Source organism: Diospyros lotus, chromosome 10 (genome assembly GCF_014633365.1).
Source record: "Diospyros lotus cultivar Yz01 chromosome 10, ASM1463336v1, whole genome shotgun sequence".
NCBI lineage: Eukaryota > Viridiplantae > Streptophyta > Magnoliopsida > Ericales > Ebenaceae > Diospyros > Diospyros lotus.
Window position 1 is genome coordinate 10,527,535 of NC_068347.1, and position 144,179 is coordinate 10,671,713.

Below are 144,179 nucleotides of genomic sequence, written 5' to 3' on the forward strand. Positions count from 1 at the left end.
TCGAAGCAAAAGTTCGATTAGCTGGTGAAACTTCACCTAGTTTTAAACATTTTCTAGGCTTAGGGAAGAGTAGTTTTGCGAAGAAAAGAAGAGCGAAAAGAGTGAATGGTTGTTATAAATGTGCTCGATGGACCTGTAACACACGATGCAAATCTGTGGGGTTTACGTCCATAAATCGAGAAGATAAAATTAGTTTCATAAAGGATGGACTGAGTAAGGAGTCTTTGGATGATATCCGATTGACTCTTGAGACGCATCCATGTGGAATAGTGCAAAGAGAACTTCTTGCTGTATGGACCCAGTTCAGAAGTGACCACCAACGCTATAGTCTTGGGAATCTGACTAAAAACGACCCTGTTTGCCAATCTATAAGAAAATTGGATGGGAAGCTTATCCTCGCTTCTTAGAAAGTGTTTAAGCCGTTTCTGGACGTAAAACCAGAGGAAGATGTGAGCCACAATCACAACTACTTATACATACGCATGATTTTTGTTTCTATTTATTTCTTGTTGAATTGTTGTATAACTACTTTTGATCGCCAAACTTCTTTTCAGGACATACAAAAGGAACAAACATGGAAGGCCAGTTAGTTCGTCGAATCAATACCATATGTGTACTTTGTGGCTCTCAACTTGGGAGCGATATTTGTTACGCACTTGCAGCGAGCGAACTTGGTAAAAAACTAGGAGAGAAAAAAATTAATTTGGTATATGGAGGGGGAAGTCGTGGATTGAATGGTTATGTTTCACAAGCTGTACATCTTGGAAATTCATCTGTGGTAGGTGTAATGCCAATCCCTTTAGCTGAACCACATATTTCCAAGATTACACGCGGTCAACTTATAGAAACGACTTCTATGTCTGAGCGCATGGCTTGTAAGATTTATCAGTCAGATGCCTTCATTGCTTTACCAGGAGGTTTTGGAACACTTGAAGAAATCTTTTGTATAATCTCCTGGGCCAAGAGTAATCTCCATACCAAACTCATTGGACTTTTAAATGTTAACTATTTTTTCGATGGGTTACTCTCTTTTCTTGATCAGGCTGTGGACCAACAGTTCATTTCTCGTTCAGCAAGAAAGATTCTCATTTCTGCATCCACCATTGATAAGCTGCTAGAGAAATTACACGCTTATGTTCCACAGTACGATCCTTATGAGCCTCGGATAGACTGGTCTAAGGCAATCAGTAACAAGCACAAAAAGGGTCCGATTAATTTAGATTTATCACTGTGAGGAGTGCTCTTTATTAAGATGGCTGAGTAAGGAGTACTTTTTGTACTCTTGAGACGCATCTAATTATTGTACAACTTGCAGGATTTTTCTTGGGTGTGTTCTAAAAAAAATAATAATAAATAAAAAAAAGAGAAAAAAAAAAAAACCAAAACTGTGGAATGTTGTTAGCAAAGTCTTTGATAAGATGGCTGAGTAAGGAGTACTTTTTGTACTCTTGAGACGCATTTTGCTTATCTTATGACTTGCATGAACTTTTTATTTTGGTGTGAAAATATAAATATGTATCTATATGATATGCTCATTTGTTTGTTTGAGTTTTAGTAGTTCATAGTAAATCTATAGACTTGTGGAGTTACAAGTATTCCTAACAACTCTATTTTATTACTGTAATTCAGGTTGAGGGGTGTAAGGTCTAGTTATGAATTATCTGGTTCATATTTAACTGTGAGTTTGCTATTGTTTGCTTGTAGTCTTTTGTGAATAAGTTATCTTTATATACTCTTATTAAACAAAAAAAAAAAAAAAAATCATGTGTCTTAAATAACGCTATTCCTAAAGCTTGGGAGGTATGCACTGATAGCTGGCTAAGTTTGCAATACGAAACATGAATGCATTAATTTCTTATTTGAAAACGTATATGTATTAGAATAAGTAATTTGCATTCATCGGGGATTCAAAATTTAAAAATTGTTTATCGGTCATAAAGTCAAAGGTAACAGTAATTAGCTGATTAGTACACTGTATGATCCCTCAACAAAAGTGGAGATTATTACCCAAGTGAGTGTTTTAGCCTAATAACCGTTAATTTTGAGTGAAATAACACTTACTCTAAATATGCTCTCTTGTTTATCTTATCTTTTCAATGGGTTCAAAATATCAATTCGCTTTGAATGTCTAGTTTGATAGCGGATGAATTTGACTGGTTTCAAACTCCGAATTAGATGACTGAGAAGCATGATAGGGGGATCAATTTCTTTCAGTTTGAACCTATTAAACCTTTTTCTTTCTTTAAATTAACCTCATTTGTTATCCCATTTGAGCCATTTGTAGTACAATTTCTTTCATTACCCTCGTTTAACCCATAACCATATGAATTTTATCCAACCTGGTGTGATTTTGGGAATTAGTCTATTTATCTATTTTCATATTTAAAGAGAAAAAGAAATAAAAAAGAGAAAAAAAAGTGAAAAAAAGGGGGGGGCAAATTCTCTTAGCTATTCAGCATAACTGTTTCAAAATAAACGCTAAAAAAAAAAAAAAGCCCGACACACCCTTTGCACACTCTACTTTTTCTTTGACAACCCGTATTAATCTCATAGCCCCATTACAACCCAATCTGGTCCCTCTTGATACTATAAATCATGTGATCTCAGCATTCGAGTTTGGAGTAGGGAATCATGTTTAAATTCAGAAGTTACTCGTCTAGAGCATTATTCCAATCATGAAGCTATGTCAATTTCCCTGTTCTTTCATGAAAATACGTTCCTTGTATTTGGGATGACATCGAGTTTTGAACTTGTTCTGCATTTACTCTTATAACGGTGCACCCCCTTGTGTGTACACCTGAGGAATCCTTTTTATTGGAGAGAAAATCCATAGTGAGATTTGAAGTCAAAACTTCGAGGGAGTAAGTCTGTGTATTGGTTATCCTAATTTCCATTCCTGAGATTGTATGACCTTTAACCAAAAATCTGATTTAGAATGCTAAATTACTTATTCGATTTTATGCATTTTGGTTTCGAATTTGAAATTTTTACATTCATACAGTTATTGTGAATAAAGTTTGGCAGGTGTATAATCTGATTGCTAAGGGACTAACAATGTTTAAATTGGGGGGTATGATTAGTGGTTAATTTTGTAAAAATTTTGTTATAATTATACCCTTCTTTTGATCTTAAAAATGGTTTAAATTAGATATTAATATATATTTTATGGTTATATGCAAGTTTAAAATGAAAAATGAATGAAATGAAATTTTAAAGTAAAATTTAATAATAATAATAATAATAATAATAATAATATATAAAATTATATATAATACCTATACATCATTATATGCATGCATGTAATATATATATATATAATCTAATCTAATATATATATATGTGCCATGTGTAATACATATATATAATATATAATTTATTAATAACATTAAATTATTTTTTTTTTAGACATGAAGAATTCAAGTCCGTGAAGAATTCAAATCCATGAAGAAATCAAACCCATGAATAAATCAAGCTCATGAAAAATTCAAGTCCATGAAGAATTCAAACCCATGAAGAAATCAAGCCCATGAAAAATTAAAGTCCATGAAAAATTCAAACCCATGAAGAATTCAAGCCCATGAAAAATTAAGGCCCAATTTGAGCAACCCATGAAAGATATTATTTGGAGAAGGTCCAAGGATTATTTTTAATCCTAATGAAGATTAAAAACCAATTTATAGAAATCTATTTTTATTTTTTATAGAAACCAAGTGGGGTGATGCCACATTCTGTTTGGTTTTTCCACAATATTCATTGACAGAATACGCTTATGCTTGGTTCAGCAAGTTACCCTCCGGCTACATTACCTCCTATGAGTAGCTGTGAGCAGAGTTCATTGTGCCCTTCGTAGGCCACGCCTTAAGGAAAAAAGCCCCCACTTCACAAAAGAGGCTTCTAGGATTGTGGATCCGATCCAAACCTGGTTAACCTTGCCTGCGACATCTCAGATCCTCAGCTGCTATGAAGGACTCTACTTTGGTTAATCTCAAGACAAATAAATTTAATTGTTATAGTTTGGCAACAACAATTGAAAAGCCAAAGGTTATAGTTACACTTGCGAAAAACTAATGTTATAACTGAACCTGTAAAAGCTAAGTGAATTGTTAAAATTATTGGTGAGAAGCTAAAGGAGTAAAGTAGGTTGGAAGAGCCAAACCACTGTAAAATTTCTGTGTGATACATTGTTTATTTTGTTTTTCGTTTTATCACTTACATCTTAATTACAGCTTTGTTATTGTTTTAATGTCCTAAACGTGTATATATTTTCAAGTTATAACTTGCAGCATTTGTATTCAAAAGCATAAATTGTTTAAAATATTTTTGGTGCAAATATTTTATAAAATAGAAAAGTTTTCTAACCATCCAATTCACCCCCTTCTTAAGTGTGTATTTATTTTTATAGATAGTTTTATAAGAATTATCAATATTGTTCATTTAGAAAAATTAGAGTTAGATGTTTAAAACATCTAACTCTACTACAATTAATTTGAAGCTAAATTGCAAAATTAGAGTTAAATGTCGAAATGTTGATATTTTTATTTATTCTAATTTGAAATTGCATGTTAATATTTGGAGCAGTTAGTTTGAAGTTTGAAAACATCTATACTACAATTATTTTATGTTGTATTTTGAAGACAAGTAATTTAATTTCCTTATTTACTTTTATTCTGGTAGTAGCGAAAGATGTTATATTTATTGTAATATGAATTTATTATTAATTGATTATCATGTTACATTTGTTGATTATCATGTTTGATTAATTTGAAACTATTATTTGTTGATTATAATTGATTGTCAAGAATGCAAAAAATACTTTCTGGCTTGAATAGGTTTTAAATCTCAAGTTGAGCTCATGCTTGAGCCCAATTATTTTTTTTCAAGTCTATTTTGAGCTCAGGAAAGCTAAGCTCAACTAGCCTCGATTGCATCCTTGTGGAAGCGATTTTGGAAATTACTACCAATGATGGTTCATCAAGCGCAACAACCATCTTTTTTTGGTTTTTATGTTTTATTTTTGTTAATCTTAATTTAATATAATTTAGTTATGATTGATTTAATGAGTTTGTTTAATGTTGTTACTGGAATACAATAATTAAATTTATACATCTTAGGAAATACTCGGCTGGGCCTAGCGAGGGATATGGTATGTGTTGGCAAGGGGGCGTTAGCAAGCGCCTAGCTAAAGGATGGCTCGATCAATTGTTTGAGAGAGTAGAATTCTTAGGGCTAGGCTCGATCCATTACCTAGCAAAACAAAAAAAATGCCCCAAGTCTTCGAATGCCTGCTAGGCATAAAGGGTTTTTGAGATACTTCTTCGTTGAAGACTTGGGTCTTTGGTTAGCTAGTCTTCATATGACTAGGTTCCGAGATAGTCTCTGAGAGGTGCTACGCTTTGAAGTCTCTGGATGAGTCTAAGGCACAAACACAGTTAGAAGGTGCGCATGGAGCTTTCCCGCCCGGGTCCCCCAATGCCAAAGTAAGATGATGCCATGATGCAAAACGAAGTATAAGTATATGCTGTATGAGGCTCTGGATTAGTGTCTTCGAATGGGTTTGAATTTGAAGTGTTAGGTTTCGATTTTCCCAATTTCTCCCTTGAAATTCTCACATTTTACTCAAGCATTTATCACACATATATAGGCCAAGAGGTAGGAAGTGTTGCAAGGACATCGTGGCAATAAGAGAGCTTAAATTTGGCAGTAAAAAGGCAGCTTGACATGTGGCAAGGCGAAAACGTCGCTTGGGGTGCGACAGGGCCTTGCGTGGCGCGGCATAGCCTCGCCTAATTGGGTTTTAAAAAAACCAGCCATTTTTCCTTGCAACATTCCCTTCTTGCGTGCTCGACCATCTTGCCTACATGCTCCCTTGCAAGGTTGTTAAAATCGGGATTTTAAGTGGGATCGAAAAAGTGTCCATAAAATCGGATCGTAAAATCGAATCGTAAAATCGTAAGATTTTAGAGATAATTAAAAATACCCTTCAATTTTTGTAAATATATGTTTATAATAACATAATTTTGCAGAAAATAAATTAATATCTTTTAATAACTTGATTATTCCTTATTATAGTTCAAAAGATGATACTTCCAAAATATAGTTCAAAAACTAGCAGGTTGGTATAGGTAATTTAGAGGCAAAATATAGGTAATTTAGAGGTAAAATATAGTTTAAAATTCTTTAGAGGATTCTTTCAACGTCTTCCATTAGATTTATGTTGCATTTTTTTCTTGATTTAACATTGATTAAATCAAGTAAAATCCCAATTTGGGGTTTGGTGGTCCATTAATTAATTACTTGTTTGTCTTGATTTACTTATGCAATCAATGTTAAATCAAGTAAATTGAAACTTATGCAATTAATGTTAGATGCTATGTGACATTGGAACTAATACAATTAATGTTAAATCAAGTTCCAATTTAGAGGCAAAATATAACAATTCATTGCATAAGTTCCAATGTCAGATGCTATGTGACATTGAGACGTTAGAAACATCCTCTAAATTGCAACTTAAATCAATGAAGGTCTTTGAATCGTAAAATCGTTTGGGAATCTCTAAAGCGTAAAATCGTATATGTAAAATCGAGATTTTATAGGATTTTATCCTAAATTGGATTTTACATGGGATTTGAATCGTTTAGGGATCTTCAAATCGTAAAATCGTAAAATCGTATGTGTAACACCCGGTGTTATAGGTGTTAAAAGAATAGGAAAGAAAGTGAGAAAAAATTTTAAAAATGCCCTTGAGAAGGTGTGGGATCCTTGAGATTGAGGGTGCCCTATGAGAGGGACATTTTGGTAATTTGGATAGCGAAGTCCAATAAAGGGTAATTTGGTACATTGGAGATAATTCCAAGGTGGAATTGAGTATGGAAGTGAATTAGTTCCCATTTTGCATTATGTGGAGATAAATGGGATTGAAAATTCACAAATGGTGTTTTGGTAATTTTGGAGAGAAATTCCATAAAGGAATTAATTATGAGAAAAAGAGGAAATTAATTATGGGAGTGGAAATAATTAATTTTTTCTAAATTGGTATATTTATATGGGGGTGCCACATGGATGGCTTAGATTTAGTCTTGGAAGCCAAGGTTGGTGGCATGGAGTGACACTTGGCAAAGTGGTGTCCAAGATAAATGGAAGATCAAATTAATTGCAAAAGAAATTGGAATATGGTCATTCTTGCAATTAATGGGAGACATGATTATGTTGCATAAAAAGGAAAATGCAAAAGAAATGAAAAATGGTCAAGCATTAATGATGGAAAATGGACCCATTAAATTAAATGGGAAAGAAATTATACATGTCTCTCAAGTGGTCACTCATGTGATAGGGTGAAATTAGTCAAATTAAATATATGAGAAATGGCTAATTTTGGTATTCGAAGACTACATGATCCAATGGTTGGGATCAAGCCTTGAAATATGGGGATTTAATAAATTGGAAAAGCCTTGAATTATGTCTTTCAAGGTTGATGGCATGAAAATTTCTCAAATTAAATAAATAGAAAAGAAAATCTATTTATGGAAAGGAAGACTTGATCCAAGGGTGGAGATTTAGTCTTAAAAATCTAATGGTTGAGATGATTCAAGAGAAGTGACATGGATTGCCACATGTAAAGGGATTTTAATGGTTGAGATCTAGTCTTCAAAAGTAAAAGAAATCTAATGGTGGAGATTAAAAAAGACAAGAGCACATGGATTGTGCTTGTTATGGAAGGCTAGGATGTATTCTTCCAACTTAAGTGAAATCCTAGGGCTAAGATTTATTCTTGCCATGGATATAAAATAAGTGAATTAAAGGAGAATTTTGGCTATATAAAGGGAGGTAGAGAAGAAGGCTAAGCTTTTTGGCCAAATGCTTAGAGGAAGAAAGGAAAGAATGGAGAAGAAAGGAAGAAGGAAATGAAGAATGCAAAGGTAAGGTCTCTACCTTATAGTAATAAAGAGAAATCCTTTATCTTTCTTGTATGGTGGCTTAGCTACCTTATGTTTTTTTTTAAGGGGTTTCTTGAGAAAGAGCAAAGGTTGAAAGCAATGAAGGCCTTGAAGTTAAAGCATGTGGAAACTTCAAAGAATGGAAAAAGGTAAGGGATAGCCCCATGGGATGGTGGCTTGCAAGTTGTAAGTATGATGCATGATTTCTATGTGTGCATTGGCATGTTGTTTGAGCTAGGACCTATGGCCATGAGGTTGAGTGGGGTAGGGTAGATTAAAGCCTCAAACCAAGGTGGTTGTGAGGATGTGGAAGCCCTAACCATGTTGCATACATGCATTGGCATCACATTTATTTTCATATTCATACTATTGTCATTGCACCCTTATTGAGCTTAATAGCTCATGAGGTTTTATCCTCACCATGTAGGTATCTCATGTGCAAGAAGGAAGGAATCTTGGAAGGGTAAGCATGCTTGATGAAATGAGGACCCTAAGGAACTCATGTAATTTAGCTTGGGTTTTGGAAGCCTAAGCATGTTGTAAATTACCTTTTATTTTTTGGATGTATGATGTAGCAAATATAGTGTAAGCTATATTCTTAATAAAGGGGGATTTAAGCATCAAGGGGTTGTGTAAGCTTGTTGCAATTTAGTGAATGGTTGTTGTATGTTGTGGAAGCATCAAAAATATTGTTAAGCCTTATTTATGGAGAAATAAAGGTAAATTTGAAGAAAAGTGAGGTATTTTATTTATTTTAATTTCTGGAGAATTTGGGTATTTTTGGGGTGTTGGAAAGTGGAATTTTCAAAAAAAAATGGGTGCTGGAAATTTTTTTGGGAGCAGCAGGTCGGGCAGCAGCTGGGGGCGGGCGTGCGGGCGCACGGGCGTGGGCGCGCGCGAGCGCACGGCAGGTGCGCGAGCGCGCGGCTGCACAGGCGCGCGCGCACGGTCGCGCAGGCGCGCGGCCGCCCCAGGCAGCGCGCGGCCGGGCCCAGTCGGCCGTAGGGCCCGCTTTCGGAAAAAAAAAAAAAGGAAAATTCAAAAAATTAGGGGAACAAAAGGGGAAATAATAGGGCCCAATTTTGGGAGATTTTGGGCTATAGAAAAATTATAAAATCCCCGAAGGAGTCCCCGAGCGATGAAATAGCGGAAAATTTGGAGGATTTTTCTGAGTACGAGTTTTCCCTTAGTCTAGCCCGGTGTTAAGAAGCATCTTGAAGCCCTTGGGCGGTGTAACGGGTTATTTCTTTATTCATAAGAAACTCGCGAGGTCCTAGGGTGTTTATGGATCCTGGGTAAGCGAAGGGCCAGACGAAGCCTAGTTCCCACCTAGGGCGTTTCTTCTTGAAACATAGTCCGCTCTTCATCTCACACCGGGCAGATGAAAAGTTCAGGTAATTGTTCACGAGTAACACCCGTAAGTGGGAGCGGGGCGTTACAGTACGCGTAAAATTGAGATTTTAACAACTATGCTCCCTTGATTGATTATTATTATGCCCAACTTATATTTAAGCTGATTCAGCCACAGTTTTCTGAAATTATAATAGCGCCCCAAAATTTCCAGAAACCAACACTTGCACTCTTTTTAATAATTACGCTAACACTCCAAAACTTCTGAAAACCCCACTTATACCAAAATTAATAATTCTATAAATACTCTCAAATAAAATAATTAATTATTTTAATTGCTCATTTTCTCAAAACAACATAAATTATTATTTTTTCCCTTAAATCCTCAAATATTCAATAACGACCTCAAATATCAAAATTAATATTTATTAATTATCTCCAAAATTTTAGGATATTATAGAAAAGGCTACGAATAAAGGCAGAGGGTCTGAAGGTACCTTCGAAGATGAGACGTCCCAAAGAGTATCGTTCGGATAAGACTTTCCCAAAGACTTTTTGAGATAAAGGGATGGCCTAGAAAACTCTTCGGGATTGATGGGCTTAAGGCATTCAAATAGACTTTTCCTCGAAAACTTTTCAAAGTCATCAAGAGACTTCTGTCTGGAAGACTCTTCGAGATAAGTCTTAGGCTTGGGGGCATAAGAACAAGGGTACTCGAAGATTTTTCGGAGTTATTGTGAGACTTTTGCTTGGAAAACTCTTCAAGGTCTTTCGGGTCTTCAACCTTTTTTGATACTTGAATTTTTGGTTTGATATTTCTAGAGTACACTACAACAATTAATGATGCATGTGACAAAACTTGTGTTAAAACAAAAAAACTATGAAAATATTTGTAATTATTTTTAAATTATAAAATTTTTCTATATAAATGACTCGAATGATATACAATTCAAGTCTAATATATATTTTCAAAGTACCTTACTCCTCCCAAGTATTTTAATTTTTTTTTAAAATGATAGTATTTTTTTAATGATTAAGATGTTCTACTTTCACCTATCTAGTCTTGAAAGAGATTAGCTTTTTTCTTGATTTAGTTTTCGAATAAATCGGATGTGGTTGTAAGTTTATATACTCTCAAGCAGATATGCGGTCAATTCTTACTAAATGAAGCATTTTTGTCTCGATCATGAGTTGATTCGTGCCAAAAAAATAAAAAATAAAAAATTTAAGAGTTTTACACCATGCTGGTGACAAATAATATAATAGCATCTTGTCTTGATTTAAAAACAAAAAAAAACAGTAACAAAGGTCTACGACTTTGTTCAAACCAAATCAACTGCCGCCCACACCACCCCATTTCCTGAACCTCACTCTCTCGCCGCCTCTCACTCCTCTTCTCCGGCCATGTACCACGCCGGCGGCTGAAACGCCGATCTGCAAATTGGAAATTTCCCGGCCTTCCCGAAACCTGTTCTCCGTCTTCCTCTTTAGAGCTTTCAATCTATTATCAAATCCTAAACCTCAAATTTAATGTTACTTTGAACTTGACCTTTAAACCCTAGACGCACGGTCGTTAACTTTTGCTCTCAAATTCGCGTTCAGTAATGTTCTCTCCGGCGACGAAGAAGTCCACCTTCAGCGGTCGCAAGCACCGTAGTCTTCTCGGTCACTCTGCAACGGCCAACTCTCCTCCGGTCACTCCGCTCGCCGAGAACCGCCAATTGCTCCCTGACAACTTGGTGCTCAACCGCCCCGCCACGGGCACTCCTGCTCCATGGGCCTCTCGCTTATCCGTTCTAGCCAGGTAGCTATCACAATCAAACAAACACAAACTCCATACCAGTTCGTACACATTTTTGTGTATCTAATATTTTGCTCTTCGGGAATAGCTATTAGGGTTTGTGGTATGAGGTTTTTGGTGGCGCAGTCTGTTGTGTGCTTGTGTGTGTTGTCTTGATTGTTAGGCCATGACACCGTTTAGGGTTTTGTGGTATAAGTGGATGACAAGAATTTACTGACCGCTTACAACTTCAATTGAGGAATTAACTATTGTTTTCAGTTGACAATTAAAGGAAACTCGTGGGACTATTAAGTTTTGAGCATTTTGAAAAATTTAGGACCTTTGAGTTATCTTCATTTCTTTCTGTTGGCATGCCTTAGCCCTTGGGAAAGAAATTGTTAGTATTATTTGGTTGTGTGCCTAAGCTGAGAATTTGGTAATATGCTATTTATTTACTTGCACGCTGAAGTGGTTTTCTTACACTATAGCTTGTCATTGGTGGAAAGCCACTAGTTTGGCGTCCAGCATGTATTCATTCTGTCTGTTTTGTCTTGTTCAGTTTCTTTGATAATTATATACCATTTGGTTGATCTTTCTGATATTTTTGATCTTGCTTCAAGCATGGACAAGAATATTGCTGCAAGAATCCAACTATCTACAAAGAGATAGCTACTATTTCAATTTGGCAACTTAGGGAAAGAATTTTAAGGTGCACATACTTATAAATGACCAGGTTTCTTGATTGGGAGTACTTAGAAGTTTGGTATTCATTTATTTGTGCTCATTTATCTCTAAAGAGAAAAAGTGAAGAAGAATAAGTTATTAGATGTTTTCGTTCTTTGGGTCTGGGTTTTAAGAAACTTGTTCTTCAATGAAACAATTTTCTCCTTGATTGAAATATTATGGAAAAAAATGAACAAATTAAGGTGAGAGAGAAAGCACATGTTGAAGATAAACCGAGAAAGATTGGATGAGTTTTTTCTTTTTCCCATTTCTTTTACTATGAAACTTCATGTTCCCTTAAACACTAGAGAGAGGAAGTGAATGACAGAATCAAACCCTTAACCCTTTGTCATAGGCAGTTCATTTATTGGCAACTCTTCTTTCATTATTTTGGAAAGAATGAAAACGAAATCCTTTCAAGTGTGATGGAATTCCTTTGCCATCTTTGATGGAGCTAATGTACCATTATTTGGATTGAAAGAGGTTTGGGGATGAGAAAGTTAATGTTATTATCTTTTAAAGAAGATTGGTGGTTGTGGTCCATTTCCAACAAAATCATCGTGTCCGAATGGAAGCTAGGAGTTCAGGATTGTTACCAAGAAGGCTCCAAAAAGGTGATTGTGTGATAGTAGATGATGGTTCCTTATCGTGGGTGTGTTGAATGATAATTTCTTTGAAGAAATTTTTGGCCCCAAATTTCAAAATAAAGGCTAGGGGAAAATAACTTAGATTGTGTGGATTTTTGCCCACTCGCAAGTTGGTAACAAAGTGGCTGAATGAAGGTGTTTTCTTCAAGTTGCTTTGGTTCCTTTGTTGCTGCTTGGTTGAGTTAAAGATGTTCCAATGCTAAATTTGTAGAGGTGGAGACAGAACCTCTTTGTCTTGACAAAGATATTGGAGGCAATTTGAGGAGTTGTTTGATTTGGGAGCTCTTGGAGTTGGTAGGGACAACTGTTGAGTTATATGGTTATAGTCTAGGGTTAATCTTATGTTAGAGCCCATGGCCCATTGTATTTGTATATATATATAGGTGTATAGTCTATGAAATTAATTAAGTGGTATATACATATTAAAAGTTAGGGTTTTCTTCCTAAGCTTCACATGGTATTAGAGCCAAAATACAAACCCTAGCAACCACCATACAAACCCTAGCTGCTGTTGCCCACATCACCGACGACCATCGTCAGTCGCGTCGCCACCGACAACCGCAGCTTGCCTTGCCACCGTCTTTGCCGCCAACTGCGTTCCCGTTGCTTGCGATACTAGTCTGCAGTGGGTCTTCACTGTCCAACAACCAATCACGCACACCGCCATCGTTGTTGCGTTCGCCGACCTCCAATCTGTCAACCCCCGAAGGACCATCGCCGTTGCCGTCGCCATGTGTCGCCTCTCTCGCACTGTTCACGGAGATGTTTTTGCTCCGATCTCTCTCTCCAGTGCTCCGATCACAACGTTGTCTTCATCATTGGACTCGCCTCCTTCAGTCCATCCCAGTCCTGGTGGTTTCGTCGCCATCCGCCACCGCCGATGGTCACTGACATTCGCTGTCAGCTGTCGCTCCAGTGCTCCTCCACGCTTCATTCTCTGTGTTGGATCATCTAGCCTTTCTTTTTGGCTATTTTTAACCCCTTTTGTTTCAGATTTGTTGATCTTATCCCTTTTGTCCAACATGGCTGGTACCAGTAAATCTGGCTCATTCTTTGGTATTCTGTCTCTCTCTCTAGCCATTGCTATTGAGAAGTTGATGGACAGTTCCAATTATATCTCTTGGTCTAAGGCGGTTGAACTATGGTGTATGGGTCAAGGTTTACAGGATCATCTAACTACCAAGGCCGAGAATGTGATCACAGATAAAATTGAGTGGCAGAGAGCTGATGCTTTATTGTGCAGTCTCTTGTGGCAGTCAATTGATCCTTCTCTTCATCCGATCTATACTAACTACACCACGTGCTATGAATTGTGGGCTCAGGCCAAGGCGTTATATACTAATGACATTCAACGTCTGTATTCAGTGGTGTCTAATCTGCTTAGTTTACGATAGTAGGGTCTGACTCTTCCTGATTTTCTTGGTCGGATGGCCTCTATTAAAGCTGAATTTAACTCTTTGTTACTTGCTGGTAAGACTGTTGCAGAGGATTTAGCTCAGCGAGATAAGTTCTTCAAGGTGTGTACTCTTGCTGCCATTGGTCTTGAGCTTGCTCTTGTTCGTGATCAGATTCTTTCTAGTCCTACTGTACCTACCATGGATGAAGTGTATTCTCATCTTCTTTGGGTTTAATCTGTTCCTACAATACCTCCCTCTTCTGTAGGTGATCATTCAGTTATGGCTTCACAGGTTCAAAGTAGTGGCGAACAGGAAGAGATCGTGGTAATTGGGGCAAATGCCCCAAGTGTAACTACTGTCACAAGTGGGGGTATACTAAGGAACAGTGTTATAAGTTGCATGGCTGCCCTCGTGTTAATGTTGCTCATGCTGATGGTTCTCGATCTAAGTCCTTTGATGGTCATCCACTGCAATCTATCATTTTCACTAGGGCTGACTATGATGAGTGCTGACTATGATGAGTATTTCAAGTATAAGACGTCCCAGCAATCCTCATCCACAGTTGTTTCTGTTGCCCACTTTGGTGATTCCATTGCCTGTCTCGCTCAATCATCATCTTTAGGACCATGGGTCCTGGACTTAGGTGCTTCTAACCATATCTTTGGTAATCCCCATTTGTTCTCTCATTTTACTAATTCTATTTCTTTACCTTCTGTAACATTAGCCAATGGGTCCAAAGCGGTTGTTAAAGCTGTTGGTACTGCCAAACCCTTACCTTCTTTGCCTTTAGATTCTATCCTTTATCTTCCTCATTGTCCCTTCAATCTTGTCTTTGTTAGTAAACTTATGCGTGTCTTAAATTGTTCTACCACTTTTGATGATCAATCTGTTACTATTCAGGATCGCGGTACGGGACAAATGATTTACGTCGGATGTGAGTCGTAGGGTCTCTATCATCTCAACCTTCTTGCATCTCCTGTTGCTTGCTTGGTGACTGAGTCTCCTGCTCTTCTCTACAATTGTTTGGGACATCCTAGTTTGGCTAAGTTTCAGAAGATGGTCCCCAGTTTGTCTAGTTTGTCGTTTTTTCATTGTGAGTCTTGTCAACTTGGAAAACAGTCTCACACTTTTTTTCCAAAGCATGTTAATAATCAGGCTGTGTTCCCGTTTGCTTTAGTTCATTTCGATATATGGGGTCCTAGTTGTGTCGTGTCTGTTTTGGGTTTTCAATATTTTGTAACGTTTATCGACGATTATTCTTGTTGCACATGGTTATATTTAATGAAAAATCGTTATGAGTTATTCTCAATTTTTGAATCCTTTTGTGCTAAAATCAAAACGCAATTTCATACCTCTGTCCAAGTATTGTGCAGTGACAATGCCCCTGAGTATTTTTCTATTCCTTTTACTATCTTTATTTCTTCTCAGGGGATCTTACATCAGTCGTCTTGTGTATATATACCACAACAGAATGGGGTTGTTGAGCATAAAAATAGACATTTGATTAAAATTGCTCGCGCTCTTCTTCTACATCATCATGTCCCCTTTCGCTTTTGGGCTGAAGCTGTCCTTGCTGCTTGCTATCTCATTAACAGGATGCCCTCCTCGATTCTTCAACACCAGATTCCTCACTCTCTCTTGTTTCCTGATCAAATATTATATATTCTTCCTCCCCGTGTCTTTGGTTGCACCTGCTTTTTCTTGGTTACTCTTGCCTTCAGAAGGGTTATCGGTGTTATTCTCCTGACACACGTCGCTATTTGCTTTTGGTGGATGTTACCTTCTTTGAGTCGTCTCCTTTCTACTCTTCGCCTCATTCCGAGTGTCAACCCATTTATGAGGCAATCCCTCTTCCCGCGAGTTCTCCTGCTCCTATTCTCCTTGTTCCTTCTCCTACCCCATTGCAGGTTTATCATTGGCGTCATCAGCCTCGGTCTCCTCCAGTGGAGATGTTGTTCCCGTGCCTTCTTCCGTGTCTCCTACTACTTCAGCGACTCCTGTTGCCTCATATCCTGCTCAAGTCTCTCCACCTGCTGCTATCCTGCCTCTTGAGGATCTGTTTCCTATTGCCCTTTGAAAAGGTACCCGTTCTTCTCGCAATTCTCACCCTATTTATAATTTTCTTAGATATCAGCGTTTGTCGTCTCCTTTTTGTACTTTTGTGTCTTCCTTATCCTCTGTTTCAGTACCTAAGACTGTTAGTGAGGCACTTTCTGATCCGGGGTGGCGACAAGCAATGGTGGATTAGATGATTGCTTTGCATTCCAATGGTACTTGGGATTTGGTTCCTTTACCCCTAGGGAAATCTCGTCGGCTGTCGGTGGATCTATACTGTCAAGGTGGGTTCTGATGGGTAGGTTGATCGCCTTAAGGCCTGTTTGGTTGCCAACGGGTAAACTCAGGTTTATGGTCTTGACTATGGTGACATTTTTTCCCTTATCGCTAAGATGTCTTCTATGCGTTTGTTTCTCTCTATAGCAGCTATGCGCCACTGACTGTTGTATCAGCTGGACATTAAGAATGCCTTCTTTACATGGTGAGTTTCAGGAGGAGATTTATATGGAGCAACCTCCTGGGTTTGTTGCTCAGGGGGAGTTTGGGCAGGTTTGTAAACTCCGTTGCTCACTATATGGGTTGAAGCAGTCTCCTCGAGCCTGGTTTGGTCATTTTAGTGCTGTCATTCAAGACTTTGGTATGACTCATAGTGAGTTTGATCATTCGGTTTTTTATAAACACACATCACATGGGAGGTGTATATATTTGTTTGTCTATCTAGATGATATTGTTATTACAGATGATGATTAGGATGGTATTGTTTAGTTGAAAAAACATCTTTTCCATCATTTTCAGACTAAGGATTTGGGGTTACTTAAATACTTTCTTGGCATAGAAGTTGCTCAGTCCAGTTCTAGTGTTGTTATCTCTCAATGAAAGTATGTGTTAGACATTTTGGAAGAAATTGGGATGTTTGATTGTAAACCTATAGATTCTCCTATGGACCCTAATGTAAAGCTCTTACTAGGACAGGGGGAGCCTCTTGTTGATCCTGGGAGATACCGCAGGCTAGTCGAAAAACTTAATTATCTCACTATCACTCGCTCAGATATTTCTTTCTCAGTTAGTCTTGTCAGTCAGTTTTTACAGTCTCCTTATGATAGCCACTAGGATGTGGTAGTCCAGATTCTCAGGTATATTAAGGGAGCTTTAGGTAGAGGACTAGTGTGTGAGGATAGAGGTCATATTCAAGTAGTCGGATATTTTGATGCTGACTGGGAAGGTTCTCCCTCTGATAGACGGTTTACTTCAGGATATTGTGTTATGGTTGGAGGAAATCTAATATCTTGGAAAAGTAAGAAGTAAGAGGTTGTTGCTAGGTCGAGTGCAGAAGCAGAATATCGTGCAATGACCTTGGCAACGTGTGAATTTATCTGGTTAAAACAATTGTTTCAGGAGCTCAAGTTTGGGGAGATATCACAGATGAGATTAATTTGCGACAATCAAGCTACATTACATATTGCTTCCAATCCAGTCTTTCATGAGAGGACCAAACATATTGAGATAGATTGTCACTTCATTCGAGAGAAGATTTTATTTGGCTGTATTACCACAGATTTTGTCAATTCCAATGACCAGTTAGCAGATGTCTTCACTAAGTCTCTCAGGGGTCATTGAATTGAGTATATTTGTAGTAAGCTTAGTGCATATAATATATATGCTCTAACTTGAGGGGGAGTGTTGAGTTATATGGTTATAGTCTAGGGTTAATCTTATGTTAGAGCCCATGGCCCATTGTAGTTGTATATATATATAGGTGTATAGTTTAATTAATTAAGTAGTATATACATATTAAAAGCTAGGGTTTTCTTCCTAAGCTTCACAACAACTTTTATGATGAGTAAGATAAGGAGATTGGTTGAAGGTTGTCGCAAAATTCCTTTAGGGTATGAAGGTTGAAGAATGGGGCTTCTTCCTTTTTTATGTTTCCTATGATCTCTAAGGCTTTTAGTATCTTGAAGTCTAGTTGGGTGTTTGAAGGTTAGATATTCATCTGAACTAGCGGTCTTCATTGTCAAGTTGCTTCTACTTGGAGTTCAAGCAAAAAGGAATATGAAGTAGAGTATTTAGGTGGGAAGTCTTCAGTGCAATTACAGATAAATATGGTGTTTTTGTTGGAATAGAAGGAAGCATGTTGAGTAATGAGCATTTCAATTGGCGTCAAGTTCACGATGATTGTAATGAAAAGGGTATTTTGATGTCAATCAAAGTGGGGGTTGGCTCCTTGGTTTTATAGTGCTGTTGTGGGTTGAATTTTTGAGCAAAATTCATTGATGGCACATGAGTTAGTTTCACAAGTGATCTTCACTGAGGGACTACAGAAACCCTTGGCAAGGTTAATATCAATGATGAACAAGCTTCTTTTCTGCATCATGTTTGGTGGCTAACTAGCTATTGCAATTCTAGAGGGCCTAATTACTCATTTTGTTTTGACAAAACTATGGTAGTGGAAACCTAGGCTATTAATGCATAGGATTGTCCAAAGTGTTACATATTGGGTGAGTTTTTTTAATCAAGATCTTATTTGGGTTGTCTAGTTCCAAAGGTCCATCCTTTTATTTTTATGGGTTTTGACCCATATAGATCTTTGTATGTTCAACTTGGCTTGCCTTTTAGGCCAATGTTTTATATACTTACCTCCCTTCTTAGAGCTTGTAACGAAGTATACCTAGATTGGGCTTGTCCTTATTGAACCTAGCTTTGAAGGAGCCTTTTTTGGATCCTATGCTCTTGGAAGTACGTGGGTTGGGAAATCTTGTTAATAATAGTGTGATGTAGAGTAACGAAGTGGATTCACTATTAATGGTTAATCAGGTATGGCAATCATAGATTGAGTTTGTGATGGGCTAGAAAACAATGTGGTCATTGTTCTAATTACTTCATGTGAGTGATTATTGCTCAACAATGAACATGACCAAGAATGATGTTCCTTGTAATGATGGCTCTCTTTGTAGTGGTTTTTGCTCCTCATTCTCTCTTTGCTAGTTTATTGAAGTTTCTTCTTGTTGACTTTAGGTCTAGCTTTTGAGAGAGGCTAGGTTATGAGACTCAAGTTTTTCTAGAAAAGAGGTGGTGATCTATCTACTTTGGAGGGTGTAGAATTATTCTAGGCTTTAGTTTCTTAAATTGTTATTTTCCTTTCTGTTAGACTATCCCCAAATCCTCCTATTTTAGGCAATGTACAGTTAAGAGAATAGATAACTTCTAAATCTCTTTGATTAGGTCGATTGCAGAGTCTTACGAGTTTCCTAGTTTAGAGATGTGATTAGTTTTCCTTTTTGTATGTATGCAATACATGTACACTCCTTTGATCATTAAGAGAAATTAACTTTCTCCACATGGTATCAGAGCCACCTTTAAAAACCTAAAATTCAAGAAAGATTATGGTCACCAAGAAGCGTTCCTCGTCGTCGGAAATCATCCTGAGTCACATGGCAGCCGTTGACAACACATCATTTGCCATCATTTACCATAAACTAAATGCTCAACACTATATGCTGTGGTCCTAGTCAGTCTTGATTTCTATTTCTGGGAAAGGAAGAGATGAATATCTCACTAGTGAAGTCGTGCAGCCGAAGAAAGAAGATTTGAAGTTTCAATCGTGGAAGAGGGAAAATAACCTAGTTATGTCATGGCTCCTCAACCCCATGACGAATGAGATTGGAGAAAATTTTCTCCTTAATGAAACAACTGCAGACATTTGGGAAGCTACGCAGGAAGCGTACCCACACGTGGAGAACACGTCCGAGTTGTTCGAGATTGAGTGTATTCTTCATGATCAATGGAAAGGAGATTTTATCGTCACACAATTCTTCAACATCCTCAATTGGCATTGGTAGCAGTTGGACATGTTCAAGGAGCACAACTGGAAGTGCTTGGAAGATGGATCATACTAAAAGAAGATTGTTGAATAGAAGCATCTATATAAGTTCTTAATTGCTCTAAACAAGAACTTGGATAATGTTTGTGGAAGAATCTTGTCTATGAGACCAACCCTAAGCCTTGGGAAAGCCTTTGCTGAAGTGAGATAGGAAGAGTGTAGAAAGAAAGTCATGTTGGGACCCAAAATCCATCCAACAATTTCGAAGCTATTGCTTTTGCTGCTCGTGGGAGTCAACTTCAATCAAACAATGGTAAACAGAAGAAGGATCGGCCAAAATGTGAGCATTATCATAAACTTGGCCACACGAAGGACAGGTGTTGGGATTTACACGGCAAACTGGAGGACGTGAAGACAATAAACTAAAGAGAAAGTAGGGTAACTGGTGAATTCGGAAGAAAGGATCAACACCACTAAAACATCTCTCTTTAGCAAAGAACAAATGGAATTGCTTCAAAAACTTTTCGGCCAGCCACGAAGTAGCCCCTCCTCGATCATTGCAACATGAACTACAGCTCATAAAGGAAGGAAATATCATTCATGCCCTCAATGTTAAAAGAAGCAATTCGAATGTGTGGATTGTAGATTCTGGAGCTTCAGGCCATATGACCGGAGATTCAAGGATCTTTGCTAAAATCAGTCCTTGTAGGGAGAAGTGTTGTTCGAATTGCTGATGGAAAACAATCGCAATTGGTCGGAGTAGGAGTAGTGAAGTTAATCGATAATTTCACCCTTTACTTAGTGTTGTTTGTTCCAAATTTAGATTGTAATTTATTATCCATTAGCAAGTTTGCTCAGGATTATAATTGTGTCACTAAATTTTTCAAAAATTTGTGTGAATTTTAGGATTTAGATTTGGGCAGGATGATTGGTAGTGCCAGACAGTGTTCGGGATTGTACCTGCTCACAATCAATAATTATCCAAGTGGACAAGCTCTACAAGTTGGTCATCTAGGTTTTCAAAGTTCTTTCAATGTTTCCATTCCTAGTTCAAATAATCAAGCTATGCTTTGGCATTTTTGATTAGGGCATCCGAATTTTGTATGCCTTTAAAAGTTGTTCCTTTCGTTTTTCAAGAATAAAAATTCGATTTTTTTTTCAATGTGAGGTGGGTCAATTTTCAAAGCATACTTGAAGTTCATTTCAAAATCAGTCATATAAACCTTCTTGTCCATTTGCTATGTTTCATAGTGATGTGTGGGGACCCTCTCACACAAAACATGTTTTGGGATCTCGATGGTTTGTCTTTCATTGATGACTACCCTAGATTAACATGGGTATTTCTTCTAAAAGAAAAGTTTGAGGTTGATCAAGTATTCAAAAATTTCAATATCATGATTCAAACTTAGTTTCATACAAAAATTCAAATTCTGAGAATAAACAATGCAAAAGAATATTTCAAATTTGTCCTAGGTGATTATCTTTTAAGCTAAGGAATTATCCATCAAAGTTCTTGTGTTGACACTCCTCAACAAAATGGTATTGCAAAACAAAAAAATAGACACCTTCTTGAAGTTTCCTGATCTCTCATGCTTTCAAACATTTTTTGGGGGATGCCATTCTCACATCCACCTACCTGATTAATCAGATACCTTCTCAAAGTCTTTAAATTCCAAACACCACTCCAAGCCCTCATAAAAGTCTATCCACATTCTCGGTTTGTGTCCTTTCATTCCACTTAAAGTTTTTGGATGTTCAGTCTTTGTCCACATTTATCCTCATAATCGTGGAAAGTTAGATCCTCGGTCCATCAAATGTATTTTTCTAGGATATTCACCAAATCAAAAAGGTTATAAGTGTTTCTCACCTTTTACAAGAAAGTACTACCATTCCATGGATGTTAACTTTCTTTGAAAATCAACCCTTTTATCCCAATACTACCATTCAGGGGGAGAGTGAGTTTACAAATGAATGCCATTCTCGGGATGTTGAGAATCTTTCTAATCATACACTTTTACATCCTTGTTGCCCAATTCTAGTGTCATCGGAACTCCCACAACAGTCCAACTACTCGAAACCCATAATGCTCCCTCTCAATCTGAGTCAAGTCTTCCTAAGTCTAATCCTACCGAAGTAGGCTTATCAACAGATATAGAGCTTCATGTCTACTCCAGGAGAAGAATGCTTAAACTTAGGGAGAACTATGATAATTGATTGAATTTGAGTAAGAGCCCAATCCAGATTCAACGAATGAAAGTAACTTTTTCTAAAAATATTCCTAGTGAGACTTGAGGATGATTTGAGTTGGCCAATTGCACTAAGGGAATAAGATCATGCATGCAACATTGCCTTCATAATTACATCTCTTACAGAAGTCTCTCCCAACTTTTCGAGCATTTGTTACCAATTTGGATACAATTTAGGTCTCCACCAACATCTAAGAGGCGACTCTCAAAGATCCCTCATGGAAGTCAGCAATTTTGGATGAGATACGTGCCTTAGAGAAGAATCAGACATGAGAAGTCACTAGTCTACCTTCAGGTAAAAACCTAGTTGGATGCAAAATGGATTTTCATAGTAAATTATAAGGAAGATGAGAGTGTTGATAGGTATAAAGCTCGTCTTGTTGCAAAAGGTTTCACCCAGTCTTATAGTATTGATTACTAAGAAATCTTTGCACCTATGGCTAAACTCAATACTATTCGGGTTCTCTTGTCTATAGCAACAAACTTAGACGGGCCACTGTTTCAACTTGATGTGAAGAATGCATTCTTAAACGGTGACTTAGAAGAAGAAGTGTATATGAAGATTCCCTCAGGGTTTGAGACACAAGCCACAAAGAATCAAGTGTGCAAGTTAAAAAGATCACTGTATGGTCTTAAGCAGCTAGGTTTGATGATGGATTGTTGGAGCATGTCCCTAATCATCTTCTCAATCTCGTTCTTTTGAATTAGGGGGTAACGATAGGACCTAATGTTAACAGGCTCTGTATTTGGTTTTAGATGGATTGAGTGGTCAAATAATCTGGTTGGGGGTAGGGATTTAGGTTCAAAGAAAAGATCCTTATATTCTACCAGCAATTTATTAATGATTTCTAAGTGTTGTACCCGATCTGGAATCCCCTGGGGTGTGTTGACTGTTAGGCAGATCTCACCCTGCATCATCTGATCGCCTTGTCCTTCCTCCATGGCCACAATTGAGAAGAGGTGTGCCAAGTGATTCCACTTTCCCTTGAATGCTCTTTGCAGCCTTTTCCCAAAGATTAGCCTTTTCCCAGAGATCATTTTACATGTCCCAGTCTCCTTTTCTCTAGATAATATCTTCCTCCTCCCATCTTTCTCAAAGGATACCTCCATTCAGTTAAAATCAAAGCTGATGGTGCTTACCCCCTTCATCCAATTCACTCCGAGAACCACATCACAACCCCTCAATTGCAACAATCTCAAGTCTGTCTCAAATTTCTCCCCTTGCATCTCTCAGCAAAAGCCAGGCTAACTTGCTCAACACCCTTTGGCCACTGGATGAGTAGGTGTCCCCTCGGGCAGTTGCAGCTTGTAAGCTACCTTGGCTACCTTAGCAAGCACAATGTATGGCCTAAAGTACTTAGGGCTCAATTTAGAAGCTGGAGTTGTTGAGAAAGAGTGCTGGAGGAACCGCTTGACCTTTAGGTACACCTTATTGCCCACGTTGAATCCCTGGTCACTTCTCTTCTTATCAGCCACTTGTTTCATCCTATTCAACGCTGTTGTAAGCTCCTTCTTTAGTAATTGTAGCATCCTCTGCCTTTGTTTTAGATAATCTTCCACGGTAGACATTGTTGTGGGGGCATTCATTAAGGCAGGCAAAATAGGGGCTTGGCATCCAAATAATGCTTCAAATGGAGACTTTTTAATGGCACTGTGATAGCTTGAGTTGTACCACCATTGTGCCATAGACAACCATCTACTCCAACTCTTGGGTTTGGCAAAGCACACACACCTTAGATAGGACTCTAGACATTGATTCACTCTTTCAATTTACCCATTTGTCTTTGGATGGTAGGCTGTAGACATATGCTACCCTACTCTTAGGCCTTTAAACAACTCATGCCAAAAGTGGCTTGTGAAAATCTTGTTCGTGTTGGATACTATTGACTTTGGAATTCCATGGATCTTGGCCACTGAGTCTAGGAATTGTCTAGCAACTTCTTGAGCCATGAATGGATGGGTGAGACCTACAAAGTGTGCATACTTGGTTTGCCTGTCCACAATCACCGGCATGACATCCTTGCCCTTTGATTTTGGTAACCCCTCAATGAAGTCCATGGATACCCCTTCCCAAGCTTATTCTAGTATGGTTAATGGTTGGAGTAATCCTGGTAGGGCTACATGCTCGTGCTTGCATCTTTGGTAGGTAGGACAAGCTAGTACAAACTCCACTTCTTTCTTTAGTCCTGGCCAAAAGAAAAGCTGCCTTACCTTGTGGTAAGTAGCCTTGATTCCTGAATGGCCCCCCAAGGGTGAGTCATGTAGAGTCTGTAGAATCTTGCCCTTAATTCTCTCGTCATTTCCCACCACTATTCGGCCCCGATATCTGATCATCCCGTTAGACATTGTATACCCTCTACTCCAAGTAGGCTCTATAGCCAGTTGCTCTTGCAGTTCTTTAAGCCACTCAGTCTTCACATAGCTCTCTGTGATCTCCTTCACCTAATTAGGGACTACAACTGTGATGGCATTATAGCCGACCTGCCATTCTCTTTTGGAAACTGCATTAGCCACTTTGTTCTCTTTCCCTTGTCTGTAATGGATTGTATAATCCAAACCCAACAGCTTGGATATCCCTTTCTTTTGAAGCTGGGTATGTAACCTCTGTTGCAACAGATACCTTAGGCTATCATAGTCAGTCTTTATGATGGAGTGGCTACTCTCAAGGTAGTGCCCCCACTTGTCCACTGCCACCAAAATTGCCAATAGCTCCTTGTTGTACACACTTCGTCCCAAATGCTTTGGGGGCTAAGGCCTGGCTGATGTATGCCAGTGGTCTTCCTTCTTGCATGAGCACTGCACCTACCCCTATTTCACTAGCATCCATCTTCACCACAAAGGTTTTTGAGAAATCAAGTAGGGCTAATATCAAGGCTTGTGTCATGGCCACCTTAAGAGTTGTGAATGTTGTCTCTGCCTTGGGATTCTACTGAAACTTATCTTTCATTAGCAGCTCTATTAAGGGCTTGCTAATTATCCCATAGTGTGGGACAAGCCTCCTGTAGTATCCTGTTAACCCTAGGAAGCCCCCTTAATTCCCTAACGGTGGAAGGTCTTGGCCATTTAGTTCCTCGGGTCTGTACTCACCCCTTCACTCGAGATCACATGCCCCAGATATTCCATCTCCTTCTTTGCAAACAAACATTTGGAAATTTGACATACAATTGATTGAATTTAAGGATTTCAAAAGTTGTCCTTAGGTGGGTGAGGTGGAGTTCCAGGTTAGGGTTGTATATTAGTATGTTATCAAAGAATATTAATATGAATTTCTTTAGGTAGGGGCTAATAATTGGTTCATCAAGGCTTGAAAGGTGACAGGGGCATTAGTGAGCCGAATGGCATAACAAGAAACTCATAGAGGCTTTGATGGGTACGAAATGCGGTTTTTGGAATATCAGCAGGGTGTATTTTGATCTGGTGGTAACCAGATCTTAGGTTTAGCTTAGAAAAAATGGTTGCCCCATGTAATTCATCCATCAAGTATTCTATAATGGAGATAGGGAATTTATTCTTGATGGTTAGGGTGTTGAGCTGGTGGTTATCCACACAAAACCACTAGGTGCCCTCTTTTTTTTTTTGACTAATAAGACGGGTGATGCAAATGGGCTTTGACTGGGTTGTATAATTGAGGTGGATAGCATTTATTTTACTTGTTTTTCAATTTCAAACTTTTATACGGGTGAGTAATGATAGGGTCTAATGTTAACTGGTTCTAAGTTTGGTTTAAGAGGAATGGAATGGTCTAGGGCCCGGGTAGGAGGAAGAGAGGTAGGTTCAACAAATAAATCCTAAAATCAATCAAAAGTTCATTGAGGGTGTTAGTAGTTACCTCTTCTTCGGGTCTCGTAAGTTCCAACTTCTGCTTCTCTTTGTCCCTTCTTTCAGTGTATTCTCCTTCCTTTATTTCCACAGCTTGAATGGAGAATAGATGGGAAATTTGGACCTTCCTCTTCTTGAGTAACTTCTACAATTTCTTCCCCGTGATTAGTTTACACTCCCTTGTTTCTAGACTCCCCACAAGTGTTAGCTTCTCACCGGCCACATCTACTGTCACCTCTAACTTGCTAAAATTGAATGTCAGAGGACTAACTGTCCTCATCCAGTCAACCCCCAATACAATATCACATCCTCCCAACTCCAGAACTCTCAAATCCATAGATAATTCTTGCCCCTACATGAACCACTTGAAATCAATGCATTTGTAGTGGCTATGCATGCGATTACCATTGGCCACAGTGACAAACAACGGGGTAGTAGCCACCAATTCACACTTTAGATTAGTGGCAGTAGCTTCATTGAGGAAGCTATGCGTACTGCCACTATCTATGAGAACCATCAGCTTTCTCTTTCCAGCTTGTCCCTTCACTTTTATGATCTTCCCTATGAGTTCCTTCTTTAATGCATGGAAGGAGATCTCTCATCTGTCATGAACCTAGGGTTTAGCCTAGGATTGGCATGACAATCAGAATGAGCTGATGAATAGAATCAAGAACATAATATTTGAGAGGAAGAAATGGACAGAAATGGGGAAGAATGTGGAGAGAAATGAGGGAGAGAAATAGAGAGAAAATGAGAGGGAGATTGTAGAGAAATTGTAGAGAGAGAATCAGATTTCATTCATTTAATTCAAGCATGTCCGTCTCCTCTTACAATTGACCTTTTTATAGACATAGCTAGATTTTTAACTAATTTCTAACAATATCCTAACAGCACCCATGTGCTTCTAACAACTTGTAAAATATCCCTAACTAACTATTATACCCTATTACAATAATGTCCCTTTATTACTCCTAAGGTCATGACAATTCCCCCCTTCTTGAGAGAGTTCTTATCCCCAAGAATTTGCAACAAGTAGCCATTGCTTCATCCAATTCCCGCCTTTTCTATCTGATTGATCTTCCTTTCTTTCTTTCTCCTTCTAGGTCTCTTCTTCTTCCTCGTTCTTAAGTGCCTAAGATCTCTCTCTGGCCTAAGTTGCCCCAAAACTTCCATAGAAGAAACTTTATCGAATTCAAGCCCAATACAACCACCTCCTTCTATAGTTGTCCAATCAAATTCGGCCTTCCATTGAAGAACATGATCAGCCACACCCGTCCTGATATGGTTAACAGTTGAAACTTAAGAGTCTAAAGGAAGAATTAACTGTGTCCTTGACTTCCTTTGATAGTTCATCCCCGTCCCATACTAATAAGTAAGGTAAGCATGTATTCTTAGCTGCTGTAATTTCATTTCCATCCATCCCACTGCCATATTCTACTGCAAAACTCCCAGCAACATCCTGAAATTGCAGCAATGGAGGATTGCAGATTTGCCTTGGATACTCATACCAAAGCTGTTTGTGAGCATTAGCATTAGGAGTTGCTGCAACTTCCATTTCAACCAATGATTCATCCTTCCATACGGTAGACAGCAACTTGGATTTTCTAGTAGGAGCAAAAACCAACACAGCAACGATAGTTTTGTTTTCTTCAGCAAACCCTTTGATTCCTTCCACTATATCCCTTAATTTTCCTCCAACTAGTGCTGTCTTCACCTTCTCGTTGCTTATTTTAACCCAAGTCAAATCCATATTTTATTCTGAATGTGATTCTTCCTTGGATTTCGATAAGTCTAAAATCTGAGGAAAGGCTTCAGCACCATCATCCACACCGATGGCTGGTCCTTTAGTCTGATTTGTCTGATCCAATGCTGTCCCATTTTCCACAAACTTCTGATCTGGAGCAGTCCCAAACCCTTCCGCCCTTGCACTAGCTACTGGGGGTAACGAGTTGGCTTTGGCCTCCTCTATCACTTCATCAATTGCTTCCCTAATATTTCCTTGCAGCCTTTTAGTAGATGCATCTTGGGGTATTATTTCTTCTTCAAAAAGATCTGAAGGCTCCTTTTGATCTGCTGCCCTATCAGAGTGCTTCTTTTCTGCCCAAAGTCTAGAGTAGGTAGTGAATTGGATGTTCGTAATCTTGTCTCTTCCTTCGGTTGCTCCGCTCCAAGGAATTCCTCCTTGTTGAAACTTCCTTGATAATCATCGAAGTATTCGGTGGGGAAGTTGTAATGATACTTTTTAGATAGTATCATTGCAAATTCTTGCAACTTCTCGCGAAACATTCGACCGAATTCCTTGCGCTCTTCATCAAACCCATTGCTGGTTCCTTTGTCCAATTGGCTGATCCCCTTCTTATGTTCCTTGTTGTTGCCAACTGAAAATGCAGCCTTCTTTGGCTGCCATTGAAACTCTATCTCAGCTGAAAATGAAACATTCTTCTGCTGCAATTGAAGCTCCTACGCACTGCTCCCCTTAGCTGATTTTTCACAATCAGCATACTTTGAAGACCACATACTGCTCTTCTTCAAACAAGTTAACCCAAAATTCAAAGCCAAAATTAATCTTTGTTTCCCTTTTCTCACAGTCTCAAGCGCCAACAATCAACTAGCTGGATAAGCTGGAAGAATCCACTTTTCACACAGAATCCGCCGAATCCGTTGCGCCACTCTGATCTGCAATTGAGTTGCCACTTAGAGCTGACTAACACAATGGATAAACAACCTCTTAACTCACCTGCTGCAAGCAGTCTCTATACTTGCTGGAATCACGTCGGTAACGCCGACCATAATGGTAGCTAAATCTGATCTTGCCTTCAAACTTGAAATCGAGAGCTGTCGGAACGTTGCCTATGAATGATTAGAAATTAGTCATGAAGCGTTGGAAATTAGCAGCGATGGAATGAAGCAGTCACAGCTTGAGGATCCTTGCACTTGCCACCAAGAATTGGTAGGAAGACTCGCCTGACCTACTTCCCCTCCCAGCGAGTGTCAGAATTCACCGCCCAATCAAAATCGACTAACGCGCACCCTCTGGACTTGCTCGCTATCTGCTCGCGATAGCTATAGCTTCTAGATCACCTGGATCTAGGTTTACTTCACGCCTTCACTGCTTGCTGGAATTGAAATGGTGCAACGATCTTCCTAGCCGCGTCTCTTCTTTAGGCCTCAACTGTCTGCCTTCCTCTTCAAGACTCAGAACAGGAGTGCCTGCTGCGCCTTCCAAGTTCGAACTGAGGATGTTTGCTTAGATGGCCAAGCTCGGCTCTGCTCACGATTGCTACGGAGGCAACGATCGCCTCCCGCCGACTATTTTTTTTTTTTTTTCCTCACAATCACCGACCATGGCTGGAGGACCACCGCACTCCTTGAGTTCGCCTTGATCGACAATCGAACTCGCTGGAATATTTTCTTCACCTTACTAACGCACCTGCAACAGCCTCGGAAAAATCAGTCGCAAATCAACCTACTCTTCCGCTTCTATGAATCGTCGGATCTTCCTTCGGAGACGTCTTGTCTGCTCATCCACAATCTCCCACCAACACTTACTGAATTTCAACCCAAGAATCATCAAAGGCACTGTCCGAACCAATTGGCCAAGTCGCCTCCAGCACAGCCTCCCAAATGGATTGACTCAATTATTCAATCCATTCTTTGTTGTGTCCAGGATCACTTCCTATGATCCTTTCCGTTCCGCAACCAATTCACCTACTTCTCCTTCAGATCTGAGCCAGCACTCCCGTCCTCGATCTGGACCTTAATCAATGAAATTGATTTCATTGGCCTTCAACTAGAATCAAAATCACAGCTAAGGATTGACTGCTTTGATACCAATTTGTCATGAACCTAGGATTTAGCCTAGGATTGGAATGACAATCGGAATGAGCTGATGAATAGAATCAAGAACAAAATATTTGAGAGGAAGAAATGGACAGAAATGGGGAAGAATGTAGAGAGAAATGAGGGAGAGAAATAGAGAAAAAATGAGAGGGAGATTGTAGAGAAATTGTAGAGAGAGAATCAGATTTCATTCATTTAATTCAAGCATATCCATTTCCTCTTACAATTGGCCTTTTTATAGACATAGCTAGATGTTTAACTAATTTCTAACAATATCCTAACAGCACCCATGTGGTTCTAACAACTTATAAAATATCCCTAACTAACTATTATACTCTATTACAATAATGCCCCTTTATTACTCCCAAGGTCATGACATCCTCCTTCATCTTCCATTTCTGTTTCCTCTGCCCTCTAAATGTCTTCCCCGATGTCATCCCCTTCCTTATCTTCTTTCTCCTCTTCTTTGCCTTCCATCTTTAACAATTGTCTTTTACACTGGTGGCTTGGGCTATATCTATCCCCGCACTTGTGGCAGAGCCCTAATTGCCTTATCTACTCCATTGTAGTCCCTTTTGCTTCATTGAAATTCGTCTTAGGTGGTCCCAGCAAGACCCTTGCATTCATCCTCTTTGAGCTCATCCCCACTGTTTGTTGAGGGTTAGAGCTAGACTTTGGCCACACCTTATTCTTCTCAAGTATGGCCTCTAATGTTAGCTCTTGTAATCAAGCTTTCTCTGCCACTTGCCTCACGGTCGCAGGCATCATTATTTTGACCATAGATCATAGTTCTCCCCTAAGGCCACTCACGAAATTAGATACAAACTACTGCTCAGTCAGTGATGGCTTAGCATTCCACATGAGGGCCCTTAATTTCTCGAACTTATCCAAATATTCAATCACTGTTCCTACCTGTTTGAGCATCTTAAATTCTTTGATCACATTGGGTATATTCTTCTCCCCAAACCTCACATAACTCCTCTGCAAATTCATTCCAACCTAGCTCTATCTCCTTGGCCTTAATCCACCCTTGATACCAGGAGTCGGCAATGTCATTGAGATAAGCTGTTGCCATTGTTACCTTCTACACCTCAGGTACATTGTACAATTGAAAAAATCTCACACCGACGGATCCACCACCTAGGCTTGGATCCATCGAACATGGGAATCTCTAGTCGTGGCATCAGGGTATGACTATTAGTATGGGAAGTAATTCCTCTTACCTAAACTCCTGTATCCTCCTCCAATGGTTCAGTTGGCTCCTCCATCCTCAGAGGTCGTGGAAGGATTTTGTGGCCAGAATAGCTAGGATCTGTCAATAATTGGGGTGGAAATTCAAGTAACAGCCTAAATTGAGGTAGAGAGGATAGCATGTTGAACATGCTATTGATCCTCTGTCCGTATTTCTTCATTGTCTCTCGGTGCTTCTCCAATTCATGTTGCTTCCCTTCATGTGAAGCGATTTGTTCTTCCCTTCCCTGAGCGATCGCCTCGTGTGTCTGATGCATTCCAAATTCCAATGCCTCCATTTGTGTCTCCAACTGCTTCAAGCGAGTACCCTCTGCCATTGCTTTTACACTGCTAGATCACCACAATTGCTTGATCCGATCACCGTCTTTGTCGCCGAGGATGACCGGCTATGATACCAAAATGATAAATCTCGAATCTGAGACTTATGCAATTATGGAATTATAGTAGCTGTAGGAATTTGAATTTAGGAGAGAGAGAATTTGAAAGGAGGGAGAGTTGAGAGAGAGAATAGGAGGGAAATAATTATGCTCTATTTCATTTCATAATTCCCATCCTCAGACGCTTGTTCTCCTTTTATAGGCAGCCTTTTAGTTGTAACAGAAAGTGTACAAGTTGTTAAAACTATAACTGTTTGGTACAACTACTGCTTATTACAAGTATTAGGCTAATTACAACCTTGCTCCCTTTCTACTAATTTCATCCATACCCTTGTCCGACCTTTAGGGTCGTGACAAGATCTTCCACCTGCCACTGAACTACTCCAACATGCTTTGCCTCCGTGAATGGAATATGAATTGTTAGACAATATGCTACAAACAATGCATGATTCAGAAGACCACAGTGATTAAAGTTGTGAATGCTATATTGAATGAGGAGATTCTAAGCACCAAAGACTACCATGAGAATGTCAGAAGATTAGTTTTGTCTAGAAAGGATACTTTCCCTATCCAGTATGCAAATTTTGACACTGAAATCCGAGCCCAGGTTGTCACAGTAGCAGTGGAAGTAATCAGACAACATTGCACTAAGCATTTGGAGATAATACCTATGACGTTGATGGGAGATTCTCCACAGCTAAATAGGAGTGTGGTCAAACTTTTGATTCATGTTGGAGACAAGACTGAGCTTGGCCACAAGCTATAATTACCTTTTGTGAATTGGGTTGTTGCAATTGGGAAGATGTTGAAAGAAAAGGTTTTTGTTGGACTACTAATTGCTACCATGCACTGGCATAGTTCATGTATGAAGATCCAAGACATTGTGGGGATTTACAGATTAATGAGAAAAGGGAGAATTTGCATGGAGATCTGCAAATACAACATTTTACAAGTGCAAGAAAAGCAAAAGAGAAGGAATATAAAAGCAAAGAGGAATGGTCTTAGGAGGAGAAAGAGAGATTAAACAGACAATGAGAATGAGAATTGGATGAAGAAACAACATCACAATGGTAATATGGTTCTTGAGAACAAGAAACCTCTTAAGGAAGGGGGAATTATCATGATCCTAAGAGTAATGGAGGGGTAATATTGTAATAGGGTTACAATAGTTTGTTAAGAGATATTTTGTAATCCGTTAAGAGCACATGGGTGCTATTATGAATTCAGTTAGCAGCCAGCTATGCCTATAAGAGGGTTATTTGTAAGAGGATGGGATATTATGTGAAATGATTTTGAAATCCTTTTCTTCTGATTCTCTCTATCCCTCTCTCGATTCTCTTTGATTTCTCCCTCCCCTTCTACTAATTTCGCTCCCTCCTTTCAATTCTCTCGTTCTGATTCCCCCCCCCCCCCCCCTCATTCCAGTCTCAACCCTCGAAAACCCTAGGAATGTGACATTAGTCAACAATTTATTTTGAAAATTCGAGAAGCAGTCGATAGATTTTCTAGTTTTGAAAAGCTGTCGATTGTGTAATCCTGAAACCTTGATCCAAAAAGTACAAAGTGAAACCGGTTGACTTGCTTTGGAAAGCAGTCGACAATTTGTCTTAACTTTGAAGAACCAGTCTATAGTTTTAGAAAAGAAGTCAATGGTTGTGTCACTAGATTCAATGTTTACATAAATTTTCTTCTATTTGTTTTGTATTTTAAGACTTTGACATTATTTCAGAATCCGCAAGATTTCATTGACAAGGTCTAAACCATTTTCAAGAATTGTTCAAAATGTTGAAGTTTTGTTTCATAAGCCTTGAAGTCCAAATCATTTACTTTAATATCATTTAAGCAATACTTATTAACGTTTTGTGTTAAGATACTCATCATCAAGATACCATCAAAAACAAACCAACAGAACATTGTATCATAAAGTTAAATTTGTTAATTTACTTACCAATTGTTATATACCTGCTTGTTGACTTTCAGAATGCCACCAGTCAAGAAAAGTGAGAAGCTGGATGACGCAGACCCACTCCAGCCTGTTTTTGTTGGGGAGTTTCCCCAAGCGGTTCGTGATGAGCTAGCCATGCCCATGCAAATGCATGCTCCTGGTTAGTCCTGTAGCGTCAATATTTTGCTTGGATTTGTAGTTCACTCAAAGGCTTCTATTTCTTTGATAGGGGTGATAATTGTATCTCCTGTGGCAGGTGCTTGTTCCATCTCTGGTGGATTGGACAAGGAAACTTCCCTTGCATGGATTATCCATGGCAGCAAACTCTTTACTTGGAATTACTTATCACCTGCTGCTTCAAGAAAATGTGTTGTTATTGATCTTCCTTTGAGCGTCTTGGAAGATGGACAGAATGGCAGAAACTCAGGTTCTGATAACAATTGGATGGTCTGCATTGTCAGTCGGGATCAAACAGTTAGGAAAATGGACAAAGTTGTTCAACATTGCAACTCTGCCAGTATTGTCATGTGTAATCAGAGAACTCGAGCTCTTATATACTGGCCAGACATATATTCTGAAGGCGGGAATTCTCCAGTTACAAGTCTTGCATCAATTGATGAATTAGAGATGGCAGATTCACTTACTGATTGGACCACCCCAAATAGGCAACAACAACATTCCAAGCAAGGAAGCATTTCAAGCGGGTCAAGTTGTTTAAATTCTTTGATTGCTTCTGTAATTCCTGATGTCAGGCACACCTGTGTTGCTTTTGCATGTGGTCCTAATAGTGAGCTTTGGCAGTTTTACTGTAGCCCCACCGGTGTTCAGCGGAAGAAGATTTATCTGGACAATTTGAATTCAGTATCTCAAAAAAGTGATAGCTGCCTAGTTACAGGGGGCAAGGGGTATCCAAGGTCAATGATTTGGCGTCTTCCACATTATTCTTCAGAAGAGCGCAATCGACAATTTTTCCTGCTAACTGATAATGAGATACAGTGTTTCAATGTTACACTTTCCCCTGACATAACTGTGTTGAAGCTCTGGTCTAATGAAATCATAGGAGCTGATGGTGATTTGGGCATCCAAAAGAATTTGGCTGGTCAGAAACGGATCTGGCCTCTGGATATGCAGGTTGACATCCACGGCAAAGTATTTACTATTCTCATTGCTACATTCTGCAAAGATCGGTTAAGCAGCTCAAGCTACATAACGTATTCACTTCTGCCCATGCAATATAGGTCTGGGGTAGACATCTCCCCTGAAAATATTGTGTCACTTCATGAGAGGATTTTGGAGAAAAAGGCTTCCAACCGAGTTATAATTCCTAAAGCAAGAGTAGAAGAGGAGGACTTCTTATTTTCCATGAGATTGCGAGTGGGGGGAAAGCCTTCTGGATCTACTATTATACTTTCTGGTGATGGGACTGCTACAGTATCACATTACTGGAGAAATTCTACTAGACTCTACCAGTTTGATCTACCTTATGATGCTGGAAAAGTGCTAGATGCTTCAGTTTTTTCTTCCTCGGATGATGATGAAGATGGGGTGTGGGCTGTACTCACAGAGAAAGCTGGTGTTTGGGCAATTCCTGAAAAAGCTGTTGTACTTGGTGGAGTAGAACCCCCTGAACGAAGCTTATCACGTAAAGGGAGTTCTAATGAAGGATCTGCACAGAAGGAGAAAAGAAACTTATCATTTGCAGGCAATATTGCTCCTAGAAGGGTTAGTTCAGAAGCATGGGATGCTGGGGAAAGACAGAAGGCAGTTTTTACTGGAATTGGACGCCGGACTGCTCAAGATGAAGAGTCAGAAGCTTTATTGAACCATCTTTTCCATGAGTTTCTTTCATCTGGGCAAGTTGATGGTTCACTTGATAAGCTTCGAAATGCTGGGGCATTTGAAAGGGATGGAGAAACGAATGTTTTTGCCCGAGTGAGCAAATCAATTGTTGACACCCTAGCTAAACATTGGACAACAACCAGAGGTGCTGAGATTGTGGCTCTTGTTTCCACTCAACTCATGGATAAGCATCAGAAGCATCAGAAGTTTCTCCAGTTTCTTGCTTTGTCCAAGTGCCATGAGGAACTGTATTCAAGACAGAGTATGATTTTTGCCCAAGTAATGGGGCTGTTTTATGCATGTTTGTTCTATATGTACGCGCGCGCGGGGGGGGGGGGGGGGGGGGGGGGGTACTTCCTTTTTTGTCACATCTATGTTAACCTTGAAAACTAATGTTTAGTGAATCTTTTACTTTTAGCATATTTGGTATCTACTGGGTCTTTGTGCTTAAGAAAAACTATTACATCTCTGATGGTAGTTGTTTAGAAATATAGTGTTGCAGAAATGAAGTTATTAAAGTTTTTTTCTGTAAATAAAAGTTATTAGAGTTTAAGCATGATTTCTAATGCTCAATTCACAGAAAGAAAGGCGGCCGGGGGGGGGGGGGGGGGGGTTGTTCACATTTTGTTATTATTTTGGCTTGGCCATGTAATTACTGTAATATCATTCTTTGAGTAAGAAATGAATAAGTAACCAACTTTTCATATAATGTAGTGAAGAATGCAATTCCTATTACTTGTTATAATCATGCAAAGAGCTTCTCATTCCCAAGTTTTTCTAATCACACATTAACTCTTAGGATATTTTTTTCTTTTGCCAGGACAATCACTGCAAACTATCATGGAACATGGTGAAAAACTTGCTGCTATGATTCAACTTAGGGAGCTGCAATATATGATTGGCCAGAATCGATCTGCTGGAGTTGGCTCTTCTAATTCTACTTCAGAAAATGAAATTTCTGGATCCCTTTGGGATCTAATTCAATTGGTTGGTGAGCATGCCCGTCGGTGTACCGTTCTTCTAATGGACAGGGACAATGCTGAAGTATTTTACAGTAGAGTTTCAGATCTGGAAGAATTATTTTATTGTTTAGACAAACAGTTAGGATACTTGATCAGGACGGAGATGCCTCCAGTGATTCAGATTCAAAGAGCTTGTGAACTCTCAAATGCCTGTGTGAATTTAATACGCACAGCAACACAGTACCAAAATGAGCATCACATGTGGTATCCCTCTCCTGAGGGTTTAACACCATGGTATAGTCAACCTGTTGTAAGGAGTGGCTCGTGGAGGATTGCCTCTTTCATGATTCAGCTGGTAACTGAAATATATCATCTTGATTTGTCTAGAAAATCAGACTTTCATTCTAACCTCGAAGTACTCTCTGAATTATTACTTGAGGCATATTCTGGTGCCATCACTGGAAAAATTGAGCGTGGAGAAGAGCACAGAGGATTGCTGGATGAGTATTGGAGTAGGAGAGATGCTCTTCTTGACTCTCTTTATCAACTTGTGAAAAGTTTGGCTGAAGCCAGATGTCAGGTTAATCTCGTGCCCTCTGATTTTACTTTATAATGCTGGTTATTTCTTTCTATCCATGTGGACCTTTCATGATATTTTGGCACTTGACAAACAACTGCCTCCTAGAAGTCATTTGGTACATCCATTATTTGTGGTAGTCAAGAATCTTGACTTGGCTTTTTGAACGTGTTGAATGAGTTGCAAAGCCTCCTTTCCACTTCATTTTTTCTATTTTTGGTTTCCTTGGTTGTGTGCTTCTCCTTTTGATAAGTCAAAGCATAGTTGCCAGGATTGAGGTATGATAGGGGTCCCAAGATGAGGTTGGGGTGTCGGTACATGACTTGGAATAATAAGGGTACGTAAGGGGTAGATTTAGTTGGTATGCTATTTAGGGTCATGGTATGTTTTGAATATTAATGGTAGAATTCTAAGAATTGTAAGAATACTTGATTCAATAAGCAAGAGTTCCAAACCAATTACAGCAGAAAAAGAAAGAAAATAGGGCAATTCGAGAGGCCCTTAATCTCTCCTAGTTTCTGGAAAAATTCTTCACACCGCCCTCACCTCTGTCACCTCTCTTTTATTCCTCATTCTCTAACGGAATTAGAATCCGCACATGCAGGTTCTTATACAACCTTGCAATTCCTGTTCTACCCCTCCTCTAACAGCTAATTTTCCTAATTCCAAAACTATCCCTGATTCCTTGGACGCCTTTGGTATGTCCAGTGAATCAGTGGTCTATCAATACTCCCTCCCCTAATTTTCACCTTGTCCTTAAGGTGGAAAAATGGAAACTGCTGCTGGATCATTGAGTAGGGCTCCCAAGTGGCTTCCAATGGTGGCAGGCCCTTCCACTGAATCAACACTTATGTTCCTTGCATGCTCCTGCCATTCCCCGAACGCACTCCTAGCACCACTGAGGGTTCCACCACCATTTCCAGATCTTCATTAAGCTGTTTGGGCAGCTCCATCATGGCCTTCATTGCACCCTTAGCCTCCTGTAGTTGGGACACGTGAAATGTTGGGTGGATTTGACAATGCGGTGGCAGTTTCAGCTGGTAAGTCACAAGACCTACCTTCTTCTAAATCTCAAACGAGCCATAATAGCGTGCCGCTAGTTTCTCATTTGCACGGGCAGCCAAAGACCTTTGCCGATACGGCCTTAATTTCAAATATACTAAGTCTCCTACCTGGAACTTCACATCCCTTCTTTCCCCATCTGCTCTCTTCTTCATTATTGCTTGTGCCCTCAAAAGTTGTGCCTTCAGTTCATCTAGGATCTCATCCCTTTCAATCATCTGTTGCTCCACCATCGAGACGGGGGTAGTTTCCTTCTCAAACCTCACTAAGGGAGGCGGTTCCCTCCCATACACCACTTGGAAGGGAGTTAATTTAGCAGCTGTGTGATAGGAGGTATTGTACCATAATTCAGCCCATGGTAACCAAGCGAACCAGGCCTTTTGTTTGGAAGAAGCAAAACATCTCAAGTAGGTTTCCAAAGTCTGGTTGAGTACCTCGGTTTACCCATCCGTTTGTGGATGATAAGCTGTACTTCTTTTGAGTTTGGTGCCTTGTAGCCTGAAAATCTTCTCCCAAAATCTGCTCATAAAAATTTTGTCTCTATCCGACACAATGGACCTAGGAACCCCATGGAGCCTCACCACTTCCTTGATAAAAGTTCCAGCCACCTCCCCAGCTGTAAATGGATGTTTAAGACTAATAAAATGTCCATATTTGCTAAGTCGATCCACCATGACCAAGATTGAGTCTACCTTGTTAGATTTTGGGAGTCCTTCAATAAAGTCCATGGCAATGTTGTCCCAAATCTGGTTAGGAATTGGTAGTGGCTGTAACAGTCCCCTTGGTGACAAGGTTATATATTTGTTTTGTTGAGAAGTCGAACAGTCACGATGCACATCTTTCTTCATACGCGGCCAATAGACATTCGCTAACACCCTTTTGTAAGTTTTTAAAAACCCCAAATGACCTCCCACACTCCTATCATGCCCTTCCTGGAGTTTCAACGGAATTAGTGCAGATCCCTTGGGTAAGTAAAGTCGTCCCTTGTAGACGAGGTGCTTGTTCACTAGTTGAAAATTAGGATGGGAGGAGGGTTTAGCTTGTAACTCTTGGATAATTTTTTGCAACCTTGCATGAGTGTTTACCTCACTTGCCACCTGTTCCAAATGGACCACCCTAGGCACTGTCAAAGCCATCAAAGTTGCTGTGTGACAGATTTTGGATAGCCCATCAGCCGTCTTATTCTTCATCCCAGCCTGATGTCAGGCTCGGATCTGACAAAAGAATTCCTCCCGAATTGAGGAGGAAACGCAGGCGGGGAAACGATTGAGAAGGGAGAAATAGGGAGAGCGAGTTCTAGAATCAGAGAGAGAGGAACGAGAACAAACTAGAGAAAGGGAGGGAAAGGAAATTGTGGAATAATCCTCACATGATTTCCCCATCCTCAACCAGCTCTTATTTAAGCAAGATACAAGTGAGCGCGACAGTAACTAACTGCCCAGCGCGCGCCTACTTGAGGAATTTGAATTATTCCTCTACCCACAGTTACAATACTGCCCCAAGCTATTCTAATGACTCATATACCCTCGGCCTATGACAATTGCCCCCCCCCCCCCCCCCTTAAAGTATTTTTTGTCCTCAAGAAATTAGAGGAGGTCGGACCTTCTTGGAAATCGCTGTAGGAGGTCGGGAAGATACTCCCATGTCGTGTTGTTCGGGTGAAGGTGTGACCACTGGACTAGAACTTGAGTCACTGGAGCAGCATCATTGTATATGACGTGTTTGTCCAACACTGCCAAGGGTTCTCCTGTGTCTTCTATGGCCTCCAACGGGGCGGGTAGCGTGTGGCTGGTGAGCTCCGTAGGTCTGATAGATTTTTTTAAGAGTGAGACGTGGAAGACAGGGTGCAATCCCACTCTGTCCGGCAGCTGCAGGCGATAAGCCACCGGTCCCACCTTAGCTAGAATTTTGAATGGTTCGTAGAACTTGGGGTTGAGTTTAGACGTTGGTCCTTTGCAAAACAAATGTTGTTGGAATCTTCTGACCTTGAGATAAACCTCTTCTCCTTCTTCAAACTACCTTTCCGTTATGTGCTTATCGGCCAGCTGTTTCATGCGCTGGCTAGCTAGGGTCAATTCTTGCTTGATTGTGTGGAGAGCTTCTTGCCTTTCCTTCAGGTAGAGGTCAGCCATAGTTTCGGTGGGAGAGTACTGCATTACTGCTGGAATAATATGGAATAATAGGAGGTAATACCTGAACAGAGCTTCAAATGGGGTTTGTTTGTGTGCTGTATGGTAATTGGTGTTATACCACCACTGTGCCAAGGTTACCCAACGACTCCAGCTACGAGGTTTGGAGATACAAAGACATCGTAGATAGGTTTCCAAGCACTGGTTAACTCTTTCGGTCTGTCCATCCGTTTCTGGATGGTAAGCCGAAGATAAGTGTAGTTTGATGCCTAACCCTTGAACTAAAGTCTTCCAGAACTGGCTGGTGAAGACCTTGTCACGATCGGACACCACTGCCTTGGGTAAACCATGAATCTTAAAAACTGTATCCATCAACTTCCTAGCTACTTCAGCTGCTGTGAACGGATGGGCCAAGGTAAGGAAGTGGCTGAATTTGGTTAGTTTGTCTACTACCACCAATAGAGTGTCTGCGCCCTCAGATTTTGGTAACCTTTCCACAAAGTCCATCGAAATCAATTCCCAAGCTTGTGAAGGAATTTCTAGCGGTTGAAGGAGGCCCGGGTAGGGTATTTGCTCATGTTTGCACCTCTGACATGTACTGCATGTGATCACAAATCTGTTCACGTCTCTTTTTAGCCCATTCCAGTAGAAGAGTTGTCTGACCCGCTAGTAGGTGACGTTGAGCCCGGAGTGACCCCCAATGGGCGAGTCATGCAAGCTTTGTAGGATCTTTTGTTTCAACTGAGTGTCATCCCCAATAATTACTCTGTTTTGAAATCTCAGAAGTCCCCCTTTTAACTGATAGTTTGGATCAGACGTGGTACTGACTGCCAGCTTGGTGAGTAAATCCTGGATCCACGGAGTCTAGTCGTAGCTGTAGGCAATTTCCTGCACCCAATCCGGAACTAATGCTGAAATGGCACAGCAAGAGGCTGAGCCCTCCCTTCTAGACAGAGCATCTGCTGCTCTGTTTTCTTTCCCTTGCCGGTAAAGGATGACGAAGTCAAAGCCCATGAGCTTTGTAATTCCTTTCCGCTGTAACTGATTATGTACGCGTTGGTGAGATAGGAATTTGTGGCTCTCGTGGTCGGTTTTAATGGTGAATCTCTTGCCCTCCAAGTAATACCTCCATTTTTCCACCGCCATTAGAACGGCCAATAGCTCCTTGTCATAGATGCTGAGACCCAGGTGACGTGGAGCCAATGATTGACTTAGGTAAGCCACAGGTCGTCCTTCTTGGCTAAGTACAACCCCTACTCCAGTATCACATGTATCCGTTTCTAGGATAAATTCCTTAGAAAAATCCGGAAGGGCCAATGTTGGAGCCTGAGTCATGGCTGCCTTGAGAGATTCAAAAGATTCCTCTGCTTCCGGGCCCCAATGGAAACTATTCTTCTTCAAAAGATTGGTCAGTGCCTTGCTTATCACCTTGTAGCCTCTTATAAACCTTTTGTAATATCTAGTTAGGCCTAGGAAACCCCTCAGCTCCTTCAATGTCTTTGGTCTTGGCCAATTCTTCGTCGCTTCAATTTTGTGTGGATCGGTGCTCACCCCCTGTCCTGATATAATATGGCCCAAGTACTCCACATTTTCTTCTGCAAATGAGCATTTAGTCCTCTTCACATATAGTTTATGAAATCTAAGGATCTGAAATGCCAGTTTTAGGTGGGTGAGGTGTTGTGCTAGGGTGGAACTATATATGAGGATGTCATCAAAGAATACCAAGACAAATTTGCGCAAATAGGGAGCAAAAATGTGGTTCATCAATGCTTGGAATGTGGCTGGAGCATTGGTTAAGCCAAAGGGCATTACCAAGAATTCGTAATGCCCTTGATGGGTTCGAAAAGCGGTCTTAGGGCAGTCTAGGGGATTCATGCGTATTTGATGGTAACCGGAGGTTAAGTTTAGTTTAGAAAAAATGGATGCTCCAGTTAATTCATCCAGCAGGTCTTCAATAATGGGAATAGGGAATTGGTTCTTGATTGTTAGGGAGTTAAGCTGCCTATAATCCACACAAAACCTCCATGATCCATCATTTTTCTTTACTAAGAGGACTGGTGAAGCATAGGGACTTTGGCTAGGTTGTACAAGGTTTTTGGTTAGCATTTCGTGTATCAATTTCTCTATTTCTGCCTTTTGTATGGGGGAGTATCGATAAGCCTTCAAGTTAACCGGTTCACTATTGGGTTTAAGGTGAATGGAGTGATCAAGTATTCGGTGGGGTGGAAGGGACTGGGGAGTGGCAAACAGATCCTCAAATTCTATTAATAAATCGTGAATAGGGCATAGAGTATGTACCTGGCCATTCAAGTTTAAGAGCCACTTGTCACTGTGAGGAACATATGATGGACTTCCTGCCAGCTTTCTCCCGACCTCCATGGCGTAGATGGAGTGTAGTTGTCCCACGGTAGTACCCCCTTAATCCAACAATTTTTGGATTCTCTTCCTAAACACCACCCTACATTCTCCCACTTCCTGACTACCGTGAAGGGTTACTTGTTGTCCTTCCCAGTTAAATGTGACCTTTAAAGTGTTGAAATCAAACACCAACGGACTCACGGTTTTCATCCAATCAACCCCCAACACCACATGACACCCTCCCAATTTGAGTATTCGCAGATCAGCCGAGAACTCTTGCCCACTCATTACCCATTTGAATTCCTTGCACCTTAATTGACTGACCATTTTAGTTCCGTTGGCTATTAGTACTGAGAGAGGGGGTGTTTCCTGAAGATTGCACTGTAAGCTGTAGGCAGTGGTTTCATCAAGGAAACTATGAGTGCTGCCACTGTCAATCAACACCACTAGGCTTCTTTTGTGAACCATTCCCTTCACATTGATGACTCTACCAGCTGCCTGTCCTTGGAGAGCATGCATGGAGATTTCCCCTCCTTCATTCCCTTCCAACCTTTCCTCCTCCTTCTCTGTTCCTGCTTCCTCGTTTTCTCCTTCTTCCTGTCCCTCCATGGTGAGGAGAAGTTTCTTGCACTGATGGCCCGGCCCATACTTATCTCCACAACGGAAACATAAACCTAATTGTCTCTTCTGGTCTACTGACAAATTCTTGGGCGGTACGGTAGGCTGACTGGTCCTTCCCAAGGATCCCCCTCTCTGCCCATAGAATGTGTTACCCCTGGTATACGATCCCATGTTGTGATCCTCTCGATTGGTTTTGGATGACAGCCTATGTCTCCTGGCAAAGGCCTCCATCGATAGCTCATGCAAGCGAGCTTGTTCAGCTGCTTGGGCCACTGTGGTGGGAAACAACATCTTAATCGTAGGCCTAATTAGCTCCTCCAACCCACTGATAAAGCTCGAGACAAAATACTCTTCATCTAAATATAGATGAGACAATGAAAGTAAGGCCCTCAATTCCTCAAATCTGGTTTGATAGTCCTCCACCGTGCCTTTCTGTTTCAATTTATTGAACTCCTCAATGACATCCGACCGGTTCTTTTCCCCAAACCTTCGACACAACTGACTAACAAACTCCGGCCAACTCAAATCCCCTCTTCCATGGCTCCACGTTTGGAACCACGCATCCGCCACATCGTCTAAGTAGGAAGCAGCCAAACATACCTTATCCCCTTCAGCTACGCGATACTGGTAGAATACCCGTTCACACCTGCGTACCCACCATCTCGGCCTTTCACGATCGAAAACGGGAATCTCCATTCGTGGACCAGGATGAGATGGATTGGTCCCTCCCTGGCCACGGTAATTCATACCTTCGCCGAATTCAGCTGGATCTCCACCACCTCTTGGATCCGGTTGTCTTGCACGGAACGTTGGGGAAGTCAGGATTGGTGTGGAAGGCGGTCTGGGAGGGAATTCCGTTGACAGGCTGACGTTCGGTTGCCTTGCAAACATGTTCAAGGCGGCCGTGAGCTGCTGGCTGAGACCCGCGAATTCATCTCGGATGCCATTCACCGCGCGATCCAGCGATTCCGTGTATTTCGATCTAGTCCTGTGGATCTCCTCCTGGGCGTGCCTTATTCCCAATTCCATCGTCTCCAACCTCTCGTCCACCTGCTCCTGGTGGTGACGCAATCCAATTTCGATTGCATCCAGTCGGCTCTCCAATTGTTTAGCGTGCGTTCCATCTGCCATTACCTCTCCAGGTCTTGGCTCTGATACCAAATGTCAGGCTCGAATCTGACAAAAGAATTCCTCCCGAATTGAGGAGGAAACGCAGGCGGGGAAACGATTGAGAAGGGAGAAATAGGGAGAGCGAGTTCTAGAATCAGAGAGAGAGGAACGAGAACAAACTAGAGAAAGGGAGGGAAAGGAAATTGTGGAATAATCCTCACATGATTTCCCCATCCTCGACCAGCTCTTATTTAAGCAAGATACAAGTGGGCGCGGCAGTAACTAACTACCCAGTGCGCGCCTACTTGAGGAATTTGAATTATTCCTCTACCCACAGTTACAATACTGCCCCAAGCTATTCTAATGATTCATATACCCTCGGCCTATGACACCTGATAATGTATCTCAAATTGGTATCCCATCAACTTTACCATCCATTTCAAATATTTCGGACTTACCTCCCGCTGCTCCATCAAGTACTTGAGGCTTTTTTGATCCGTTCTAATAAAAAATTTTCTGCCTAACAAGTAGTGCCTCCATTTTTTCACTGCAAACACTATGGCTATGAGTTCTCTTTCATAAACGGATTTCTTACTCCCCAACTGACTGAACGCTTGGCTGAAATAAGCGATCGGCCTCTGTTCTTGCATCAAAACAGCCCCCATTCCATGCCCCGAGGCATCAGCTTCAACGGTGAAAGGCTTTTAAAGTCGGGTAAGGCTAAAACGGGTAAGGATACCATTTTAGCCTTGAGTTATTGGAAGGCCTCTTCAGCAGCCACATCTCAAAAGAAGTTGTTATTTTTAATTTATCAGGTAGAGGCCGAGCAAGCTTACCATAGTCTCTCACAAAGCGTATGTAGTACCTCGTAAGTCCAAGAAACCCCCTCAATTCCTTTACCATTGTTGGAGTAGGCCAATCTATCATTGCTTGCACCTTGTTGCTATCAGTTGAAACCCCCAAATAAGAAATAACATGGCCCAAATACTCAATTTCCAGTTGCCCAAACACACACTTCTTGCTGTTAGCCACCAGTTGGTTGTCCGCTAACACCCTTAACACACATCTTAGGTGCTGTTCATGCTGTTCCAAACTGTTGTAGTACGCGAAGATATCATCGAAAAACACCAACACAAAACGCCTCAAATAATCTTTGAAAATTTCATTCATCAACGCTTGAAAAGTAGCCGGAGCGTTCATCAATCCAAAAGGGATCACTAGGAACTCATAATGCCCTTCATGAGTCCTGAATGCTGTCTTTGGGACATCCTCGGGCCTAACTCGAATCTGGTGGTAACCAGATTTTAAGTCAAGTTTGGAAAAAACCCTAGTACCATACAACTCATCAAGTAACTCATCTATTACCGGAATGGGAAATTTGTTTGGAACCGTTACCTTGTTCAAGGCCCTATAATCAACACAAAAGTGCCACCCCCCATCCTTCTTCTTGACCAATAATACCGGGCTAGAAAATGGGTTGGAGCTGGGTTGAATGATCCCCGCGGCCAACATTTCACCGGCCAACATTTCACCCACCAACTTCTCAATCTCATTCTTTTGTAAATAAGGATAACGATAGGGTCTTACACTCACCGGAGATGATCCTGGAATGAGGTTTATGGCATGGTCTTTATCCTTGCTTGGTGGTAGCCTGCCCTTAGCACTAAACACCCCTCTAAATTCTGCCAAAGCGCCCTTTAAGAATTCTGGAACTGCCCTCGGATCTTCCTCAATTTCAGTTGCCAATGTCCCCAATTCCAGCAGCATTCCTTCCCCCTCCTCCTTAAATGCTTTCACCATAGCCTTTAAGGATACCAAGGTCTTGCTCAAGCTAGGACCCCCCTTGCAAAGTTACAGTCATGTCTCCTACTTGAAACTTCATTGTGAGAGTCTTCCAATCCACATTCATCTTACCTACCGCTACTAGCCACTTCATTCCCAGAATCACATCCGAGCTTCCCAGCTCTAAAGGTAAGAAATCTTCCACAATCTGCAAGTTTTGGAGCTAAAGCTTCACCCGCTTGCAAATTCCAGCCCCTTGAATTGCCATTCTCGTCCCCATAATCACACCATAGCCTGCTGTTTCCTCCCTACTTAGGCCCAACAGCTGCACCAACTCCACAGAAATAAAGTTATGGGTTACTTCTCCATCAATCAGGACCACAACTGGCTGTTGCTCTATCTCCCCTTTTAACTTCATCATTTGGGGTGCTGTCAATCCTACCACAGAATTCATGGGCAGCTCAATAACCTCACCCCCTTGGATTGGTTCCCCTACTTCTTCTCTCTTTTGGCTGAGGCACTGGTTGGCATCTCCTTCCTCTACCCACTACTCCTCTACTTCTTCATCATAAATCATCATCACCTGCAACTCTTTATTCTTACACTTGTGGCCTATCGTATACTTCTCGTCACACCTAAAACACAAGCCCTTATCTCGCTTGGACTTCCATTCGGCCTCACTAAGCCGTTTCCAAGTCTGGTTACTCACCCTCCCACTGTTTTGGGGTCGAAATTGATAGGGAAAGTTTGCTGCCAAAGATTTAAGAGCAGGTTGTGCATGGGGCTGAGGACCCCCACGTTGGTAATTTGGAATAGCGAGTGAAGCGGATTGACCTCTATTCGAAGTCGGTCCAGCTACATTTCTCCGGAGCACCAGGTTTTTCTCTTCTATTCGTTGCGCCAGGTCCATCATTTGCTCCAAACACCTTGGCCTTAACACCCTCAACTTAGTCTTGATCTCCGGATTGAGACCGCTGATGAAGTGCCCTTCTAGCACAACTTTTGGCAGATTCTCCAGAGGCGATGCCAGCACCTCGAAGATTTGACGGTAATTCGAGATAGTCCCTCTCTGCCGAAGAGCTAAAAAACGCTCTTCTACTGACCCTTCTTGAGTGGGTCGGAATCGGCTTCACAACAATAGCTTAAAATCCTCCCAAGTCCTCATTCTCCGCCATTTTTCTTCCCACTGAAACCACGAGAGGGTAGGTCCTTCCAAACATACAGCTGTTGTATCCACCTTCTCCATATCAGTCAACCCATTCACCGAGAAGTATCGCTCGGCCCTGAAAATCCAGCCATTTGGGTCACCTCCATCGAAGAGCGGCATTTCCAGCCGGCGTTCGCGAGATTCTGATTGCCAGCCACCCTCGACCCCCTTCGTTTCAGCTCGCCTCCCACCCGCCTCGGGCGTCGCCTCTGAGTCACCTACCCCAGGTGATTGTTCTCCCCTCTTCTCCTTGTTCTTCCTTTCTCATTGTTGCTCCTCCCATCTCGCTCTCATCCATTCGAACTGTTCCAACAAGGATGCAACGTTCTTCTCCACCGATCGAATCTCACTTCTCATGGCATTCGATTCACTCTTCATGGCGTCCACGCCTAGTTGTACGCTATCCAACCCCTTCTCTAAATCTCCCACTCGATCCGTTAAGTTCACCATTAGGATCGCAATGCTCTGCTACCAAAATGGTAGAATTCTAATAATTGTAAGAATACTTCATTCAATAAGCAAGAGTTCCAAACCAATTACAACCGAAAAAGAAAGAAAATAGGGCAATTCGAGAGGCCCTTAATCTCTCCTACTTTCTGGAAAAATTCTTCACACCGCCCTCACCTCCGCCACCTCTCTTTTATTCCTCATTCTCTAACGGAATTAGAATCCGCACATGCAGGTTGTTACACAACCTCGCAATTCCTGTTCTACCCCTCCTCTAACAGCTAATTTCCCTAATTCCAAAACTATCCTTGATTCCTTGGATGCCTTTGGTATGTCCAATGAATCGGTGGTCTATCAATTAACTAGGGTCGATATTAAATTTATACTAATGAAATTAATATATCTTATAGTTTTTAAATAATTATTAATGTTTTAAAATAATCCCACTTATGTTTATCCTCTTTGTCAATGCTGTGGTATTAAGTTCTTTAATGTATTAATTAATATTAATTCAATATAACTTTAGTAATTGAAAAATAGAAAAAGAAACATCAAGAATTGTACGAGAACAACTAAAGAAATTGTGAAAGAAGAGTCATTGGAAAACAACAAAAACAAAACATTAAGAACATTAAAAAACAACAAAACATTAAAGAGCATTGGAAAACAAACCTTATCGCTTGCAGAATACATTGCCCCCATGAAACTCTGTAGCTGTTCCCAAATTTGACTCCCAACTTCCTCTCATTGGCCACCTATTTGACAACCAATTTTAGTTCGCATCTGGGCAATCGCCACATCCAGCTTCCTCTCCAATCCTCCCATCGAGTTCTCCATTTTCCGGTCCAAAGAAGTGATTGCTTCATGATTCTGATTGTACCTGACCTCTAATTGATCTACTCTGTTTTGTAAGCTGGAGACCATTGAGCTGAAGTGCGGTAGTTGGGCCTCGAGGTTCTTCATCCTCGTTCCGTCTGCCATAGGGGTTGAAGTCACCAAAAGCTGGTCAGCCAAGGAGGTGCTTTGATACTAAAATTGTCAGACCTCTGAGTTTGGTAATGAATTCTCACTGTTTCAGTGAGAATTGGATAAGAAATTAAGGGGGAAATTGAGAAGAAATATAGGGAGAATTAGAAGAACATAGAGAGAGAGAGAATGTTTGGGAGAAATTCTGGAAAGTTTTCTATTGATATTTCATACCCGGATAAGGCTTACAGCAGCTAATTGATTCTCCCGTACAATGACCTGGCCATCTCTACCTTATAGAACAATTTTGTTATAACCACCAAAGTACAACCCCCCCCCCCCCAACCTAGCACCCATGATACAACTCCTCCTGGAAAGTTTTCTATTGATATTTCATACCCGGATAAGGCTAAATCAGGCCTTATATACCAAGTACAGCAGCTAATTGATTCTTCTGTACAATGACCTGGCCATCTCTACCTTCTAGAACAAATTTGTTATAACCACCAAAGTTCAACGCCCCCCCCCCAACCTAGCACCCATGATACAACTCCTCCTAGCCTAGGTACACGACAAAGGCCAAGTGCTTTAGTTGAATTTATGCAATAATCCATGTAATTTATATTATTGCTTTTATTTTTTTAGAGAGATTTCATAATGGAAACTAATTGGCCAATATGACAATGCAGCTACTGAAACTTGCTCATGCAAAAGACGGGGAAAAGTATTGCCTGCATGTGTCTTAATCATAACCAAATCTAATACAGATTCAGCTTTAGTTTGCAAAAGGAAACCCAAGAGCATGTGCTATATATATATATATTTAATATGGAATAGAGTACTTAATTAATTTTGGTCTTCTTGTCCTTGCAGGACTCTGGTGAAGGAAATGAAGAGCTTAGTGAAGTGATTTTTAGGAATCTTTCGTCCCGTTTATTGTCTATTGCAAAACAGCATGGTGGATATCAAACTCTGTGGAATATATGCAGTGATCTTGATGATTCAAAACTCCTTAGAAGCCTTATGGTAAGAAAAGAAATTTTACCTGCATTCTTAATTTCCATTAGTTAAGATTTCATGGCTTTTTTTTCTTGGATCGACAGGTGAAAATTTTCAATAATAGAGTATGATCTCCTGATTGTGTTAATAGTTTCCTTTTTCTTGACTATTTGGACACTTTATTTGTATGCTGCTCTGCTTGGTGTATTTTGTGGACTCATGTTTCTCAGGAGTTTTGATGCCTTATTGTGCAGTATGAGAGCATGGGACCTAAAGGAGGGTTTAGTTATTTCGTGTTTAAACAATTGTATGCCGCAAAAGATTTTTCAAAACTTATAAGACTCGGGGAAGAGTTCCATGAAGAGCTAGCTATTTTTCTCAAGCAGCACCGGGATCTTCTCTGGCTTCATGAACTGTTCCTCTATCAATTTTCCTCAGCTTCCAATACTATTCACGAATTGGCTCTTTCTCAAGATGATGACTTAACTGGGGCAGCTGTAGAGGACACTGAATCTGAGGGTGCAAAAACGAATCCAACATTAGAAGAAAGAAAGCGTCTTCTGCATCTCTCGAAGATTGCTGCAATGGCAGGTTTAGTTTAGCGGTTTTATAGTTGTTCCAGTTCTTTCTAACTTTATTAATAATTCTTTTCATGCCTTTCAACATGAGTCTATTCCCTGGTTTGTTTTGTGCTTTATTTATGGGTCTCCTACTTTAGGCTGCTTAATTAAACATGAAACAGATGCATTGCTTTGATTCTGATTCAGTTAAAAACCATGAAATTGATCCTCCACACTGTATATGCCGTTAAAGAAAAAGATTAGTCATAGGATGCCCACAAAAGCATAGAGTGGAGGGTATCCAGTCTCCAACCCTGGAAACTATTGCTATAAGACTTATAAGACTTAGACAGTGATTAAAAAAAAATTGGAAAAGCCTAGAGAGATGCACAACTTGAAAAATTACTGCTTTCTAATTTAATCATCCTAATAATCTTTACTGTGCATGCTTATTAACCTAGGATTGCATCAGTATTTTTGGTCTCCTTTTCTGACAGTTTAAGGTTTTAGCAAAAGTAGTAATTTAACATGGTATCAGAGGTCTGGTTTTAGGAGATCCTAGGATCAAGTCTTGCATATATGTTTGTTTCCCATCAATAATATTTGTTATACGTGTTAGACTTTTTCTTCCCGCAAGTGTACGGAATCGTAACAAGTAATATAATGATGAATCAAGTATCGTTCCCACGAGGATTGGTTTTTGGTCCCTACTTTAACCACTATTAACTTTAATAAGCCACACACAATTCAAAGAATACTCAATAGAAGTTTTATATAAATTAAAACTAACTCACCAAAGGAAAACACAAAATAATTCTTTAGGTTTTAAATATGGAAATCTAATGCGCTAGAGTTTATGAATCTACCGTAGTTCTATATTTGGTTTAATCTCTCAGTGATTGAGTTTTATAATTCTTGTTTTGAGCTGAAAATCGATGATCCTAAGTTAATCAAAAGCCTCTCTCGATGGTCAATCGAATCTATGCTCACATATGAGATTAATTATCTCTAATTAATCTGCAAATATAAAAACATGCATTTATCCACAATGATCATCAAAATAAGATTTCACAAGGCATAACGGTATCTCTACCTATTATCGAACCTTATGTCATTTATTATCAAGTGCTAATCTATATTGAATCTCTCGAAAGCAATATAAATCACAAACACATTCTAATGGCGGCCAAGCATCAAAACGGAATTAGTGCATAACAAACGATCAACTCAAAAGACAAGAATAAAATAAAACCCAAATACTCTTAATTAAACCATCATTGAACTAGGTTTCATCAATCACCCTAGCCACAAAGTACTTAGCCTAACATAGTTTCAACCAACGAAAAAGTAATAAAAATGGAGTTCATGATGTTGCAAAGAATAAAGAACAGAAAAATAAAACCAAAACTGAAGATCTTCAAGAAAATCTCCTCTTTTTGCCTCAACTTGCCGTCTTCTCCTCCTTCCAAAAGCTCCTTAATCTCCCAAAAATAAGCCTTTATATAGCCCTCTTTAGGTTATCAAAGTCCTTCACCTTGAAGGAGTCTATTTCCCTTTTATTTGGATTAAAACGGGCTTAAAACGGCCTTGTCACGAAGCTTTGAACCCTACCGTGGTCCTACCGCGGTATGCTTGTTGCTGCAGACCCATGAGCTCCAGAAAATAATTCCTAAAGCGGTCCTACAGCGGTATGCATACTATACCGCTGTAAGACCGTGAGCTCCAGAAACTAAGTCTTATAGCGGTGCTACAGCGGTATGCATACCGCTATAAGCCCGCTAGCCTTCTTCTTTGGCCTCTTGCTTTATCATCTTCAACTTCTTGTTTTCGATACTCTTTTGCTTCTTTTTAATTCGAAACCCGACCATGCCTCCAAGCTTCATTTCACTCCCATCATGCACCAAAAATCACTCTTTTTGCTCCATGTCCGCTTTAACACATGCTCCACATCTACATAACCATATATAGAACCAAATCAAGTAGAAATCATGCTCATTGAATGTATAAATGCTAAGTTTATAAAGCAAAATAAGTGTATAAAAGGCACTTATCAATACGCTCTTGTTCTGTGTGTGTTAGTGAACCATAACTTTAGTTTGCCTATATGAAATCACGTGATGCATGCAATAGGGAGAATTAGAAAGTTTGATAGAGATAGTTGGGCTCATTTGCTAACATGGTAACTTACCCAATTATTAGAGGTGGTCTCATAGGTACTTGAGAATTTTATGTGGTGCTTGCTGTAGAGGAATTTGTTTTTGTATTTAATTCAATATGTTGTTAGTGTTGTTGAAGTTTTAGAGGAATTTGGCACTACTCTTTTAAACCTTTTTCAAACAGATTTCTATCAAAGAACTTCATAAGTTGCCTTTCGTGGTGACTTTTAATCTTTAGCTAATTTTAAGTTGTATCCGGAGAAATATATGTTGAAAACTGATGCTTGTTGAAGAAAGAGATGGAACTGCAATCTCTTTAAAAATGACAGAAACATTGCCAATATTTTATTCTAATAAATGTTCAAAAGTGAATTAGTAATCCAATCAATTCTCTTAGGGTAGCATTCCCCAAATATATACGGTTGGTAGATGAAGAATAGAATAGGAAACTGATCTCTGAAGTAGGAAATTACCTAAACCTAATTACCTATAATTAAGTCTACTAAAATTAGGAAACAAAGAATGGAAAGAATAAACTAAATCAAATCCCTAACAGTCTGTAATTAGGGTTGGCAATGGTTCGGTTTGGTTTCGTTTTTTATCAAAACCATAACCAAACCAAACTTAAACTATTAAAACCAAAATCAAATCATTACTCATTGGTTTTAAAAATTAAAAACCATAACCAAACCATTCGGTTTCGGTTTTAATCATGGTTTTTTTAGTTTGATTCATACTAACAAACAAAGACAAACTCTTGCAAATAGTATTCATAAAATTTTTTGATAACTTCACAATTAATAAAGACAAACACTAATAAAGTTACCTTCTTGCATAAAGTTACAAATTAACTTCAAACTTATTGGATATAATTATTTGATTGATAAAAATAAAATAATTTAAGATTAGGTTTTATTTTTATTTGTTAATTACTTTATAAATGTTAAATATTTTATATATTTGTAATGCATTAGTTAAAATACTTATAAAAAAATGCATTAGTCAATATAAATATTATTTGTGTATATAATATATTAAATAAATAAATATATATTATATATATTCTTAGAAATAATCAAAAGACAATTTGTTTTAATTGATACAAATGAGCAAGAACAGCATCCTCTTTTAAGGAGAGGATTTTAAACAAAAAAGGAAGGAAATAATCTAAATATGGACAACATCCTGAACTACATCCTTGACTTACTATATTTATATATTATTTACATAAAACTTAAATTCTAGAATATTCTAGGATCAAGGACAAATCTTCCTTGATTTTAGCATATTTCCAGTACTCCCCCTCAAGCTGGCTTGTAGATGTCTTCTATAACTAGCTTGCCAATAAGTTTATCAAATTGCTTCTTGTGAAGACCCTTAGTTAGAACATCAGCAATTTGTTCAGTTGTTGGAAGGTATAGTATACATATTATTCCAGCATCAAGCTTCTCCTTGATGAAATGTTTGTCTACTTCTATATGTTTCGTACGATCATGCAACACCGGATTATGAGCAATAGAGATGACAACCTTGTTGTCACAATAGACTTTTATAGGTTTTGATTGAGGAAATTTCAGCTCTTCAAGAATCCTTTTGATCCACATCCCCTCACAGATTCCATGAGCAACAGCTCTGAATTCTGTTTCTGCACTACTTCTAGCTACCACATTTTGTTTTTTGCTTTGCCAGGTGACAAGGTTTCTCCCAACAAACGAACAGTAGCCTGAAGTAGATCTCCTATCATTAACACTCCCTGCCCAATCTGCATCAGTGTAGATCTCAACTTGTAGGTGGCCATGTTTCTTGAATAGTAAGCCTCTTCCAGGAGTCCCTTTCAGATATCTTAGGATTCTGTAGACTGCTTCAAAATGCTCTGGCCCTGGTAAGTGCATAAATTGACTCACCACACTCACTACAAAAGCAATGTTGGGTCGTGTATGAGACAGGTAGATTAATCTTCCCACAAGTCTCTGATATTGTTCCCTGTCCTTTACCTCTTCAGCTTTGACAGCATATAGTTTCACATTAGGCTCAATGGGAGTTTCTAACACCTTGCAGCTGAGTAATCCTGTTTCTCCAAGAAGGTCAAGAACATATTTTCTCTGATTGACAAAGATGCCTTCTTTGGATCTTGCAAACTCCATTCCAAGGAAGTATTTTAAGATTCCCAAGTCCTTGATTTGGAACTCATTTGCAAGTTTCTGCTTGAGGACTGCTAACTCTGTCTCATTATTACCAGTTAAAATAATGTCATTAACATAAACAATCAAAATTGCAACTTTACCGTCCTTTGAGTGTTTAAAAATATAGTGTGATCTGCCTGACTTTGTAGAAAGCCATAACTGGTAACTGCCTTTCCAAACTGTTCGAACCATGCTCTTGGAGACTGTTTGAGACCATACAGGGATTTCTTCAGTCTACATACTTCGTCACTCCCAAGTTTATTTTCGAATCCAAGAGGTAAACTCATAAAGACCTCATCTTCAAGAACACCGTTAAGAAACGCATTTTTGACATCAAGTTGGTGTAGAGGCCAATTTGAATTTACTGCAAGAGACAACATGACTCTGATAGAGTTTATTTTTGCCACAGGAGTAAAGATTTCCTGATAATCAATCCCATAAGTCTGGGTGAAGCCTTTAGCCACCAGTCTGGCTTTGTACCTGTTAACACTCCCGTCAGCCTTACATTTTATTGTAAACACCCATTTACACCCTACTATTTTTTTGTCTTTGGGCAAGTTAATTATCTCCCAAGTACCACTTCTCCTTAGAGCATTCATCTCCTCTATGACTGCTAATTTCCAGTTTGGATCATCCAAAGCTTCCTGTATATTCCTTGGCACAAACAAGTGTGAAATCCTAGATGTGAAAGCCTTATGATTCTTAGATAATTTGTGGTAAGAGAGGTATTTAGCAATAGGATATTTAGTGCAACTTCTGACACCTCTCCTAATTGCTATAGGAATATCGAGATAAGAAATAGTAGGTAAATGAGTGGAAACAGTTGAAGAATCAATTTTGGAACTATTAGGTAAAGTAGAGGGAGGTGGACTAGAAGTTGAAGTAGGAGTTCTTGAACTTACAGTGCCATTTATCAGGTTTTCAGACTGGTTTTGTGTAGAATTGACATTCAAGTCTTTGTTCTTTTGATGAAATCTCTTCCTGGTATAAAATTGAAGCTCAGAATTTAGATCATTATGATTAGTTTGTAGTAATTCTCCCTCTGCCCGAGAAACCTCTTTGCTTGGCATCAAAGAACCAGAATCTCTTAGGTGACCATTATCAGAAACATGTGATTCTTGAGTAGGACAAATTGCATTTGGAAGGGGGACAGAAACATCCCAAAAATTGTCTTCAGCTTCATGGTTTTCCCCCTGAAGGGAATTTTTGGTAAAATAGGGTTTGTTTTCAACAAATGAGACATCCATACTCACGTGAGTCTTTTTTGTGAGAGGATCATAACGCATATAGCCTTTTTTATGAGAGGTACAACAACAACATATCCAGCCTTTATCCCACTATGTGGGGTCAGCTACATGAATTCTAGACTTCCATGTATTTCTATCTTTTGTCATATCTTCGTTGAGATCCATACACTTCATATCAAACTTTAATGTCTCCCTCAAAGTCTTCTTAGGTCTGCCTCTACCTGTTTTTTTGATTAATTATTCCATTTCATCAACTCTCCTCATAGGAGCGTCTCTTGGTCTCCTTCTTACATGACCAAACCATCTTAGTCTAGTTTCTCTCATCTTCTCCTCTATTGGCACTACTCCTATCTTATTACGAATAACTTCATTTTTAATTTTATCTTTTCTTGTATGGCCGCACATCCATCTTAACATCCTCATCTCCGCTACACTCGTCTTTTGCTCATGTTGGTATTTGACTGCCCAACATTCTGAACCGTACAACAAAACTGGTCTTATAGCTGTCCTATAGAATTTTTCTTTCAATTTTAATGGGATTTTATCATCACATAACACCACCGATGCATTTCTTCATTTTAGCCAACCTGCCTTAATTCTATGTGTGACATCCTCGTGAATTTCTCCATCTTTTTGAATCATTGATCCCAAATATCGAAAATGGTCTTTTCTTTGTAAGATTTGGTCTTCCAATTTTATTATAACATTCTCCACTCTTGCATTCTTACTAAATTTACATTCCATACATTCTGTTTTCTTTCTGCTTAATTTAAATCCCTTAGATTCTAAATTGTTTCTCCATAACTCAAGCTTAGTGTTCACTCCTTCTTTTGTTTTATCCACCAACACTATGTCGTCTGCAAATGGCATACACCATGGCACATCTGTCTGAATATCTTTAGTGAGTTTATCCATTACTAAAGCAAATAAGTATGGACTTAGTGCAGAACCTTGATGCAATCCTATTGTAATTTTAAACGGTTCAGTATTCCCTCTGCATGTTCTGACCCTTGTCTCTGCACCATGATACATGTCCTTAAGGGTTTGTATATAGGCTATTCGGACTCCTTTCTTCTCTAAAACCTTCCATAATACTTCTCTAGGGACCCTATCATAGGCCTTTTCTAGATCTATAAACACCATATGTAGGTCCTTCTGATGATCCCGATACTTTTCCATTAGGCGCCTCAGTAGGTATATAGCTTCCATTGTTAACCTACCGGGCATGAAACCAAACTGATTTTCTGAGACCTCTGTTTCTTTTCTGAGCCTCTGCTCTATTACTCTCTCCCAGAGTTTCATGGTATGGCTAATTAACTTAATTCCTCTGTAATTTTCACAGTTTTGAACATCTCCTTTGTTCTTATATATAGGGACCAAAGTACTATTCCTCCACTCATCTGGCATCTTTTTTGATTTAAGAATCGCGTTAAATAATTTCGTTAGCCAGGAGATACCCTCTTCTCCCATGCATTTCCATGCTTCTATTGGTATATTATCCGGTCCCACTGCCTTATGATTTTTAATCATTTTAATGCTTGTCTTATTTCATTTGGACTTATGCGTCGATAAAATGTATAGCTCACGTTCCCTTCGGAGTTACCCTGATGTCCCAACCTAACTCTTGTGTCGCCATCATCATTGAATAATTTTGTGAAATACTCCTTCCATCTCTCCTTAATCACTCCCTCATTCACTAATACATTTTGATTTTCATCTTTTATGCATTTCACTTGATTTAAATCCCTTGTTTTTCTTTCTCTTGCTTTAGCTAATTTATATATATCTCTTTCTCCATCTTTTGTATCAAGTCGTTTATATAGATTCTCGTATGCTTTTGATCTTGCTTCACTAACAGCTTTTTTTGCTGCCTTTTTTGATTCTTTATAATTTTTTTGATTTTCTTCATTGTTGCACTGATATATAGCCTTATAGCAATTTTTCTTATTTTTAATTTTCAATTGCACTTCTTCATTCCACCACCAAGACTCCTTAAGGTTTGGGGCTCTACCATTTGTCTCTACAAGCACTACCTTTGCTGTGTTTCTCAGGGCATTAGCCATTTCTCTCCACATTTGGTTTGTCCGTCCTTCTCCATTCCATTCTCTTCTACCTCTTAATTTTTCTTTGAAGATTAGTTGTTTTTCCCCTTTTAAATCCCACCACTTGATTCTTGGATTTTGTTTTATGTGATTTTTTCTTTTCAAATTTCTTACTTGGACGTCAGGTACTAGAAGTCTATGTTGAGTAGTCAAACACTCTCCTGGTATCACCTTACAATCCCTACAACATACCCGGTCCTCTTGTCTCATGAGGAAGTAATCTATTTGGGTGCTTGATGTGACATTTTTATATGTGATTAAGTGTTCGTCCCGTTTTTTGAACCTAGTATTGGTTATGATGAGCCCATATGCCATTGCAAAATCTAGAATAGACTTACCCTCATTATTAATTTCCTCGAATCCATACCCTCCATGTACCTCTCTATAGCCGTTTCCGTCTCTACCCACGTGACCATTTAAGTCACCTCCTATAATCACTTTCTCTCCTCTTGGTATCATTTGTATGAGTCCCTCTAGATCCTCCCAGAATTTTACTTTTATCTCCTCACCTAACCCCGCCTGTGGTGCATATGTACTAAAGATATTCATAGTCATTCTTCCTAGAATAACCTTCACCATAATAATCCTATCTTCTATTCTCTTTACATCCACTACCTCATCTACTAAGCTTTTATCCATAATGATCCCCACTCCATTTTTTGCTCGATCATTTCCTATGTACCATATTTTATATCCATTTTCAGACAAAGTTTTTGCTTTTTTCCCTACCCATCTCGTCTCTTGAAAGCACATAATATTAATCTTTCTCCTAATCATCACATCTACCACTTCCATAGCTTTGCCTGTTAATGTTCCTATGTTCCATGACCCAATCCTTAATCTATGATTTTGTTTTTGGCTTTGACTTTGAATTTGAATTTGATTTTGTTTTTGGTTTTGGTTTTGATTTTGATTTTGTTTTTGGTTTTGATTTTGATTTTGATGTTGGACTAACTTCTTTACTCACATCCGTCCAAGCAAATGCGGGAACCCTTGCTCATTTGTCACTACATCTGGGCGCTGATGCAGCGGCCCTAGCTCACTTGACACTACACGCGGGCAGTGTAGCGCGTCGCTATGAAGGGTTACGCTCACGCCCAAACGTTTTGACAGCCCTAGGATTAAGTTTTGAGCGAAATTGAGTAGGTATATGAGCATACATAGTACATCTAAAAACTTTGATGAGAAGGTCCGAATGTAATCGAGTGTTGGGAAAAATGTCTTTGAGGCACTCAAGGGGTGTTTGGTATTTTAATACTTTAGTAGGCATCCTATTTATCAAATAGGACGCTGTTAAAACAGTTTGACCCTATAAATATTTTGGAACATGCATAGAAAACATGATGGCACGTGCTACTTCGAGTAAATGTTGATTTTTACGTTCAGCAATGCCATTTTGTTGAGGAGTATACTGACAAGTAGTTTGGTGGTGAATACCTTTGGTTTTCAAAAAATCCCCCAAGTGCTCATTGAAATACTTGGTGTCATTGTCAGAGTGTAAAATGCCAATTTTGGTTTGAAAGTGGTTTTCAATCATAGTGTAAAAGTTTTTGAATAAAGTTTCCACTTCAGATTTTTTGTGCAACAAATAAACCCAACACAAACGGGTATGATCATCTATAAATGTAACATTCCATTTTTTTCGGGATAGAGTAGAAATTTTAGATGGGCCCCAAACATCACTATGAATTATATAAAAATGTTTGGATGCTTGGTAGGGTTTTGGTAAATATGTAGAACGATGATTTTTTGCCAAGATGCAACTTTCACATTGAAAAGAAGAACAATCCATTCCTTTAAATAATTCAAGAAATAAACGTTTCATATAGGTAAAACTAGGATGTCCTAGTCTAAGATGCCATAGCATAATTGTGTCTTGAACATGAATTGAACTAGTACTACTAAAGCCCTGAGCTTTTTTATTACCAGAAGACTTTTCATCAAAGTAGTAAAGACCTTCAATCATCTTAGCACGCCCAATCATCTTCCCCAAGTTCTGGTCCTGAAATTTACAATAGGATTCAAAGAAAATAACACGACAATTAGAGTCTTTGCAAAGTTTACTAACTGACAAAAGATTGCAAGCCGAGTTAGGAACATGAAGAATAGAATGGAGATTAATTTTTTCGGTTAGTTGAATAAGGCCTTTTCCTGCAATAGATGAAAAATTACCATCGGCAATTCTGGTTTTTTCATTTCCAGAGCTAGGAGAATAGGTATTAAATAAATAAGGAGAACTAGTCATATGATCGAAGGCTCCGGAATCAATAACCCATGGAGAGGAATGTAGACAAGAAAGAAACTCGGACGTATTTCAACCTATGCGTCATGACCTTCGGGTCAACCCCCGGCATGTCTTGAGCTGTCCATGCAAAAACATCATCATACTGCCGCAGAAGGGCTAAGATTTGACCTCTTATGGGGTCCTTCAGCTCAGCACTTATCTTTATACACTGGTCGGGATGGTCCTCCTTCAGAGGTACCTCATTGAGCTTATCCATTGGCTCTGCCATCTTCGGATCCTCCAGCCCCTCCAATAAGAAACTAACGGCTAGTGGAAGTCCCCTGCTTTTTCTCCTTCCAAGTCCTTTTTATGACTAGAAGTTTCTCCATGCGCTGGATTCTCCTTTATCTTTATTCGCGGGGTCTCGGCACCCCGCGTCACGCTTATGGATGCCATATAACATTCTTTGGCCGAACGCAAATCTCCTTGCACTTCTCCTACCCCATTAGCCGTGGGGAACTTCACCACCATGTGATAGGTGCTAGGAATAGCCTGAAGAGCGTTAAGGCCTAACCTTCCCAATATCATGTTATAAGCTGCAGGCACGTCTGCCACCAAGATGTCCAGCATGACCTGGGAGGTTCGGGAACCCTTTCCTAGGATCAGTAGAAGTTGAATGACTCCATCAGAATACACTACTTCGTCGTCAAATCCTACTAAGGGGACACGGGCTGACCTCAACTGCTCCATCTAGTATCCCATGCCCAAGAAGGCTTGTCTATACAAAATCTCTGAAGAACTACCTGGATCTACTAGGATCTGCTTCTAAGCTTAGCTGTTATCACCAGCGGGTCATTTTGGTTAGGATACCTCGGGAGGTCGTTATCTGAAAAGGAGATCGTCTTCCCTCTCCTCGACCTCTTTACCCCCGAAGTTTGGCCCGTTACAGAATCCTCCTCGCACTTTGCGCTCGAAACTTCCCCCGCTGCGAGGGTATAGAAAACTGGGGGCTGTGAATGATTTTCCGCTTGCGGCGGCCTCTCCCTTCGGGGTGAATTCCGAACGCGATCTCGCTCATTAGCTTGGTCCCGCCTGGGAGGAGGACTTCGTGAACGCTGCTCTTGCCCCTTTCGGGGATCCGCTTCCCTAGCTACAAAACTCCTAAGGAAACCCCGATTAATGAGCTGTTGAATTTCTTCTTTTAATTGATGACATTCCTCCTTATCGTGGCCATGATCCTGATGAAAGCGACAATATTTATTTCTGTTCCTCTTATCGGATGGTGCCCTCATAGGCAACAGTTTCTTCAGATAGTCCTTGCCCTCAATAGTAGCAAGGATCTCCGCTCTAGGAGCATTCAGGAGACTGAACCCACTCGATTCCCACTGAGGATGGGACTTCTCTTTGCGATCCTCCCTCCCGCCCTCACTTTTATGCTCTTCGGAATGTTTCTTTTTCTCCTCCTTCTCGGTGTATTCAACTCTTTTTGCCTGCATAACCTCTTCAGCGTTGAAATACTTCCTTGCCCAACCAAGAATATCTGTAAATGTAAGCGGGGGAGTTTTGGCCAATGACTGAGCAAAAGGGCTAGGCCTCAGGGCATTCTGAAATGCCACCATTGTGACACTCTGGTTGAAGTTCTCAATGCTCAAGGCTTCCATATTAAATCTTGAGACGAAATCCTTCAAGGACTCGCCTTGGTTCTACTTCAGGGTGACGAGAGCCATAGTAGATCTCCGATGCCTTCGAAGAGGCGCAAAGTGGGGCAAAAAACTATTCCGAAGCTGTGCAAAGTTGGCTATCGAGTGATGGGCCAGATTTGAGTACCAGCCGCGCGCATGCCCTTCCAGTGTAGCTAGGAAGACTCTACACCACATTGCATCAGACGCGTCCTACACCATCATATGAGAGGTGAAGAGATCCAGGTGATCCATTGGATTAGTAGTGCCCGCATAAGGCTTGATAGTCGAAATGCGAAGATGCTTGGGCGACACCGCTGCCATAATCTCCGGACTAAGAGGCTGGCTCGTAGCCATGCCACGGGACTCTCCCTGCTTCGGTTTTAATGCTGCAATCTCCTTCTCCAACTGATGTAGCCTTTTTCTTGCTGCTGCGCATACGACATACTAGAAGATTCTTTGGCTTCCTCGGGCCCATCTTCCTGTCCCCGTCCTTGAGGCTCCGCCTCACGTTGGCAAGATCCTTCGTCAAGAAGGGGGCTCTTGCCTTCCCCCTACATGAGAATAATGGGCTTGCTACTAGTGCTATTGGTCCAGGAAGCCGGTGAGTAGCTCCGTTAGACGCTGAACTTGATTCTCCAAAAGTGCAATACGATCTAGAGGGGGAGGAGGATTATCCGGGCTATGCTCCCTCCCTTGCTTGCTCCTCGGAGGATTGTTCTGGTTCGGTTCTGGGGCAGGGTTACCACCAACAGCCTGAGATTGGTGTCTCCTTGTTTCCATCAAAAATTGAGACGACTTAAACGTCAAGAAAATTGTACTGGGCAGATAGAAAGAAAAAAAAAAAAAAAAAAAAAAACGCCTCAGCCCCACGGTGGGCGCCAAATGATGATGTGGAGCTGATCACTCTCTTCTGTCACGGACCAAATAACTACAAACGGAGTCGGGGACTCGCTTTCCCGTGATCACTCCGGCGTTCAAGTTAGTTCATCGGGTTATCAAAATTAAAGTATGTAATTGAAAACTCAAGAAAAAAAAAAGATCCCCTTACTTGTCTTAGTTGCTTTCTTTTATCCTCTTGTCAAGATAAGAAATCCCTTTTTGAAACTTTCGGGATCCGAATCTGATCCTTTGCATAACTATGATCTTGATGGAATGGATACGGTAATCGGTTTCCGAGGGGCTCGGGGTAATCCCTCCCGCCATGATCTTCGAAATGATGATTGAGGCGAGGAATCCGGGGAATCCTCATTGAGCAAAAGGCTAAGATTCCTAATCGGCTAGTTAAGATGTATCTGCCACGTGTCCATCCCGGACTTGGGCTAAATGGCGACCTTGGCTTGGTTCTCTGGCGAGCACGTGTCTTTGCTTTTATCGGCTATTTTCCCGGGGTATTGAGGTAATTATGAGCCCTAGGGCATTCTCCTCATCAGTGACCTTGTTAGTATTCTTGTCAATGTTGTCATACTCAATTATGGAAGCTAGGAATGGTGCCTTTTATAACAGAAGGAACATCAAGTAGTTTTCTGTTCTTTTGGGTCATTGAGATGTTTCACTTGTAAGATCCTCTTGATTTTCAAGCACTTTTGTCAACAGTATATTTATTATTTCTTTTCTTATTGATAGCTCCAAATTTTGTTCTCTTCTTGTTTCCTAAAGATGTGGGTCTTGGCTCTGCTTAAAACTTTGATCCTATATATTGAGTTACATACAACATCTTAAAGGTATATAGCTTATATGAATATTTAGAGAATATTTAAATATATTATGTATTGTGAAATTCTATCGTAAGATTTATTGTTCAGAAATCCACTGGAAATTAAATGGAATTTTGAGGAAGCATGAGACTTTGTTTCCTCTCCATTTGGTGGACTTCAAACTTTTGCTTCTTGTTGAATGTGCAATCATTTTTCTTCCTGATGTTTTATACTTGTGTTTAGTTTTGATGATGAAAAACAACATTTGGTTTTGATCCTCAAGTCATGAATCAAGTTTATGGTTTTCAACAAAAATCAATTTCAAGTACCTCTGTGAAAATGAAAATTGAATGATCTATAATTTTCTCTAAGTCTGGAAGTTTAGTACATTATAATGAGACATATAAGAAAATGTTTTTATTTTGAAAAACTATCTCTCGATATTTTGATAGCTAATATTCATTGTTGTTAAAATGTTTTTTAATGAATTTTTCAAAAAATGGAAGGTAATGTATTTTGGGAGTGGTAAAATTTTCTAAATCTCGAATTTGTACTAGAACCAAAATTCTATCTTCTTATTGTTATGGATTCTGATTTTTTAGATATTTTTATTGAATTTAAATGGGGGATACTTTCTTGTATCGTTGTGTACTAAGACCAATTGTCTCCCATCTGTCGACCAAAATTCAAATGTAAATAAGTTGTAATGTATACAATACTATGAATTGTTTCATCAAGCAAATCTATATATAATCTGTTGACCAACTGTCTCCCATCTGTCGACTGATGCTCGTGCATTTTTCGACCGACAAAATGTCATTTCTTGGTATTTCGATAGTGTGCAAGCCATCTGTCGATAGGCATCTGTCGACCGGCATAATGCTTGCACAAGGAACTGTCGACAGTCTCAAATGATCTGTCGACCAGATTTTGAATTTTCACTCATCTGTCGACCGATGCCTTGCATCTGTCGACCGTTTGTGTTGCAGATACCCCCAACGACTAGTTTTTCCACTCACCCAAAGTGGCTTTTCCACTACCAACTGCAAGATTCGTGAATAGGCTCTTAAGGCACTATAAATACAAGTCAAATGAGTGATTCAAATCAATCAAGAGATTACATTACAAGCTCCCAAGTGCTAAGATCATTGTTGTGCTTCATTGGTAAATTCGTTCTCTTTTCAAGGCATTGTATTTATTTTGTAAATTCATTATCAAGTCTTGTCTTTATTTTTGAGAGAATTTGTAACTGAGAATATTGTTTCTCAGATCCTCTCTTATCTTGTTTCTCTTTGTATTTTTCCTAACTTGTTTTGCTAGAGGGCCTACATTGCTTGTAGGGGGATTTTGATTCCTAACTTGTTGTGCTTGAGGACTTGCTTATTGAAGTAAGTGGTTGAAATACCTAACTTGTTGCTAGAGGGCTTGCTTGTCTAAGCAAGAGGTTGTAATTTCCTAGCTTGTTACTAGAGGGCCTATTCGGAGAGATATGAGGTTTTTGGTGGATTGATTGAAAAATTCTTAGTGAGAAGCTAATGTAGTGGATTAGGTTTGGTTTAAGCTGAACTATTATATATCGTTGTGTATCTTTTTTGCTTGTGCTTTTTCTTTCATTTATTATTCCAAACATTTCAATAATCTCACTTGCTCTAAAATCTCGTTTTTCATCAAAAAGATTTTCAAGTTCAATCAAATTTTTAAAAACGACTCAATTCACCCCCCTCTTGGTGTTAGTGCCATTGCTATTCAAACCTAACACTTCCAACATAATAAAAGCAAAAGTATCAAAGTGTCTAATTGGAGAATGGAGGATGGTCATGTATGCGTTATCTTTACAGTTGTTCCATCCAATGAAAACACACACACAAGAGGGAGTCCATGTAGCACCAAACTGTTTTGGGTTTAAACATCTGTACTCAAATACCCAGTGATGTTTATACCTTATGTTTTCTCTCTCTCTCTCTCTCTCTTTTATATATATATATATATTGTTGCTCTATTTTCCTGTTGGAAGAGGGTGACAGTTGTTTAATTTTGGCAGGAAAGGATGCTGATTTTGAGAAAAAGGTGAGGCGCATTGAAGCTGATTTGAAGATTCTGAAGTTGCAGGTATGTTAAAAGGAAAACAATTATTCTTGATCACGTGAGGTTATAAAATATTTTTTAGCTGATACTGTATAGTTGCTATATATGTGTGTATATATGTTTATTTCCTTTTTCAGAATGTGCATTACTCACTGTTCAATTTGATGAATTTAGTTGGTCATTTTTGGGGGGTTGTACTTCCCATTCTGCCTTATAACCTCAAGCAACTTGAATGCCTCCATCGGAAGCTTCAAGTTCATTTCATTTTTGGGGGTAGTTTTTTTGGCGTAGTTTTCATTTGCAAATAGGTGCTTGCTTCAATTGCTATAGATTTCTCAAATGTAGCTCTGCTAGCGTTTAGCTTCTAGCCATCATATGGAAGATCTATTATGTTTAAATGAACTAAAATTAAGTGTGCATGTGTATGAGGCTTTGGTAATTGTAGAGAATTCCTATTGCATAACATTTGAAAGCTATGAATTGCATGATTCCATGTTGGGGATTGTTCCACGTCTTTTCTCTCCCTTTGGTGATTGGTGTTTTATAAATAAATTCTGCTCAAAAAATTGTACTAGTGAAATTTATTTGACTTCTTGATCTGTTACTGTTATAGTGTATTCCAGTAGCCTTTCTACATTATTCTCTTTTGTTTGTGTTGTTTTGGCACCAATAAGAAGCATCTTGCTTTTGCAAACAAAATGGAACAAAACAAGGCTGATGTAAAGGAAGGCTTGCTGCCTATTGCGGTTTGGAAGATTTAACACAGAAAAAGAAAATGGTCACTCAGAAAGTCCTTGTTCTTCAGTAGTGGTGGTAGTTAAAACAAACTCCATTTGTAGAATTGAATGACCAGAAACATTATAATATTATATCCACCAGATTCATGCATATTCTAGAACTAAATACATCTTTTCTCAGCTATAGCTGCATCGCCAATTAGTTTCAGTAATTAATAGTCAAAGATAGAGACTTCAAAAGAGGGATCTTAATTGGGAGTTCACGGAAGTAAAAGCAAAATGTTATGAAAGCAAGGAAACAAAGAGATAAGAGCAAATTAGGGGATAGGAGACTGATGGACTCAATGTAGGGCAGTGATCACCCCAGCAACTTGATAAAGGAAAAAGAGAATTGGAGAGAAAAATGGAGAAGAGAAAAAGTTCACAATTCTTTCCATACTTTCTCATTTCAATCATGCCAGCTTTTATTACAATTCAGGTAGCAAATGGACACGCCCAAAACACTTTTTGAGATCTCATTAGAACAACAAACTCCCTTTTGTGTTGCTCTCTCACTTAGCCAATTATCCTCTGCCAGAAGCCTTTGCCGTACTATGTTCCTCTCAATCAGTTACTCTAGAAACCTTGCTGGTTTCTTCATCTCTAGTACCACTTCTTGTCTCAGGTAGCAGTCTCCTCTCTTCTTGCAAGTTGGTATCAGAGACACTATTCAGGGGTCATTTTCTTTTTCTTTTTATTTTTTGTACTTCAAGGGGGCAAACCATACGCAAAAATGCCACTGACACTACAACTGAGATGAACAAAGCTTTCAGGATTTTTTAAAGCTCTCTTATTTCTCTCCCTCCAAATATTACACAATAGGAAATGAATAGTAACTCAAAAATTCACTTGTGCCATTAGTAAAACAAGCCCGACCTCAAGACAATAGAACATCCAATACTATAGCTGGCATTACCACCGGATGACAAAAAAGGGAAAAAAACACTCCATATATCACAAACGACAAAACAACAAAGAAGTAGTGCTCAATTGATTCACAAAAGAGCCCTCTTCTTGAAGAATATAAATGGCACCAAGTAATAAAGAAGAGGCATATATGGCATTGAATAAAAGTTCAAAATAAAAAAAATTATCTTGTGAGGAACTTTTAGCTGTCATGGAAATTTTGGAGGGCAATAATTATTTTTTTTTACTAGAAAGTGTTCCATGGAAAGAATGAGCTTAGAGGGTTCCTCAATTTAATGGTTCGAGATCAATTTTCTTCCCTTTGCCCAAGCTTAGTGTTGAAATCTTGAATGATTTGAAGAGGATTTGGAGGAGATTGTGGTAAGAGATTGAGATTGAAGCCATAATGAGATCCAATATTTGGAATCTTTAGGCTGATTATTTGGGTTTAATTTTATGTTTCCATATTTGTTCTCTATGTATATGTTAAATAGGGACCAAGTATGTAAAGGATTTTAAGACTAATTGAATAAAAAGTTTTGATTCAATTTCCATATTCTCATCGTCTTCATGGTATCAGAGCCTAGGTCACTCTGAAAACCCTAGCAAGCAATGGCCATCAGTCATGAGTCTACCCAGTCGGTAACTCAGGAGGGAGAATCATAGATAATCCCCTCCATGGGTTCGACTGACGGGTTTGAAAATTCTTCAATTTATCTTATCGTAGAAAAATTGAATGGGAAGAACTACCGAGAATGGGCCCAATCCATCTAGTTGGTCATCGACGGCAAAGGCAAACTGGGCTTCCTTACCGGCGAGATCAAACAACCACCTTCCAAGGAGGTAGCAGCCTTCCAGAAATGGCAGTCTAAAAATTCCCTCACCACCTCCTACTTGATCAACTCCATGTGATCAGCAATTGTCAAAACATACATGTTCCTGCCGACAGTGAAAGATGTATGGGAAGCTGTTTGTGAAACCTACTCCAACGTCGAGAATGCCTCTCAAATCTTCAAGATAAAGACTTGAATGTGGCAGATGAAGCAGGGAGAAAGAGAGGTGACGGAATACTACACGGAGATGCTAGGTTTATGGTAGGAACTGGACCTCAGCTGTGAAGAATCTTGGGAGTGCACGAGTGATAGTGTGCAATTCAAGAAGAGGATGGAGAATGAGAGGGTGTACGAGTTTCTGGCTGGACTCAACATAGAGCTCGACGATGTGAGGAGCTGAGTCTTGGGTCGTCGGCCATTACCTTCCATTCGGGAGGTATTCTCCGAAATTCGGCGTGAAGAAAGTAGGAGGAAGGTGATGTTGAAGGAGAAAATTGCATCTGGGCCTGAGGCTTCAGCCCTTGTAACCCGTGGGCCTCCCACAGGATCTGAGATGAGACAAAACGAAAGGCCATTTTGTGATTATTGCAAAAAATCAGGCCATTCCAAAGATACCTGCTGGGTTTTACATGGCAAGCCTGCTGATTAGAAGCCCAGAAAGCCCAATAAATCTCATGGGTACCAGGCCTTGACTGAACAAAAAATAGAACCAGCCCATCATACTCAGTCGGCCTCTATTGGGGGTTTTAACCCCGAGCAACTTGAGAAGTTATATGCTCTTTTTCAACCTTTCAAGCCTCGGGTCAGTCTTCTACGCCTCCGCCATCGGGTTCCTTAGCCCACAAAGGTGCTTTTTTTTACTGCTCTTAGTACTACTTGCGCCGTACTCCCTGGATTATTGATTTTGGCGCATTTGACCATATGACTGATACCCACCATTTATTTTCCACATATTCATCTTGTGCTGGTAACTTGAAAGTAAAAATTGCAGATGGTACTTTATCCCTAGTAGTTGGCAAGGGGAGTATCCGTATCTCTGAATTTATTACTTTGGAGTCTGTCTTTCATGTTCCTAATCTGTCTTGCAATTTGTTGTCTGTTAGTCAGCTAACCAACCAATCTCATTGTTCAGCTACATTTTTGTCTTCCCATTGTGTCTTTCAGGATCTATCATCGGGGAAGACGATTGGTAGTGCTAAGGAATGCGAGGGACTCTACTACTTTGATGACACTCACATGAGTAAACAGTGTCATTCTCCTATCTGTAATTCAACATCTAGTCCTAGGGATAGTGACCTTTTGTTATGGCACAAACGAATGGGTTATCCAAGTTTTCAATATTTAAAATGTTTGTTTCCCTCACTTTGTTCGAATAAAACTCCTTTGGATTTACAATGTGAAGTCTGTGAACTTGCAAAACATTCTCGCACTACTTTTCTCTCATGTCCTTATAAACCATCACTGCCTTTTACTTTGATTCACAGTGACCTTTGGGGGCCTTCATGAGTTCGCAATAAGACCCACACAAAATGGTTTATTACTTTTATTGATGACCATTCTTGTCTTTGTTGGGTGTATTTACTACATGATAAATTTGAGGTTAGTTCTGTCTTCATGAACTTCTACACTATGATTTACACCCAATTTCACACAAAAATCCAAATTCTTCATACTGATAATGGCACTGAATACTTCAATCATTCTTTGGGCCCCTATCTTCAAGACAAAGGTATTGTTCACTAGAGTTCTTGCGTTCACACCCCCTAATAAAATGGGGTTGTTGAACGGAAAAACCGGCATATTCTTGAGGTAGCTCGTGCCCTATTGTTCACCTCTCACATGAAAAATAATTTTTGGGGTGATGCCATTCTGACCTCTGCATTCCTCATCAATCGAATGCCTAGTCGAATTCTCTCATTTGCAAACCCCTCTCCAAAAATTCCAGGAGATCTTCCCTAATTCTCGGCTCAATTCATCTCTCCCACTTCGTGTTTTTGGGTCCACCGTGTTTGTCCACATTCACACCTCCCAACGTACTAAGTTGGATCCTAAAGCCCTCAAATGTGTCATCTTTGGTTACTCCCCTACTCAAAAGGGTTACAAATGTTATGACCCTCTTTCACATAAATTATATGTTAGTCTGGATGTCACATTTTTTGAGCATACTCCCTACTACTCGCTTCAAGGGGAGTCCTTGAGTGAAGCTTGATCCTCAGACACTGACTTCGATGTTCCGATCTTTGAGTCTATCCCTTACAATACACCCCCTCCTTCTTTGTCCAACGCAGAAGGAATCTTGAACTCAGGGGGAGATGTGGGAAAACAAACAGACAGGGAGCCACTTGTCTACTCAAGGAGACCTAAATCAAAGCCTGATGAGACTCTCGCATCCGAAGCACCAAAAGAGTTTGAACTGGTGATAGCTTCGACTACTCATGAGCCAAAACCCAATCATGACCAGGTAAAAAATATTGATGACTTACCCATTGCTCTTAGAAAGCAACCTCGTTCATGTACTCTCCATCCTATCTCAAAATTTGTATCTTACAATGCTCTTTCTGCCAAGTGTAGTGCTTTTACGTCTAACCTTGACAGAATCCATATTCCTAAGAATATTTAAGAAGCCTTGGAGATTCCAAAATGGAGAGAAGCAATGATGGAAGAAATAAGGGCATTAGAAAAGAATGGAACTTGGGAGGTGATGACGTTGCCAAGGGGGAAGAAACTAGTGGGCTGTAAGTGGGTGTTCACGGTGAAGTACAAGGCGGATGCACAGTAGAGCGGTACAAAGACCGCTTAGTTGGAAAGGGGTTCGCTCAAACATATGGTATTGACTACACTGAGACATTTACACCAGTAGCAAAGCTGAATACTATACGAGTTCTCTTGTCCTTGGCAGCAAACCTGGACTGGCCACTCTATTAGTTTGACATCAAGAATGCCTTTCTGAATGGTGAGCTAGAGGAAGAAGTATTCATGACACTACCACAAGGATTTTACAAGGAGGGAAAAGAAACCAGAGTATGTAAGTTGAAGAAATCTCTATATGGGCTCAAGCAATCACCAAGAACGTGGTTTGATAGATTTGCGAAGGTAATTAAGAATCAAGGATATCAACAGGGACAGTCAGATCATACTATGTTTTTCAAACAATCCAATGATGGAAGGAGGACCATTTTGATCGTATATGTCGATGACATCATACTCACTGGAAATAACATAGGAGAGGTGGAGAGGTTGAAGGTGGTCTTAGCCACAGAGTTTGAGGTAAAAAACCTAGGTCAAATGCGATATTTTCTGGGAATGGAAGTCGCCGGATCAAAGAAGAGAATTAGTGTCTCTCAGAGAAAGTACGTGCTTGACCTTTTGACTGAGACTGGTATGCTTGGTTGTAAGCCAAACAATACCCCAATCGAGGCAGGGAAAAGAATGGAAGACATTGGAAAGCCTGTGGATAGAGAAAGATATCAGAGGCTAGTAGGTAGATTGATCTACCTATCTCACACTAGACCTGACATTGCTTTCGCTGTAAGTGTTGTCAGTCAGCATATGCATTCACCAAAGGAGAGTCACCTAGAAGCAGTGTATAAAATTCTCAGATATCTGAAAGGCTCACCAGGACGAGGTCTATTCTTTAAGAAATGAGACAATAAGAAGATAGAGATCTATATAGATGCAGATTGGGTAGGCTCAGTAGAAGACATAAGATCTACTACCGGCTACTGTACCTATGTTTGGGGAAATCTAGTAACATGGAGGAGTAAGAAGTAGTGCTGAAACTGAATTCAGAGCTGTTGCACAAGGGATGTGTGAAGGGCTATGGTTACAAAAGCTTTTGGAGGAACTACATATCACAGTAGAGTTCCCCATCAAACTCTATTGCGACAACAAAGCTGCTATTAGTATTTCCCATAATCTTGTTCAGCATGACATGACTAAACATATAGAAGTTGATAGACATTTTATAAAGGAGAAAATTTAGAAAGGGACAATCTGCATGACCTATATCCCTACTAGAGAACAATTGGCAAATATATTCACTAAGGGGTTACAGAGATCTAGCTTTGAAGAGTTTATCTACAAGTTGGACATGATCAAGAGTGTTGAAATCCTGAATAATTTGAAGAGGATTTGGAGGAGATTGTGGTAAGAGATTGAGATTGAAGCCATAATGAGATCCAATATTTGGAATGTTTAGGCTGATTATTTGGGTTTAATTTTATGTTTCCATATTTGTTCTCTATCTACATGTTAAATAGGGACCAAGTATGTAAAGGATTTTAAGACTAATTGAATAAAAAGTTTTGATTCAATTTCCATATTCTCATTGTCTTCACTTAGTATGAGTCTAAAGGCACTCAAAAACAGCAAATTAGTAGTATTGAACACCCAGTAATGAAGATTTAGCTTGGGTGTAAGGCCATATAACACCAATGGAGTTGAGATATAAGTAATCATACTGAGTAGGCAATTTCATATAGTTAACTGGTACAAATATGGGAATTGCTCAGTCAAAGAACTAGAATTGCACCAATGGCTCAACCAAAATCTAATCCTTCTCTGTCTCCAGCTTGAAAAGAAATCAACTTAGACTCTCTTAATATATTTTCAAATCCCATCTCCTTAGGGTGAATTAATTGAACCTGTAGACAGACCCCCTGTCTCAAAGGGCCATACTTTGATTCTGTAATTTTTTCCTAATGAAAATCATTCTTCTCCATATGTGCCAGTTACCTTAGAGGCTTAGCCTTCTCGTCGGGGGCTGGTGAACTAAGAGGGGCTGCTGAGCTGAATTTAAGTGATCAAGTTGGGGAATTGGGTTACTTGATGTCAAACTGAATTGTTACGGGGCTGCTTGACAGAGTTTTCATTTCTAATTTTCTATGTTCATTTTGCTTTTCATTTTAAAAATATGAGAACTGACATGTTTGACAATTTTGTGTTTTATTTTCAGTTTTTTTATTTTTTATTGTCTCTTAACCCTATTATCAACACCACCATCGCTGCCTTCATCATCGACTTATGTTCTCCCATTTCTATTGGCGCTGAACATAAAATCCCCACATAATACACTTCTGGCATTGACGGCCTTGCTTTCCCACTTCTCAAGCCCTGCTTCTCAGATGGACTCTGCATTCTTGATGCTCTCTGGGAGTTCCCATCTCTCAGAGAGATGCTGGGAAATCTGATGCTAGGAGTGTCATGGAAGGCACGGACTTCTTGAACCTTGCTATACTTCAAATGTTGAACTCTCCATTGAAGAGATCATCTTCACTGTTACACGTCCCTATCTATGAGTTCAACATACAGACCTTTTCCCAACAGGTTCCATTCTCCCAAAAATAGCCAAAAAATAGAAAATGATAGTGTTGTTAGTATCCGACAACATGCGAAACGTATCGAATGATTTGGTTCAATACTCATTCCCACAAATAATCAGAGTTAATCTGATTTTTCTCTGCATCACATGTATCATACAATACGATTCATGATTTGGAAATTAGGCCATGTTATATGACAATGATGGTGGTAGTGGTGATAGTGATATTAATCTTTGAATGCGAGGATAATTAGATATAAATTTACTAATCTTTTCTGATCATTTTAAGATTTTATAACTTATGATTTATGAGTTTATGACTTACGTAAGACTCTGGTTAACTTTGGAATCCTTGGTAGCTTATTTTGGTGCCATATGCAATATCAATATTGTTAAACAGCTAGGGTTAATTTTGAGTATGTTATTCATGTTATAGGAATAAACATCTTTTAGATTATAACTTTTGAGCTATTTATCAAATAGTTATTGTATCTTACAGTGTGATTTATGATTCTGAATTTGGCCTACCTAATTCATGATATGCATCTTGATTTGACAACTACAGAATATGAGGAAAAAGAAAACACCTAGACTTCCTTGCTGTATTGATCTAGGGCATGTTTCTAGAGTTAGAAAAATTTTTGTGTTGTTTTCTTAGATGATCCAATTTTGATGCTTCAGTTGCATTTTTTATTCAAATGGAAAAAGAGTGTTGAAGGGCCTTTGTTTGTGCTCTAGAGAGATCATCTCTTTGGGAGTGGTGACTCCCTGTAGGCTGCTGTAGTAGGTGCCAACACCTAGGAGTAGATTGTTTGGGCTGCTGGTGGCCACTACCGTGATATTCCAGTGAGCTTGGGTTGCTGGTGGTGAGTGATGGGAGGGTAGGAAAATTGAAAATGAAATGAAAATAGTGAACACACCTTTTTTGAATTTTCGTTGCCTGCCATGTGGAAACTCCCGCCAATCAATTGTCCTTTGTTATTTGATTGTCACCATCCTCTCTTGCTGCCACTCTGGGAGTCGAATTTTGGCTTGATAGTCGATCCCCTGTTGTGATTTTCTTAAAATTATGCGATGCCAAAACCATAATATCTCCATATATATTCCATCAAATGATTTCCTTCATTAATAAATGCTCACTTACAAATAAAATGTATGGGGTATTACATTCATTTCCAAAATATTGAAAACAAACATTGAAAACTGAAAATGGCAGCCTACTGAACGAGCCCTAAGCTTGCTGTTATATGAACTGTGCTAGCCTGGAAAGCCCAGTCTTGAAGTGATACCAATGGCAACTAAAACAAATTCAACCCCATTGATTGAATGGCTGGCAAACATTGTAATATTAGAACCAAGATTTCAAGCCATTGTAAAGTTCAATTTGTTGTCTTGCAATGAATCTATCTATAATTAATTCAGCAACTTGGTTCAGTGAAGAAATGATAGTTCAAGAGAGGCATCTAAATTAGTGAGAGACCATTCAGCTTGAATCTTAAAACAAAATTTTAGGATAGCAATAAAACATAGAGATAAAATCAGTCAGGGCATTAGAAGAGTAAATTCATAAGTAGAAGAAAAGTTTGTAACTGATACCAAATTGAAAGAAATTCAGCCTTGTCTTTGTCAAGTGAGCTAGGATGCTTCGGAACTGAACCAAAATGATCAAGCAAGTTGGGACATGGTGCCAAACTAAACAGCTTTACTTTAGCTGCTGTATTAAACCAACTATAAGGTGTGTCAACCCCTTTCAAAAGCAAGGGAAGGAAACCAAGGCAAAACAAGTATGAAACACATACAGGCATGAGATCCCTGGAGGAATATGTCATAAAAGTAGGAGAATACTATTCATGTCACACAAAAAAAAAAAAAAAAAAAAAAAAGATAGTAATTCAATTTGAATGATCCTCACAAATGTAGAAAGTGTTTTAGTTCAATAATCAACAGCTGTAAAAATAGGCACAAGTCATGAGCTGAAGAACATCATGCTTCTAAGTCATCATATAAGTTGTTTTTATTTGGCACTTTAAGTAGAGGCGATTGGACCAAGTCATATGTTAAGTGGTGGGTCCATATCAAATTGATGTATATAGCTTGTATCCACATCTGATGTATGTCAGACCTGCATATGGTATCAAAGTGTCTATGCTTCCAGGCAAAAATAAACACATGCACTTGCTCACACATGCAGAGTCTAGGATCAGGGTTTTCTGCCTAGTCTAGTGTGGGTGTGGGGGAGAGGGTGGGATACAAAAAGGAAAAGAATGAAGATACTTTCCAAAGAACCAGAAAGCAGAAATAACAATAATATGGAAAAGTGGCAGATGGGCGCTAAATTCAGAGATTTATTGTAAATCCTAAATTTAGTTTCATTCAAAACCATGTTCTGACTTCTGAGTCTGGGTTCCTTTTTTTTTTTTTTCTTCTTATATCAAAGACTGTGTGAGATGAAATTGGTGGGAAGGCAACCAAAATCTTGACATTTTCTGTTATGTCATTATATTTGGGTTGTGTTTTTGTTTTTTTTCCCCTTTGAGTGCCAATAAATAAAAAACTGGACTGTTACCCGTAATCTTGTGTTCATTTTTGGCTACTAGAATGCAGAGAATATGTTTTCTTCTTGTCTTCTCTTCATATCTTTTACAAGATATTCTAATTATATAATTTGTGGTACACTTCTTGCAGGAAGAGATTGTAAAACATCTTCCTAATGAAGAAAAACAAAACATTGGAAATCGGCTTCTTCCTCCATTAGACCTTATTGAGCTGTGCCTTAAAAGTTCAGAGCCAGAGCTCTCATCGTGGGCTTTTGAGGTGTTTGCATGGACCAGTTCCTCCTTTCTTAGGTGTAATGGAAGCCTCTTGGAAGAGTGTTGGAGGAATGCTGCTGATCAGGATGATTGGGAGAAAATCCATCAGTTGTCATTAGCCGAGGGGTGGAGCGATGAAGAAACCATACAAGCTCTGAAACAAACCATGCTTTTCCAAGCTTCAGTTAGGTGTTACGGACCTGACGCAGAAAGTTTTGAAGGCAGCTTCCATGAAGTGCTGCCATTGAGGCAAGAAAATTTGGAGCTTTCAACACCAAGGGATATGGGTTCTTCTGTAGAAACCATCTTGATGCAGCACAAGGACTTCCCTGATGCCGGCAAACTTATGCTGATGGCAATCATGTTAGGTGTGGCCGGAGATGATGCCGGAGTTGAAGAGGCTGTGCCAATGGAGTGAGTGAGTGAATGTATCAATCTTGTAGTACAAGTACATTCATACCATGTTCAGATTGAAATCAGTTTTGCTTTCAGTTTTTAGAGAAGCAGCCTAGCTTGTATCTCCATCTTTCTTTACAGATTTCTGTAATTTCTATTGGAAACATAATTTTTCTGGGCCTTTTTGATAGCAAAGCCACTCACTACTCTTTGGTGATGAGTTGAGTTCTATTTTTGCTCACCCAGGAGAATTTATAAGAACAGACTCCGCTACAGTACTCCATAGATAGGACACTAACAGGAGAACAAAACGCCTTGTCTTCCCGCAATAATATTACCCAAATTCTTTCTAGTTGAGGTCAACTTCAATCATCTGACTATATTAGAATAACAAACCAACCTTACCCTCTCCAATGTGCTTTTATTTTCTTGGGATGATTGTCTTTGTGTGATTTTCGATATTCATGTTCTTGATTAGGTTAGGAAAGGTAAATTACAGATTAGACATTTGACTTTTGCACAGGGCAATGATTGAACTCTCAATTTATCGGATTGATATTGATATATTACTCATCCAACTGTTTAACCTATGACTTGAGGGTTGTTTTTATCTTTTTTTATGGTACTATATATGTGAAAGAAATTTTTATTATTCTCTGTCGTATAAACGGTGTTTGTTTGGTAAAAGAATTGAAAGTAGGCAACACCATTTTACATGGTTATATCATGTGAAAGTGGGATTAATTAATTCTAGGATTATTTTATTTAATTGAATAAGGGTCAAATTATACCACCTCTGCTCGAAACATAATTTAATCTCACTTTGACCAGATTAAATTGCTCGCAATTGTGAACAATTTTTACCCCACACAAAAGGCCAAAGCAATCTATTCACAGTAAATTATATAGATTATGTAAATATATATTGTACCTATATTACGTATTATAAAATATTACATTAACAAATATATATATTACATATATACACACGCATTGTATACGTTATATTCTAACCTATCTCATCTTCAAGACAACTTTTTCTACCAACTGTCCACATGGCAGCTCAGTTGGTCAAGGAAGGGGGTATAAAGTGTCTTTTGTGGTGAATTTTGGACCAAGACCAAGGATCGAGTCTCGCAAGTGGCAGTGTGGGGTATCTCTCTCTAAAGTGAGGGGGCTCCTTGTGCGCGGTGAGCCCGAGTCTAGCCACTGCGTCTGGCTGGGTCACCATGATTAACCTCCTCCCACGTTCTGTTGGGCCGGGTGTGGGAGGCGTTCGAGGTGAGCGATTTCACCTTTTTTGACCAACTTTTCTACCAATTGAAAAAGTGGAGCAAACTTTTCTACCAAATATGTCCTTTTCCCTCCCATTTTTCCTCCATAGTTGTTCCTTCTTCAAATCACCGTTGATCATCCTTTTGAATCGCCATCGCCCAATTCTGCGTCTTTTGGGCTCTCTGCTGTCGATCGCCACCTTCTATGTCGTCCGTCGCTATCGCCATCGTCATCCACGGCCATCGTTGCATCTACCACAGCCTACTTTGCCCGCCTGCTTCGCTCGTCACTTGCAGCTGTCACTGACTGTCTGTCACCACTCCCCGCTACTCTGCCCACTCCCCCGAACTAGTAAGCCGCCACTTCTTCGCCTTTTTTTCCACATTTTATTACAGTACCATTAATTATATTAAATTTGTTCATTCAACATAAATTATGAGTTTGCCCATTTTTGAAAATATGCAATTTACACCATTTAAAAAGAACGTGGATTATGTAGAGCATATTGGTGACAATGATAAGAATGAAACTTCACAAAGATATATAAAATGGATAAATTGTATTGGTAGTAATGAAAGTAATAATGTTGGGTGAAATAATGATCTAGCTGAGCCAACGGTGGGGATGGAGATAGCTAAATTAGATGATGGATACGATTTTTATAATAACTCTGCACTGAGAAAAGGATTTGGGATCGCATATTTTACACATATAAGTCTAGAATTGACAGTGGTATATATAGAAGGGTATACGTATGCACACACAACGATAGAAAAGTCTCAAATAAAAGCCAAGTTAGAAAAGAGATAGAAACGTGATCGAAGCACTCGAATGGGTTGTGAAATAGCTATGGAAGTAATTTTGACGGAATGTGGAAAGTGGATTGCTAATAAGTTCTTTGATATCCATAATCATTAATTATTGACACCTTCAAAAGTGATCATGCATCGCTCTTACAATAAATTTCATCGGTTAAGTGCATGCAAAGGACTAATACATGAGTTAAACCACATAGGGCTTAGACTTTGTCAAATTAAAAAATAGTGAACGCTATTAGCAGTACTCAATATGTAAATGTTGTTATGCCACAACATATTCATGACTGTTTGAAGGATGCGAGACAGAAGAATAATGTTGGGAAGGGATGTATTGGCATAATTAAGCATTTTCAACGTATGGAAAAAGTTGACGATGATTATTTTTACTAAATTGAAATGGGATCAAATGGATGCTTAAAAAGTGTATTTTGGGCTGATGGGAGATCATGATCATCGTATGCATTGTTTGGTGATGATGTTGTGTTTGATGTGACGTATATAACGAATAAGTTTAAATTGCCTTTTGCACCATTTATGGGTGTGAATCATCATGAACAAACAGTATTGTTTAGTGCAACACTATTAGAAGATGAAATTGAAGCAACATTTATATAATTATTTCAACAATTTCTCAAGTGCATGTGGAATATAGCACCCGAAACTATTATTATTGATTAAGATTATGCTATACAAAATGTAATTGAAAAGGTTTTCCACACCACCCATCATCGATTTTGTTCATGACACATCAGTAAATGTCTTATTGATCATTATCTGAACTAATTCACATATGGAGATGTACACCAGACATGCATAGCAAAAATAATAAATACACACATCATATACAACTTGGATATTTAAACAACACGTTATTTCATCACATGAAATACAATAAATGATTATCGAAAGTTCGATGTCAAGTTGGATACATAAATTGTTTATGTATTGAGGTTGAATCCATCTCAAGTCATGGTGGTCCTAATCTGTCCACACTTAGCATGCAGTCCGATATCACTCCATGCACCTCTTCTCGTTCTAGACTAAGGATTCTATATTGCTAGCACCCTTGCTTCTCTTATGCGCGACAATCATGCACCTATTCATTTATGGAGACAGAAGCAGAAACAGACAGAAGAAACGAAGGAAGCAGAAGATAGAGCAAAAGCCAAGTAACCACTTTCTACAATGTCATGTATGCCCAAAATAGCCTTTGCTGGTTGTCTCCACGCACCCCTCTAATTGCATGCCACATGAACCACATTTAGAAGACTGAGGCACCGGGGCCAGTTGACTGCCGAGGCAATCGACTCTCAGTGCTGCAACTTGTCAACATTTGACACATTGTCATCATTAACACTTCATGGCATATCTGAGATAGAATGGGTACATAGTGTGATACTAAAAGTATCTCTATATGGTGTGTGACTTTCTAGGTTCATTGCCTGCTAGCAAACAGATAGCACCAAAACCTTTTTGGCCCCGGCCAACACCTTAACCTATGATAAGAATCTCTCCATATTCTGTTGATGATCCAAGAGTTCTGAGATACGCTTAGCAGCAGTTCAAGACAATATAGAGGAAAATAAAGTCTCACTTCAAGTTAATCTATTACAGTTGACGATTATCGTGTGTTATAATCCTTCCATCATCTAACGCCCTGATTAAGCGAGAGTCATGGAATAATAAACTCACAAACTTAGTAACTATGTGTTAAATCTTATTAAATGACTAGATGGCACCTTAGAAAACACTTTTTCCTAATAATCAATTTTCCCTGGTTAGGGACTATCTTGTCACACTAATAGTATACCATATAGGATGTTCGCACCATTAATAACACTGAGGGTGATAGATCCTATCCTTGAACACCTACATGTACCAACAGTATGGAACCACATATATGAACATCTCCACCTTGCAATTGGATGGTTCGATCCATTAACAAATCCTGCACACCAATACACAAGACAACCATGTCAGTTCAAGTCTAAGGATCAACTACACTATCGCAACTAGACATGATCATTATTCGCATTGCTATGTGGTTAGTCATCAACATCACATTCAGTGCATTATTCTCCAGCAACCACCCACAGGTTTATTAGAGACATCTCCACGTCATATGGTATCTGACTCACCACCCTTGCCATCAGTAACTCATTTTGATCAAGGTAGTAAACTGTGTGTCAGTCCATTCTTGACTAATCAAAGTCCCAATCTGATAAATCTAAGAACCGGGAATCATTTAAGAAATCCTGTTACAAAGAATTTTGTCACACATTCTTAACACTTAAGAATAAGATTCTCAAACAGTAGATCTAGGGACTCATTTATATAGCAAATTGGAGAGTTTATGAATGAAGATAAAGTTTCCTTTTTGTTGGTCCCTTAGGGTATGGCCACTCAAGAGGGGGGTGAATTGAGTGATTAAAATTTTTCTTCCTTTTGATGAATATTTTTTATTAATAATTATTTAAGAATATGTATTTGATAATTATAATAAATTATGTTTAAGATTAATAATAAATGTAAGCCACAAGATATAAGAAAAATAAATAATATGAGGCACAACACAATTTATAGTGATTCGGTGTTTCCACACACATCTAATCCACTCTCCCAAGGTATAACTATCCTTGGGGTTCCACTAAATCAAAATCATCAAGATTTCCACACTATCTCACCTTGGAAACTAGATACACACCTAGATTACAATGGGTTCTAAGCAACCACTACACAAAGGTTTTCTCCCTAACTTACATTGAAAACTAGATTCACCTAAATTTTAACGGATCTAGGAAACCTATATAATTCTCAATAATAATTTAAATGCATACAAATAATTTGTCTACACTTCGACACAAATAAGCAATTAAAAACAAATTATACAAAGTAATAATATTTAAATAAATAAATAAACGGTAACCTCAATTTGAATGGAGAAGATCGGATTCGGCTTTGCGATCTCTTTTTCTCCTCTTGTCTTGTGGCTCTTCGGTGGATGAACAATGAATATTTGAGAGGCTTAAAATGCTTAGAAATTAGCTTGAGAGCTTTTGGGAGATTTAGATGTGAAATATATGCAATGGATACTCAAAAAATGAGTTTGGTGGTATTTATAGACATTTTAGCCACTAAAGAAAGCGTTAATATGAAGTTTGAAATTCAAAAAATGTTCAAGCTTTTTCAAGCAATAAGAAAACATGTCTTACATTTAATTTAAAATAAATTTACTTTTTACATGAGAAATTAAGATTTTAAAATTCAAATATAAACTTTTGAGACATAAATGATTAAAATAAGAAAACATGTCTAAAAATAATCTCTTTTAATTTAAAATAAATTTACTTTTTGTATGAGTAAGAGAAAATATGTTTAAAAATAATTCTCCATTAATTCAAAATTCAAAAATTCAAATATAAGCTTTTGAGACATAAATGATTAAAACAAGAAAACATGTCTAAAAATAATTCTCTTTTAATTCAAAATTTAAAAATTCAAATATAAGCTTTTGAAACATAAATGATAAAAACAAAGAAAACATGTCTAAAAAAAATTCTCTTTTAATTCAAAATAAATTTATTTTTTGCATGAATAAGAGAAAACATTTATATCATAAAAATATTTTTGTTAATTATCAAAACTTAATTAATATGAGCAAGTTGGCTCAACAATTTTATTAATAGAAATAAAGATACAACAAATGTATTTGATAGAAGCCCACTAGACGTTATCTAAATCTATCATTAGGGCATACTACACTAACATCTTCGACCTTTACAAGATTATTACAGTGATAATAAGGAGACTTTTAGAAAATTGATGAAAAGTAGTACAATAAACGAATTTGAATCTGGATGAAAGAAAATGAAAGATAAATATCACATTTAAGATAATAGTTGGTTGGCAAATATGTACACGCCACGAGACAATTGGGTAAACATATACATGAATGATACATTTTTGCTAGTATGACTTCTAGTGGGTGAGAGTATTCCTAAACTTTTTGGTGGTTATGTGAACTCATTTACAATGCTCAATGAGTTTGTTGTCCAATATGATATAACAATAAAGGATCACCACAATGCGGAGGAAATTGAAGATTTTATGTGTTCGATCCTTGATTTTGATGCTTAATGTAAAACATATGCTTAAAACTAAAAATAGCTTGTTAATCAAGTAATAGTGCTCATTAATAAATTAACACATTTTTTACTTGAGTAAAACTAATCTTAATCTAGTAATTATGTTTTTGAGAAAGTTAGTTTTAACTAACTTCCAAACGCTACTTGAGTATTGAATGTTATTAATCAATTAAGATATGTTAGGGTTTGAAGTTCCAATCAAAGTTAATCAACTAACATATCCGTGTAATCATGTAACAAATTTTTAATGCAATAAGGAAATATCTTAGTTGAGTATTAAGGAATTTATTCGACTAAGTTATCCTTTAATTGAGTAAGAACAAAAATCTTAAGAGATTAATTGATTATTCACTTGCATTATTTAAACAAGTGATGGAATAGTCTTAATCGAATAACCAGAGAATCAATCGACTAAGTGATACTTTAGTCCAGTAATTGTATCTTTTAATTGAGTAATAAATATGGGGCAAAATAACAAGTTGTTGTACTTGAACTTTTAATTGACTAAGAAGTTATTTTTAATCGAGTAATAGTTCTTGGTCAAAATGACAAGTCTCTATGATCGAATTAGTAATTGACTAAGAAGTTATTCTTAATCGAGTAACATTGTACTTAGTCAAGTAACTAAATGCTTTAACTAAGTAATAATTATTGGACAAAATGTTAGTCTATGTGCTCGATTTATTAATCGACTAAGAAAAACATTTTAATCAAGTAATATAATTTTTACTCAAGTAACAAATATTTTTAATTGACTAATATTTTTGAATTGAAATCTATTCACAAAGGTTAATTGAGTAAAAATTATTTTTAATCAAGTAATATTCTTTTTACTCAAGTAACACATATTCTTACTTGAGTAACAGTCTCAAAGATTTGAAAAATATAGTCATTGGAGCAGAAATCAAATTCTCTGAAATTGCACTTAATGTTGTCTGAGCAAAAGTAAAACAACTTTCTCTTGAATATATGATTGATCTAATTGAGATTGCATATACTAACCATATATATTGTGCAAAATGAATATTTTATATATATGTGCGTGTGTGTGAAATGCTATTGTAACTGAAAAGCTGAAAAGATTTTCCAGAAGGAGTTGTTGGAGCTTATAGGTGCTTTCAAAGATCAAATTCAAAGCTCATAAATACAAACACACACACACAATAAATGCACGAAATTGGGTTGTTAGTTTTCATAGAAAAATCCTTTTGAGGAGACTGAAAAAGAAAAAGAAAAAGAAGGTGTTGAGCTGAACAAAGTTTCCATCTATCTAATTACTCATACATTCAAGTTCTCATACCTATAGAGTGGAAACCCTTTATCAATTTATTCTTAATACTCTCTTTGTAATCTTAAAATTCCTTGTGATCTTTCTTTCATATCCTTTGAGGGTTTGTTTTATATTGTGAGTTTCTACTCAATATTCTTTTAAAAGAAACTATTGTAAGGGTTATTGTTGAGCCCAATTGAAAAGCAAATAAGTTAGTGTCTTATCCTAGTAAAAGGCTTGAAAAAGTTATAGTTGAGCCTTTGAAAAGCTATTATAATAGAGGATAGTGCTACCCTCTTTAAATTGGCACTCCATAGTGGATTGTTGAAAATTCTTGATGGGGAGACAAGGTAGTGGAGTAGGTTGAGTTTTACCGAACCACTCTAAATTTCATGTGCATTGTTTCTTATATTTCTTTTACATTTGATTTTCATATCTAGTGCACTTTCATCTTATACTTCCAACCTTGATTTTGAAGTCATAAAAGTCTAAGCATTTACAATCTATATTTACATTATTTTGAAAAGTATAAAGAAATTTAAAACAGTTTTTATACAAAACTTATATCAAACTCGAAAAGTTTTGAAACACCCAATTCACCTGCTTTTGGGTGTACACTCCTACGTTTGTTAACATTATGACTTTAAATTCTAAGGCTATAACTAATTCAAGTCACCCCATATAACAACAATTTGGAAAGTGTTGTTAGGATATATGATGCTGCTACGGAAAACGGGGCAACTCGTGAACGTTTAGCAACAAATGCAAGAAAACAAATTGGTTTGTAAAAACTTTTTCAAAAACCATACAAGTAAATAGCGCAATGGGATCTCTTCTTGCATGACATAGTGACAACAGCCATATACATATGTAAAAATATAATGCCCCACTTTTCAAATATACAATGAAGCTAAATTCAAGCTAATCAGTCTATTTACAACACACAGACATTATTGGAAATCCGTTATCAATAGAAGCAAGGTTCGAACCTGAGTATGCTAAATAGCTAGGATTTCCATAAGTTTAATAAAAATCCATCACGCACTAACATACCAAAAAACTATAGCAGCCTTATGAATACATGAATTTATAGTACAACCGTAGAACCGCACACAAACACCATACATCCTTAAGTATCTTAGTTGCTATTTATAATACAATATTGGAAATATAAGAACTACGCTTGGTTTACACATATAAACAACGATTCAGTAAAAAAAAAAAAAAAAAAAAATCAAAACTTAAAATTAGCCCAACACCACCTCCTCGCCTTTACCCGAATTGGAACCTGGGATACCTATCACATCTGACATACTTGGAACGTTGAATATTCCAAGGGTATGAAACACCCGAGTTAGACAGTTACATCTATGTGAGTGGTACAAGACAGGAACAATGCATGCAAGAACAATATGCAGTTATGCCAAGAAATATACAGAAATAAGAACAAAATCTCCCAAGATCATGTCAATATAAAAACCTCCCATGTGGTAGTAAGGTCCAGGTGTTGTAATCACCCTCGTAGTCATCAGGGTAGCTCACCACAAGAGCAAGAGATCCCCTATGATGTCCCGCAGTCATCATGGTAACTCACCGCAAGAGCGCGAGATCCCCCATGATGTCCCAACAACTAGCCACATATACAAATATCGAGATGCATATAAAATAGGCAAGATATGCTCAAAAGCAATAAAACATGAGATGTAACCTCTAGCCCCCCTTACATAGGCACAAGGTATCCTAGCTTCTTACTTTCATTGTATGAACCCCTTGGCCCCCTTACACAAGCCCACGTGGTCAGCCCCCTTACACAGGCCCCGTGATAGTTCACACACCACAAGCCACCAACTAGCCACAGTCACCAAAACGACATGATGTATGACAAAGTAGAAGGAATATGATATGCAAGTCACAACCACGCACGAAAGCTATCATGGTCAAACTCGATGCAATAAAGTAGAAAGGATATGCTCGAAACAAAGGGAACATAAGACATAAGTAATAGACCATCCACAAATGAAATCAAGAGTGATCGAGACGAAACAAGAAGTATGCACAAGAGCCACTCATCTTCGGGTTCACATGAAAGTACCGTTTACACGTAAATCAAGGTTATTTACTGCCAAAACATGAGTTTTTGTAAGGTAAATGTCAAATATTTTTATATGAAAGTGTGGGGATTGAATCAAGGGTAATTGCTAGAAAATTTCAAGAAAAAAGAAGGTCGCATGCTCCCCAAGAAGGGGCCTCATGCGCTGCCACAGGCAGCCCCTACCTGGCGCGTGAAGCTCACCCGTCGCCTCTGCTTCTCGACCAACTTCCAATTTTCTTCATTTTTTGGCCATAACTCGACCGTTTTAACCCCAATTCGACCCCCTTTTTTCTATAGCTCTTTTTTTTCCATGCTCTATAGGATTATAATAAAAAATGGGACTTACCTCGCTATTTTCCAACTATTTTGGCCCGAATTCCGATGAGGTGATTTTCCGTCAAACCTTCGTATCTTCACCAAATTCACTCCTATTTTTTTGCAGAACCTCCCCCTCTCTTTTAAGAATAGAATCCTCACTTAGAAACCTCTCAAAATGACCTCCCTTCTCTTCTTTTGGTATAGCCGAATTCCTTCCCCTAGTGGCCTACTTATAGAGGTGCTCGACTAATCCCATTTCGCCACATGTCACCCTTAATCATAACTCATCATTATTCTTACCATCATTTTCCACTTGGTGCCACAAGATTAGGCCATTTGGCCTTGAGATTTGAGCCTCATAATTGCTTTTCCATGTGTCCCAATCCCATGGTGCCAAGTATTATCTATATTAGCCTTCATCATTACTTAGATTTTGAAAATTTGATTGTAATCTCGACTCATCATTGCTCCACGGTGTGGCACATCCCCACATTGCCAAGTGTCTCAAAATGATAACTCATCATTGCTTCACCATGTGACACATCCCCGAGGTGCCAAGTGTCTCATTTTATAAACCCCTTTGGCCAATCATATTTCACCATGTGTCTCGCCACCTCAAGGGTCATCATGAGTCTTATCTGCCACCTCAAATGAGTTATTATATGAGGCGTCATCATGACTTCCAAATGGCCCAATAGTTTCTTGCCACTTATCCTTAAGGATAAGGTATTAGCAAACTTGGAGGCTAAGTAACATTCTCGGGCCAATCTGCGATGCCACATCAGGGGGGTCATTATGAATCATCATGTGACCTTATCTTATCTTTCAAGTGGCCAATGATTGATTGTCATGTGTCTTTGAGGATAAGGTTTGGAGACTTGGAGGCTAAGTCTTGGATTAGAAAATGATCCAAAACTACATTTGATTGAAGTTTGAAAACCAAAGATATTTTGAAGTTCATATTTTTTACACTAATTCTCAAGACTTTTGGTCAATTGCACTTTTATCCGAACTTCAATAATTATGACTTTGCCCCTGGCTCAGAAAATGAACTTTTATCTCAGGCTTCAATAATCCCTTGAAGGGACATATTTCCTCAAGTATCAGAACCTAATAGTTTTAAGCATTACATCATATTTGATTCTGAAAAATCTCGAGTATTACAAAAAACATAACCATTCATAATGGAAATACAATAAACAGTAAATGATACCTCAAGGTCAAAAAGCATGCCAATTGCTTCAATTGTTCATTTGATCTGAACTTGTCGGTCTCCCGGTCGAACTCCCATGATCCCATTGCGTATCGATTCATCAACCTGTTTCCCAAACCAGCTCCTCATCTGCTCTGGTACTTGTCCTTGCTTGACCAAGCCACCCCCACAAATGTAGGGGACCAAGTCAATTGACCCATAAGCTACTCTAGAACCCTTCGTTGGAACCATGCTACGACCGTCTCAATGAAGGCAAATGAGAGATGGGACCGTGATATTTTGCTCTCTATTATGGTTTTGATGAAGAAAAATAATTTGGATTCATATGGCATAAGTTGATATAAGTTTTGAAATACTTTTGGTTTTGCCTAAAAATCAATTTCAATCTATATAAAGATCAAAATAATCTCACTAAACCATAACCTATCAATTGAATCATTTGAAGATTGGGAATGATGATTTGCTATAAAAAATTATTTTCTAAAAATTGAGTTCCAAAATGTGGTTTTAAGAAATGGAGAAAACTAAGCCTTTAAATCCAAAGTCCTTTTCATTTTTAAACCAAATTGTCGACAGTTCCAAAGAACTTGTTGATCGTTTCTACGGTTTAGTCCAAAATGTCGACAGGGTCATCTGATTTGTCAACAGTTTTGGTGGTTCTTAGCTTAATCTGTCGGCAGACTTTCATAAGCTGTCAACATGTAAAATCCTTGCTCTCGGTTTCTAAATGTCGACAACCCTTGCATCAGAAATGTCAATAGTTCTTCAAAACTATCGACAGTCTTGATCAAACTGTTGACAGTTGTTTGATTTTTCAAAATAATCTGTCAACTGTTTCTTTGAAGATGTTGACCATTTCTGTTCCAGAATCTTCCGACGACTAGTTCCTCCACTCATCCAAAGTTATCTTCTCACTTCCAATGACTATATTCTCACAAGATCTCGTCATGCACTATAAATTGAAGATAGATAGATGATTCAAGATGCCCAAGCGATCTTTTAACAAGCTCTCAAGTGCTCATTCATTTTTTTCTCTAAGACTTTGTATTCACTTTATATAATTTTATTTCAAGTCTTGCATTCATTCTTGAGGGAAATTGTAACTAAGAGTGTATACTCTTAGATCCTCTCTTCTTGTATCAATCTTGTGTTCCTAGCTCATCTAACTAGAGGGCCTACTTATCTTTGAGTAGGAGGTTTGATTTTCCTTACTTGTTTTGCTAGAGAACCTACACTTGTTTGTAGGAGGATTATTTTTTTCCTAACTTCTTGCTAGATGTGACGCCCTGCTCCGACTTACGGGTGCCACTCGAGAACAATCATCCGAACTGCTCACACGCCCGGTCATTCGTGAATGAAGGACTATGTTTCAATACGAAACGCCCTAGGTGGGAACTGGGCTTCGTCCTTTTTTTTTCCCTCAATCCCAAGATCAACTAGAAAATTGGGCTTTAACAATTCCACACTCGGCTAATTAATTTCCATTTAATTTGCCCAAATCCCTTTTTTAAATACTTTAATTTTTCTTCTTTCCCAAAAATTCCACCAGGCTCCATATAGTTTAAATTTCCAAACCACCCATTGATTTTACCAATTTTGAGGAAAAACTCATATAATTTAAATTTTTAAAAATTTTGGAATTTTCTCCAAAAATACCCAAAAATTCCTCTGAGCCCAAAATTAATCCATAAATGCCCCAAGAATTTCAAATTTTCCAAATTTTTTAAAAAAATTGGCCGACGAGGCCTACTGGCGTGCCCGAGGCCCAGCTGGGTGCTGGCAGCACGGGCTAGTTGCGTGTCGCGCGCGCCTACCGTGCATTCGCACCTACTTGCTAGCGCACCACATGCCTGCCACCTGCGCCCGTGCGTGTTGGGCCTTACTGCTACCTGTTGTGGCCCTCTACGGGCCACTAGCTAGCCCTAGCTACTGCCAACTGCCATCCTTCCCCCCTTTTTTTTTCTCTTTTTGTTTTCTTTGGGCTTCTTCGCCCAAATTTTTCTAGAAATTAAATACCAAAATATACACAAAAAAATTTGCATTTTTCACTCCACTTTGACTCTTTGGCCTTCAAACCAAATTTTATTCAAATTTTTCATTGAGCTCCACAATGAACCATGAGAGTCTTACCCAAATACACTTGGCAACAACCATATACTTACACAACATACATAAAATTTTCAATACATGCTTAGGCTTCAGCAAGGCACAAACTAACAACACAAAAAATACATCAAAGCATCTTAGGTCTTCCAAGACTTCAAGCTTGCAACATTGCCAACCTCTTGTTACATAAAGACCTACAAAGTGAGGATGAAAACCTCATGAGGCATAAAGCTCAATAAGGGTGCAATGCATAAGTAAATGAAGCATGAGAAAGCATGTAATGCAAAATGCAATGCAAATGGGTAGTCTTCCATGCCCTCATAACCTCCATAGGTTAAGGAATCAACCAACCCTTCCCACAACACTAGTCCTCCATATGGCCATAGGCACACTAGAACACATATCATGCAAATGTTGACCACTACATGCAACTCATAAAAAAACTCTTACAAATGCAAGCAAGACCACCACCACTTGGGGTCATCCCTTACCTTTCTTGCTAGATTCTTCAAATCTTAACTTCAAGAGAGAAACCCTTGCCAAAAACTTGATTACCACCTAAGGAAAAATTCTTACAATTAGACTTTTCCTTCTAAGATGACATCAAAGATGAAGAGAAGAATGAAACTTACCTTGCTCTTTTCTTTTCTTTCTCTTTTCCTTCATGGGAGACTTCTCCCAATCTCTTCCTTCTTTCTTTCTTTCTTTCTTTTCCCTTTCCTTCTCTTATTAACTAATCCAAACCCATTTGAAGACTAAATCTTGGCCATTGGATCTTCTTGATACAAGATTAAATCCACACCCTCCATAACAAGCACAATCCATGTGCTTTGGAGAGCTTTAATCTCCACCATTCATACTTTAATACTTGGCAATCCATGTCATTTTCTCTCCTTAAATCTCTTAAATCTCAACCCTTTATTGAGATTGGAGATTAAATCTCCACCTTCCAAAGTAGCACAATCCATGTCACTTGGAGACTTTAAATCCCAACCCTTGGATCACTTGAATTTCCAATTTTCTCATCCTTTATTTAAATGCGACTATTTTCATATACATCACCTTGATAGACATATTTCACATAATTTTCCATTTAATTTAATAAGACTATTTTCCCTCATAAATGCATGACAATTTTTCAATTTCTTTTCCATTTTCCTTATTCACCATAATGATTACCCACATTAAATGCTAGAAAGACTATTTTTCAATCCTTTTTGATTTAATTAAATCACCCATTTTTACTCAAAATATCCATCCACACACATACATACATATATATATATATATGTGATTTCCCACCAAATAATTTATATCTCTCTTCTCACAAGAATTTGCCAAGTGTCATCCATACACTTAATTTGACCATTACTTATTTCTCCCTAAATTACTCAAAATTAAATCCTTCACATGGGATTTATTTACACATTTCCCCTCATAATAATTCACCTTTAATGGGAAAAAATCTAAATTACCAACAAATTCTCATTCCAACTAGAAAATACTCTTCAAATTTCCCAATTAGCCTTCATTGGGTCTCGTTATCCAATTTACCAAAAAGCCCCTCCCCGAGGGCACCATTAATCCTATAGATCCACTTATTGCAAAGGCACTTTTCTGAAGTTTCTATCAACCTTCCATATTTTCTAACACCAATAACATTGAGGTATTACACTAAAGGGCTTGCTTGTTAAGGCAAGAGGTTGTACATTCCTATCTTGTTGCTAGAGGGCCTATCCAGAGAGATAGGAGGATTATAGTGAATTGGTTGAAAAAATCCTTAGTGAGGAGGTAAGGGAGTGGATTAAGCTTGGTTTAAGCCGAATCGCTATAAATCGTTGTGTACCTCTTTTGATTGTGTTCATTGTTTCATTCCTTACTCTAAGCATTTTATTAATCCTCACTTGCATTAAAATCTTATTTCTCATAAAGAGGAATTCGAGTTTTCAAACAAAGTTTTAAACAATCCAATTCACCCTCTTCTTGGGTATTGGTGCCATTGCTATACAATTATATCAATTGGTATCAGAGCAAGGTTTCCAAATCTTTCCAAAGGTCTAACAACCTAGGGTAAAATATCCATTCATGGCACACTTTGCTAGTACATCTTAATTCTAAGGTCAAACCACCATTCGTCCACCTTACTTTGATGGTAGTAACTGTAACTATTGGAGGAAAAGAATGTCAATTTATCTCATGTAGGATTCCAACCTTATGCAAGTAATCAAGAAGGAAACTAAGCTGGTCGATGAGGAGAAAATGGAAACTTGGACCGCGAAAGAAAGAAGGAATATGGAAATCAATGCAAAAACAATTAATATCCTGATTTGTGCTCTTTGTCCTAAATAATTCAATCGAATATCTACATGCAAAACCACTACAGAAATATGGGACAAATTAGAGGTAACACGTGAAGATACAAGTTAGGTAAAGTAAACAAAAATCAATTTGCTTATCCATGATTATGAATTATTTTTCATGAAAGAAAATGAGTCTATAAAGGACATGTATACCAAGTTTAATGATATAGTTACAACATTAGAGTCTCTAGGAAATACATATACAACTGGGGAAAAGCTAAGAAAATTTTTGAGAAGTTTACCTAGAAGTTGGGAGCTAAAAGTTACAGAGCTAAGGATCTAGATACGCTTCCATTTGATAATCTTTTAGGGTCCCTAATGACTCATGAAATTATGATAAAAAGAAATGATGTAGATGATTCAAAGAAGAATAAAAATGTAGCATTCAATGTAGAAAATGAAGACTAAGATTCACAAAATAGTGAAATTGAGGATTTTGTTATGTTTGTTAGAAGGTTTAACAGATTTATGAGAATGGGTAAATATAATCAAAGAAGGCACTTTAAGAAAGAAAAAGAACAAAAATAAGATACCTCTAATGAAGTTAGATGTTAAGAGTGCAAGAAAACAGGTCACATAAGGACCGAATGTCCTTCTTTGAAGAAAAAGGAAAGGAAAGGAAGAAAGTGATATTTTACTCTTGGGATTAAGGTTTCGATGATGGAAATATTCCAAGTAAATTTTTCTCTAAATTCTCACGTTCATAGCTCTCAAACAAAAATCAGTTTCAATTGATAAAATGAACATTCAAAGCCTAAATGAATATTGTAACACCCTGCCTTACATGGGCTCGTCACTATAAGGGAATTACCGAGAATCTTTTTTTTTTTTCCAAGTTTATCACTCGCAATGTATCAAGAATAATATACACATACTTTAACATACCTAACACATACAATGGCCGACACCCACGGTGATTTCAAGAACAATCTTAACATGCAGATAAGATCCCAAAAACCCCAGCCTTGCCCGTTTAACCAACACGATCAATAAATCTTAAACTAAGCGAGACATAGTATTACGCAACAGATTTAATAACATCAAAATACCTTGGCCTTCCACGAGGTTCACGCATAGGGTTTCCACACCAAAATATATATTACAAAACTACCAAATGATAATAACATTATCATGCAACCACTCATACATATATCAAAATAAGTACTATCGTCACAAATTGAAACCACAACTATCATACTAAATACCGTTGGCCCTCAACTGACCACGTCCTCGCCTTCGTAGCAATCCTTGGCTGGAACGTTGAATGTTCTAAGGGCATAACCCAGATTAAATGATAAAGCATCTAAGTGATGGCATGATACAGCTTATTGAATACATGAAACACACACGAGCATGGCATATACAAAAAATGACAACATGCAATACGTCTAACTTGAGAAATCTCCCTGGCATACTCAACCTCTCGTGGAAAATTCATTCCACACAACTTTGGGGTTGACCTTGCCCTGACATACTTAATCCCCGAGTGCCCTTCCACATCACCCGATCATCGGGATTAACCTTGCTCCATTCCCAACGGACATAACAATGACACGAAAATCAATACCTCAATAATATGAAAAACCACACGCCATGCACTGACCATTTTACAAGTAAAAACAGTTGATGCAATATACCACATATTCAATATGCATACGATACCACAAGTACATAAGTATAATGCCTATGCATAACATCTCAGGTTCTGGAGGGTATAACCGCTCGCTGGAACTGGTTCAAACACATGTAACCTAAGCTTGGGAGGGTAAAACCGCTCACTTGAACCCACTACACACACTAACACACTCCCAAAACAAGGGTAAGACTGGATCCAAACCACTCACCTTAATTCGGTAAAAGCCAATTTTTTCCTTGAAAAGCGTGTCGCACCTCGAAAGTCTTGCAATCACTTCCTCTAATAGTCAAATCGTCTCCTGTTTACCATTATGTCTATAGAAATCAGTATCTATATTTTTTTCCATAATTTTCTCAATTTTTCTTATTTTTCTAAACCTTTCTTACCTTCGAAAATTCATAATAAATATCTAACACCCAATTTCACCAAATATTTTTCCATAAAAATTCCTAAAATATTTTTCTATAAATTAAAAAGATAATTTCAAAGGCAAAAGGTACCTCACGCGCCACCCCCAACCTCGGCGAGTGAATCCCACGTGTAGCCTTCTTCTCCGGTTGTCTTCTCCAACGACGGCAGCCTACGACGGTCTCCGATGGCCAAACCAGTTATACACTCTTGAAGCTCTCCTCGAGGCAACCCCAATGGAACCCTTAGATGGTCGTAATAGTCACCGAAAAAAGCCTTAAAACCCAGTTACAGGTTACGACTCTGGCGAGCCTGATTTTCTGACGAAGGCACTGAAACTCGATGAAAGCTAAGACAAACACCTCCAAATTCTCCAGATTTTCTTTCCAATCCTTAAAGAACAAAATCCCCTTATCCGTGAGGCTCGATTCAAGCAAAAATATGAGAAATTTTGATCGATTTGCTTTTGAAACCCTCGACTTTTTACCCCTTTTTATACCCATTTTTGACACTAATTTGCACCAAATCTAGCTTCCTAATGATTCAAATAACCGTAAATCCTCCAAAAAAATCCCTCAAAATTCTCGGTCAAAATGCCGATCACCTCCGCCATTAAAACTGATCATATCGTAACCTTTTTTGGCCAATGGCCACCCCTACTCGCTTCATCATCACCTGGAGGCTATCTCCGAGCCTCCAGGCAACCTTCTCGATGCCCCAGGGCGGTTGGCCGGCGGCCACAAGCGGTCGGTCGGTTTCACACCTAGAATTTTCACTTTTTACACTTTAGCCCCCCAAATATTTTCCAACCTCATTTCTCCCCTATCCTTAATACCTCTAGACTTTCTAATAATTGCTCTACTGCCTATAAGTTCCAAATTATTCATTTCCCTCAAGAATTTCTAAAAAACTCATCATTTCGACCTCTCTCGAGCAACTTACACAACCTGCACTTTTGCCCGGATGCCCTTAATCGGGTGTTTTTAACCTCAAACCTTCGCGAATCTCTTCGTTTTGTCCAATACTACTTATTTGGGCAATTTTACCTTCCTTGACTTGCTTTGGCATGGACTCTTGCTCTTCGTTCATGTATCGAATATTGCACGTTGGTCTGAAACTTTGATAAATTCTATTTTGACCCCATAATTTTCAAAAATACCTTTGATATTAAATACTGGGTATTACAAATATCATGAGGAGATTGGAAAAACAAAGTGAAATATCTCTCAAACGAACCTCTTAAAATAAATATTAAAGATTCTTCTTAAAGCAAAATCAACCATTGTTGACTATGTTAAAAATTTCTTTTGATCTATCGACTATCCTCAAGCCATCTGTCAACAGAAAGAATGATAGTTTCTAATATTTTAGGTTTTTCCTTGATATGTCTACTAACCTCTTTGGATATGTCGACTAACAGAATGCATGTTTGAGATTTAACATGCATCTATCGACAGATAAGAGAATATCTGTCGACAGACAAAATGGTTGCAAAACTTTCACTTACATTTGTTGACAAATAGTAGTACATCTGTCGACTAACCTTTAATTTTTTTTCTTATATCTATCGACTAACTCTTTTCATTTGTCAACAGTTTCTTCATCTGACAACTTTAACAGCTAGTTTTTCCACTATTCCAAATGACTCATTCCACTACCAACGGTAAGATGTGTCAAATGGGTCATCAAGCTCTATAAATAAAGGTCAAATGGATGCTTCAATATTCCCAAGTTATTAGATTGCAAGCTAGTGCTCATATGTTTCTGTGCTTCATTGTTGAATTTTATTTCTCTCTAAAGCTTTGCTTTCATCTTCATAATTTTATTTTGAAGTCTTGTCTCTTTGTTAAGAGAATTTGTAACAAAGAGTGCTAACTCTTAGATCCTTTCTTATCTTATATTATCTTGTACATTTGCTAACTTGTTGTGATAGAGGATGATAGGGTTTAATTATATACATATTTTTATTTATTTTTCATCTTAATCTTGTGTTATTCTTCCTACTTAAAATGTGTGTTTATATAAATTTTATATTATTTTAATCACTTTGTCAGGGCCCGCTCCCGGATTACCTGCTAGCATAGGAAATCCGTGAGAAGGTCCATACAAGATGGATACAGATACAAACATCACATAATATTTTGCCAAAATTCTTTTCATTTCGATATTTGCTCACTATCAATAGGAGCCAAAGAAAAACATTATGCATCATTCTTTACATCATAAACTTGGGTTTACAACCCATACATTTTTAATATGAAACGTCGTCAATGCTTTAAATACAAATTGAAACCCTCTAATCATGCCCTCAACTACACTCATGGATTTTTAAAGCCAGGACATCTCTGTACACATCTAACCATAACTCGCCCTACTTACTTATCTTCCATTTACTTGGAATGACAAAAAGAACAAGTGTGAGCCACAAGGCTCAGCAAGCATATAACAATAGGGAAGTATCAACAGGATAACATCTGAAGGCATGAACCAATTAGAGCCAAGGAAAGATCACAATCCCCACAAGTAAACCTCACTTGAATCCATGCCTTCTATGCTTGATAACATCATCTCCCAAGAATTTATAATTCATTACATTTCACCAAAATCCATTTTTCAAAGGGAGCCTTAAGTCTCGGTAAGAGAATAAACCAATGAAAACTAGATATAACCAGACTTTCCTGAACATCATTCATATCATACCACACATGGACACACACCAGTCCCCAAAGCATAGGTGACACACAATCAATGCCATATGGTTATATCACACATTACCCAGCCATAACATCAATGCATGGATGCACATATAAGGAACACATATGGTCCTTGGGGCCCACATAAGAACATGCACATAATGGAGCCCAAGACCCTGTGTACAAACCTGTTGTAGCCAAGGGCAGGCTACCACAATAAGAACATGAGCCTAAAGCTCTTATCTCACTTCCATCACCATCATCATCATGTGCCACAACACCCAAAATCTCATCAAGGTCATAAGCTGTTATGGGCCTCCACCCACAGTCTTACGCATCACAAGATCCAATTGCTGTGGGCCTCCACCCACAGTCTTATGCGGCACAGGATCTAGCTGTTGTAGGCCTCCACCCATAGTCTTACGCATCACAAGCACAAGCTCATTTCCACCACCACGCGCAAAGGAACCATGCAATGCAACATATAAAGAATGCAATGGCTCTTGCAGCATTAACGTGATGACCAGGCCTCCATAAGCCAAGCATCAGGCCATGCTACGCCCACATAAGAATCCACACACACGAATGCCCTAATGCATATGCTCGCCTAACATACACAAGTCAGCACTCACTGGCCAACCATGTTATGCTAATGCTAACGCTCTCATCACATACAAAGCATGACCCCCCCCAATGAATGCAACCTATGATCCAACATCACAAAGTGAGGCAATAAAGAATCACAATGCCATGCAACACAACTACATATTAACAATGCTATAATTAATGGCATTCATACATCCTCATTTGATTTCCCATTAGAGCTCTTGGCTCTTCCACACATTTCACATTGATTAAGGGCATTTATTTATACAATGATAGTCATGGATCAAGCATGATTTACCATGGATATGCCAACCAAGATCACTTCTTATTAACCTCCCAAAGGATTATCATCATGCTTCCTTATGCAACTCAATTACATTTTATCTAGGGGGTTTTAGTGGATGGTTTGAAAAATCCTTAGTGAGGAGCTAAGGTAGTGGATTAGACTTGGGTTAAATCGAACCACTATAAATCCTTATCTTTTCTTGTGCTTGTGTTCTTTGATATATTTATCTTTCCAAGCATTTCATTATTCCTCACTTGGTTATCATATTTATCTTTGTTCATTTATCATTTTTATGCTTTACGCTTTAAAACTCTAAAACCTCAATCTCTATCAAAAAGTTTTTCAAGTTCTATCAATTATGTTTTTAAAATAACCAATTCACCCCCCTTCTTGGTGTGTGCCATAGAACTTCTCGGTCCAACATAATTTACTTGCATAAATTTGGCCACATAAAAAAAAAGTATTTCTTAACATTTAATTTAATAGAGCAAATCTCTAAATTTTTATAATTAAAATATTAATAAACTTCTAAACTCACTAACGGGTCGTTACACACTTTTTATAGGAACTCAAGATATTATTTCGAAGATTTAGACGTAAAAAGAAAAGAAAAAAATATTATAAAGTTAATTTTAATAATAATATTATAAAAAAATATTTTAAATAATTAATATTATAATATAATTAAAATTACTATAATTAATACTATATTAAATATTATATATTATCTTATATTATTTATATATATATAATATTATAAAAAAATAAATAATATATATAATAATTGATGGTAGTGGCGTGAAGGAGGACTCGGGCTATGGCTATGTCCATGCTCATATATATTATAACTTATAATGGGAATTAAGAGGAAGGAGTTGCGTGGAGCAGCGGCCGAGCACCTGTGGTATATATATATAATAATAATATTATAAAACCAAGGAAGGGATTGAGGAAGAAAGGCGGCGCACGAGATTGGAGGGTAGAGAATCCTCAAGGAGCACAAGAGGAAGAGAAGTGGTGTGCAGTGAAGGCCGCACAAGCATGCAACAGTGGCAAGCGACGAACGCGATGCAAATTTATTGCGACTCAAATCTATTTTAGATCTGGATAAAAAGTTCATTTTCTTCTTTCAATTTTAGTATTTATTTTTATTTTAATTATATCTAGTTAAATTATTTTAGCTAGGATTTGGATGAATTTTAATTTTGAAATTATGTGATTATTTGTCTAGTTTGATTCAAAACTCAATTATTATTTACATGAGATATTTATATTGTTGTGCTTTAAACGATTGGTTATATTTTAATGATTTAAATATGACTGATTAAAGAATTGTTATAAATTAAATTTATAGACAATATAAATAACGTACTTAATTATGATATCGATAGATGATTAGTTTATGTGTGGGAATCGAAGAAACTTAACGAGTCACATCTTCTTATGAGATTAGAAGTTTCTAAATAATTTAATACTTATTTATTCTTTAAACATCTACTCAGAATTTGACGGTAAAATTAAATTAATAAAAGATTCATATGACTCGAGAAAACTTATTAATTAATTGAGAAAAATCCACCATCACATGTAAATAATTATAAAATATTGTAAGAGTATTTTTTATTTTGAATTGGGTTAAATAGATAATTACATAACTCGGATTAAATAAAATCTAAACCCTAGTACATGCATTCATTAATTAATTTTCTCATAACAAAATTGTTTAGCCAACTTGCACATATTAATTAAGTTTTGATGATTAACAAAAATATTTTTATGATATAAATGTTTTCTCTTATTCATGCAAAAAGTAAATTTATTTTGAATTAAAAGAAAATTGTGTTTAGAAATATTTTCTTATTTTAATCATTTATATCTCAAAAGCTTATATTTGAATTTTCAAATTTTGAATTAAAGAATAATTTTTTTTAGACATGTTTTCTCTTACTCATACAAAAAATAAAATTATTTTGAATTAAAGGAGATTGTTTTTAGATATTTTTATTGTTTTAATCATTTATGTCTCAAAAGCCTATATTTGAATTTTTAAATCTTGATTTTTCTTTCAAAAAGTAAATTTATTTTAAATTAAAGGTAAGACATGTTTTCTTATTGTTTGAAAAAGTCTAAACATTTTTTAAATTCCAAACTTCATATTAACCATTTCTTTAGTGGCTAAAATTTTTATAAATAACCATCAAACTCATTTTTTGTGCATCCAAGTACTTTCATTGAATATTTAAGGCACTCAAAAACTCTCAAATGCTCTCAAGCAAAGCATCCAAACAATCAAAGGCTCTCGAAATATTATTGCACATCCATCAAAGAGCCACAAGGGAAGAGGAGAAAAGTTCTTCAAATCTTCTATGACAAATTTGAACTTTTTCATTTGAGGCTATAAATTTATTTATTTATTTAAATATTATTGCCTTGTATAATTTATTTTTAATTGCTTATTTGTGTCCAAGTGTGGACAAATTATTTGTAAATATTTAAATTATTATTGAGGATTGTATAGATTTTCTAGATCTATTAAAATCTAGGTGAATCTAGTTTCCAATATAAGACAGGGAGAAAACCTTAGTATTGTGGTTGCCTAGAATCCGTTGTAATCTAGATGTGTATCTAGTTTCCAAGGTGAGTTAGTGTGGAAACCTTGGTGAAATCATTTTAGTGGAACCCTAATGGTGGTTACATCTTGGGAAAGTGGACTACGTGTATGTGAAGACACCGAACCACTATAAATTGTCGTGTGTCTCATTGTATTTATCTTTGTTATATTTTGTGGCTTACATTTATTATTAATCTCAATATAATTTATTATATTTATTAAATATATTTTTCAATAAAATCTTTAATTAATAATATTTATTAAAATTAAGAAAAATTTTAATCACTCAATTCACCCCCTCTTGAGTGGCCATACCCTTAGGCTCACACCTATTTGATTAATTAATTAGTTCAATTTATGCTAAATTAAAATTATTTTGGTATTGTGATCTAGTTCTTGTGAGATCGACGTTCGTTTAATCACTATATGCATATTTGACTAAGGTATACTTGCTCGAATTAATTGTGCAAAAATCATACATCAAGTTTTTGGCATCGTTGCCGGGGACTAGTTTACTGCATCTCAAAGCTACATGAGTTAGCCTTAGATTGAATATCTATTTATTTTAGTTTAGGATTTAAATATTTTAATTTTCTTTATTATTATTATTTTTTTAGCTTTTAGGAATTTTATTATTTTTATTATTAATTCCTTCTTTTCTTTTTATTTATAGGTTTTCTTTTTAGGATTATTGTTTTTTAGATTTTAAGAATTTTACTTTTAATTTTTTTTCCTTTTTCTTTATAGGTTTCATGGTGCATGACATGCACTAGTGGTGGAGAATTAATACCCCTTGATCAAGAAATTGAAAAAACTCTAAAAAAGAAAAATAAGGAGAAAAAGAACAAGATGGAGCAAGAACTACATGCCCAAAATAATCCAAGAACATTAAGCTCATATACTACACCTACTCTGGATAGCACTACATTAAGCATTAGAAGATCCAATGTGCAAGCAAACAACTTCAAAATCAAGTCTGCAATTATTCAGATGATCCAGATGAGTATACAATTTTCTGACCCTAATGATTATCCTAACTCTCATATTACTAATTTTCTTGAAATATGTGATACTTTTAAACATAAAGGAGTTAGTGAGGATGCCGTTCAACTTTGGTTATTTCTCTTCTCCTTAAAAGATAAAGCAAAAGAATGGCTACATTCTTTTCATGCAGGTTCTATTACATGGAATGATTTGGCACAAAAGTTTTTATCTAAATATTTTTCACCAGCTAAAACAGCTAAATTAAGAAATGACATAACAACTTTTTCATAATTTGGTAATGAATCCTTATATGAGTCGTGGGAGAGATAAAAGGAACTGTTTGGATGCAAGTGCACACTTTTTATAGAGGCATTAATCAATCGTCTCGTTCAATATTAGATGCAACTACAGGTGGTGCCCTTATGAGGAAAACTTCCAAAGAAGCATATGAACTTTTGGAGGAGATGAGAGCTAACAGTTATCAATGGGACAATGAGAGGGAAAATAAAGGGAGTTGGAATTTATAATGTTGATTCTATCACTGCTTTATCTGTTCAAATTGCTAAATTAAATAAGAATTTTGATAATTTGGGAGTTTCAGCTATGAATGTTTCTTCTTTTTCTCATCAAATTTCAAAAGAGAAGCCGAATTTGGAAGATATGATGGCAAAGTTTATCAATAGTAAAAAGGCAAGAATGCAAAGTTTGGAAACTCAAATTGGACAACTTGCCCAAGCAATTTTAGAAAGACCACATGGAGGATTGCGTAGCAATATTGAGAAGAATCAAAGGGAGCATGTAAAAGCCATCACTTTGCGAAGTGGAAAAGAACTTGAAAGTGAAGACAAAGATGAAGAGCATATAAAAGAAAAAGAAAGCCAAGAGCTTAAAGCTAAAGAAGAGGATTGTGAGTTATCAACGGAGAAAAAAGGGAGTTGGGAGGAGCAGCGGCCGAGCACTTGAGGTATATATATAATAATATTATAAAACCAAGGAAGGGATTGAGGAAGAAAGGCAGTGCATGAGATTGGAAGGTAGAGAAGCTACAAGGCGCACAGGAGGAAGAGAAGTGGTGCGCAGTGAAGGCTGCACGAGCACGCAACAGCAGCAAGCAACGGACGTAGCCCAAATCTGTTTTAGATCTGCCATCCTTTTCTCCTTTCAATTTTAGTGTTTATTTTTATTTTAATTATGTCTAACTAAATTATTTTAGCTAGGGTTTGGATAGATTTTAATTTTGGAATTATGTGATTATTTGTTTAGTTTGATTCAAAACTCGATTATTATTTATATGAAAAATTTATATTGTTGTGTTTAATATTTTAAAAGATTGATCACCTTTTAATGATTTATATATGACTGACTTGTAAACCCAGATTTTTCATCTCAATTTTTATTTACAACAGCCAAAGAAAATTGATTATAATTACACAATGCAGGGGCTTTTACACACACATCATAGCATCAACTAATCAATTCTAACAAAACATTCCATATGAGCCCCTATCTACAGTCACACCCAGAGATCTTTTCAGTCGAGAGAGCCCTGTACACATAGCTATCGGCAAGGATCTGACTCCACTGACCTCGACCTCGAACTTCTCTTTCCTTAACCTAAAATGATGTGAAAACAAGGTGAGCCACAAGGCTCAGTAAATATATTTGAAATAAAGGGCACCATAGGAAATCGTAACAAGAAAGAATCACCACGACTAGTCATAATAAGGCTTCCCACATACGTTCACACGTTATGCCTCAAATTATTGCATATATTCATCAGGATTTATATTATATGCCCATGTCAGGTTCTAGGTTTATATGACACGTGTTCCCGATTTTGTAAAATGACCATTTGGGCCTAGTTCATATTATATGTCGTGCACCGTCATGCACGTTCACGTTCACATTGCTTTTTATATCATATACCCCATGAAAGGTTTCACATCATAATTCAACACATGCACATGCTCAACAAAATACAAATAACCCTTAGGCTCACACCTGTCAATATGCTTAGCAATACCATATGCAATATCAAAACCCATAATCTTCATCAACCATATATATGTTACCCTCTTTAGCATGCTGGCACATGCCTATCCTACCCGAGCATCACCGGCACAGCAATAGCAGTGCCCTCGCTTAGAGGCCAAGAGAACAAATACCCATCATAAACCTCACTTGATAATCATATATACAATATCATGCATGATCATATACAATTCACACCATCATGTATATGCAAGGGTCTTTACATAATTGTTATGGGAGTATTCATTCAGGTACTTCAAGGCCAGAAGCCCATATGTTCCATGTTATGCAAATCACATCATTGAACCCATATTTGTATGTTTCCCAACATATTCATGGCATAAGGCTTTAACCCAATATTCACAAGTTAACATATTAATATTTGACATGATTCTAATGTACAGTTATGGATTCCCCCGTATAGGTAAATATTTGCACTATCTCACCATCAAGATTAGGAATACCTCTTATTGTTACTCACATTATTGACTGGTCTATCATATTCGATAATATTAAAGATTAGATGGAGGCTGGTCAGTTGACCGCCACAGCCCCATAGGATAACCATGTGGACACACCAGTATTATCACAACCACATCGAGTCTCCTTGACTCTCTAAGAACCTAGCCCCATCACGGTTCAACATCATTCCCAAGGAAATGGGGCTATACAAAGTCCCATGGCGGTTAGAAATAAATATCACCAGGAGTCACACATATTTAGTTTAAATCCACCGTTCATAGACTCAACAACAACTCACATATTATAAAATGGTTACCACGCGTATTTACATAATTAATGCGTGAAATCGAATCATAGTAAGGGAGAAAATAAAATATGTGAAACAACAGGGACTTTCATAGGGAATGAAGAGCATGAAGAGAGGGTATGGAACTTGCCTTTAAACGACCGATTCTCGTCTTTCTTGCACTTCCGTTGTGAAGTAATATGTTTTACAGAAAATAATATGATTACGATTCAAAATAATCTAACCACGTAAAATACATAATTTAACTGCGTAAAGTCTATAATTTAAACGTTTAATGCCTCTAATAATTTATCCCACTTACTGGATCACTTTAAGTGCTAAATAATTCAAATTTTCCTTCGCTTTTCTCTCAATTTATGTGCTTCTTGAACACTTCTTCCTCTTCCCAAATTTTTCCTTCAATTTAATCTTCCATAGCCTTCTGCTCACAGCCCACTTCTTGTGTCCTATTTATGCTTCTAATGTGCCTTGGCCACCAAGTTTCCCTCTTTCCCAAGTTAATCAATTTTCAACCATCATAATTAACTTCCTATGGCCCCAATTATTTGGCCCATTTTTAGCCACAATTTTCTAATCTCATCTCCCAAGACTAATCATCATACTTTTTGCTTAATTAAAAAATCAATTGCATAGGATATATATATTACATACTATTATATATATATATATGTCCTAGGCACAGTATTTAACAGGGTTAGGGTTAGCTTGAGAAGGAAATCTTCCAGGTTCTCTCACACTAGTGTTTGGGTCAACTTTGTTATCTGGCTTCTCATGTCTTCCATGGCTCTATTTGTTTGCTCTTGATTTTTAGCAAGCTGGGCAACCTGATTGTTGATGCCTATTTGACTTTGAATGAACTGATGCAAGGTATCTTCCAAAGATCTCCTATGAGGAGGTTGGTAAGTATTGGATGAAGAATCTTGATTTTGTTGGAAGGATTGTTGATGTGTAGGGAAGGGAGGTTGAGAATGATTTCCATAATCATTTCTCCAAGAAAAATTGGGGTGATTTCTATTATTGGGATGCTATGAATTGTAGTTCTGATTGTTCCCGTAATAGGTTCCACTCTGATTTTGATTTTGTCTCCCCTCATAATTATGTGAATGATTATTATTAGTCTGCCCATACAATACCTCCTCGAAAGCAGGTAGGATAGGGCATTCTTCAGTTGCATGATCTGTTGCATCACACATAGCACACTTTACTTCCACTTAATTAACAGATTGTACCTTTTTGGGCTCCATGTTTTTAACTTTCTTTGTCAAAGCAGTTAGTCTTGCATTTAAATCATCATTCTCACTTAGTTGGTATCTCCCTCTAGGTTGTGGATTTTCTCTTGAATCAAGAGAAGATGTTGGACTAACTTCCCAGTTATTTGTATTCTCAGCCAATGTGTCAAAGAGTGAAAGGCTTCTTCTGGAGTTTTCTCATAGAATTCTCCATTGCACATTGTAGAAACTAACATTTTCAATTGGGGCATGAGTGAGTCATAAAAGAAACTGACCACTCTCCATTGCTCAAAAGCATGGTGTGGACAAGTGTGAAGAAGGTCTTTAAACCTTTCCCATGCTTGAGTAAAGTTTTCACTTGGTTTACAGGAAAAGTTCATGATTTGTCTTTGAAGAGTAGCAGTTCTATTAGAAGGGAAGTATTTTTTTAAGAAAGTCGCTTGCATTTCTCTCCAAGTTCCTATAGATATAGGTGGGAGAGTGCCTAACCACATTTTTTCCTTATCTTTCAATGAGAATGGAAAGAGTTTTAATCTTATGACATCCTCATTTGCTGTATGGTCCATGCAAGTGCTACATACTTCCTCAAATTCTTTCATATGAGTATATGGATTTTCAGAATCCATGCCATGAAAAGTTGGCAACAGTTGGATTGTGCCAGGTTTGAAGTTGAACCTATGATGGTTGATAGGAAGGATGATACACAAGGGTGTTGTCTGTCTAGGAGGATGGAGATAATCCCTAAGAGGTCTGATTATTTCCTGATCAACAGGGTCATTCCCACCATTCTCATCACCATGTTCAGACATATTGTCATGTTGAGACATGAGTAACAATGAAGGCTCAAAATCAAGTAGAGAGTTTTTCGAATGTGATTTTTGTTTTTTTTTCTCTACAACTCTTCCAAATCTAAGTCTCATACACCATGCCAAGCTAACAGAGAAGAGAAACTAAAGGAAAGAAAACAATAACAACAAAAGAACTAGGGATGATTATTCGGCTTACCTCAATCTCCCCGGCAACGGCACCAAAATTTGCTGCATCACTCACCCTGCAATTATCACTTTATGTATTCTTTTTGGATTAACTTGGATTATTTAGCAATTATTTACGTTCAAAGAAAGGGTGAGGCGTTTAGACTCACCAGTGCACGAGTGTGATTGTAGCAGATTTTTATTTTTTATCGGGCAAGTCCGGGTCAATTCACAGGGAGATTACTCATGGAAAGAGATAATCACACCAATTCACTTAATCAATAAGGCAATAAGATGAGATCAAACTTAAATGCGATGTAACTGTAATCTGGATATGGTGAATTCTTGAGTCAAGACAAATCTGGTGCCAAAACCAACTGATTTCCCATATAGCTTTCTTTGTTACAACTGAAAGTTCAAATAGCTTGGAGTTTTATCATTAAATATACTACTGAGATAATGATAACTCTTTGTCTAAGAAACCTCCATACATGGCATGGAGACTCTATGTTAAGCAGCTATCATAAATCAGTGTGTAAATAACGTTTAGTAAGATCATCACTCGGGGCTTGGGTATGAGGACATTTCCAGGTCAAGCAAATCCTATACATGGCATAGAAACTCTAAGTTAGGCATACGAACCAATCCAAGCCTGAGGTTTTCATTAAGAACTTTTCTCAAGCTATCTCTATTTCTATTACTTGAACCTTTGAAGTTTTGCTATTGTCTTAGGTTATCAGTGGCTTTGGACACCGTCATTGCCTTGGCCCAAGGATTGGATTAACCACACATCTTTATGAGAAGTGCATGACTAAAACTAATCTCAACAAATAATGACGATAATGAAAATAAGAGATAACAGATAATGAGAACGAGACGAACTACTATTGTATTGATTATTGAAAAATGAACTACAGCTTGAAAATAAATTGCAAATGTATATGGAACCATTGAGAACTAGCAATTGAAGAACAATAAGTCGAGTGCAAATATTCGAAGTACAGACAAGAACTGAAATTCAAAACAGACAAAATGGAAAAGACTTGAAGCTTTTCAATATCCCTTTCTTTTTGGTGTTTTCTGAGTATTTTGGGCTATCCAAGACACCTGAGTCCAAGGAATGCTGGCTCCTTTTAAGCTTGTCACGCATGGAAGAGGGGACCACTTGGTGAAAAGCTGCTCAAAAAGTTGGCTGTATTTACCTTAGAGCCACTGTGTTCATTTGCGCATGCCAGAGAGTTTTTGGGTCCTCATTCGAATGTGCGAGCAAGGATATTCGAATGCACGCTTGATTTTTCTTAGACGCTTGCATCATTCAAATGAATTCAAAGCTCATTCGAATGAATTTCATGTGTTTATTGTTCATTGCATGGTGATTTTCTTTGACATTCGAATGCAACAGTGAATCCATTCGAATGAATTTCTATTTTTTTTCTCTTTAGCTTCTACTCATTCGAATTACTCAACCTTCATTCGAATAGTCTTCCATTTTCTTCAATTACATTCGAATGACTTAGTCTTTATTCGAATATGTCTTCATCGATTCCATACGATATGCTCATCCGAATATCTTCTCATTCTCACTTCATTCAAATGATTTAGGAGACATTCGAATGTACTCATTTTCATCCGAATGATTTCGAGATATACGAATTACCTTGACTTTTTTGATTTGCAGCTTCTTAGTCGAATTAGGCCAACCTCATTCGAATGCTTTCCCGATGGTCTGCATATTCGAATGTTTTGAATAATTCATTCGAATGATCTAGACTGGCTTCCACACAAATTGCTCCATCTTTGAGTATCTTCCGAATACTCATTCGAATTACTCAGCCTTCATTCGAATGTGTTAGACTTCATCAGAACATCTTCATTTCCTGGCTTCTTCTTCTTTACTGCTTTTGGTCATGCTTTGGAAGGATTAATTCAACCCTTGATCTCTTTTTCTTCCTTTGGGCTGCAATAAGCATTCTTTGATATTTTTAGTTGATTAAGTGGATTAGGAGGCAATAAAAATATATCAAATTTTTGGCATTTTTGAGCATTAATCACTATCTGAGCAACATCCCAGGTTGACATCCCACATGGACAACACAAAAATATGCCAATGCCACATACTATGCTTTAATGCATTATATAAAACAACATTTCATGTACATAATTTATCGCACAAAATTCAATGCATATGTATAAAACATTTTGGGACAAACCTCCCACATGAAAACAACCACCAAGTTAAACCGTTCACGTTCAATAAAACCCTTTGCATGTAATCAAATCAAGTTTAGGAAGAATCAAAACCAAGTATTTAGGGTAGAACCACTCACCTCGAATGTACTTAAAATGTCTAGATTTTTGTGCATAGTCTTGATTCTCATGCCAAGCCTCAAACAACTATACTTTTACTCAGTCTCAAGCCATAACGAACCCTAGACATCATATTTATTCAAAGAAACATAAACATCCATTTTTCCCAATTTTTTCATAATTTTCTCTTATTTTCTTCTTATTTTTTCCTCAATAATTCCAAAATAAATATCTCTTCAAATATTTTCTCCACCATAATTCATAAAATAATTTTAGAAAAATATTAAAGAAAATTCCAAACATACCTTGGACGTCACGTGCTCTTTCTTCTCAGGCGAACCCTTCGTCGCTGGTGACTTGTAACCTCCTCTGATAACCGATTTTGTTCCACCACCTTGAAGCACTCTTCAAGCCGGTTTTAATGGCACACTCCTTAGCCCAAAACATCTCCAAAAAATACCTTATTTTGGCCTTTTTCAGTTCGCCTCCTACAAGATCCACGACTTTCTAACCACCCCTGAAACCCACTCAAAACACCATGAAAACCCACCAAAATTTTCAGAATTAACCTTATATGCCTCAAGAAAAAATGCCCCTTATCCATTTCCTTTGATTTCTCCAAAAACTTGTGAAATTTGATGCCAAAACTTTGAAAACCCTTAGCCCTTTTTATAGGCATGACCCGGCCATTTTTCGGCCAATCAGAGGCCAAGCCTTGGCCTCTAAGCTTCGGCCTAGGCCTTATTGGTCCTAAGCGGTCTTGCCTTGCCTAAAAATGGCCTCCCCCTGCCTTTCCTTACTGGTCTTAGGCAGTGTTCACATTGCAACTTTGATTAATTACACTTCGACCCCTCATCAATTTTTAATTACATTTTGGCCATTTCCTTGAAGCCCCTAATTTTTTCAATAATTCCATTAAGACCCACAAGTTCTAGTCTTTCCATTTCATCCCCAAAAACTTAGAAAAAAAAATACCTTTTCGACCTCATTCAGGCAAAGTTAAGAATTTACACTTAGACCCGATTATGCAATTTGATCGCTAATCCTTTTATTTCAACCTGAAACCACTTCAGGGTTATTATATTAACAAAATCAAAGTCTTCTTAAGGATCCGTTGAATTTCCAAAAGTCTCCTACGATGATTCCGTTTTTCAACCTGAATCACAGTTGTACCGAAAACTATTTCTGATCCGATTTCTTTCGATATCATAAATCGTGTCTCAAAATGCTCGTAAATACCATATCATTTTCCTCAGACATCTAGGTAGGTTCCAAGGCACTCCTTGTAGTTGATTTGGTTACTCATCACTAAGAGAAATTACATTATAGCCCCAAACTTTTGGGAAATTCTACTTACACCCCAAATAAAATTACACTTAAAACCTTATGAATTTCTCGGGTGTTACATTGTTATTCTAGGAATTTCTTAGCATGTGGATAATAACTTGGAGAGCTATTTTATCATGTGCAAGGTGGCTTAAGTGATTAAGGAAGATTAAGAAATCAAAGGAAAAGCAAGCAAGAGAGTTGAATAGTCAAAGTCAAAGTAAGCATGAAATAAGTCAAAATAGGAAAGTGGCTTAAACATAAGGTAAATGGAGATGTAATGCAAATAAATGAAATTAAAATTAGGGAATTAAATAAGCTTGAAGGGGCTGGAAATTTGGAAATTAAATTAAATCAAAATGTTGGGAAAGTATAAATAAGGAGAAAGGTTAGAAGAATGAGCAACTTGAGGCGGTGGAGCTTCCGGAGTGACTTTTCTAGTAGCTAGGGATCTTCTTCTCTTCATTCATCTTCTTCTAGTGGCAATTAGGGAGTTCAAGGAAGGAGTCAAGGTAAGAAATTCATCTTTCTAGCCCTTCTTTATCCTAGAACCCTATTTTCCCTTTGCTTTGTGGTTATAAAGAGATGAAAATCTTTATGTTTGGCAATTTACAAGTGGTGTTAAGGGTAAAGAAATGATAGGGATTGTCAAAGAAGAAAGCTAAGGTATGTTCCAATCCTTTCTTATGGTTATAAATGATAAGTGTATTTTATACACTTATTTTGATTTATAAACTTAGCATTTATACATTGAATGAGCATGATTTCTACATGATTTGGTTCTATATATGGTTATGTAGATGTGGAGCATGTGTTGATATAAGCACCCCCGCCCGGATATCCCCAACTACCTGGACTACCCGAACGGGAGCGCCTACAGAAGAGAAAAAGAATGAAACACAAGATAAGAACCATCCTGGCATGCATACACAAAAATAAGAATAGCGGAAGCAAAGCTAAATACATGCATGCACTACGGGTACCTTGCTAGCACAGCGGTCATATGAGAAATAAATGAACACAGACTCTTGTGCCGACATACATGAGACTCGAGGAAAAACCTGGCACAGTAAAAATAATAGAGTAAATCCTACTCAGACATCAGAGTTGATAAGGACTGACGGGACTGCCTGTACACCATACCGACTCTGCCGCTAAAAGTTGACTCCTTTGCCCATGGCCCACGTTGTCACTACCTGGAATGATGGAAAGCAAAGTGAGTCGAGAGACTCAGCAAGCATAAGGAAAGAAAAGATGAAGGCTGTATAGATCCAATAAACTCTCTCCAGAATAAACCCCCCAGGTACACACAAGTCATGAGACGCTACAACACAATAGCATAGCATAATAAAAGCACATACCGGTCCTTGGGGCCCACACAAGACACACGGCACCCAAGTCCCATACCAACCTGCTGCTGCCCTAAGAGGCAACATGAATCTCCACAAACTTGGGCGCGCTATCCCGGGTCGGTACTCCCGTCACCCGTCCATGTCGGTACTCCCGACACCCTAGCCATAGGCTCTCTTGGAACGGTACTCCCGTCCGAGAACTAATAACTACCAGTAGCCATGCAATGCACAAAGAAATGCAATGGCGTAGTGAGCATCAACGTGATACACTGGTGCCCATACATCCAGGCATCAGGCCATGCTCCGCCCATATAATAAACCACACACGATGCATATGCCCGTGCTGGATGCAACCTAACCAAGCTAGAATGTCCGTGTCTAAGCATATTCAATAAATGAATATCCCAACATGCAACCCGTACCCATGTGCATATCAAATCATGAACAGTAATATACTGAATCTAAACGTGCAGTAAATCACATACTGGCAGAGCTAGTCAGCAGTGCCCGGCACCGGTCAACGGTTAATGACTAGGAGTGTCCACCTGACGGTCCACTTTAGGGCCGTACAATAGTCTACCCCAACGTCACCAAACAATCGACCCCTGCCCCACTGCTCGATAGCTCTAACCGAACCATAAATAAATCCAAGAAAACTGTAAATAAACCCGCACGTCTAGGAACCTAGTCCCCAAACTGGTTCAGCATCATTTCCAAAAGGAGTGGGGGCGGTACAAACCCCCATAAGCTTCCAACAATTAAAATTCTAGAAGATTCGGATTTAAATTTAAATTAAACAATTGAATAATAATTCAATAAACAATGCTAGGCACCGAATTAGAGTAAGGGATGTGATAAAATACGAGAAATCACGGGGTCTTTCACGGGAATTAAAGATCATGATGAGAGGGTTGGGAGCTTGCCTTTACATGGCCATTTCTTGCTTTTCTTGCACTCCCACTGCGAAGTAAAACGTTTCCTAGCAATTAATAAAATCATAACTTTAATTAAATAAATCTAATCGTGTAGTAAAATTAATTTAGCCATCTAAAATCCCACGTAGGCACACCGTAAATAAAATCCCAACAAATCTTATATTTATTTTAAATTAAATCACACTAATAATATCCTCAATTTATATAATTAATACGCGACACCGAAACGAATTAAGGGAATGCGTAAAATTCACAAAATGGAAGGATATCGTAAGGGTAGAAGGAGCTTGCCTATATCTAGTCGTTTACAGCGTTTTTACGCTTAAATGCCACCAAAATAATACACGCTGTAAAATAGAATAACTCCCAAAATTAACAAAATTGAACGCAAAACGAAATTCTAATCGTACAGAATGTTTAATACATAATTCTCTACATACCTAGCTAATTAAAACGCCATTAAACCTCATTTAATCTTCAATTTTCTCCCAAAAATTCCCCCTTGCGTGCTGTTATTCTTTTCCATTTTCGTTGCTGATTTCTGCTTCAAAAATGGCCGAAATTGGCCTTAAAAAGAAGCAAAACGGAGGCTTCAATTGGGCGGCCCACAGCGCGCCACGTGGCGCGCCCAGCAGCCACGTATGGTTGCCACCGCCTTGCCCAAAACGACGTCGTTTTGGGCAAGGTTTTGGCTAAAAAATCAGCCAAAACTTCTCCTGCGAGCGCGCACCAACGCAGTTTCGATCCCGCGACCCCTGCCTTTGCACCCGCGCACCCGACCAGCTCAACTGGCCGCTTCCTTTGCTTATTATACGTAGCCCATTAATTTTATAATGAACCGTAACCACTTCCGCAAATCACATTTGAACCCCCACAGTTTCTTTTAATTACACACACACCCCCAAACTCCAATTCCTTCTTATTTCACTTTCACCCCGCAATTTTTAAAAATCACTAAATTAATTTATTTTATTATTTTCCTAAATACTCCCCAATAAATAATTATTTTCTTTAAAATAACATAAATAAATATTTTTCTTAAATCTCCAAATACCCAAATAAATTAATATTTCCTTTAAACCCCCAAATACAATAAATAATAATGATTAGTCATTCCCAAATAATTTAATTAATTACCCTTAATTCTCTATTTCCTCAAAACCACATAAATAAATTATTTCTCTTAAATTCCCAAATATTCACTAATGTCTTCAAACACCAAATTAATATTCATTATTTATTTCTCAATTTTCGGGATATTACAGTTTAAGACACTTGGAGCAAAAAGTGATGATGATGTGGCATTTTTTAAGCTAAAATGGCAGTAAAGGCAAGGTTAAAGGTCCATTCGGGGTCGAAGATGATGATGTCGCAAAGCACCAAAAAAATGACGTCATTGGTGAAGTGTTGAAAATCAAAGAGAAACGGCTCACGGTGCTGTCATGCAAAGCATTGTGTGGTAGGGTCGTGGTAAGAATTATTTTCTGTGGCTCACGGCTGTATAGCGGAAAGCTTTCCGTGATGAAGCCGTGGTTGAAAAAGTGTTTTGTGGCTCACGACCTTACCGCGGAAAGCATTCTGTGGTAAGCCCGTGACAAGATTTTCACTATGTGGCTCACGACTTTACCGCGGAAAGCATTATGTGGTAAGCCGGTGACAAGATTTTTATTCTGTGGCTCATAACCTGTAACGCCCCACTTTTCCAAATACACAACAATGTAAAATATAAGCTAACGTCACCACGGGTGTTATGAAAACTCTTACCAACTGAAGCATTGGATCGAACTTGAAAGCTTAACCAAAGCTAAATAAATGGGGTTTCCACTATATTTCCTTCACAAGTTCAAGAAATGCTCATAACTTCCAATAATCTAAAAATGACTAAACACATAAGCCGTAGGTACAGTTGTAGGACACGCACATACGCACACCTCTTACAACCTTGAATACCCTAGTTGTTATTACAACACATCATTGTGGTACAATTACATGGGTATGTAATAACTAAAAAAAAAATCCCAAAACTAGCCAAGCATCATTTCTTTGCTCACGCTCAAACTGGTACCTAAAACACCTGACACTTCCAACATACCTAGAACGTGGAATGTTCTAGGGGCATCAACCCAAGATAGATATACATCTAAATGAGTGACTCAAAAAAGGTAAGTACATGCATGCAAATGCAGTAATGCCATTATGAAATCCACCCCTGTGGTAGCAATGCCAAGGTGTTGCAATCACCTCCGCGGTCATTGTAGTCACTCCTGGCTCATCACCAGAGCACGAGGTCTTCCATGATGTCCCAACAACTAGCCACAGTCACCAATACGAACATGATATATGACAAAGCAGAAGGAATATGCATAAACAAGGAAAAATATGACATGTAAGCCACAAAGGCATAATGTGCAAGCCAACACACAAGTGAAGCAACAAATGCTCAAAATGCCACAAAACATGCAGGAATCACTCACCTTGATCGGTTACCTTAGGAAGCACGGTTTACAATGAGTAGAATGGGTTTTCTCGCAATTTTTCTTACTGCTTGGCATGATCTTCGAGAAAGACCCAAAAATTCTATCAAGGCTTATTCTCCATCGACTTTCTCCCTTCTTTTTGGTAGCATTTCCTCTCTCAAACTCCCCTCATTTTCCTCATTTCTTGGTGCCCAAAATGAATAACCCCAAAGCCCTTATTTATAGAAAACTTCGGCAAACCAAATCGCGCCACGTGTCGCATCATCATTCCATCCATGTGCATCCAACCAAAGTGTGCCACGCGTCCCTGATATTTTGAACCTTCACATGTTTAATTTGACTTTCCAATATTCCCATCATTACATCCCACATGGTTAATTGCATTTTTCACATTTCTCATCATTACACTTCAAATCCTATCTCCAAGTGGCCAATGAATGCTTGCCACATGTCCTTAGAGATAATATTTGGAGACTTTTGCAAACTTGGAAGCTAAGTAAGCTTTTCCTTGGCCAATCACGCAGTGCCACCTTAAAAGGTCATTATGAGCCATCATGTGACCTTATCTTGTCTTCCAAGTGACCCAATGGTTGCTTGCCACGTATTCATAGAGATTTGTGCATTCACATGGAGATTTGAGTGTTCACACTATGCTCATCATTACACCCATAATCATTACACCCCTAATTATAAGATTTCAACCAATCCAATTGTGACACCTAGGGGGGATACTTGGCCATTCATGGTTTACCCATGGATGATATTTTGGGCTGATATTTCCAAAGTTTCAAGAAACGACGCTTTGGCCCAAACTTTTTATGTAACTGCACTTAGACCCTTGCAACTTGGTCCTCGGGCTATTTTTAAATTGCACTTTTTGGTCCCTGAAAAATGGATAAATTACACTTAGCACCACAAGATTTTAGGTAAATTACACTTTTACCCGATTTCAGTATTTACAATTTTGCCACTAGTTCAGAAACTAAATTTTTTCCTTAAGGCTTCCTCAATTCCTTGAAAGGGACTATTTCCTCAAGTATTAAAACCTAACAATCTCAGGTATTACCTCATTTTTTATTTTGAAAATCTGCGGTGTTACATAACCTTACCACGGAAAGCATTCCATGGTAAGGATGCGATAAGGCCTTAGGCTTCGCGAAAAGGCCGTTTTGAGCCCGTTTCCTTTCAAATCAAGTGGAGATGGGCTCTCTCAAGGGGCACGACTTTGAAGACCTAAAAAAACACTATATAAGGAATGATTCTTGAGAGATTTAGGAGCTTTTTGGAGGAGGAGAAGATGGCAAGTCGAGGAAAAAGAAGGAGATTTTCTTAAAGATCTTCGGTTTTGATTGTATTTTTCTGTTCTTTCTTCTCTCCAACATCATGAACTCTTTTTTTATTATTCTTTCATTGATTGAAATTATGTTAGGCTAAGAACTTTGTGGCTAGGGTGATTGATGAAACCTAGTTCAATGATGGTTTAATTAAAAGTATTTGGGTTTATTATATTCTTGTCTTTCGAGTTGATCGTTTGTTATGCACTAATTCCGTTTTGATGCTTGGCCGCCATTAGAACGTGTTTGTGATTTATATTGCTTTCGAGAGATTCAATATAGATTAGCACTTGATAATAAATGACATAAGCTTCGATAATAGGTAGAGATACCGTTATACCTTGTGAAATCTTATTTCGATGATCATTGTGGATAAATGCATGTTTGTATATTTGCAGATTAATTAGAGATAATTAATCTCATATGTAAGCATAGATTCGATTGACCATCGAGAGAGGATTTTGATTAACATAGGGTCATCAATTTTCAGCTCAAAGCTATAATTATAAAACCTGATCACTGAAAGATTAAACCAATTATAGAACTACGGTGGATTCATGAACCCTAGTGTATTAGATTTCTACATTCAAAAACCTAAAGAATTATTTTGTGTTTTCCATTTGGTGAGTTAGTTTTAATTAATATAAAATTTCCATTGAGTATTCTTTTAATTGTGTGTGGCTTATTAAAGTTAATAGTGGTTAAAGTAGGGATCAAAAGCTAATCCTCGTGGGAACGATACTTTATTAATCACTATATTACTTGTTACGATTCTGTTCACTTGCGGGAAAGAATACGCGAACAAGTTTTTGGCGCCGTTGCCGGGGATTAGCTCTTTTGATGTGTTAGGATTGAAATAGTGCATGCGGCATTTAGAACGTCTTGATCTTGTTGAGTTTGATCTGGAGATTGAACGAACCTTCCATCAAAGACATCGTGAACAGAGAGTAAAAAGGGGACAACAACAGAGCACTATGGAAGACAACAAAAATCAGCTTGTTCAAGTGGAGTGTGCTGTTGAGATGAATGAGAGAGATATCTTGATGGGGGATTCATGATGCCCCCTGTTGTTGAGAACCGGTCGAGCATAGTCTATCCTCCATATGGGCACGATAACTTTCAGTTGAGGCCAGATGTGATAAATTTGTTCTCCAACAACATTCCATTTTATTGGAGAAGTGATGAAAATCCACACTACCATCTCTCTCATTTTCTGGAGTATTGTGGCAACTTTAAGTGTCAAGGGATTAATAAAGAAGCACTTAAGATGCGATTATTTTCTCATACTCTAAAAGATAAAGCTCGGGAGTGGTTGGACTCACTACCACCCGGTAGCATCACTACATGGGTGGATTTGGTTCTAAAGTTCACGCTAAAATATTTTTCACCGGCTAAGATTAGTAGGCTCAAGTATGAAATTTCAACCTTCCAACAAGCCGAATCATAAAACTTTCATGAGGCATGGGAAAGGTTCAAAGAGTTGCTGAGGAAGTGTCCAAGCCATGGTTTTCCACTACCAACCCAAAATCATTATTTTTACTCTAGGTTAACTCCTTATAGCCATTCAGCGATGGATTCTACAGCAAGTGGTTCCATTCAAAATAAATCAGCTGGGTAGCTTTATGACCTTTTCGAGACAATGAGTGAGCAGTTTGTGATGTGGCTAGATAGAAACTCACATAAAAGAGTAGCTAGAATGCATGAAGTGGATGTTAACAAGTTGATGTTGGCCAAAATCGACGCACTATCAAAGCAGATGGAAGCCTTAAAATATTCTCCATCAGTTAATATGGTACAAGGTTCTCTTCCAGTTTGTGTAACCTGTGGAGCAACTCATCAATCATCCAAATGTCCATTACTCATTATGGATTCTTCTTTCATAGAGCATGCTACTTATGCACAGAATTTTTCGCATCAACAAAATTTCCAGCAGCCATTGAATAATCCATTTTCTCAGACTTACAATCCCAGCTGGAGGAACCATCCTAATTTTTCATATGGCAACAATCAAGGCATTCAAAATCCACCAAAATAGGGAAGACCACATGAAGAAAAAGGAGGACTGGAAGAAGCGATTTCCAAGCTTTAAGAAAAAAGCGAATGGACTAACGCAACCATTAAGAATATTGAAAATCAAATTGAGCAGCTAGCAAAAATCCTAACAGAAAGGCAACCGGGCACGTGGCCAAGTAATACAGAAGTTAACCCCAAGGAACAAGTGAATGCGATCACAACAAGGAGCGGGGTGCAGTTGCCAAAAATCCATTTTAAGAGACCAAGTGTGGCAAAAGAAAATGGTATAGCTATGGAGACAACTAATCAAGATGATGAGCCTGAAGTAGTAGCTAAAAAAGTAAAGGTTGCTCTGCCACCGGTCAAGCTATATGTTCCACCTATTTCGTTTCCTCAAAGGTTGTGCAAGCACAAGTTGGATAAGCAATTTGAGAAATTTTTGGAGGTCTTCAAGAAGCTACATATCAATATACCATTTGCTGAAGCTCTGTCTCAAATGCCCAGCTATGTGAAATTCATGAAGGAAATCTTATTAAATAAGAGAAAATTAGAGGACCATGAAACCATCATGTTAACGGAGAAAAGTAGCGCCATATTGTAAAACAAACTACCACCAAAACTTAAAGATCTAAGGAGTTTTACTATTCCTTGTACCATTGGTAGTTTATTCTTTGAACGACCTCTATGTGATTTGGGTGCTAGTATCAACCTAATGCCTTACTCTATTTTCAGGAAGCTTGGATTAAAAAAACCAACACCTACCACGATTTCTCTTCAATTGGCGGACAGAAGTATCAAATATCTGAGGGGAGTAGTGAAAGATGTTTTGGTAAAAGTAGATAAATTTATTTTTCCTGTTGACTTGATCGTTTTGGACATCGAAGAAGATTATGATATACCCTTAATTTTAGGGAGACCTTTTCTTGCCACAGGGAGAACTTTGATTGATGTCCAACAAGGAACACTTAGCCTTAGAATTTATGATGAGACGATTACGTTTAATGTATTTAAGGCTATGAAACATTTTAATGGCAATGAAAAAGAAGTCTTAATGAGGGATGGCATTGTTCATTTGGTAGAGAGATATGATAACCCTAAAGAAAATTACATGGCTAACTCTTTTAATGAGCAGGAACAAATTTTGGATGCCAAGAACAGGGTCGTGGTCATGGTCTCTTTGGGAGAGAAGCAAAAAGATTGTCCATTCAAAAGAGACAAACTGTGTTCTTTGGATGTTTCTTCTTCTTCGAAATCCAAGCCACCAAGTCATGAAAAGGAAAAGTTGCTAAGGGTGTTGAGGGAGCAAAAGAAGGGGATTCGATTGAAACTTGCTAACATTCAAGGAATAAGTTCATTAAATGGCACCCACAAAATATTTATGGAAAAAGGATTCAAGCCTCCTTGAAGATAGAGGCCTAGTCAAGCTAATGACTTTAAACAAGCACTTATTGGGAGGTAACCCAATTTCCTATCTCTTTCATTTATTAGCATGTTGCATTTGTTTTTTTTTTCTCTTCTTTTCTTTACTTTGAGTTATGTTAGAGTGTCATTCTTTGGGATTTTTGCACAAAAACAATGTTGAGGTCATCATAACAGCATGCATACTTGGTGTTTGATAAAATGCCCCAACCAATGTTCACCTACACATTGCACCTTAAGTTTGGGATTGTGAGGTTTAAGTTTGGGGGGAGTTTGGGCATCCATGTGACTCTGTCTACTTCATGTTGTTCTTAGTCATTGTTGCTCTCTCATGTTCAAACTTGAGCATTGTAGGTACATTTTTGGAAGTGATAATGCAGTCAAAGAGTCGTCCTACGCCAATTGCTTGCAAGGGAAAAGCCATTGCCAAAAGTTCCAAATACCTCAAAACGAGCATGTGTTGATCTATCTACCATCACAACCTTGACACTATAGTTTGGGTACACTCCTTCCTTTTCTTTCTCTTTGTTTCATTGGGACAATGAAATGTTTAAGTTTGGGGGGAGGTTCACTATGGGCAGCTCGCATATGTCGTATGGTCTGGTTGTATGGTTTTATTAAAAAAAAAAAAAATGTCTTGTTTTGTTGGGTAGATGTGCCATCAATGATGAAGCTTATTTGGTACCAGTTTGATGCAAAGAGTAAAGATAGTGATGCTACTCATTTCGTTTTGTGATTCATTATCCATGTTAGACTAATTTGAGCAAAAGTGTCAGAAGGTTCAATGCATAGGTTGACTACACTACTAGGTTTCCATTTAGACTTTCACCCTTAAACCAACTTTGTGAGCAACTTAATCACCGAACATAATGAAAAGAAAAGTTTGGGGAAGGTTGAGCCATGATGGCAAATGTTGAGGAATGTGTTGACTCCGTGCATGTTAACAATTTGTGTGGAATGTGTTAGGCATACTAAGGGAAGCTAGGCAATGACCATAGGCTAGTGATCTAATCCCTACGTCACTATATCGTGCACTAAATTAAATTTGAGACTGCATATATCTTATACCTTTTTTCGTAGCCTGAATGACTTGAATGATTTGGCTCGGGAGTCATCGGCTGAAAGCTCATTACAAGAGTCATTCAGAAAGCTTAATGGAGTGAAGGCTTGCACATAAGATATCTAAAAAAAAAAAAAAACAAGATGGAGCATAAAATCCACTAGTTTAGCAAAAAAAATCGCAAGGCTCGCAAGGCCAAAGAAAAGAAAAAATTCAATAATGGTGCTGATGTTTGTAACTCTTGGGGATTGAGAAAACTGTAGGGTTTGATTGTCTAGTGGATGTTAACATGCCGAAGCATTCAAAATAAATGAGAGTCTTCACAAACCGAGATAACGCCATTTTTGGCTGAGTCCAACCAAACTTGAACAAGAAAGAAAAGAGTGATTGAGAGTGCCCAGGGATTGAATGAAAAGACCAAGTTTGGGGTGGAGTGCATATCACGAGCGGGAAAGTTTATAGGACCATCAAAGGGTTAAGATACCAACAACCTTATGCATGATATTATACTTGACAGGTGATTGATGCTAAAAAAATGCAAAATTTGTTATGTTTTTATTACCTCCTAATCCATTTGATCGACTTAAAATCTCCAGAATTGCTTGTTGCAGCCCAAAAGAAGGAAAAGAGATGAAAGAATGACTCATACTCTCCAAAGGCATGATTGAAAGAGGAATAAAAAGTCAAGAAATAAAGGTGTTCTAATAAAAGTCAAAGCTATTCGAATGAGTCTTCAAAGGTATTCAAATATGGAGCAAAACAGAAGAAAGTTGCTCAAACATTCGAATAAAACATTCAGACATTCGAATATGCAAGATATCGGGTATGTATTCGGATAAGCTTGGCCTAATTCGAATAAAGAAGTAACAAAAATTAAGATCTCCAGATAAGATTGTGCCTATTCGAATAAAAGCCAAGTCATTCGAATGAGCCGAGCATGAGAAGAAATTCGGATAAGCACATCGTTTGGAAGCAGTGAAGATATATTCGAATAAACGCCAAGTCATTCGAATGAAGTTGAAGAAGAAAGGAAATCTATTCGAATGAAGGTTGAGTAATTCGAATAAGAAGCAACCCAAGGAATTCCATATTAGAATACTTCCCAAGTCATCCGAATGCAATGAAGAAGTCAAGAGAAAAATTAGAAATTCATTCGAATAAAAGTACTGTTGCATTCGAATGACCGAGAAAATCGCCGTGTAAGGGACAGTAAAGCATGAAATTCATTCGAATAGGACTAAAATTCATTCGAATGACCCGATCAGCCAAAAGAAACTCAGTATGCATTCGAATATTACTGCTAGTCATTCGAATGAGCATCCGAACAAAAAAATTCTGACATGCGCAAATACACGCGGTGGCTCTAAGGTAAATTCAACCAACTTTTTGAACAACTTTTCAACAAATGGTCCCCACTTCCATGCACCATAAGCTTAAAAAGGGACCAACATTCTTTGGAATCAGAGGTTGGAGAGAGCAGAGGATACTAAGAAAAACAACACAGAAAAGACGAAGATCATTGGAAATTAGAGAGTTGTTTTTCCCTTTTGTCTGTTTCTCTCGCTTTTGTTCTTGTCTGTATTTTTCTTTCTTTGCGAATAACACTTCAGTTACTCTAGTTGTTCTTGCTAATTCTGAGCTTTGTATTACAAGTCCATCTTAATTTCTGTTTCAAGTTGTAGTTCGATTCAGTAATCAATACAGCAGTAGTTTACCAAATTCTTATCTGTTGTTTCAATTTATTTTCTTTATGAATCTCGTATTCATCTGTAGAGATTAGTATTAGTCGTGCACTTCCTATGAAGATGTGTGGCTAATTCGATTCTTGGGTTAAGGCAAAGATGGTGCCCAAAGCCACTGATGAATCAATATAGCAGAACTCCATATGTCAAAGTAACCAAAGCAAAAGCAGTTTGGGAAATGTTATTAACGAAAACCTCAGGCTTGGATTGGTTCGTATGCCTAACTTAGAGTCTCCATGCCATGTATGGGGGCTGCTTGACCTGGAAACGTTCTCATACCCAAGCCCCGAGCAATTATTTGTCAAAACATTATTTATACACTGATTTATGATAGCTGCTTACCATAGAATCTCCATGCCATGTATGGAGGTTGTTTGAACAAAGAGTTATCATCATCTCAGTAGTATATTTAATGGTTAAAAACCCGAGCTATTTGAGCTGCTAGTTACATCACAGAAAGCTATATGGAAAATCAGTTGGGTTTGGCACCAAATTTGTCTTGACCTAAGACCTCTCCATTTCCAGATTACAGTTATATCACATTTAGTTTGATCTCATTTTATTATTCCGTTAATCGAAAGAATTGGTGTGGTTATCTTCTTCCATGAGTAATCTCCCTGTGAGTCGACGCGGTCTTGCCCGGAAAAATTACATATAAATTTTCTGCTACAATCACACTCGTGCACTGGCGAGTCTAAATGCCTCATCCTATCTGTGAACATAATTAGTTGCTAAATCAGCTGAATTAGTGAAAGAAAAATTCAAAAAGTGATAAATGCAGGGTGAGTGATGCAGCAACAGGATTTGCACACACACACGTCAAAACATGGAATAGGTCCAAAACATTTGTGTAGCATTACTAGAAAACTCTGTATGAATTATGAATGATACCAAAATCTGAGGCTACTTGGAAGGCTATCCAACTTGTAAGTGATTTTGAAATATTAACTATTCTCTACTTGAGGGGTGATATATTTGAGTCAATAATCTTGCTCGGGACGATCAAGAGTCTAAGTTTGGTGGTATTTGATAAGTGTGTTTTATACACTTATTTTGGTCTATAAACTTAGCATTTATACATTGAATGAGCATGATTTCTGCATGATTTGGTTCTATATATGGTTATGTAGATGTGGAGCATGTGTTGAAGACAATAGGAGCAAAAAGTGATGATGATGTTGCATTTTTTGAGCTAAAATGGTAGTAAAGGCAAGGTCAAAGGTTCATTCGGGGTCGAAGATGATGATGTTGCAAAGCACAGGAAAAATGACGTCATTGGTGAAGTGTTGAAAATCAAAGAGAAACGGCTAACGGTGCTGTCACCCAAAGCATTGTGTGGTAGGGTCGTGGTAAGAATTGTTTTCTATGGCTCACGACCGTATCGCGGAAAGCATTCCGTGATGAAGCCGTGGTTGAAGAAGTATTTTGTGGCTCACGACCTTACCGCGGAAAGCATTCTGTGGTAAGCCCGTGATAAGATTTTCATTCTGTGGCTCACGACCTTACCGCGAAAAGCATTATGTGGTAAGCCCGTGACAAGATTTTCATTCTGTGGCTCATAACCTTATCGCGGAAAGCATTCCGTGGTAAGGCCGTGATAAGGCTTTTGGCTTCGTGAAAAGGCCATTTTGAGCCCTTTTCCTTTCAAATCAAGTGGAGATGGGCTCTCTCAAGGGGCACGACTTTGAAGACTTAAAAAAACACTATATAAGGAATGATTCTTTAGAGATTTAAGAGCTTTTTGGAGGAGGAGAAGATGGCAAGTCGAGGAAAAAGAAGGAGATTTTCTTAAAGATCTTCGGTTTTGGTTGTATTTTTCTGTTCTTTCTTCTCTCCAACATCATGAACTCCTTTTTTATTATTCTTTCATTGGTTGAAACTATGTTAGGCTAAGTACTTTGTGGCTAGGGTGATTGATGAAACATAGTTCAATGATGGTTTAATTAGAAGTATTTGGGTTTTATTATATTCTTGTCTTTCGAGTTGATCGTTTATTATGCACTAATTCCGTTTTGATGCTTGGCCTCCATTAGAACGTGTTTGTGATTTATATTACTTTCGAGAGATTCAATATAGATTAGCACTTGATAATAAATGACATAAGGTTCGATAATAGGTAGAGATACCGTTATGCCTTGTGAAATCTTATTTCGATGATCATTGTGGATAAATGCATGTTTGTATATTTGCATATTAATTAGAGATAATTAATCTCATATGTAAGCATAGATTCAATTGACCATTGAGAGAGGCTTTTGATTAACTTAGGGTCATTGTTTTTCAGCTCAAAGCTAGAATTATAAAACCCGATCACTGAAAGATTAAACCAATTATAGAACTACGATGGATTCATGAACCCTAGTGTATTAGATTTCTACATTCAAAAACCTAAAGAATTATTTTGTGTTTTCCATTTGGTGAGTTAGTTTTAATTAATATAAAATTTCCATTGAGTATTCTTTTAATTGTGTGTGGCTTATTAAAGTTAATAGTGGTTAAAGTAGGGATCAAAAGCCAATCCTCATGGGAACGATACTTTATTAATCATTATATTACTTGTTACGATTTCGTTCACTTGCAGGAAAGAATACGCGAACAATAAATCTTGGACTTTAGCTTTTGAGTTGGATTTTGTCAAACTCTCTGTTTTGAGAGCCAAACCTCTATATGATTGTAATTTACTTTCTTCTCTTCCTTTAAACCCCTTGTTAATGCTACCAGAGGGATTTTTTCTCCTTATTTTTGCTTGGAAATGATGCCTTCTTGATAGATTAAGGATTTGGCAAGAGTTTGGTTTTCTTTGCCAAGGTTCGGGTGAGAAAAACAGGGGAGTCGGGTGATTTTTGTCTCTATTAGTCAATAGATTGGAAGCAATCTATCAACAGATTGCCTTCTTAAGAGGCATCTATCGATCGATTACTCTCTATTTGGCTCAAAAGCCTCCTGCAAGCTTAAATTACCCTCTTCTTCCCCTCGACTCATGTTTCCTTACTCTTGAATATATACCATGCATGCCAAACATTATTAAACGAGTTGAATGGCCTTGTGAATGTAATTATGAGGGATTTTATGCATGGGATGTAAGTGGGGCATGATATTTTGTGATGCATGGCATGGTCTTGTGAATTGTATGTGTTATGTGTTTCATGCTGCGGATTGAATCCATTGGGATATCGCCTACAGTGTTACACCATCAAGCTCGGGTAGGCTATAAAGCTGGACTCATGTGAAGCTAGGGTGGACCACAAGGGTCGAACTCGTTTGGGACTTAGATCCCCTTTGAATGACTATGTACTAAGGTTATGTGGGAATATGCATCTCTATATTTATACATGTTCATTGTGATTTGTTATCAGCTTAGCATGGATGCATGTCCATTGTGCTCACTATGGTTGTGGCTTGATTCCACCCCTTCCTATGTGTATGGGTGAGAGTATTGGTTATCATCTAGGGTTGGGCTTCATTACTCCCATTGTCTTTTATTCTATATTACTTGATGGGCTTTGTAGTTTCTTTTTTTTTTTTTGCATCATTCTAGGTAAGGGCAAGACTACGGTTGATAGGGAGCCTAGCAATGTGGGGTCTAGTGTTTAGACGTGTACAAAACTAACCCAGACCTTCGGGAGTTTTCTTTTGATATGGTGCCCAGGTTTATGGATGTATAGCCTTTAAGGGCCTTGCTTTGTCATCCTTTGTAATGCTTCGAGTGTATGGCCTGTTGTGTAATACCTAAAAATTTTGTGAATAAATGTTTTGGTGGAATATGAAATTTCATGGAAATTGATATCAAGATACCCCGAATAAGTGACTGAATCAACTGCAGGGGTTACCCAGGAGCTTAGATATCTAAGGAAAAGGTTATGTTGTCGAAAGCGTTTCGAGACAAGATTTATGGCATAAAAAGAAATTGGATCAAAGACGGTTTTTGGTACAAATATAATTCAGACTAAAAAATTGAATGATCATAAATGACTTTTGAGAAATCAATGGAACCCTAAGAAGGTTCATATTTTGCATAAGAAACAACTCTTAAGTGGTTTTGGGATGAAACAAAAAGGTTTGTGATCAAATCATGCATTCAGGCCTAAGTGTAATTTCTTAATTTTGCCCAACAGAGGTCAAAAGATGTTTTTTCTAAATCTTCGGGGATGAAATGAAGAGTTTGGAACTTATGGGGATTAATGGAATTATTGGATAACTTAGGGGCTTCAAGGATAGGGCCAAAATGGCATTTGGAAGAAGCTTGGGGTGGTACTGTAATTTTTGAAACTGCTATATGAACACAGTAGTAAGTGGTCGACCTACCACTTCACGTAGAGCCAAATTCGACAATGGGATGGTCGGATCTTGCCATAGTACGGTCAGCATGGGCCTAGGAAGCTTGGGGGCGAAGCAATGGCCGGTGATTGACTGAGGGATGCTAGATTTTGCCTATAAATAGCGAGGGTTTTGACCAAATATTGAGCATCAAATTGCTCATGTTTTAGGTTGATTTTGAGGATTGGTTAGAGGGGATTTTTGTTCCTTGTGTGTGGAAGAGCATTTTTGCAAAATTTGGCGAGGTTTCCTGAAGTTTTGAATGGGTTTCGAGCTTGGCCAAAAAATCGAGTAGGGTCGCCGAGTCAGTCTATAGATGGCCGATTTGGGGCATTTTTGGTGAAGGTTTTGGGCAACTAAGGTTGCCATTAGGACTGACTTAAAGCATACTTCAAGGAGGTGGAGAAAGATTGACCATTGGAGAAAGTTCCAGGTCACCAATGGTGAAGTAACTGCCAAAGAAGACAAGGTGTGTGCATCACACGCGTGGATCCCACACACAGCATACGCACCCAGCGCATGAGGGCACGTGAAGCCCAAAGTAAGTTTGGAATTTTTTTTATTATTTTTATGAAATTATTTTATGAATTATGGTGGAGAAAAATTTGGGAAAAACCTTAAAGATGTATTTTTTTTGAAATTTTTGAGGAGAAAATAGGGAGAAAATTAGGGGAAATTAAGAGAAAATTATGAAAAAATAGATGTTGATATTCTTTTGGATGAATATAATGTCTAGGGATCGTTGAAGCTTGAGGTTGAGTAATAGGACGATTATTGAGAATTAGCAAGAAAATCGAGGTTGGGCATAAGAATCTAGGTATTATGAGTACGTTCAAAGGTGAGTGTTCTGCCTAAAACTTGGTTTATTATGGGTGGTTTGACCCTATACTTGTTTTGATTTCATAGAAATGGTTTAACTTGTGAATGGTTGGTTTCATGTGGGAGGTTCGTCCCAAAATATTTTAAACATGTGCATGGAATTTGCAGAGTTAAAATACATGCATTGAAATGTTGATTTTATATGATGCATGGTGTAATACCCGAGATTTTTCATAATCAAATATGATGTAATGCCTAAGATAAAAGTTCATTTTCTAAGCTAGGGGCAAAGTCGTAATTATGGAAGTTCAGGTACAAGTGCAATTGACCAAAAATCTTGGGAATTAATGTAAAAGATATGAACTTCAAAATATCTTTGGATTTCAAACTTCAATGAAATATAGCTTTGGATCGTTTTAAAGTCCAAGTCTTCTCAAAGTCTTCCCCAAGTCTTCTCCAAGTCTTTGCTTAGCCTCCAAGATTACTTAGCCTCCAAGGTTGGGACATGTGGCAAGATTTTATTGGCCACACATGGAACGTATAATGAGGCCTCATGATTATATTGGACACATGGCACCATTTGATAAGAACACATGGATAGAAATGATTATATGGAAGACATGGTGCCATAAGATAAAAGCAATTAAGGTGGCTCAAATCCCAATGACACGTGGCATGAATCTATTCGTCGAATGGTTTAATATGTCATGATTATGCCCAAATCTCTAGGGCCACTTGTCACAAGGGGAGAAAAGTTATAATTAGGGTGCAAATCTCAAGGACAAGTGTCACCATCCTAAGGAGCCAAGAGTCACAATCTTATGGGTTTAAAGGTTCTATAAAAGCATGCATTGGGCTTGGCTTTTGGGCACCAAATCAAGGGGGTAAGTAGCTCATGTAAGAGGAGAAATTCTTCTTGAAAGAATGGAGGAAGCTCTGCCCGAGTGAAGGTAAAATCAGGCCACCGGTAATGATGAACCCATCTCGAAGTTCATGCAAAATAGTCCTCAAAATTTTGAGGTAAGCTCAATTTCTTTCTATAATCATGTAGAGGGTCGAAAGAAGAGTTCGTAGGTTCAAACGGGACTCGAATCAGAGTTAAAATAAGCAAGTTAGGCCATTTTTAATTTTTGGTAGCGAAATCCATGGCGGCGTGTGTGTCACATGCACGCCAGCAAGGCTATGTGTCCAGGCGCGTGGCAGCCCCTTGTGGACGCGCCTGTGGGCGCGTGAGAACCCCTCTGGGCCTGAAATTTTGCATGGAAACTCCTATTTTTAATGGCTACCTACCTATGCAAAAATATTTGAGGTTTTATTACCAAAAAGTCTCAATTTTTATAGAAACAGTTCACTTGGAGTAACGTACAGCCCTTAAACTACGCAATCGAGAAGTGAGAAGCTTCGGTGAATGGTCTGTGCATGCTTCTTACTCCTTCTTGACCACTCTTGGGTTCATTTATGGGTGGTTTGTTGTTTATGTCTCATGTTTTCTTGGTTTCAAGGATATCCTTTATACTTTGTTGCATCGAGTATGACCATGATGACTTTCGTGCATGGCTTATGGCTTGCATATCATATTCCTTCTACTTTGTCATACAACATCTCATGGTTGGTGGCTTACATCTCATATTTTCTTGCTTTGAGCATATCCCGCCTATATATATGCATCTTTGTGTTGTATTTTGTGGCTAGTTGGTGGGATTGGAATTTAAATATGATGATTAGCAGCTTGTTGGTGGAACATCACAATGATTGGGGGGGGGGCAATCCCATGCCCAGAGGTGGGGTCGTGCCTAGAGGTGAGGCATGAGGGGTTGGACCATGATCACATGCCCAGAGGTGGGGCTTAGCCTAGAAGTGAGGCTAAGATGTTTGGCATGATGACGGGCCAAGGAAATGGTGATAAGGGAAGATTCTTGTTTTTCTTTGTACTCGTTTTCTTATGCACGGACTATTTCCTTTCTTGATTACCCGCTGAGATGTCTCTTGTCTCACGTACGCATTCATGTATCTTCTTCCTTATGCCACTCACTTAGATGTAACAATCTAACTTGAGTGTTTCATACCCCTGGGATATTCAACGTCCCAGGTATATCAGTCGTGCCAGGTACCCGAAAATAAGCGTGAGAAAAGGGCTACGAGGAGGCTGAAGTTTAGTTTAACTTCTGGTTACTTATGTTCTATGGATCTTATGTAATCTTTGGGTTTATTTTTTAAAGTTATGTATCGTAGTTGTATAAACAACGGTTACGAAAAGTTTGGATTTACTTATTATGCTGTTAAAATTGTAAGTCATGATTACTATGTACTGTGATCGTGGTAAGAGATATTTGATGAATTTTGGAAGTCACGTGTTATGGTGTACTCATATTAGAGATTTTATTATTGGAAATCCTTTTGAACTAGCTTTGCTAGCTATCAGGTTAGATCTTTTGCTTCCGTTGGTAAGGATTTCCATAACGCCCTTGTGGGATATTAGCTTATATTTACTTCATTATATATTTGAAAAAGTGCCCGTTACACATGGTATGTGTTGTGGCATTAGCATGTTTATGTGTTGTCCATGTGTGATGTGGGATGTCAACTTGGGATGTGGCCCTTGAGTGATAGCACTAGGGATGCATGCCAAGGAGTAATGCCCACTTGTGGCGGGGGTTAAAAGTGGACACCACCCCGACGAGTCCACAAGTGGTGGGTCTGAGAGTAGAGACCACCCCGGATCTGGCTCAAGTGGTTGGGCTAAGAGTGGACACCACCCCATTTTCCTTTAATCGATAACATTATTCCCAAGGTGGACATTGTTTCCCAGGGTTAGTGTTGATGTGATCTTCTCGTGGCCAAGGTTGTGTTGAGATCCATAATGCTTTTGAGTGAGAACATAATGCCTGACATGATAGTCGGGAGATACCCGAGTTCACGCATTTATGTTACCCTTCTTAAGCAGGATTGTGTTATGCTAATGTGTCAATATGGTTGTGTTTCCTTTAGAGAGATTGCTCTTTCCCTGTGGTATGGGTTAAGCGTTGTATGAGATTCTCTTGTGTTGGGACATGTTGGGATATATCAGTTTATTCATGGTCTTGCATATATTCATGAAAATGTTTTGAACTCTCATTTAAATGATTCAATATCTAATTTGGACTATGTCCATGGAATATTCAAATGTTCCAGGTGAAAGCAGCAGTGCCAAGGGAAAGAAGGTTATCGAGATGTAGCTGTTGATTACAGCAGAGACCTTTAGCATAAATTTTGATTATGTTTGAGGTTTTTAGTTGTGTTGCTGAAGGATTAGTCTCTATGTATTTTGTGTTGAAATGTCATGTTAAACAATGGTGCGGTTTCCATATTATGAATAAAGAAATTTATGATTATGTATCATTTAAGGTTTTGATCTTGCTTCTACATTTATGATGATGTTACCTATCTTAGCTTATTAATTATTATGTTTCATATCCTGATAAGGTAGAATTCAGATTGTCGGACAATGAATTATGTTGAGTGTGTGATGAAAAAAAAAATATTCCCAAAATCTCGGGTTAACGTATACTTGGGAAAAGCGGGGTGTTACACATTGTATGTGATAATATACGATGTTTAATCTAATCTAATATATATATATATAGACTTGTTGTTGATTGTTAAATGCCAAGTTATGTTCTCTTATAACTCCACCAGGTACCATTTATTTTTGGCACTCCTCCCTTGGTGCCTCGATCGGGGTTTCTAAGGGTGGGGTCATCATAGTGAAAACATCTTATCAAAAACCTAAGAAATTATCCAATAAACCAAACATTTTAAGAATAAGAACTACATGCTATTATTATGGTAGAAATGGTTATACATCAATAAGTGTATTATAAGGAACAACCTATATAGGTTTAAACAAATTTGGGTACCAAAGGAAAAACTCTATACTAACGTGATTAGACCCAAAAAGGTTTGGGTATCAAAGGAAACAACTTAATTACTTTTGCGGCAAGTTGTTCTTGTTGCTTGCCACCAATGTTATGATGAGAAAGTGGTTTCTTGATAGTGGATGCTCCAAACAAATGATCGAAGATGAACGCCTCTTCAATGAAATCACCTATAAACAAGAACGTAATTTTGTCTATGGTGACAACTCAAAAGGTAAGATTCTTGGTGGACCATACCCCATGGCCCCCGGCCCAATCTTGGCTCATAGCCCTCGGCCCAACCCTGGCTCGATCCTGGCCCTGCGCCAGTCTGTAGTAGCATCATTATAGCCGTATGCTGGGAACCCATGTGTCCGCTCAAGATCCCACCCTCATTTATGACAGATCCTATCCTGATTTATGGAAGATCCCATCCACATTAATGAGGGTCCCGTCGGCGACATGCTATCACCTGGGAACCTCCACCAGCGTTTGATATTCAGTCCCATCACTCTGCAAACATGGGACGCATGCATGTAGGAGGATATCTCCTCCTTCTATATAAACTAGCTCTCTTCAGAGCCAAGGTATGTTCTTCTCTTTGACCAACTGATACTCTGTCATTTTTTCCTCTTACTCACTCAAGCGTCGAAGTGTTTATAGGTGCAAGCCACCCCTCTCTCGAAGGACCGATTGTCAGAGTCTCTTATCGTCGCAGGCCCGCTTTCGTCTGCTCTCTTTGGCCAGGAAGGAACACTGGGTATTGACTCTATATGTTTCCCATATTTTGTGCTTCAAAATGTCGTATTGGTAGATGGTGTAACTACCCATTAAAGGGCCTAGAGTTTTTATTGAAGTTTATTTATATGTGTATGGAATTTTTGGTTTAAGTAGAATTTTAGATTTTGTGAAAATTTTGAAAGAGTGTAAGAATGGTAATTTTGAGAATTAGGAAAAAGAGGAATATGCATGTGATATGATATGGGTATATTTGACAAGATAAATAATGGGCCGAATATGATTGAGATTAGGATTGGAAATCAATATAAGATGAGATTAGGATTTATGTTGAAAAGACAAAGTAATATGGGATTATGATATAAGTTGAAATGCCAAATTAAGATGGGATTATGATTTATGTTAGAAACCAAACCAATATGGGATTATGATTTGTGTTGAGAAGTCAAAGTAAGATGGGATTATGATTTGTGTTGAAAAGGTATTTATATATATATATATGTTAGATGTTGTATGACAGCAAAATGAGGATTATTACATGTATACATATTGGATAAGGATTTTAAGGTGTTAAGTAGAAGATTGGATTGGGAGAGGTGAATTACAATTGGAGTAGGAGAATGGATAGCTATATATATATTTTACATGTAAAATAGTGAGCAAGTAAGAATTTTAATTGGAGTAGGAGTCCAAATTGGACGAGGACTTGGGTGTATATAATTTTAAATTGTGAGGATAGTATTAAATGGGATTTAGATTATGTGAAATTTTGGATTTTAGGAAATAATAAATGGGAAGATAATTAGAAAAAAAATAAGAGGATTTGAAGATAAATTCGTGTGCGAGGATATTAAGAGTTTGAAATTGTGAAATTAATAAAGGATTAAGAGTTTGAAATTGATAAAGGATTAGAAGTTTGAAATTAATAAAGGATTAGGAGTTTGAAGTTGATAAAGGATTGGGAGTTTGAAATTGATAAAGGATTATGAGTTTGAAATTGTAAAAGGATTATGACTTATGGGTTTCTCCTCTATATATATAGCCATATAGTCCATGTTTCTCTTCACGCCATGTAACGACCCGCTCCCACTTACGGGTGCCACTGGTAAATAATCGACCAGATTACTCACCTATCAAATCACAACTGAAGGGTTGGACTATGTTTCAAGAGAAACGCCCTAGGTGGGAACTAGGCTTCGTCCTTCCCTTCGCTCCACTCAGGAATCGGTCCTAACTCAATCAAGAAGACACAGCGGACTGAGACCCGAAACCCGAGCGAGCTTCACCTCTCTTCAGCTCGCCCCATAGCAAGCCAGAGGTGACCCAGGCACAAAGCTAGCATACAAACACTTCGCTGAGTATTGGGGATTTATGAGAACGTACCTCGCTGATCTTTACTCGTTCGGAAACTCGGCTTCTCCAACTAAGCCATAATCAATGAATAATCTCACAATCATTTATCAGAGAATAATGATTACAATAATTAAACACATCTAGTGCTCAATAGCGCTTACATTCAATCACATAAATACATGAATGAAAATACAGGAGAGTACACCACAACACATCTCAGGCAACAAGCTAATCGCCACAACAGTCTCCCGGCACCATCCCTGCTTGCATCTGGACTTGCATCATCTACACATGAGGTAAAACCTCATGAGTCATAAAGACTCAATAAGGGTGCAAATGCATGTAAATATGAACATAATCATGTTTATGTATGCCAATGCATGCAAATGAGGCTAGGCTCACACATCCTCACAACCCTCCGAGGTTTGAGGCATCAACCTATCAGCCCCCACCACTAGTCCTCCTTATGGCCACAGGTCCACTAGTTCTTGCATCACACAAGATATAACCACTACATGCCAATGCAACATAAAAACATTATCAAACACATTTACTAACTTGCAAGGCCACCTCCACATGGGGCCGTCCCTTACCTGGCTCGAAGCCTCATCTCTGCCTCGGCCCGAATTCCAGCCCGAACCTCTAGTTCCTCTAGGATCACCGCCTCCCCGGTCAACCTAGATGCAAAACACACAAAACCTCAACTCCATTAACATCCGGCATTTAACCAATGCCCTCAACTACACCGCACATCGCCAAAATCATCCATCAACAAGATTTCAAATAACCCCAACACAGGGTTTAATCCAATAATTAATTATCCTACATTAACTCGCTTAATGTAAATAATTTGGGAAGAAATATTAATTTACCTCGGACAATTCGGAAATGAAATTCAAAATTTACCAGGCCGACGTTGCCTCCCGAGCTGCCGCTCCCGCCCAAAATTCCATCTTTTTGAGCTTTCGACAAGCTCTTCAAGCCCCAAACTAATTTCCAGAACCTTCCCTCATTTTTCTAGAATTTTCAGCTATTTTTCCCAATTTTTCAGAATTTCATCATTTTCTTTTCTTTTATTTTTTTTTTCTTTTTATTTTCTTTCTTTCCTGGATTTCTTCTTCCGCGCGCGCGAGGGCTCCTGTTCATCGTCTTCCTCGCGAAGCCAGCGCGCTTAGCGCGCTTGCGCGGCTGTCACCGCCGCCCGGCCTCTCCATCCGCCACCCGCGGCCAACGCCGCTGCTCACGACGCCATCAACACCCCAGCTCAGCCGCGTAAGGAGGCCTCCACCGCAGCCACCACCGTGACCTCTTGAGCTTCCAGCTATCACCGGCCCAAACGCATAGTGCCGCTGCTGCGCGCTGTCGTTTCTGGCCGTGAGCTTCGCCTTCGGGTCACCGCGACCACCGCCAGCTTGCCCCCATGCCGCAAGCAGTCGCCTGCGCATGGCGGCCATGGCTGTTCCAGCCACCAACGCTGGCCAAGCAAACCCCCGCCATCGCTGCAACCTCAACTGGCCGCCACGACCTCCTGCACCTCAGCAACCGCCATCAAACACCCTCCAGCCAACGCCGAGAGCCTCCACGCGAGCCACTGCAACCGCTCTAGCTCTGCCCTGCATCAGCCATGGCCGACGCTTCCAGCCACTGTCGCTGCCCACGATCGCTGCTGCCGCTGGTTGCAGGTCCCAAATCGGCCCTCGGCCGGCCACCATCTCCCTCACTCGATCTCCCTTTCTCTCGGTTTCACTCTTCTCTGCTCTCGTTCTTCCTCTCGGCCAAATGCCTCCATCAGAGAAGAATTAAATTAAAATCACTGTAGAAAGCTTGCTCTCCAAGCTCACGTGCATATATATGTATATATAGATATATATATATATGTATATATAGATATATATATAACACCTAATTACATATTTAACCACTCTATTTTCTCATAATTCCACTTTGGAATTTATAAAATACATTTAAACCCTCAAAGCCTTTATTTAATTGCTCTTAAGGCACTCAAAATATTAAATTTTCTAAAATTAATAATCGACTTTTACTCGAAAATGTCGATTTCGTCCCTACACCTGCACGGGACCTTTATTCCACCCGAAAACACCTCAGAGTTGCCTTATTCGCAAAATCGGACCACCCCTAGGGTCCCCTCAGCTTCCCGGAAGTCCCCTGTGGCCATTCGGTACTGGCACTCATTCGAGTTTATACAAAATTTATTCCCGGTCGGACCATTTCCAGTTCCGTAATCCTTATCTCGAGACGCTCATCAATCTCTTGCCCTCTTCCTTGGATATCCAAGTCCCGAGGCACTCCCAGCCGCCAATTCGGCAATTTATTAATTAATTACTCGAATTTAACTCTTGGGCTTCCCAGACCACTCAAGATCCTTTCAAAATAATCAAAATTATTTATTTTCAACACCATGTAATACCGGGTATTACACGCCATAAGAAGAAGAAGAGAGTCCAAGAAGTTGCAGCATTGTGAGGATTTCAATAGGAGAAGTTGCGTTGCAAATTTTGAGTTTAGTCAAGAATTATAAGGCAAGTTCTCCCTACCTCTTTTTCTTCTAGAGGATGTTTTTCCTCCTCTTTTTCGTTTTAGAGGCAAGTTTCGATATGTTCTTATATCCGTCCATCTTTTTGGTTGCAAGTTTTCTTTGAAAGATCTTATATCTTGTTCTTGCGATTGTAAGTTTTTACTTCTTCTTGGATGCGAGTTCTATTACTCCTCCATTTTGGATTGTGAGTTCTATTACTCCTTCTCCATTTTGGGTTGTGAGTTCTATTACTCCTTCTCCATTTTAGGTTGTGAGTTCTATTACTCCTTCTCCATTTTGGGTTGTGAGTTCTATTACTCCTTCTCCATTTTGGATTGTAAGTTTTATTACTCCTTCTCTATTTTGGGTTACAAGTTCTATTACTCCTTCTCCCATTTGGAGTACAAGTCCTATTATTTCTTCTTTCTTTTGGGTTGCAAGTTCCTACTACTTATTTCTCTTTTAAAGGCAAGTTCTCTTCCTGTAATGCTTTTATTTACAGGATTCACATATGTAAGTTCCTTCCTTTCATTGATTTATGCAAGTTCCGACTACCTCTTTTTCTTTTAGAGGCAAGTTCACCTTCCTCCTTTTATTTGTTTTGGAGATAAGTTCCTTAATATTTGTTGCAAGTTCTTTAATATTCAGTACAAGTTCTTAGTTCTTTTAGCGCAAATTCTCTTTCTATAATCCTTTTCATTACAGATTTCATGTTTAGCTTCATTCTCATATTTTATCATAGTCAATATATATATGTATATATATAGTGAGTTTCTCATTTTATTGGGCGAGTTCTATATTTTCCTTCAGCAATTTCTTTGAGTGTGATCTTTGAATCATTCCAAATATTATTTCATGTCAATTGGGTTTTAATCACCCAAGTTTCTTTCAAAATGGTGTAGCTATGGTAGGTTTGTATCAGAACAAGAATACTGATATCATATATTTTATTTCATAAGATGGTTCAGGTATTCGGATGAAATCCCCCACATCCGAATGGTTTTGCTTGATGTTTGTGTCTGATATTCAAATGCATTTGGCAATATTCAAATATGCATATATGTGTGATATCCGAATGCCATATATAATGTCCGAATGCTTTTTCTTATATCTGAATACAAGTTAATGATATACGAATATGTCTCATAATATGAAGTATCTCACATCCGAATGACTTGAATCATATCCAAATGTGTGAGCCATACATTCGAATGCTAGTATATGATATTCGAATACCCTCATATCTAAAATCCTCATATCTTAGTACTCTATATAATATTCGAATGTGATCCTAAGTATATCTGAATACAAGTTATTATACGAATGCAAGTCATTATTCGAATGTAAGGATAAATATTCATAAATATTGAAATTCCATATCAGAATATGATAAATCTCTCATGCTTATTCCATTAATCAAGAGTTCTAATAGTTATATAATCCAATAGTTTGATGAAGGTTATATCTTGTGCCTAGCATTGTTATGTGGCATGCATGATTTTATGTGCATACATCCTAGTATGAGCATGGAGCACGACTTTATGTGGAACACTTCATATTGTGTGCGAGCATGTCTACATGCATTGCATTGTATGAGGCGGCTTAGTCTGCGAGGCGCAAGGCCCACAGTTCAGTTTCAGTTTCAGATTATGTGCATTGATACTTATCATATATGTGCAACTATACAGTTGATGATTAATCCCTCAATGCAAGATCAGTTAATACTTCACGAGTATCGATGGTCCTTGATTCAACTACAGTCTTATTTCATGATTATTACTTGCTGAGCCTTGTGGCTCATCTTGTATTCTAAACCATTCCAGATCCTAGCGGGGCAGTTCCAGATGTTGGGCCTAGCAATGTTAGACAGTAGAGTGTGTATGTGAAGCCATTCAAAAATTAAAAGATTTCTGGGAGTTGTTTATGTCTCGAGATTTTTAGAGTATTTTTATATGTTTAGATGAGGGATTTCCTTTTTAGCCAGCATTATTGTTTCAGTTTATGACAATTCATAGTTGTTACACTACTACTGAGATGTTCTTAGTTAGGATGTGTTCAGTTAGTCAAATTTATTGATGATTCCAGATTTTAGATTTATTGTGAGTTTTTATTTTATCTCTTTCTCAGTAGTACCTCCTCCTCGACAGTTTTAGGAGAGGGGGTGTTACAGATGGCCTTAAGCATAACCTAATTAGCATAAGTCAATTATGTGACAAAGGAAATAAAGTAAGTTTCAATACAAATTCATGTGAAGTATCATCCTTAACAACAAGTGAAGTAAAGATAGTGGGAAATAGAGTAGATAATGTGTATATTATTCACCTAGATTTATCCTTGTCTTGTATAGAGAAATGTTTAGTTTCTACCATATCTCAAAATACTTGGCTATGGCATAATAGACTAGGTCATGCTAGTATAAATCTAGTTAACAAACTATCTAAACATGATCTTGTTAGAAGATTGCCTAAGTTGAAATATGAAAGATATCACATTTGTGATGCATGCATGAAAGGGAAACAATTAAGTATGTCATTTAAACCTACAAATGAAATTGCAACCTCTAGGCCTCTAACTTTGCTTCACTTAGATCTCTTTGGACTAATGAGAACCCAAAGCCAAGGTGGAAAGCATTATACTCTTGTCATTGTTTATGAGTAATCTAGATTCACTCGGGTTACATTCCTAACATCTAAAAGTGAAACATTTAGGTCATTTGAAATATTTTGTAAAAGAGTTTAAAAGGATAAAGGCATATGTATCTCAAAAATTAGAAGTGACCATGGTGGAGAATTTGAAAATGAACAATTCAAACTCTTTTGTGAAGATAATGGTATTGAACATAACTTATCTTGTTCTAGAACACCTTAACAAAATGGGTCAGTTGAAAGGAAAAATAGGTCACCACAAAAAATGGCTAGGACAATGTTATGTAATAAAAAACCTTCCTAAAAATCTTTAGGCGGAAGCCTTAAATACCGCATGTTATACCTTAAATAGGGTTTCCATAAGACCTATCTTAAAGAAAACTCTCTGTAAGTTATATAAAGGAAGGAAACTGAATATCTCAAACTTTCATATATTTGGTAGTAGATGTTTTATTTTGAACAACAAAGACGATTTAGGTAAATTAGATTCTAAAAGTGATGAAGGAATTTTCTTAGGATATTCAACACAAAGTAAAGCATATAAAGTGTTTAATAAAAGAATTCTAGCCATAGAATAATCTATTCAAGTAGTAGTAGATGATTCAAATATTGGTATTTCTAAGATTCAAGAAGATCATGAAAATGAATTAAGCAAGAATCTTGAAAAATGTTCATTGGAACATCAAGATAAACAATCATTAACTGATAATATTCTAAATGAAGAAAATGTATCTCCAGAAGAAAAAGAACCATCCTTTCTAAGAGAAAAAAATATGTGGAGAATAATGAAATTATGGGAGATCCTTTTAAAGGAATTAGAACTAGATCATCTCTTAGGAAAGAATAACAATATATAGCCTTTCTATCCCAAATAGAACCAAAAAACATTAAGGAAGGTTTAAAAGATGAAAATTGGATCATTACTATGCAAGAAGAATTGAATCAGTTTGAGAGAAACGAAGTGTGAAAATTGGTTCCAAGACCTAAAGATCATCCAACCATAGGAACAAAATGGGTGTTTAGAAATAAAATGGATGAAAGTGGAATTGTCACTGGAAACAAAGCAAGACTTGAAGCCACATAAGAATGTTATAGCAAGACTTGAAGCCACATAAGAATGTTATAGCAAGACTTGAAGCCACATAAGAATGTTATTAGCATTCGCATGCCACAAAAATTTTAAGCTATATCAAATGGATGTCAAAAGTGCTTTCTTGAATGGTTATATAAATGAGGAAGTATTTGTGGAACAACCACTTGGTTTTGAGAATCCTAAATATGAAGATCACGTGTTTAAACTCTCCAAGGCTCCATATGGTCTAAAGCAAGCTCCTAGTGTTTGGTATGAAAGACTTAGTAAATTTCTTCTAGAAAAAGGATTTAAAAGATGTCAAATAGACATAAAATTGTTTATAAAGTCTCATGGCGAAGATATTATATTAGTTCAAATTTATGTAGATGATATTATATTTGGATCCACAAATAAATCCCTATGTGATAAATTTGCAAACCTAATACGAGGAGAATTTAAAATAAGTATGATGGGAGAATTGAAATATTTTTTAGGATTGTAAATTAGGCAACAAAATGAAGGAATTTACATATCTCAACAAAATACATCAAGGGTCTTTTTAAGAAATTCGATATTCAAGATAGCAAACCTATAGCCACTCCTAATTAGTTCATCATACTTAGACACGGACGAGGTAGGTCAAATGGTAGAAAAAAAATTATATAGAAGTATAATTGGATGGTTGCTATATTTGATAGCTAGTAGACCAGACATTATATTTAGTGTCTGTCTATATGCTAGATTTCAATCCAATCCTAAAGAATCTCATCTCAAGGTGATAAAAAGAATTATTAGGTACCTAAAGGGATCATCAAACTACGAATTATTGCATCGTAAGAAAAATAAATTTGATCTCATAGCTTATACTGATGCCAACTATGATGGGTGCAAAATAGATAAAAAAAGCACTTGTGGTTCATGTAAATTCTTAGGAAATTCTTTAGTATCGTGGTCTAGTAGAAAGCAAAATACAGTTGCTCTCTCTTCCATTGAGACTGAATATGTTGCAACCGGGAGTTTTTGTGCTCAAATCCTATGGACGAAACATTAATTAGAAGACTATGGCACAAAACTTCGAAATATTCTAATAAAATGTGACAACACAAATGCAATAGCCTTAACCAAAAATCTCATGTTTCATGCACGAACTAAACATATTGAGGTCAAACATCATTTGTTAGATATCACGTTCAAAGAGAAGACATCAAATTAGAATTTGTTGACACAAATCATCAAATAGTTGAAATATTCACAAAACCCTTAGATAGAGATAAGTTTGAATACTTTAGAAGTGAACTAGGAATGATCGCTTCATAATATGATATTTGGTTCAATTATGTTTGAAATAAGAGTATAAACATTTGATATATTATTTGTCAAAATAACACGTGTGTTTAATCTTTTAAGCCAATTTAAGAAACTGTCGACATGTTATAACTCATAATGTCGACAGGTTCTAAAAACTATCGACAGATTATATAAATTGTCAACCATTCATCAAGGCTAAAACAAAATCAGTGAACTATAAGCAAACTATTGACCGGTCTCTACATGTTGTTGACAGTTTCACCACATACTGTCGACCGCCTTTAAGATGTTGTCGATAGCTTCTATTGAGGGCTTTAAAAGGGCTGGAGACCGTCGAGCTGCCTCATTCAAATCCTCTCTCCTTCCCTCTCTCCCCAAGCTCTTTCCCTCAATTTTCTTCTCTTTTGATCGATTGTTAACCATATCTTTTAGTTAATCAATCAATTTTTGCATCAAATGGCACAAACGAAGCGCTCTTCTTCTACTAACGGTTCCCAATCTACCAAACCGTCTGATGTTCAACGCCTAGTCCACAAACCATGAAATATTGAGGTATTCTTTTCTATTTGGGTCTCGAAAGCTTTTTTAGGCTGAGTTCTATCATTTGAATTTCTTGATGAACTTTAATTTCCTTATTCCGTTAATCTAGACTCTTTTGGTTGGAAGCCATTTCTCACTCTTTATAGAATTGTGTATGAGGATGCATTAGAGCTTTGTATTGCAATGCCTCAAAGGTTTTTTATCATCATCCATCCCAAACAAAATTTAGAACCAATGTTTGTGGCACTTCTTTTGAAATTAACTCTAATCTTCTTCATAATCAATTTGGTATTCCCTCAGGCAGCCTTGTTTATACTCCAAATGAATTTGATTTTGACCAAGCCGCTAAAATTGTTTTTGAAGATGATTCTCTTCCTTGCTTCATTAATTTCACAACAAACTATCTATGATGGGTCATCTTTTACATCTCATTGTCGTTCACATAATTGCCCCTAGAAAAGGTAACTATCTTGATGTTACCAAAGAAGACTGTTGGATAATGTTCCATATTATGACTCTCTAAATAATTGATCTTTGTTCTATTATAATCGGTGAAATGATTGGCACATTCACCACAAAGAAAAGATATCTTCCATACGGCATGCTCCATAGTGAAATTATAGATTCTAAAGTAGAAAATCTAGGAAATGTTCGAAGAGTGTCTATACATTCTTCAAACATATTTAATAAAGCTTCCTTGAAGCATATTGGTTTTATGAAAAACAAATCGGGCCAATAGGTGAAAACCAAGAAGCTACAAAGACGAAATTATTCCGTCGATAATTATCGATGAAATTTTTGTTTCCGTCGCTAATTTTTTTAATTTAAGGACGGAATACTCTTCACTAAATTTAGTGACGGAATTAGTGACGAAAATCCCATCGCTAAATTTGAATTTTTTTTATTTAATTTTTTTTATTTTTTAGCAACGGGAGTCTATGTTACACGAAAACGGAAACGGGAAAAGTTTCCGATAAGAAACAGAAACGTGGAAACAGACATTTTTCTAAAAAAATAGGCATAAATAGGGTCCGAAACGCGAATAAGAAACGTTTCCAAAATATTTCGGAAACGGGGAAACGACACTTATGAGGTGTTTTCGTGCAACATAGATGGGAGTGACTCCGTCGCTAAATTTTAATTTTTTTATTTATTTATTTTTATTTTTTAGCGACGGGAGTTACCCCGTCACTAAATTTGAATTTTTTTAATTATTTTTTTATTTTTTAGCGACGAGAATGACTCGTCACTAAATTTTAATTTTTTATTTAATATATTTTTTATTTTAGCTAAAAAATAAAAAATTCAAATTTACTGGCGCGGTTATTCCCGTCGCTAAAAAATAAAAAAACTTTAAATAAAAAATTAAAATTTAGCAATGGGTCACTCCCGTCACTAAAAAATAAAAAAATTTTAAATAAAAAATTAAAATTTAGCAATGGGTCATTCCTGTCGCTAAAAAATAAAAAAATTTTAAATAAAAAATTAAAATTTAGCTATGGGGTCACTCCGTAGCTAAAAAATAAAAAAAATTAAATAAAAAAATTCAAATTTAGGGACGGGGTTAACCCCGTCGCTAAAATATAAAAACACATTAAATAAAAAAATTAAAATTTAGCAACGGGGTCACTCCCGTCGCTGAAAAATAAAATAAAAATTAAAATTTAGCACCGAGGGAACCCCGTTGCTAAAAAATAAAAAAAATAAAATAAAGAATTAACATTTAGCGATGGGTCACTCATCGCTAAAAAATTAAATAACAAATTAAAAATTTTAAATTTAAACATATCACAATAATTTTTACTAACATTAATATTAGTAAAAATTAAACTAATAATTTTTTAAATATATTACAAATTAAAATCAAAATAAAAAATTAATTTTTCACTGCTAATATAATAATTAATAAAGTTTTATTTAAATTAATAACGAAATAAAATTAAAATGAATATTCATTTTCCTTTACTAACATTAAATATTAAAATTAATATCATTAAATAAGTTTGAGAAATTTTGGTGTATAAATATAATTTTGAAAAATTTGAAAGAGAATAGTATAAATATATTTTATATATATCAATAAACAAGGAGGCTTCCAGATCGGCTGGCTCACGCATGGAACTTGGTCATGAGAGGTTGGGGGTTCGAATCTAGTTGAGAGCTTGAGATAATAATTAGGAGTAATATCCAGCACTACCACGTGGTGAGTAGAGGCGCGGCCACGTGGAGTACAGAGAGGTGGTCGGGGCCTAGCACACGTTGAATTTTGAATTTCGAGATTGAATTTAGCAACGGAATTAGCTACCCGTCACTAAAAAATTAAAAAATAAATAAATAAAAAAATTAAAAATTAGCGACGAGGCCCCATTGCTAAAAATAAAAAAAATTAAATAAAAAATTTTAATTTAGCGATAGGAAAAATTAAATAAAAAAATGGTTGACCCCGTCGCTAATTCCATCCCTGATTAGTGACCTGTCGCTAACCCCGTCGCTAAATTTTCGTTGTTGATTAGCAATGGGTACAACCCCCATCGCTGATTCCATCGCTAATCACATCGCTAAATTTCAATGACGCATTTTTTTACAACAAAAGGTACCTGTCACTAAATCCGTCGCTAAAAAATTTAGCGACGGATTTTGATGTTTTAGCAACGAAATTTTTCGTTGCTAAAATATTGATATTTTGTAGTGACAATTAAAAAGAGGATTATAAAAAAAAACTTACACTATTTGCACAAGCTCCCCTTAAGATGACATAACGAGTATTGTTAGGGAGTCAACATCAAGCAATGCTTTCAAACAAATGAACATATTTAAGGCCTTAAAAACAACCATTCATAATGAAAAGACATACATCATTCAACAATTTCAATGACCTTTAGTCATAGAACCAAAATATAGGACATAAGAGAGGATCAACCATTTTGGAGGTTATGAATATCCATGCAA

General features: G+C 38.0%; 1 protein-coding gene and 1 non-coding gene across 2 annotated transcripts; one reads left to right on the plus strand and one right to left on the minus strand.

Annotated features, from left to right (window-relative positions):
- The first annotated feature begins 10,593 nt into the window (after positions 1 to 10,593).
- Positions 10,594 to 76,396, plus strand: LOC127811517 (nuclear pore complex protein NUP133). The gene is made up of 8 exons (XM_052351447.1): positions 10,594 to 11,088; positions 33,220 to 33,344; positions 33,441 to 35,285; positions 35,844 to 36,565; positions 49,118 to 49,270; positions 49,498 to 49,834; positions 65,133 to 65,200; positions 75,697 to 76,396. The coding sequence occupies exons 1-8, from the start codon at positions 10,889 to 10,891 to the stop codon at positions 76,237 to 76,239; spliced, it is 3,993 nt and encodes a 1,330-aa protein (XP_052207407.1). The 5' UTR covers positions 10,594 to 10,888; the 3' UTR covers positions 76,240 to 76,396.
- A 40,778-nt stretch (positions 76,397 to 117,174) lies between these two features.
- Positions 117,175 to 117,281, minus strand: LOC127812392 (small nucleolar RNA R71). Its single transcript, XR_008025895.1, has one exon. It is a non-coding gene; the product is annotated as a small nucleolar RNA R71 (small nucleolar RNA).
- Between the last annotated feature and the right edge of the window lie 26,898 nt (positions 117,282 to 144,179).

Coding starts and splice junctions, on each gene's coding strand:
- LOC127811517 (XM_052351447.1), top strand. CDS start 10,889: ATGTTCTCTCCGGCGACGAAGAAGTCCACCTTCAGCGGTCGCAAGCAC. Junction 49,271..49,497: donor AACTCCTTAGAAGCCTTATG/GTAAGAAAAGAA, acceptor CTTATTGTGCAG/TATGAGAGCATGGGACCTAA. Junction 65,201..75,696: donor TGAAGATTCTGAAGTTGCAG/GTATGTTAAAAG, acceptor CACTTCTTGCAG/GAAGAGATTGTAAAACATCT.